Source organism: Natrix helvetica, assembly GCF_964273705.1.
Source record: "Natrix helvetica genome assembly, chromosome: 4".
Classification (NCBI taxonomy): domain Eukaryota; kingdom Metazoa; phylum Chordata; class Lepidosauria; order Squamata; family Natricidae; genus Natrix; species Natrix helvetica.
The window spans coordinates 552,770-693,271 of NC_138550.1; the positions used below are offsets into that span (position 1 = coordinate 552,770).

At 48.4% G+C, this 140,502-nt stretch overlaps 10 protein-coding genes and 1 pseudogene across 11 annotated transcripts in view; 8 read left to right on the forward strand and 3 right to left on the reverse strand.

The window, feature by feature from the left end:
- Window positions 1-643: 643 nt before the first annotated feature.
- Window positions 644-1,597, reverse strand: LOC309391690 (olfactory receptor 52B2-like; the record flags this gene model as incomplete). Its single annotated transcript, XM_081952355.1, has 1 exon — window positions 644-1,597. The coding sequence occupies one exon, from the start codon at window positions 1,595-1,597 to the stop codon at window positions 644-646; it is 954 nt and encodes a 317-aa protein (XP_081808481.1).
- Window positions 1,598-10,067: 8,470 nt separating this feature from the next.
- LOC309391691 (olfactory receptor 52P1-like) lies at window positions 10,068-11,030 on the forward strand (the record flags this gene model as incomplete). Its single annotated transcript, XM_081952356.1, has 1 exon — window positions 10,068-11,030. One exon carries the CDS (start codon window positions 10,068-10,070, stop codon window positions 11,028-11,030), a length of 963 nt encoding a protein of 320 aa, XP_081808482.1.
- Window positions 11,031-18,371: 7,341 nt separating this feature from the next.
- LOC309391692 (olfactory receptor 51V1-like) lies at window positions 18,372-19,322 on the forward strand (the record flags this gene model as incomplete). The annotated part of the gene is made up of 1 exon (XM_081952357.1): window positions 18,372-19,322. One exon carries the CDS (start codon window positions 18,372-18,374, stop codon window positions 19,320-19,322), a length of 951 nt encoding a protein of 316 aa, XP_081808483.1.
- Window positions 19,323-27,053: 7,731 nt separating this feature from the next.
- LOC309391693 (olfactory receptor 52P1-like) lies at window positions 27,054-28,013 on the forward strand (the record flags this gene model as incomplete). The annotated part of the gene is made up of 1 exon (XM_081952358.1): window positions 27,054-28,013. One exon carries the CDS (start codon window positions 27,054-27,056, stop codon window positions 28,011-28,013), a length of 960 nt encoding a protein of 319 aa, XP_081808484.1.
- A 2,398-nt stretch (window positions 28,014-30,411) lies between these two features.
- RPS11 (ribosomal protein S11) lies at window positions 30,412-33,313 on the reverse strand. The gene is made up of 5 exons (XM_081953163.1): window positions 33,213-33,313; window positions 32,965-33,096; window positions 32,348-32,423; window positions 31,388-31,517; window positions 30,412-30,585 (listed from the first exon to the last, which is right to left on the reverse strand). The coding sequence occupies exons 1-5, from the start codon at window positions 33,225-33,227 to the stop codon at window positions 30,462-30,464; spliced, it is 477 nt and encodes a 158-aa protein (XP_081809289.1). The 5' UTR covers window positions 33,228-33,313; the 3' UTR covers window positions 30,412-30,461.
- Window positions 33,314-39,045: 5,732 nt separating this feature from the next.
- LOC309391694 lies at window positions 39,046-59,531 on the forward strand (annotated as a pseudogene). The gene is made up of 3 exons: window positions 39,046-39,130; window positions 41,493-42,429; window positions 58,589-59,531. The product of its transcript is annotated as an uncharacterized misc_RNA (transcript).
- Window positions 59,532-61,068: 1,537 nt separating this feature from the next.
- On the forward strand, window positions 61,069-67,842 carry LOC309392153 (olfactory receptor 51H1-like). The gene is given in 5 exon segments (XM_081953158.1): window positions 61,069-61,088; window positions 66,411-67,010; window positions 67,013-67,195; window positions 67,198-67,517; window positions 67,520-67,842. Coding segments are annotated over 4 exon segments (939 nt in total). The 5' UTR covers window positions 61,069-61,088; window positions 66,411-66,826; the 3' UTR covers window positions 67,772-67,842.
- A 2,450-nt stretch (window positions 67,843-70,292) lies between these two features.
- Window positions 70,293-104,537, forward strand: LOC309391695 (uncharacterized protein; the record flags this gene model as incomplete). The annotated part of the gene is made up of 5 exons (XM_081952359.1): window positions 70,293-70,444; window positions 71,448-72,436; window positions 72,688-72,780; window positions 78,340-79,198; window positions 104,350-104,537. Exons 1-5 carry the CDS (start codon window positions 70,432-70,434, stop codon window positions 104,535-104,537), a joined length of 2,142 nt encoding a protein of 713 aa, XP_081808485.1. The 5' UTR covers window positions 70,293-70,431.
- A 5,598-nt stretch (window positions 104,538-110,135) lies between these two features.
- LOC309391696 (olfactory receptor 52K1-like) lies at window positions 110,136-111,140 on the forward strand (the record flags this gene model as incomplete). Its single annotated transcript, XM_081952360.1, has 1 exon — window positions 110,136-111,140. The coding sequence occupies exon 1, from the start codon at window positions 110,205-110,207 to the stop codon at window positions 111,138-111,140; it is 936 nt and encodes a 311-aa protein (XP_081808486.1). The 5' UTR covers window positions 110,136-110,204.
- Window positions 111,141-117,625: 6,485 nt separating this feature from the next.
- RRM1 (ribonucleotide reductase catalytic subunit M1) lies at window positions 117,626-132,263 on the reverse strand. The gene is made up of 19 exons (XM_081952681.1): window positions 132,096-132,263; window positions 131,062-131,150; window positions 130,289-130,466; window positions 129,595-129,695; window positions 128,673-128,732; window positions 127,651-127,690; window positions 126,390-126,552; window positions 125,324-125,465; window positions 125,095-125,178; window positions 124,197-124,358; window positions 123,894-123,973; window positions 123,114-123,315; window positions 122,363-122,512; window positions 121,349-121,570; window positions 120,817-120,893; window positions 120,534-120,669; window positions 119,827-119,922; window positions 118,860-119,048; window positions 117,626-118,466 (listed from the first exon to the last, which is right to left on the reverse strand). The coding sequence occupies exons 1-19, from the start codon at window positions 132,112-132,114 to the stop codon at window positions 118,284-118,286; spliced, it is 2,373 nt and encodes a 790-aa protein (XP_081808807.1). The 5' UTR covers window positions 132,115-132,263; the 3' UTR covers window positions 117,626-118,283.
- A 1,937-nt stretch (window positions 132,264-134,200) lies between these two features.
- The window catches only part of LOC309391329 (sodium-dependent proline transporter-like), a 14,665-nt gene continuing 8,363 nt past the window's right edge, over window positions 134,201-140,502 (forward strand). Inside the window, exons 1-5 of the mRNA XM_081951651.1 lie at window positions 134,201-134,258; window positions 137,519-137,753; window positions 139,575-139,706; window positions 140,039-140,193; window positions 140,363-140,415. Of these exons, the coding sequence (XP_081807777.1) occupies window positions 134,223-134,258; window positions 137,519-137,753; window positions 139,575-139,706; window positions 140,039-140,193; window positions 140,363-140,415 (611 nt within the window). The 5' untranslated portion in view covers window positions 134,201-134,222. The remainder of the gene's footprint in view (window positions 134,259-137,518; window positions 137,754-139,574; window positions 139,707-140,038; window positions 140,194-140,362; window positions 140,416-140,502) is intronic.

Sequence of the window (140,502 nt, forward strand, 5' to 3'; positions counted from 1 at the left end):
GGAGGGGATCCCCTCGGCTGTCCAGCAGCCCCTTGCCTCTTCATGCATGGCATTGCAAGGCAAAACCTCTGTTGGCAGGAACCCATATAGGGGAATTTAGGATGTGCGCAGCCCCCTCCCCAAATGCTTTCAAGAGATCCACAGAGAAAACCACCCAATGGGGGGGGAGGGGATGCCAAAAGGCCCCAGCCAATCCGAAGCCTTTCCGGGGACAACTTCAGGAGGAGAACAGGCAGGGGAGCCCCCTACCCTCACCCTCTGGCAGCCCAGGCCAGAAGAGCCCAGGAGTGAGCAGGGGCCCCCTTGTCCGGCCCTCTGGGTCTCTCTCAGGGAGGCCAGCCGGAGCGATCCAGAGAGCCCCCAAGCGGCACAAGGGAAGGCCGACTGACCACTCTGCTGCCCAGCCCAGCAGCTGCCCACCGTCCTCCTCCTGACTCCAGGCAAGAAGCAGGGCACAAGAGGGAAGGACAGGCAGGGAGGGGGCAGCTTCTTTAATAGACCAAGGAAGGAAGCGATTCCCCCGGGGGACAAGAGACCCCAAAATTCTTGCTTCCGGGAGTCCACCTCTTTCCCCTGAGAGGGGGGCGGCTCTCATCCTGTAGCAACCTCCAACCCAAGTCCTGCAATGGAGTTTCTTCGGGGCTTAGAGGCAGGTCCTTCCCACCTGTGAGAGAACATGGACGGCCCTCTCCCGGATTGGCTTCGTTCGGACTCCGTAGACAATGGGGTTGAGCATGGGTGGCACGATCACGTAGAGGTCGGCCAGCAAGATGTGGATCCAGCTGGGGATGTTGTGGCCAAAGCGATGGGTGAGGAAGGAGAAGAAGGCTGGCATGTAGAACATGAGGATGACCGAGATGTGGGAGCCGCAGGTGCGGAGAGCTTTGCGCCGGGCTTCCTTGCAGGACAGCTGGAAGACGGCCCGGAGGATCAAAGCGTAAGAGGCAGCGATCAGCACCACGTCAACGCCAGAGGACAGGAGGGTAGTTGTGAAGCCGTACCAGATGTTGACGGTGATGTCCCCACAAGCCAGGCGGGCGATGCCCATGTGCTCGCAGTAGGTGTGGGGCATTGTGCTGTGGCCACAGTAGGGCAGCCTCTTCAGGAGGAAGATGGGGGGGAACATGATTGCCAGCCCCCTGACGACGGCGGCAATGGCCACCTTCCCTATTGCGGAAGGCGTGAGAATGGACATGTAGCGCAACGGATCACAAACAGCGACATAACGGTCGAAGGCCATGGCCAGCAGGATGGTGGACTCCGCGATGAAGCTGAAGTGGGTGAAGAACATCTGGGCAATGCAGGCATCAAAGGAGATCTTCCTGGACCCGAACCAGAAGATGGCCAGCATCTCCGGCACTGTGGAGGTGGAGAGCATGAGGTCGGCTACGGCCAGCATGGCCAGGAAGAGGTGCATAGGCTGGTGAAGGCTGCGCTCTGTGGCGATGAGAAAGAGGAGAAAGGTGTTTCCCACCAGGGCCCCCACATACATCAGGCAGAAGGGGACGGAGATCCAGATGTGAGAGGCCTCCATGCCTGGGATTCCCGTCAGGACAAAGGTTATGGGGTCGAAGCTGCTGTCGTTAAGGGTGGCCATGGCAGGGAGGCAGCCGTTTCCAGTGGGATCCTGGGGAGACAAAGCAAGAATCCCAGCATCAGCCCTCCTGGCAAACCATCCCAAGAAGTGAGCTGGGGTTCCCTGTGCTTGCTGGGTTTTTTTGCAGGCGTTTCATGGCCCTAAGGACAGAAAGCAGCCCTCCTGACCAGCCCTGATGATGGGACCTAGTTAAGGTCAGAAAACAAGCAAGCTTAGACAGCACCGAGGAGCCCTCGTCTCAACCCTCAGCTACACCTATTCTCCTCTCTTGGCATCTGAAGAGGAGGAGCCCCAGTCAGCACTGGTGAGAGGAGGAGGAGGAGGGGGAGGGGGAGGAGGGGGAGGGGGAAGGGGGAGGGGGAGGGGGAGGGGGAGGGGGAGGAGGAGGAGGAGATGGATGGATGGATGACCTCCTCACATGGTCTGGAGCAGAAGTATCTCCAAGTTCTCCACCTCTTCAGTTTCAAGTTTTCCTCTGGGTTCTCCCTTCAGCTGCTTCTCTGATTCCCTCTCTCGGGGTTGTGGAACAGAGCTCTCCTTCCGGAAGGGCCCAATCCAGACCCTGTCCTGGACCTCCACTGCTGGGCGCAGCCACCTCCTTTGGCTCAGGCCCGCAGCTGAACCCTTAGAGGCGCAGTGGAATCGCCAAGGAGACGTCTGGCCCAGGACCTGGGCTGCACCCCCCCCCCTCTTTCCCTCCCTCCGTGCCCACCCAGCCTCAGTCCCCTGTTGCGCTGCTGTCTCCTACCTTTGCACAGCTCCTGCTTCCTGGCTGGCTCCCCTGCCTTCAGCGCACACTTGAGGACCACGCTTGCCAGCCTGGGTTCCCTCTGGGGCTGCTTGGGCTGCCTTTCCCAAGCGCCTGGCTGCCACCTTCCCTCTTTCCCCTTCAGGGCAGCCACTGGGCGTCCGGCCAGCCGGCTGAATTGCTCTGCTCTGGCTTCCTTGCACCCTGTGGTCAAAGGACATGGTAGAAAGGGCTGTTGCGGCTGTTGTTTCTCTAAAAATGTACAGCCTGACCCTCCCGCTCTCTGCACCTTGCAAAGGTGGCTAGGTCAGACCCCACCTCAACCTGTTAAGGAGCAGCTGGCATCGCCCACTGTGCCCAGTGAGGGAAGCCCAGCCTACCCCCTGGAAGGCAGGAAGGCTCGGCGGGTAGGAATTTTACTCGGCAGGATTCAGAAATGATTAACCGGGTCGTTAGGGGGTCGCCCCGGGCAGTTCAAGACCCATTCGGAAACGCGTCCAGGGGGACACACACACTCTTTCCCCCTCCCAGAATTAAGAGGCGCTGCCAAAGTAAACTCACTACGTCTCCCCACCCCCACCCCACCCAGCTTGACGAGGCGTCCTTGGCTTAGTTTAGCTGCCGATTGTGGGGACGCAGCCTTAGCGCCTTCCCTGACCCAGATAAGGGGGACCAAGAGGCCAAGGCTGCCCACCCACCGCCTGCAACGTCTCCCTGCTGCTGGAGACCCACTCGGGATGTCAGCCGACTCTGGATCCCCGCTGGAGGAACGAGGATCCTTCAACGGCAGCCCAAAGCCCCTCTCCAAGCCCCTTTCCCTCCCTCCAAGCCCCCCGCCCCCTCATTCTGGGCCAGGTTTCCGCCCGAGGCAGCGGACAAGCCGTCCATTGAGCGCGCAGCCGGCGCACATCTCTGCTCATCGAAAGGATCGCGCTGACCTCCTGGCCGCGCCTCCCCCAACCCTCCGGCCAGACTCCAGAGCCGAGTCCGGGGGTCATCCCGTCTGCGCCAAGCTCCGCCGCCCGGAGGTCTCTATGGGCCACCCGGGGGTCTCATCGGCTTCCAGAGGCGTTTCGGTCAGACTTAGAGGGCGCCGCTGGATGCTGCGGGGTTTCCACTCCCCCCGGGCAAAGGCAGCCCTCCCGGGCCCGCTCCAGGTCGAGGCACCGACGCCGGAGAGCCGCCGCCGCCCGGATGTTGCCGGGGCAGCTGTCTGCCCGAACTGGGACGCCCGGTCGGCGGACAGGTGAGGCGAGCGAGGTCCCCAGCAGTGTCGGCTCACCGGTGGCTTCGCGCGCCTCCGTGCCGCGTTGGCGCTCGGGCAGCTCCTCGGGAAGGCTCCGGCCACCTCGGGAGGGGAGCCGCTATTACTGCCCGCCGCCTCCCCGCCTGGGAAGACAGCCCGCGTCCGCCCAGAGCCCCCGGGGACCGTTAACCATTAACCGGGCTGCGCTGCTTCCCGGCTGGCTGACTAAGTTTGATTCTATGCTAAAATATTGGCTCCGCTTCATCTCTGCAGAGCAGGTAAGAAGAGGTTAAACAGGGAGAAGGAAAGGAAGCCCTGGAGGCCTTTTGGCAGAGAGCACGTCTGAAGATGCTCACCTGGACGGAGATCAGGAGAAGGGCTTCCAGGCCCTTCTGACAAAGAGCCACATAAGCAGTCAAAAAGAGGTCAAAAGCAGAGCCAAGGAAACACCCCACCCCATCACAAACCCTTCTGTTGAGTTTACTTGTGCTCCACCTGGAAAAAAGGAAGAACCTGGGCTCACAAAGCAGGCTAACATTACACAACTCAACGGTGTTGCTTGATGGTGGGATAGATAGCATATCAAAAAAGCAATCAATAAACTAACCTGCTGGCATGTTCCAACCAATAAACCATAAAACAGTGGGATCCTTGGTGCTCTATGAACTTCGTGGTTTTCCTGAAGACATTTCATTATACAAACTCTCATCCGCACTGATTATGTTCCCTAGTTGGGTCATGAAATGCCTGCAAGAAAACCACCCAGCTCAGAGCGCACCGAGGACCCCTCAGAGGGAGAGGGAAAAGGAGTGGGTGAGAGACAGACCCCTCAGTTCAACCCTGAGCTGCAGATATTCACATCTGTAAGGTGGAGGCTGCTGTCTGCACTGCTGGTTGGCAAAGATGGAGAAGCTGAGCCATCAAGCAGGAGGATGAGGAGGATGAATTTCATTTTCCACCCATCTCACATCTGACTCTGAGTGACCAATGAAGATAGAAGCCTCACAGATGCTCCATGTTTCAATCCAAGCGTCTTTAATGGGCCCTGTAAGACCATCTGGAGGAGTCATGTGTAACAGAGGACTTTCCGAACTCCAGAACTCAAGAGAGGCATGATCAAGGCTTCCAGATGTTGAGCATGATAACTTCATAAGCAACCCTGGGGACAGCCCTGTGGTCACGGATGGGAAGAAACAAGGTATGTCTAGCTTAAGAGAAAGAAGGACTAGGGGAGACATGATAGCAGTGTTCCCATATCTCAGGGGTTGCCACAAAGAAGAGGGAGTCAAGCTATTCTCCAAGGCACCTGTGGACAGAACAAGAAGCAATGGGTGGAAACTAATCAAGGAGAGAAGCAACTTAGAACTGAGGAGAAACTTCCTGACAGTTAGAACAATTAATCAGTGGAACAGCTTGCCTCCAGAAATTGTGAATGCCCCAACACTGGAAGTCTTTAAGAAGATGTTGGATAGCCATTTGTCTGAAACGGTATAGGGTTTCCTGCCTAGGCAGGGGGTTGGACTAGAAGACCTCCAAGGTCCCTTCCAACTCTGCTATTGTATTGTATTGTATTAAGGTCCCAGAAGGGCCCCCAGAGAAGGAGAGTAAAGGTGCCATTAGACATCCTGCCCTGAGGATTGCAATGGCTCCTTGCTTTGCTTTCCATGAAGGTTTCACGTGCAGCGACTGGAGGCCACAGCTGGGTCAGCTACGAAACCGAAACAGATGCTTTGGCCACTTGAAATAGATGGAAAACCAAAGCTTTGCATGGACAGCACTTGAAAAACATTGAAGGAAAATGTGGTGGCAACTTGACACGGACATGGCTTAAGATGGGAACTATCAAGAAAGAAACGGAAGGTTTAATACTGGCTGCTCAAGAACAAGCACTACAAACTAATGCCACAAAAGTGAAGAGAGAACAATCCATTGACAACCCAAACTGCTGACTTTGCAACACCAAAGTCAAAACTGTTTCACGTTTAATATGTGGAATGCAGCAGAATTACCCAAACTGATGACAAAGCTAGACAGGACCGAGTTGCTAAATTAATCCACTGGTCATTATGTAAAAAATATGATTTACCCGCATCCAGAAAGTCATGGGAACATAAAGTGGAAAAAGTTATCGAAAATGAGAAGGCGAAGATCTTGTGGGACTTTCGAATACAAACGGATTGTCATTTGGAGCTCAACACGCCAGAGATCACGGCTGTAGAAGGCAGAAGTCTACAGTTTTTTTTTTTAATTGAAAAAGTTTTATACAAACAAATTTTCCCCCTTTTAACCCCCCCACCATACAATGTAAATCACATACAGATACTATGCCCCCTCCCCTCCCCCCGTTTTAAAGTAGATTACTCATTCACATATTGTACCCCCTCACCTCCCAACAATCATAATGTAAATTTCTCTTAAAGTAACAATAGCCCATTAATCCCATCTTCTAAGTTAATTAAACATATATAAATCATAATATAAATTCCTCTTAAAATAACAATATTTCATTAATCCCATCTTCTAGTTTAATTATGCATATATATTACCCCACCCTCCATCCTAACCCACCCCCACCTCCCACTCAACCCCCCCCCCTGACTTCCGCTGTACACCACTCTGACAATTCCAAGCAGCCCATGTGTTATTTACTCGAATCATCTATCAGTCTAAACATTCTTACCTAAAGGCTACATAATACCTCCTAGTCTGGTATTTATTCTGTATGTAATCAATCCATTTTACCCATTCCTGTGTATAATTCTCCTGCTTCTGAGCTTTTAAGAAAGCTGAGATTTTTGCCATTTCGGCACAACTTGAAATAAAAATAAATTTTTTGGTAGTATATTCATTTTAATGATGGCAATTCTTCCCATTAAGGACACTTGTAGTTTCTTCCCATTTTCCAGATCTTTCTTAACTTTCTGAATCATTTTAACATAATTATCTTTTTTAATTGTTGAGCATTTCCCTGTCAGCCAAATTCCCAGGTACTTTACTTTTTCTGCTATTTGCATTCCCATGTTTTCCTCTAATTCTTGCTCTTGTTTTTTAGTAAAATTCTTCGTAGTGATCTTTGTTTTGTTCTTATTAATTTTAGGTCCCGCTACCTTACTGAATTCCTTGATTTTTTGGATTAATTTAATTCCTGATTTTAATGGATCCTCTAATATGAATACCATGTCGTCCGCAAATGCCTGTGTTTTATATTCCACTTTTTAAATTTTTAATCCCTTTATTTCTTTATTGTTTCTAATTTCTGTTAGTAGAACTTCCAGTGATAGTATAAAGGTGATAAAGGACAACCCTGTCTCACTCCTTTCTATATCTTAACTTCTTCTGTAGTGTCACTATTTATTATTACTTTTGATGTCTGGACCGAATAAATTGATTCTATCATTTTTATTATTTTTTTCTCCAAATCTCATCATTTTTAACTGTGTGAGTATGAAATGCCAATCCAAGTTATCTAAGGCCTTCTGGGCATCTAAGAAGACCAGTGCAACTTGTTTTCCCGGATTCTCTTCATAATATTCTAGTGTATTTATCATCATCCTCATATTGTTTTTTAATTGAGCTTTTGGTAAGAAGCCATTTTGACCTGTGTGGATAATTTCATTTAATATTTTTTTAAATTCGCTCTGCCATTATTGATGTAAAGATTTTGTAATCTGCATTTAGTAAAGAAATTGGTCTGTAACTTTTTATTCGTTGGTGGTCTGAATTGTCTTTGGGTATCAAGGTTATATATGCTTCCCTCCATGATTTTGGTAACTTTGCTTCTATAAGTGCTTCATTAAATAAGTCTAAAATCACTGTTTCTGTCTGCTCTTGCTCTTTTGGTTTAGCATTTCTCTTTTCTCTTCTTCAATTTCATGTAGATTCCTTGTATTTAAATATTGTTCGATACTGTCTTGTAATATATTTTCTTTGCTGTACAGATTCTCGAAAAAAATTCTGTACTATTTGTTATTCTATTCTATTCTCTGTTCTCTGCTCTATTTCTATTCTATTCCTGTTCCTGTTCTGTTCTCCTCTTCCCTTCCCTTCCATTCCTATTCCTATTCCTATTCCTATTCCTATTCTTTGTTCTATTCTTATTTCATATTCCATTCCATTCTCTTGGGCTTCCAAAGCCTGAGAAGGTAACCCAGAGGGGGATGTTTTCCTTCTCCTACCAAGATCATATTTTCTCTTCCGCTGTTCCCTTTCCTTTAAAATCCAGTGGAGCCAAAGGAAAACCAGTTTCCCCAGTGTTTTGCAATGACACGTCCAGGGACTAACAGACAAAGTCTGGGTCAACATGGCTTCCAGTCCACCCGTGTGCCCAACTGCTCCCTCCGTGCCAGTCTGCAGAGGCTTCTGCCCTCCCTGGGCCAACTTCAGGGCCGGCAATACTGCAGGGAGAGCTCTTCAATTCCTCCCAGAGGGGAAGACGTAAAAAAGCAACAAGGAACCAGAGAAGGGCAGAGCTTGAGTTCCAGGCAAGGGTTTTGCTTGGTCTGTTCAAGACAATAAATAATCATTTCTCATGGAAGACACAACACTTGTGCTACGCAAGTGGGGCCCCGGAGGATGCATGGCACCCCACTCTAAAGGACCCCACAAACCTGTCCCTGCCTGGTGAGTGTTCGAGCCCAAGAGATGCTGAAATCCAAGCATCCTCTTTGCTAGCATAGTTGGCTTCCTGGTTCAGTTCCTAAATTGGTAGCCCACATTTGTCTGCTCCTTCAAGGGACTGGAGGCTAACACAGAGAAGGGTTGAGAAGGGTTGCAGGAATTGGGCATGCCTGGTTTAATGAAAAGAAGGACTAGGGGAGATATGTTCCAATAGTTGAGGGGCTGCCACAAAGAAGAGGAAGGGCTCCACCTCTTCTCCAAAGCCCCTGAAGGCCGGACAAGAAGCAACGGGTGGAAACTAACCAAGGTGAGAAGAAACCTGGAATTGAGGAGAAACTTCCTGATAGTGAGGACAATGAGCCAGCTACAACATCTGAAGCTGTTCCATCACCGGAGGGTGATATTTAAGAAGATTTTGGACAACCATTTGTCTGGAATCGCATAGGGCTTCCTGCTTGAGCAGGGGTTGGACTAAGAGACCTCCAAGGTCCCTTCCATCTCCCTTATTCTATTTTTCACTTGTGAAGTTGCCCCTTTAATCCTCACCCCTCCCAAAGCACATGGCTGTCCCTGTGAGACCAGAGTTGCCCATTTCTTGAAGCTCTTCCGTGCTTCTGCTGGAGAGGATTTATCTACAGGACCAGTCCATAGTTCAGCCTAGAACAAGATTTGCATCGTATCTTAGGAGACTGAGAATGAGAAGGTCCTTGGTGCTCTCCGGGCTTAGTTGCTTTCTTGCAGATGTTTCATTATCAAACTAGGTAACATGATCCAGTGCTAGGAAGACGTGGGGTTTGCAGAGTGGTGGAGAAGGAGGAGGACAGTGAGGTCTATGGGCTTGGTTGTTTTCTTGAAGACGTTGGTTGTGTTCAGTGATAGATTACAACTGATGATGTGAGTCAGTGTGGGTCATGAAATGCATCAAGGACCTCACTATTCTCCTCCTTCTCCTTCTCCACCACTCTGCAAATCCCACGTCTTCCTAGCACTGGATAATGCTACCTAGTTTGATAATGAAACATTTGCAAGAAAACAACTAAGTTCAGAGAGCGCCCTCATTTCAGTCCTGAGCTACGAAGATTCTGGGTTTCCTGCAGCTCTGAGCTTCCTCACCCAACAGCTCACTTTCTCAACTGAAAGCCACACACAGCCAGGCACCCTGTAAATACTACCCATAGCTCAGTGCACACATCCTGGAGAGAGGGACCTTCCCCAGGGATGGGCTCCAGTGCAAGTCTGAACACCTGAAAGCTTGGAAGACTCAACATCTGGTCCCAATGACCAACTTCATCCTCTGCCTCTTCCTCTGTTGTCATTTTTTGTTTCTAGAAAAGTTTTTTATGTTTTGCTCTTTATAGACAATTATAGGTATGCATTCACGTAGTTATTCTTTTTTACACTCATCATTCTTATGCATTTGTTGTTCTATTGACAGGGTTACAATATACCGTTTGGATTGCTTTGTTTACCATCCCTTCTGCCTGTTGTAACACCACCTTCTTTTCCCTTTCTTTTCTCCCTCCCTCCCTTCTCTCCTTTCCCTTCCTTCTTCCCTTACCTCTCCCCTACTCCTCTCTTCCTCCTCCCCTTCCTACCTTCTCTCCTTCTCCCTTCCATCGTCCTCTCCTTACCTCTATCTTCCTTCCCTCCTCTTCCTCTCCTCTCCTCTCCTCCTGCTGTAGTTACATGTATCATTAAATAGGTATCTTCTTTCTTATATTTCTCTGGAAGGATACCCAATAAAAATGTCTCTGGTCTAGGCTCTATCATCTGTCTTCCTCTGTTGTAATTGATAGGTGCTGTGATCTTCAGTGAAGCTGGTGGTCAAAGGGATTGGTGCATCTCACATGATCTGAATGATGGGCAACCTGACATACTCCTGGTCCTTTACCTTTGTGTTGCAAGGCATCCCGGGGCTGGAGGCTTATCACCTGTGGTTCTCCCTGGCAGTTTGCACTGGCTATCTGATCATTATTGCTGGGAATTCTATCATTTTACTAGTCATAGTATCAGAAGCAGCCCTCCACAGGCCCGTGTACTACTTCCTCTGCATGCTGTCCACTATTGACTTAGCAGCCACGACCTCTACGTTGCCCAAGATGCTTTCCATCTTCTGGTTCCAGGCTGGGGAGATCCAGTTTAATACCTGTTTGACCCAGATGTTCTTCATCCATGCTTTGTGCATGATGGAGTCAGCGGTGCTGTTGGCCATGGCTGTGGATCGTTACGTGGCCATCTGCTTCCCTCCCAGGTACGATTCTTTCTTCACCGGCTCCCTGGCTGCCAAGATGGGGGTAGCAGCTGTTGTCAGGGCGACCCTGCTGATGTCTCCAGAACCTCTCCTGATCAAGAGGCTGGCCTTCTGCCGGACAAACGTTATCCACCACACCTACTGTGAGCACATGGCTGTGGTGAGGCTGGCCTGTGGAGACACCAGGATCAACAGTGTTTATGGGCTAAGTGTGGCCTTGATGGTCATTGGGGGGGACCTTCTAGGCATTGGCCTCTCCTACTTCTTCATTGTCCGTGCAGTGCTGCGCCTTTCCTCCCATGAGGCCAGGTTGAAAGCTTTCGGCACTTGTGGCTCCCACCTCTGTGTCATCACAATCTCATACAGCCCAGCACTCTTCTCCTTTCTTACTCACCGCTTTGGCCACAACGTGGCTCCCCATCTTCATATCCTGCTGGCCAACCTCTACCTTCTCGTTCCTCCCATGTTGAATCCCATTGTATACGGAGTGAGGACCAAGGAGATTCGTGAGCAGGTGATTCGAGTGCTCCTCCTCCCAAACAAGGTCATGCTCAAACCTAGAACTCTCTGAATCAGCTCCCCAAATCTCCTCCTCCTCCTCTTCTCATCTTAGCTGCTCAGTTGGGGATCCAGTGTTTGTAGACCACCTCAGCTACAAGGTGAACTAATGGCTCTTAACTAGAGGTTCACTAAAGCATGTAGGTAATAGTTAGCAAAACTGCTTTGGCTGCCAAGGCTGCCAAAATGTATAATCACCAGATTTAGAACTTAATTTTCTCCCTTCACCTTGATTGCTTATGCCAGAAATAAGATGCTGGGAGAAAGAGAGGAACAGAAGTTGCGGGAAGATGTAGGTGTGCAGAGTGGATACAGGCATTTGTGCTCAAGTCCTGCTTGTGCAGAGGTTGTGAGAGACTCTCTCAGAAGGAACTGGACAGATCCAAGACAGCAAAACCCAGGAGGCCTCTGGACCAGGTCTGGTCCTAACTCCCAAAGATCAGAATTGCCACAGAGAAGGTCATGGAGGAAACATCCGTCAAGATCAGACAAGAATCACCAAACAACAACCAGTGATAAGGAAGTTAACCCTTAACTGCCATTCAGTGAGTCACAATAGACCCAGCAATTCTCAGCTGAAAAGCTGACGTGAGAAGGAATATGTGCGGGATGTTTTGGGCAAAGGAGAAGAGGTCCAGCTGTTGAAGACCCCAATTCATGGGCATAACTGTCATCTACAGAAGATGCTCTTCTCTTCCCCAATTCTTGGACAATCCCTGGGCCTGCGTGTGGCAGGGCAAGTGAATAGGTCTCTGTATGCACATGTCCTCGTGTGATGCTGAAGAAATTGTGAATAATAAAGCTTGTGTAGGTTGACAGAGATTCTCTGTGTGCTTTGTGTTCCCTGGATGGTAATCACTGCTTACCATCCTAAATTCTTCTGTCTCCAATGAAAATGAATAACTCTAAAGGAAGGAACGATAGACTAAAAGAGGGCATGCAAATCTTTTTTGGGGGGTGGGTGTTCCCCCATTTTACTGAAACAGTTGACAATTTTAAGTTTGGTATCATCTACACCTTCTTGTTGGTATCTAATTGAAAACTGGGTGTTGTCCTGTTATTCTCCAGCCCAACTCTGGATTCATTTTACCCAGGGCAATTCGAACCAATATCTATTTATTTAGCATACGGCAATGATACATTAGTCAGGAGAGACTAATGTGTTAATAGAGAGCAGTTGTTTGGCTGCCTGGTAGTCCGTTCGGTTCCTGCTTCTGCTCTATCCACTGGGCACCACAGGGGATAAACTAGCATTCAGAACGGCTAAGGGCATTTGGCAGCCTCATCTGGGGGTTTTCCCTCCACCAACTTTGGGAAGGTTCAGCACTGGCTGGACCCACTGTACTGCATGAAGCACTATTATTTTCCCATCAAAGTGGTACTTATTTATCTATTTGCTGTAACATGCTTTCAAACTTCTAGGTTGGCTGAAGCTGAGGCAAGTACTGGGTGCTCATCCCATCCTGTGGTGCTGGGACTCGAACCCCCGGAGCACAGATCTCCTTTAGTATGTTCAAGCCACTACTCCACCACACCTCCTTTGAATCAATAATAAAATGTTTGGCTGTGGGTTTTTTTTGGGGGGGGGGGTTATGAAGTTTGCTGTTCCCCCCCCCCCCCACACACACACAGAAAAATCAGGCCCAACAATCAAAATGAAAAGAGTAAAGGAATTCGGAGACAGGAGCTGACGTCACAACGGTACGACGTGCGATCTCAGAGCTCCAAGATCACAGTCGATACCTTTGCCGCTGGACTGTCCTTTTGGACCTAAACCATCCTGAAGAGATGGTGACAGAGAAGAATACATCTTGCTGATCTCAGGGACATCACAAAGTCCCTGATTGATCCAAGAGAATCTCTTCTTGCCAGCGACAGAAGCGCAGCCAAAAGCTGCTGAAGTTCCACAATGGGAGGAAAGCAGAAAGAGAAAGTGTGTCCATCTGGTGAGGAAATTTTATTGTTATAAAAGAGACTGCCCCAAAAAAATCAGAGCTAAATTAAGCTATATTGGACAGTGTGCTATCCTTTTTTTTTATGGACAGTAGATTTGCAAGTATTCCCTACTTTTTAAAGTGAAAGTATTAGTTTTTCTTCTTCTATTTCTTTTTTTACCTATGGATTAAATCTTTTTCTTTATTTTTATAATATTGGTTTGGAGGGTTTTTTTCTCTTTTTTTGCTCCATTTAAGAATTTAGCTTCTTTTAAGCCTGGAATATAAAAAAGATATAAAAGGAATATAAAGAGGGTAGTAACATCAGAGGGAAAAGAAGTTACACTGCCACTTGGAGGTTGGAGGCTGAGTCCTGGGAATATTGCTCTCTCTTTTTTCTCTTTGATCATTTTGACTTTGCACTTCAAAGGCTTCAGCTCATTTACAGAAGAGATAAGGAGAAGAGCACAGGTTGTTTACGAAGGTGCTCTTTGGATGTTTCTTTGGCAGCTGGAGTGAAGTGAAAACAGAATCTTATTTTGAAACTAAAGTGGCAGTGTTTACTAGTTGGAAGTATGGCACAACAAAAAGAAACCATAACATTACAACAGATTATGTTTGAAATTCAGAATTATTAGAAACAACTTGAGAATTGAGAAGAGATTGGAAAATATAGATTGTAATGCAGTAAAATTTGATGGAAAAATTGAAGATATCCAGCAAATGGAAAAAGTGGATGTTAGAGTCCTAAAAGCCCAAGGGGAAAATGAACAAAGAGGCATGATAATTGTGGATACTGACCGTGAACTGAGTGTGGTTGGAGATGGAAAGAGTGGAACATGGAAAGGGAGGAGAGATGGAAAGGAGCTCTACCCCAGATTTCAAGGTTTAGAAGAAGAAAAAAGAGAAGAATTGATGGGTCCAAGGAGAGAAACTTTGACAAAAGCACTACTGATAACCAAAGATAAGCTGATTAAAGAAACGGACGAAGGGCCTCAAGATTTTATAAGCTATGCAAAAAGCAACAAGTTGTGAAGAGAAGTCCACACAAATTGGATTCAGAAAATAATCAGAAGACTAATTCCACAAATGGCAAAAGACATAAGACTGCACTATTACTGGAAAGACATAGGTTGAGATATGAAAACTAATAACAAAATATTAGTCAAAATTAGTCAAAATTAGAGCATTATGTTAAAAATGAAGTGATAATGGATATAGTTAGATAAACAATTGATAATGATAACAATGTACACATATGTATTGGTTTGATAAGAGGAAATTTGGTATAAATTCTAAATGGTGATGATGAAAGGAAGTTTAGAAACTCTGTTATGTAAAAAGCTTATAATATTTTTTTAAAAAGAGAAAGTCAAATTTAGTTAAACTAAGACCAACAAATAAAAAATAAAAATGAATTGATGACTGATGTTGTTAAATAAATGATTGATAATGGTAATAATGTAATATTTGTATTGACATGATAAAAGGGAAATTGGATATAAATTGTAAACAGTGATTAAGAAAGGAGGTCTAGAAACTTTGTTATTAAACATAATTAATTTTTATTTAGAAATGTCATAAAGATGTAATGTTGCTGGATGATATTGAGAATAGATAACGGAATGCCATCATGTGGTTTTGCTTTAAATTTTGGAATATTTTATATAAAGGGACATAAAAATAATCATAGTCATATGAAGATTGAGGTATGATGATAGTAATATATATATATATTTGTGTGTGTGTGTGTGTGTATTTGTGTTACAACCCCTGGTATGACTAAATATAGGAGGAAGGTCACTACTCCCTCTTTCTGTCCTTCGGCTTATCACAGAAGACCATGCAGGCAGAAAACCATATTTTTATTTTTAATAATAATAATAATAATAATAATAATAATAATAATAATAATAATAATAATAATAATAATATATTTATTTCTTAGCCGCACCCTCTCCCGAAGGACTCGGGGCGGCGTACAATGAAACATATGAAATAAATATGTGGACAAAACAAACATATAACAGAGACATATACTGAGACACACACAAGGAGGAGGTCGGCTGATAAATAAAAACAATTAAAATACAGTATTTAAAAACCCCTAGAAATTAAATATAATTAAAATACCCAATTAAAAACCCGTCAGGAGCGATATGGTTAGATCAAAGTTGAGCCAGGCCAGCTGCTTGGAATAGGTGGGTCTTAAGCTTAATACGAAAGGAGCGGAGGTCAGAGGTATTCCTAATATCCGGAGGGAGGTCATTCCACAGGGCTGGGCCCGCCACAGAGAAGGCTCTACTCCTAGGTGCCGCCCCTCGACACTGTCTGGTGGACGGCACCTGGAGGAGGCCCTCTCTGTGCGAGCGGATTGGTCGCAGGGATGTATGGGGCAGAATACGATCCCGCAAGTAACTAGGTCCTGAGCCATGGAGCGCTTTAAAGATTGTTATCAAAACCTTGAAACGCACCCGATAGACCACAGGAAGCCAGTGCAGCTCGCGCAGGAACGGTGTCACATGGGAGTACCTAGTACTCCCCATAATTACCCGCGCGGCTGCGTTCTGGACCAACTGTAGCCTCCGGGTGCATTTCAAGGGAAGCCCCATGTAGAGAGCGTTACAGTAGTCCAAGCGAGACGTCACCAGCGCATGAGTGACTGTGCGTAAGGCGTCCCGGTCCAGTAGGGGGCGCAATTGGCGCACCAGGTGAACCTGGTGGAACGCCCCCCTTGCCACGGCTGTCACATGGTCATCCATGGACAGCTGGGCATCCAGGAGGACGCCCAAATTGCGCGCCCGCTCCACGGGGGCAAGATGAATGCCCCCAATGGCCAATGATGGAATTAATTGGCTGAACCGGGGAGCTGGTACCCACAGCCACTCCGTCTTGGAGGGGTTGAGCTTGAGTCGGTTGTCATCCATCCAGATCCGTACGGCTTCCACACACCGGGACATCACTTCGATGGCCTCGTTGGGGTGGTTCGGGGTGGAAAAGTACAGCTGAGTATCATCAGCGTACAGATGGTATCCCACCCCGAAACCACGGATGATCTCACCCAGCGGCTTCATATATGTGTTGAACAGGAGTGGGGAGAGGACCGACCCCTGTGGCACCCCACAAGTAAGGGGGCGTAGGGTCGACCTCTCTTCTCCTGCCAACACACGCTGCGTCCGGTCAGAAAGGTAGGAGCCGAACCACCGCAAAACGGTGCCCCGGACCCCCAACCCCTCCAGCCGGCGCAGCAGGATACCATGGTCGATGGTATCAAAAGCCGCCGAGAGGTCTTTACTGTTGCCTTTTTATATTTGTGTTGTAATTGTACTGATAAATAAATAAAGGGAGACTAGGATAGATCTATTTCGAGCTAATTAGCTCTCATCAGCTAGCCATACCCTTACTGGGATTAGAACCCGGGCTGTATATATCTTAGGCAGGACCTTCCTCCCATATTTAGTCATACCAGGGGTTGTAACACAAATACATACCTATTTCCCTGGCTCAACTGATAAGGAAGAGAACCCGTGGCTTAGTGGTTAAGACTCCTGCCTAAGATATATACAGCCCGGGTTCTAATCCCAGTAAGGGTATGGCTAGCTGATGAGAGCTAATTAGCTCAAAATAGATCTATCCTAGTCTCCCTTTATTTATTTATCAGTACAATTACAACACACACACACACACACACACACACAAACATATATATATATATATGTTTGTGTTACAACCCCTGGTATGCCCAAATATGGGAGGGAGCTCACTCACTCCTCCCTCTTTCTGTCCTTCGGCTCATCACAGAAAACCATGCAGGCAGAAACCCATATTTTTATTTTTAATGTTGCCTTTTTTTATATATATATTTGTGTTGAGATCTATCCTAGTCTCCCTTTATTTATTTATCAGCACAAATACAACACACACACACACACACACACACACACACACACACACACACACACACATATATATATATATATATATATATATATATATATATATATATATATATATATATATATGATTTAAAACATATAACTTGATATGAATTGTAGGTGATGACTGTGGAAGGGATGCACGAAAGCTGTTTCTAACCAATTGACACGCTCTTCATAATTTGTAACGGAAGATATTTTTGTGGTGTTTGTTGTGTTTTGTCTGTTTGTGTTTATTCTAAAAAAATTTTTTTAAAAAGAGTAAAGGAATTCATCTTTCTGGACTCTAAAGTTGACCAAAGTGTTGACTGCATCCCTGAGATCAGAAGACGTAGAGCACATCGTAAATAATAGAGATGACCAGAAGGTCACCTCCGTGTCATCTTTCCCGCCCTCTCTCATGCACACACACACACATTAAAGCACAGGGACTCAGCCCCACCCCACCCTTCCTATGCCAAGGCAGGGAGAACAACTAAGTTCTCATGGTTAATGGACAGTCCGTGAGATGGGCACAGGGGGGTCCTCTGGGGGAAGGTCATCCCAAGGATAGGGCTGGGGCCACACAAGAAAATGGCAGGGCTTCTTCCATCTTTAAGGCCACTTCACAATTATTCATAGTTACAATTGACACCCCTTGGGTATATATGACCAAGGAAGGAGGGAGGGAGGGGCTCCAGTAACAGCTTAGTGGGGTCAGCAGTAGATTCGTCTGGCTGATACAGTGATCCATTGTACGCTCCCATGATGGGATTGTAGCGCTCTTTCCCGGCCCTTCCTTCTCCTGGGAGGCTGCAGGAGGCGCCTGAGCCGAGGTCCAGGGCTGGGAGGTGTTTGTGGTAACCCAGAGAGCCAAGGCCCAGCTCTCGGTCTCCATGGATTCCCCTCTACTCTTGGCTGAAGAATCCCAGATGCCTCCCTTTATAAGGATTTTCAGCAACGCAGGTTATTACAACCATCACTAGGAATAAATCTCATTCAAAGAAGAAGAATTCTCCCTTCCAGCCTCTCTTGCAGCGCCTCTTGGTTGCCTGGTTTGGAGAAGAAGACAGGGCTCTCCTGAAGAAGACTCGCCTTGATGCGCTTAAATAGACAACTCACACACACACACACACACACACACACACACCAGTTAGAAATCAGGGAGAGGTGCTGCTTCTGGGTCGATCTCCTGGCCCAAGGAGGAATCGGGGGATCTCCTGGCCCAAGGAGGAATCAGCATGGTACTCAGGAGCCGCAAAGCTCCCTCGGTTCCTCTGTGAAGGACCATCTCAAGAAGGTTGTGGGATCATCCCGCCTTTTGCAGAGCGGCTGCTTTCCTCCCACCCTGAAGGCTGAACACGGAGCATGCAAATGTGAGGCTGGAAGCTCTCAAGGACAGGTAGGTGAGGGAAGAAGGCAACGCTTGGGCCTCCTGGGGCACAGAGAAGGAAGGGCACTAGGAGTTCAGGGAAGGGCACCGGCAGGCCCCTGCTGTGACTCGCCATGGCATCAGCTACCCTCCCCAATGTCAGCATGGCAGTGTTTGCCCTGGGTGGCTTTCCTGGTCTGGAGACAGCTTACGGCTGGATTGGCATCACCATCTTCTGTGTCTACTTGGTTGCCGTGCTGGGCAACTGCTCCATTCTCTACGTCATCTGGGTAGAGCCAAGCTTGCACCGGCCCATGTATCAGTTGTTGGCCATGCTGGCTGCCACCGACCTGGGCCTCTGTGTCATCACCATACCCACCGTGCTGGGCGTCCTCTGGTTCCGCCTGAGGCAGATTGGCAGCCGGGCCTGCATTGCTCAAGCCTTCTTCCTCCACTCCTTTTCCCTCATGGAGTCAGCCGTGCTCTTTGCCATGGCGGTGGACCGCTTCGTGGCTATCAGGTACCCTCTGAGGTACTCCGAGCTGCTAACCACCCCCAGAGTCATGCAGATTGGACTTGCCCTCTTCCTGAGGAGCACCCTTACCTTACTGCCTGCCTTCTATTTCCTTGCAACGTTCCCCTACTGCCCAGATGCTACGTTGTCCCACTCCTACTGTCTGCACCAGGATCTGATTCGCTGGGCTTACAGTGACACCACTTTCAACAACTGGTATGTCCTGATCCTGATCTTCCTCAGCATGGGCTCAGACCTCCTCTTCATCCTCCTGTCCTACAGCCTGATCCTGAAGGCAGTCCTGGGCATGGTGTCCAGCGGCCGCAGCCCCCTCAAGGCCCTGAGCACCTGTGGCTCCCACCTCTGTGCTGTCCTGGTCTTCTGTGTTCCTGCACTTGGACTGTCCCTCATACACCGGTTTGGACAGCATGCGCCTCCCTTTGCCTATGTCCTCATGGGCAACGTCTACATCCTCTTTCCACCATTTATGAATCCCATAATTTATAGCATGAAGACCAAGGAGATCTCGGGACGGCTCCTCCAAATGCCCAGGAACCTCTGGAAGATATAGCCAAAGGGAAGACGGGGAGACTTCCTCTCTGCACAGAAGGATAATGTCACACTCGTTTTCTTTGTCTCCTGCAGGCCAATCCTTTCCTTGTTAGATGGCCAAGCAAGGAATAGAAGGACCCTGGCTCACTAACCTTCCAAGGGTTTTAGTGCCACCACTGTGACCTTCCTGATCTTGAATAGGTTTCGCACAAGGACAGTGAGATATTCTAGGAGCCCCATTTTTAAAGATATTCCCCAGCTTGAGACGATTGACAAATCGCCTTTTAACCCCCTCTTCTTTGTGGCAGCCCTTCAAATATTGGAATACTGCTGGGGGAGACATGATAGCAGCCTTCCAATATTTGAGGGGCTGCCGCAGAGAAGAGGGGGTCAATCTATTCTCCAGAGCACTTGAGGGCAGAAGAAGCAACGGATGGAAACTAAACAAGGAGAGAAGCAACTTAGAACTAAAGAGAAATTTCCTGGCAGTGAGAACAATTCACCAGGGGAACAGCCTCCCTATAGAAACTGTGGGTGCTCCATCACTGGAGGTCTTTTAGAAGAGACTAGACAGGCATTTGTCTGAAATGGGATAGGTTCTCCTGTTTCAGCAGTGGGGTGGACTAGAAGATCTCCAAGGTCCCTTCCAACTCTGTTATTCTGTTACTCTGAATGTAGAGTATTGATATCTTTTTGATAAGTTTTCCTTTCTCAGTTATCCTACCTTCCTCTGTTGTCATGTTTCATGCTCTTCAGCATTTTCATAAACCCTGTGGAACATCTGTTTTCTCGTGTCTGGCTCTAATCTGCATTGGATGACCCTAAGCATTATTTTGTTGGTGTGTGCAATCAACGATAGTGAACAATGAATGCAGACTCTATTAACTCTCCTCTTTTTGGTGTTGAAATGTAGATTGGCACCGTGTCAAGCACTGTCTCATTCTCCAGATGTGCTCCATGCTGTGGTTGGAACCTGCAGAGGTTATTCTTTTGTTGCTTCCATAAATGCCCCATCAATGCCCCTATTGGGGAGGACGTCAGTTTTGAACTGCAATGTAATAAAGTCGCAGTCAAATTCTCTGAACTGAATATCATCTTCTTCTAGACATTGAAGTCATAATCTTACATTATGATTATAAAGAGTGCCCTTTGCATGTGTATTTCAGGAAATAAAGCTTTGTTGTGGGGCATTCTGGCTGCTAAATGCAAAAAAAATGTATTTCTTCTTTGTTGAGCTTTGCAGCAAAAACTGGTATTTTACAGTGGAAAGAATTTAGCCTTCACATTAAGGAAAATCTAGACTGTCAGACTCTGATTTCTTGTTTTGTGAAGTTTGCTGCTCCCCTCCCCCAGAAAAATCAGGGCCAGTAATCAAATTTTCTCACCTGTCACTCGCTTGTGTCAGAAGGGCAAGGGCACATATGGCACAAATTTTCATGAGTGCAAAAGTGAAATAGCCACTAGGCAAAGTAACTCTCTACCACCACCCTGGTACACATTGGCACTACAGTACAAAAAAAACACCCTCGCTTCTCGTATTCACATATACCAGGGGTCACCAAACTTGGCTACTTTAAGACCATGCTGGCCTAGGAATTCTGGGAATTTAAGTCCATAAGACTTAAAGTTGCCAAGTTTGGAGATCCCTGACCTACACGTACACTTTGCAGGAAGCAAGTGGCATTCAATTGTGTGTTTCATGCAGACTGGCCCTTCAGCGTTGCTCTGGGATCACCTCCCAATTTGCTCAAAGCTTCCCATCCCTCTGTGATATCCCTCCGTCCTCCAGAAAAGGAATCCTTGGTTGAAGAGTAACAGTTAGGTAAACTTCATAATATGATGGAGGCAACGTCCCCTTTCTTACTTTCAAATTTCATTTGCAATTGTATTTACTTTTTATCATTGCTAAGCAGAACTCAATACAATTAGCAAGGTAAGAACAGCCCTCTTGATCCTGCACGCATTTCACCCAGACCCCGAGAGGACTGGCAAGCAAGAGGCAGAAGCATCTAATCCCCCGTCCATCACACCAAGCAACTTTTGACCAGCTTCCCACAACCAGTGGAAGGGAGGTTGTCTTCAGAAGTTGTGGGTGTTGTTCCGTCACAGGAGGCTTTTAAGAAGAGACTGGACAAGCCTTGGTCTGAAATGGCCGAGGGTCTCCTGCTTCAGCAGAGGGATGGATTAGAAGACCTCCAAGCTTTCAAAGGGTCACCACCTCCAATATACAGGGCATAAACTAAATAAATAAATAAATACAAAATTATGGCTATACGCACATATATGACCCAGAGAAACAACACAGTCTAGTTCGGCTGTATACAAGTGAGGGGCTTTATTGCAGCTCACCCAACATTTAGCAGTAACAGCTAAAAGCCCACTGCCCTTCAAGATCCAGTGCCCAGGCATTGGGGAAGAGGAGGGGGGCTGGTTTCCTGGAGAGAGAGAGAGAGAGAGAGAGAGAAAGAGAGGCTTTTCCCCAAGCCTTTCACCCTTCCTCCTCTGTCTAGCATCCCTCCCAGCACTCCCCCCTCCCAGTCATCCCATCACCCCCATCCCAAGATTTCTTCCAACTCCCGGTTAATTCCGGGCCTGCTCTGGATCTTCCCACCCCAAGGCATCCCATGCTTTATTTAATGACTGCATTGGGGAGAGAAGGCATGAGGCGATCATCACAACCTGCTACTGTAACGGCTGCTCATGGTCGTAGGACAAGGGCTACCTGTGATTTGATTCTCATCTCTGACCGGCTCTTCGTGGGCGACCCTTGTGGGCATGGGGAGCCCAGGGATATATGGCTCAGTCCATCCTCAGGAAGGCCAACCTCTTCTGCACGCAAGGAGAAGAGCTCACTGCTCCTTGGATGGCAGCAGGAGAGGGGGAGCCCTGGGAGCTTTCTTGGATGGATGTTTCCAGTTCTTTGAAGTAACGTTGCAAGTTCTCCCACAAGGAATGTAGAGTGTGATCAGAACTGCCAAGGCCAAAAATTCTCCTTTATCGCCCATGGAATTCAACTTTAGCAACTTCCAATTGTTTGTAACATAGCAACCGGAGCCTTGACTCACCTCCCAGCCTCTTCTGCCCTATTTATCATTTGGCCTGAATGTTATGAGGCTAAACTGACGGGGATCTTAGGTTTCCCTGAGAACAAAACACAAGAGAAGGTGACATCTTCTCTTCCGACATTTTCTTTACTTTTAACTTCAGTGCAGCCAAAGGAAGAGAAACAGTCTTTGCCAGGGTTTTTTTTTTACAGTAACATCTCCAGGACTGACACCAAATCAGAGCATTAACTAGGCTGGATTCCACTGTATTGTGCAATATTAATGCACTTTCAGGGGTTTTCCATTCAGTTGTGTAGAATTTGTTTTATTTTTTACAGTTTTCTTATATCTTTTTTTTAAAGATTTTTTTTATTTTTGGTTAAGCAAACACAACGCACACACAAAAATCATCTTTCATTACATATTGTAGAAGTGGGTCGATTGGTTACAAATAACTTTAGTGCATCTCTTCCACAGTCATTACTTATAGTTCATATCACATTGTATATTTTAAATAAAAAATCTTTATATATCTTGCTATCAACATCCCGCAATTCTCATTTGACTATAATTGTTTTAACGTCCTTTTGCATGAAATAATCCAAAATTGAAAACATATCCACATAATGACATTTCATTAATTATTTCTAATATCATCCAATAACATTACTGTCAGGCTCTGCTTCGCTATTTGCTTTCGGCTGCCGTTGAAACGGGGAGGGGGGCTTGGTATTTGGGAGGGGAAGATTAGGACAGGAGAGATTGTAAAAAGGGAGTTTTGTTCTCACTGTCTACTGCGCATGCTGGAGACTGGTGCTTGTTGTTGATCAAGGCCAACCGTCCTGCATACCAAACTGATGATGCTCCTTGAAGATGACCTCACATGACACCTGAGGGATTTGCAGATTGGACAGTGTGATGAGGGCTACTAGGGGGAGGGGGTTGAACACATATTGATATGTATGATTTCACACGCTTTTGCCTCAGATCTTGCTTTGCTTAGCTGCTATCTTTTCATAACCAGTAAAAGTACTCTTAATTCTGCAAAATGGAGTTAAGTGGTTTCTTTCTTGGTTGCTGAGGGAGGCCGGCTTGACAATTACACCTTTATAACATGTTCTAAATAAGAATTAATTATGATTGATAACAAAATTTCTAATCCTCTTTTCCAAGTCGCTGTTTACTATTTGTATCCCAATACCTTTTATTGAGCCAGTGCATGCATGCATATATATATATATTGTTAGGTATATCACTTATCATTTCATTGTTATTATAATTGTTATTTATTAATAGAAATTCATTCGCTAATTATATCAGGTTTCCTCTCTTCAAACCAACACATGTGTACCTTATCATTATCAATTATTTATTTAACATAGCACTCTAGAAATTACTAAATTACTATTCACTAATTACTAAAATTAACTAATTTTTTTATTATCAACTTTCATATATCAGCCTGTATCCTTCCAGTAATAATACAGTCTTATTTCTTTTGTCATTTATGGAATTGATCTATTTATTTCCTTAATAAAATTTTTGTGGACTTCTCTCTGCAGCTTGTTGCTTGTAGCATCACTTAAGTAATCTTGACACCCTCCATCTGCTATTTTAATCAGCTTATCTTTGGTTGTCAATCTTGCTTCTGAGAAGTTATCTCTCCTTAAATCCATCGTTTTTCCTCTTTTTTCTTCTTCCATGCCTCGAAATCCGGGGTATAGTTCCTGTCGATCTAATTCCCTTTTCCATACTCCCCTTTTCCCACTTTCAACCACATTCACTCCACTGGTAAAGTAATCAGTTGTCTTGTCTTTATAATCATTTTCCCCTTCAATTTTGAATTCCGGTCAAGATGTTTTGCAAAGTTATTGTTTCTTTTGAATATTGTGCCATTTTGGCAAGCTGGTAGATACTGCCACTCTGGCTTTCAAGGCTTCTTATATTAAATTAGCTTAAACACAAGTTTATCTATGATCTTCAAAAAAGAAGGTTCTGTTTCTTTTTCTCTCCCACCGCCAGTAAGACTCTCAAAGTGTACCTGTAAAAACAATTTGTGCCCTTGCTTCTTATCACTTTCTATAAACAAGTTGCCAAGCCTCGAGTTACAAGGTCAGTGAGATCAAAAGGAAAAGGGAAAGTGCATTGTTTCAAAAACTCAAGCCTCTAGCCTCCAAGTGGCAGTATTGCTTCCCACTCTCTAATGTTATTTCAAACTTAGAAGAAACAGAGTTCTTAAATAGAATTAATAGCAAGTAATAAAAGTCCTTGTTGAAATAAAGAAGACTTTAATCCATAGATTAAGAAATAAAAATTAAAAAATAGAAGAAGAAAAACTGATCCATTCTCTTTAAAAAAAAAAGTTGCAAGCACTTCAGTCCACAAAGTAAAATTACAAAGAAAAAGAAACACACTATCCAAAGCAATCCAATATAGGTTAATTTTGCCGCTTATTTTCTTCTGCTTTCAGATTTAATTTAACTTTTTTTTTTAAATGGGCAGTCTTTTCCAAAACAGTAAAGTTTCCTCACCAGATGGACACACTTTCTCTTTCTGCTTCCCTTCCGTTCCGGAACCATCCCAACTTCATCAGCTTGGGGCTGGACTTTTTGTCGCCAGCTTGAAGAACTTCTCTTGGGTCGATCAGGGACTTTGCGGTGTCCCTGAGATCAGCAAAACATATTCTTCCTGTTCACCATCTCTACAGGACAGTTTAGGTCCGATTGGACCACCCAGTAGCAAAAGTATCAGCAGCGGTCTCGGAGCATCGAGACCGCACGTCCGTATCGTTGTGACATTGGTGCCTCCTTCTCCAGTTTTCTTATATCTGATGTACACTGAAGATGGCATTTAATTTTGTTCAACGAGGTGCAATGACAATAAAGTAAACTTAAACTTAAGTGTTGGCTCAACCTGGTGCCTGAGGAGAGGATGCATCCACATGCCCATAACTTCTTCTTCCTGCCGATGGGCTTTGTAGGTCTGCAGAGGCTCCGTCGCTCACTTGATTGTCTTCAGGGCCAGCAGTACTGCAGGGCAAGATCTACACACACACACACACACACACACACACACACACACACACCCTCCCCTCTTGTCTCTGGTGATCTACTTAGATAGTCTGCTAAAGTCTATGGAGATTCTCCCTCATCCAGGTTGTCTCAAAGGTGCTTTTTCAAGAGGCAACTGGACTTTCTTTGTTTTTCCTTGAAGATGTTTCATTTCTCATCCAAGAAGCTTCTTCAGCTCGTGGTCTGCTCTGCCTTCTGGGAGGCCCCAAAGCAGCCTGGAGCTTCTCCAAGAGGGCCAGGCTTCAAAACCAGAGAACCAGAAGAGCAGAGAAGGACTGAGCTTAGATTCCAGGCAAGGATCTGGCTTGGGCTCGTCAAGTCTATAAAGACCCCATTCTCCTAGAAGGTGCTACACTTGTGCTACACAAAGGGTGCTCTGGAGGATGTAGGACACCCATAATTGACAAGGCTGTTTCTGCTTGGTGAGTTTTTCAAGCTCAATGGCCTTCAGATGCAACAATTCACACATCATGTTTACTAGGATGGCTGCTTGCTAGGTGGTTGGTTCAGTTCCAAAATCCATAGCCAACATTTTCAATCTCTGAGAAGTGCTTGGTGTTCTCTGAGCTTACTTGCAAATATTTCATTATCCATGTAGGTAACATCCACAGTGCTCATGAGGTTGGAGTTTGCTTCTTGTTTATATACAGTAGTTTGCTCTGCCAATGTTGCCGATAATTCACCCTTCCTAGTTCCTTGATTATTGTTTTCTGCTTGATTGTTTGTCTGGTGTTTATTTCTGCTTCTCTGAGTGTTGGCTACTAGAGAGAATTGTCTTTTGCTTAGTATTTTTATTATCTCTTTTGAATGCCGTGTAAATATGGTTTATCTGTATGTGTCCATTGATGACGGATTTGTCTGAATGCCAACCTTCAAGGAATTTCCTGGCGTTTCTCGATTTACCTTGGTCTAGCATGCTTACAGTTACTCAGTTGAAGCTGTGGTTGAGTTTCTACCTGTGTTGTGAGATTAAGGAATTTTTATTGTGTCTTCTGACTGTTATTTGGTATTCATGTTTGTGTTTTGCTAGTTTTTTGCCTGTCTGTTCTCCGTAGTGGCTGTTGCAGCCCTTAAACTGTAACTTGTAGACGACTTCTCTTTTTTCTTCATGGACTATTGGGTCTTTAATAAATATTGGTTTATTTAAAATATTTCAGTTGGTTTGTATGCTAGGGTGATGCCCTGAGCCTGTGCTTAGATATTTTGTACATATGGCAGTGTTATTCTCGTGCTGGCTGTGCTTAGTGGGTTGAGTGATTAGGCACTTTTTCAGGTCAAAAAAAACCAGCTCAGAGGGCATCAAGTACTCCACAGATCAATCCTGAGTTCCATAGGTCCTCTTCACTTTCAGTTGTTTTGTAAAATTGCACCTTGAATTCTCACACCCCATTCCAATCACTGCCAGACCAGAGCTGCCCACTTCTTTTCTGCTGGAGAGGGACTTGGTGGAGGAACGGCCCATAGATTAAATGCACAGAGTCAGACCAGTACAGTGTTGCAGGAGACTGAGAGAGAGGAATTTCCTGTAGCTCTGAGAACATTTCCATCTCTCTTTTTCTGCTTTGATTGACAGGTGCTAGATCTTCAGTGAAGCTGGTGGCCAAAGTAGTTGGTGCAACTCTAATTATCTGAATGATGGGCAATTTGACATACTTTTGGCCTTCTTTCTTTGTGTTGCAAGGCGTCCCGGGGCTGGAGGCTTACCACATGTGGTTCTCAGGACTAGTTTGCACCTGCTATGGGGTTATTATTGCTGGGAACGGTACCATTTTACTAGTCATAGTACTAAAACCAGCCCTCCACAAGCCCATGTACTACTTCCTCTGCATGCTATCTGTGACCGAATTAATAACATCCACTTCTACATTGCCCAAGATGCTTTCCATCTTCTGGTTCCAGGCTGGGGAGATTCAAGTTGACAGCTGCCTTGCCCAGATGTTCTTCATCCATGGTTCAAGCATGGTAGGGTCAGCGGTGCTGTTGGCCATGGCTGTGGATCGTTACGTGGCCATCTGCTTCCCTCTCAGGTACAATTATTTCTTCACCGGCTCCCTGGCTGCCAAGATGGGGGTAGCAGCTGTTGTCAGGGCGACCCTGCTGATGTCTCCAGAACCTCTCCTGATCAAGAGGCTGGCCTTCTGCCGGACAAACGTTATCCACCACACCTACTGTGAGCACATGGCTGTGGTGAGGCTGGCCTGTGGAGACACCAGGATCAACAGTGTTTATGGGCTAAGTGTGGCCTTGATGGTCATTGGGGGGGACCTTCTAGGCATTGGCCTCTCCTACTTCTTCATTGTCCGTGCAGTGCTGCGCCTTTCCTCCCATGAGGCCAGGTTAAAAGCTTTCGGCACTTGTGGCTCCCACCTCTGTGTCATCACAATCTCATACAGCCCAGCACTCTTCTCCTTTCTTACTCACCGCTTTGGCCACAACGTGGCTCCCCATCTTCATATCCTGCTGGCCAACCTCTACCTTCTCGTTCCTCCCATGTTGAATCCCATTGTATACGGAGTGAGGACCAAGGAGATTCGTGAGCAGGTGATTCGAGTGCTCCTCCCAAACAAGGTCATGCTCAAACCTAGAACTCTCTGAATCAGCTCCCCAAATCTCCTCCTCCTCCTCTTCTCATCTTAGCTGCTCAGTTGGGGATCCAGTGTTTGTAGGTCGCCATGGTGCTTTGCTAGAGCTCCACCAGGGTGCACAGATGGAGGAGCTGCTTTAGTTACCAGTAATGTAAAAATGTACAATCACCAGATTTAGAACTTAATTTTCTCCAGTCACCTAGCTTGCTTAGGCCAGAAATGATGGTGGGAGAAAAAGGTAGCTGGAATTGTGCAGAGCGGACAGATGGATTCGTTCTCAAATGCCGCTTCTGGTGAGCTGGTGAGAAGGAGCTAGACACACAACAGAGCAGGTCTGGGTCTCAGCTCCCAGAGCACACAATTGCCACAGAGATGGTTACCGAGAAAAAGACCATCAAGGTCAGAGAAGGACCAGGCCAGAGATACGAAGGTTAAGAGTTAACTGCCATACAGGAAGTCCCAACCGACCCAGCAACCAGACAGGTCAAAAGAGGGGAGAAGGGATCTATGATGGAAGGAACCCATACACGCATGCAACTGTCATTTACGGGCTCTTCTTCTCTCCCCCGATCCTTTCAGTCCCCTGGGGCTGAGTGTGGTAGGCCAAATGAACAGGTGCGATGGCTCCCTTGGATCTTGGCTCAGACAATAGAGAAGGCCTGCCTCCAGGGACACCTAAGAGGGATCTTCTGGAGCATCAGGGGACCCGGAAGGCTCCACAACAGGAGTGGGCGGGTCAAGGAGAGAACATCTGAGGGACCCATGAGCCTGGATGAACAGCCGGCTGCCCAGGCAGAAGGCCAGGTACAGCTGCAGCCAGCGTGGATGACCATCGGCTGCATGGGCCGGAGAAGAAATGCAGCTGCAGCTAGTCAGTGGCCAAGAGCAGGAGTGGCCTCCCTTGACGGGCAGAACAAAGCAGAGGGAATGGCAACAGTGGTTGAAGAGGCTTCTTGCAAGGAGGCAGCCTCACCCCTCCTAGTGAGAGGCATCAGTTGGCATCTATTTAACTCAACGCCTGAGACAACCGTTTGCAATTCATGCACATGCTCTAGATTTCCTTGAACCAAGTGAGTTCCTTGTGCCTTGGCTTCTTGGACCACCTGCTGACTTCTTCCTGCTTTTGACCCATGGACTGGTTATCAACCCCTGGGCCGTGTGGAGCTCCTCATGCTTTGGACCCATGGACTTCTATGGACTCCCTCACAGTGTCTCTAACTTCATGACTTTGGACCGTTACTGCGTTTGTTGGGAAGAGATCCCTGAAACTCTGCCCTTGCAGTCAGGATGTTGGGGGATGGGAAAAGGGGCTCAGCAGAGTGGAATAAACACATAAAACCCCACATGTGTATGCTTGTGGACTGGGACAGAAGTGTGTGTGTGTGTGTGTGTGTGTGTATGGACCTTTGCCCACATGGTGCTGAAGCAACTGTGAATAATAAAGCTTGCGTAGGTTTACAGAGACTGTGTGTGCTCCCTCATCACCACTTCAGATCCTGAACTCGCGAATCTCCATTGAAAGGGGTGAGGAATTCTAAATGGGGGGATTTGTAACCGGTTACCCGTTTTCTGAATGTCTTTAACAATGGCAGAACTTCTAATGTCTTTGCTGGAAAAGGCCTTACTAATTCAGGGAGTTATCCAGTCTGGTGTCTGGCCTTGAAAATGGCTCACATTGAACTCTATAGCAGTCCAACATCAGGAGTGGCGTACAAGAAATGTTTTATGGCGTTTTACATGACATGGTTTGCTAAATTTCAATTCCACACAACCTACAGATCGTGGAGAGTAACAACAGACTTCAAGCTGTTACCCATCAGCCCCCCCCCCCCCCCCCCCAGTATCAAGGGCGTTTGTACCTATAGAAAGACCTATAGAAGACAGCTTGGGTAGTCCCAGGCTTGTTCAACCCTCCCCAGAAAAGGTCTTGCCTCATTTAGGCCTCAGGACTCCCTCCCCAGAAAACTCTCCAGCTTCTCCCATTTCTTCTTTCTATGGCATCTGCTGGTGCTGCAAATCCTTTCCTTAATTACTTTCCAATGAGTGGAAACTAATCAAGGAGAGAACCAACCTGGACCTAAGGAGAAATTTCCTAACAGAAAACAAATAGGCTGGCCTCCAAAAGTTTAAGAGATTGCACAGCCTTTTGTCCAGAACGGTGCAGGGTCTCCTGCTTGTGCAGGGGGTTGGACTAGAAGCCCTCCAAGGTCCCTTCCAATTCCGTTGATGGCATTCTTAGCTCTTCCACTTCCTACTTCCCAAGACCCTCATCACTTCCCTTGCGCAGAAAGCAGAGGACGGGCACAAGACCCACTGCTGCTTTTCCCCCAAGAGGCCCTTTTGCACCCATTTCCCAGCTGTTCCCAATGTTGAGGAACATTGTGCCTGCCATTAACGAAAGGACAGCATTCAAATCACACCAGCTTCTTTATTGAAACAAAGAAAGTACAAATAGTCTTTAAAACTTCTGGAACTGTTTTTTGGTGCCAGCAGCCTTGGTCACTTTGAGGACGTTGAACCGGACGGTCTTGCTGAGGGGGCGACACTCCCCCACCGTGACAATATCCCCAATCTGCACATCCCTGGTAGGGGGAGCAGAAGAAGAAAGAGCTTTAGACTCGCCAACAAGATATGGACGTGTGTTTGTAAGCATCTCAAGCTGCCCAATCTGAAAGTAGTTGCCTGCAAGTCAAGTGCAGCTCATGGTGCTGAAGAGGCTGAGCTAGAAGGTGGGGTTAAAGGTGTCATCAGTTTAGACTCATTGCATTGTCACAAAAGAACTAAGTCCCACTCATCACCAACCCATGGTGGAGAGGCAAGGCCAATGCTAGGCTTCTCAAACTGCCAGACCTTTTGGGGCTGTGATAAGCCAAAGCAGAGCAAGCTCTTTGGTTCAGTGAGTGCCAGATTGGCGTTTTCAGCAATGCCCCGTTCACTCTAGGGCTCTGCAGACCATCGTGAGATTATACATCATCACCAAAGAGCTTGCTGTAGGCCAGAGGTGTCCACCCTGGGCAACTTTAAGACCTGTGAACTTCAACTCCCAGAATTCCCCACCAGCCGTAGCTGGCTAGGACATTCTGGGAGCAGAAGTCCAGAAGCCTTAAAGCTGCAAATGGGATGTCATAAAAATGCAGGCTGCCATTGCCAACTTCCATGGCAGGGGGCCAAGCTGCCTGGGTTCCAAATTTTGCAACGTATCTCAAAAGCAGAACAATTTCTGTCTTTCTGCATATGGGACCAAAGGGTGTGTGCTAATTATGCCACCCGACCTGGGAGAAGCTACTCTGGGCCCTTGGGCAATGCAAAGGCGTCTTTGCAAGGCGACCAGGTCACCAGCCCCCGTTGCAAGCCCCCTGGGAGCCTCTTCCGGCACTCCCTTACCTGAAGCAGGGAGACAGGTGCACCGACATGTTCTTGTGGCGCTTCTCAAAGCGGTTGTATTTGCGGATGTAGTGCAGGTAGTCCCTGCGGATGACGACTGTGCGCTGCATCTTCATCTTGGTCACCACCCCTGGGGGGGGAGAGGGGGGGGAGGAAAGAGGAAAGTCCAGTGAAGGCCACCAGAGGTCCATCCGGGGCTTCAGGGTGAGACAGGAAGGGCCCCCGAGGCTAGACAGGGCATCAGTTGTGCCCAAGGGCAGCATCGACAGCACCCACTCAGGGGCTCCGCAGACCATCGTGAGAAAAGCATCCCTTGCCACAGCTACCTCGGGGAGGGAGGGAGGGAGGGAGGGAGGGAGGGAGCCCAAGCAGAGTGTGGTAACCCTCCAGGGTGTCCCAAAGTGCTTTTCGCTTCTCATCCAAGAAGCTTCTTCAGTTCTGGCTGAATGGTGGGGAATGGAAGGCACTAACGGAATGGATAGTCGTTAACTGTGATAAATCGTTGAGGCTGCTTGGGGGTCAGAATCACTCTCTGATTCAGGGGACCCCGAGGACCCAGGTAAACTGGCACACAGTCCCAATGGTCACAGCCTCCCAGTCACATCATCACCTCTTGCGATCTTCACTGCCAGCTTCCCATATGTCAAATCAATGAGGAAACCAGCCACCCCTAGATGTTGTGCTTAATGATTCCTTAACAACCACAACCTGAAGATCGCATTTAATTTCGCAGTACAAGGTGCAATGATAACAAACTAAACTAAACTATAACTCCTTCCACTTTGGGGGGAGGGAGGGGAGGGGGGAAGCATTTTCGGGACAACCAGGACCTGGATGGTGAAGAGTCTCCACAAGGCCTCCAACCCTCCCAGGAGGAGGAGGAGGAAAGAGGGGGCAGAATATTGGGTGGGTGGGGGTATTCGCAGGGCCGCGTGTGGTGCCCCTCCCTCCCGTGCCTACCGGAGAGGATGCGGCCCCGGATGGAGACGTTGCCAGTGAAGGGGCACTTCTTGTCGATGTAGGAGCCCTCGATGGCCTGGAGGGAGAGAGTGAAGGAAATGATATTTGCTCTTTTATAAAATGTTAAAAGGCTACTTTTGTATTCTTTTGCAATCTTAAATGTGTGTCATTATATTCTTGCCTAAAATGTGCAATAAGTTACTGGGCTTTTGCTAACCACAAAATGTGTTCAGCAAACAGGACAAGGTAACCTTTGTCATTCCAAGCGCCTCCTTAGAAGTCGGATGGGGAGCCACCTGCTCAGACCAAAGGCACGGGGGGGGGGGGGGACACACCAAGCGAATGAGAGAAGAGGGGGGGTTCGATGAAGGAGCAGGAGGGGGGGGAGTTTCTCAGGGGTGCATAAAGTGCATTGTTTGGCTGCTACTCTTGGCTCTCCTTGGACTCCATATCCACTTGGGAGGAGACTTTGCAAACGCTGAAGATTATTTTTCTGCAAATGAATCCCTTCCAATTGTTGGAGGGTTTTGGTCTCAGGAGGGAGAGAGAGGAGGCGGCCGTCACCCATCCCGCCCCCCCTTCCCTTTCCCCCTTCCATCCCCCTCCCCGGCGGGCACCTCCTTGGGGGTCTTGAAGCCCAGGCCGATGTTCTTGTAGTAGCGGGGCAGCTTCTCCTTGCCGGCGTCGCCCAGCAGCACCCGCTTCTTGTTCTGGAAGATGGTGGGCTGCTTCTGGTAGGCCCGCTCCGTCTGCAGGGGAACCACAGCGCGCTTAGCCGGGAGCCGCCACCGCCCCGACGCCCAACATCCCCGGCCCTCGAAGACCAAATCCCCAGGCCGAAGCCCGGGCCGCGCGGGGGACCCACCTGCGTGTCCGCCATCTTGGCCGCGCGGAACGAAAAGAGAGCGCGCGCGCTGCACGCCGGGAGGTTTATCTTCGCTGGGGGGAAGTGACGCAAGCGGCCCTCCTCTTCCGCCGGCCGAAGGACATGTGGACTTCAACTCCCAGAATTCCTCTGCGGGGAGAGGGGGCCCAGAACGATCGTCCGGAATAGGGGTGGGGGGGGGGAGGAAGAACCCACTACACTTTTTCCCCCTGGTGCTTTTTTCCAAGAGGCAACTGGACTTTCTTGGGTTATTTTTCTTTGAAAAAGCTTCTTCGGTTCTGGTTCTAAGCCAAGCCTCTCTTGGATGAGAAGCAAAACGGTTTTTTAAACTTTTTTTTTTAAAACATAAAAGACAACATAAAAAATTCTCATCCATTACATACACCATGTCGTTTGGTTACAAGCTTTTGTGCATCCATATTTTCAATTACGTATACAATCACAAATTTTCCATCTAATATACAGTAACTAGGTACCTCACTTTCATTGTACATCATATATTCAATTACGGTTAATATTTCTTTCCTTTCAGCGAACCTAATTCCCTTGCATCCTTGATTGTCTATTTAATAACAATATACCTTTGTGTAATCACTTATCTCATTCTGATTATTTTAAGAGAGTGTAAAAGAATTTACCACTGTTTATGTTTATACATCACTACTTTCAATTATGCATAATCCCGCCAATCATCCATCAAGTATGCGTATGTTCATTGTTGTCCTTGTACATCATACATTCAAGCACAAATGTTATTCCTTCATTTTTAAACAAAGTATTCTAAATACTCACTTCATAAATATACCAATCTTTCATTACTTCCTTATTAAAGTATTTATCAACAAGATATCTTTATAATATACATCACTACTTAGTTATGCATAATATCAATCATCTATCAAATGTACATAGATTCATTATTATCCTTATCCTTCATTTTAAAACAAAATATTCTAAATTATTCAATTCATGTATATGTCAGTCTTTCATTGTATCGTTATTAATCTATTTAACAACATGATTGTATTATCACTTATCTCCTTCAATTAAAACATAAATAAAACATTTTTCATTTCCAGGTTTCTTTTGTTCAGCCACTGATAAAACAAATCCCATATCTTATAAAATTGCTCATCTTCTTGTTCCCTAATTTCAAATGTCAATTTACCCATTTCAGCACACTCCATTATCTTTCGAATAACTTCCTCCTGTTTTGGTATTGTTTCATTTTTCCAGTTTTTTGCAAATACGATTCTAGCTGCTGTTAAAACGTTTACAATTAGATATTTCAAGTCTTTATTGTAAATTTCTGATATGATTCCCAATAAAAAAAATATCTGGTTCAAGATCTATGTGTTTGTGTATCATTTTCTCCAACCACATGTGGATTTTAGTCCAGTATCTTTTGGCTTCAGTGCAAGTCCACCATATGTGGTAATATGAAGCAAAACATTTTCAAAGTAAAAAAAGCCTCTGTAACACCCAGTTGCCTTTTGAAGAAGAAGCACCTTTGGGACAAGCAGGACCTGGGTAGTTGAGAAGCTCCATAGACATCCAGCCACTGCACTGATTAACAGGAAATTTCTCCTTAATTTTAGGTCGGATCTCTCTTTAATAGATCTCCATCCATTGCTTCTTATCCAGCCTTCAGGGGCTTTGGAGAATAGGTGGCCCCCCTCCCTCTTCTCTGGGGCAGCCCCTCAAATACTGGAAGGCTGCTGTCCTGTCACCCCGATCCTTCGTTAGACTAGACATTCCCAATTCCTGAAGGCGTTCATCACACACTTTTGCCTCCAGTCCCCTAGTCATCATCGTTGCTCCTCTCTGCTGGTTATCCCTAAGGTTGGCCTTTGATGGCTTAATCTCCAAAGAGACGAATCCCTTTCAGGTGGACTTCACAGCAACCTCAGCCGGCCTTTTCGTGGATTATAATGCCTTCTAATGGGTGGGGGATATTTCCGTAAATTTTGTGACCCCCCCTGCCCCCCCTAAAAAAAGCCCCACAATCTAAAGAAGCTGCATCTTTGATTACAGAAGGAGAGGTTTCCCCCCCCTCCCCCAGGGCTTTAAATTCTTCTTCACCAGGTGGTCCCAAATGCTGGGGGTAGGGAGGGGGGGTGTGCTTTCAGGGTCTCAGAGTGGAAACACGATGTCAGCCTCTGCTTCGCTGCTTGCTTTCGGCTGCCATTGAAATGGGGAGGGGGGCAGATAATATGGTATTTGGGAGGGGAAGCTTAGGCACAGGAGTGAATGGGAGTGATTTTCTCACCATCTACTGCGCATGCTGCCAAGGCCAACCGTCCGGCATACCAACCTGATGATGGGTTTTGAAGATGCAGCCCACGTGACACCTGTGGGGTGTGCGGATTGGACTGGGTGATGGGGTTACTAGGGGGAGGGAGTTGGGTCACATATTGATATCTATGATTACGCGCGCTTTTGCCTGAGATCTTGCTTTGCCTGGCTGCTTTCTACTCATAACCAGTAAAAGTACTCTTGATTCTGAAATATGGAGTTGAGTGGTTTCTTTCTTGGTTACTGACGGAGGCTGCCCTGACACACACAACGCCTTGGGTTCTCCAGGCTCTGCACAAAGGGTTGTGGGGGGGGGGAGGTGTTAAGGCCCACTGGCAATATAGAGAAGCCCTATGCTCTGCCCCATGGCATGCATGGGCAACCTCTCCCGTATGCCCTGGCCAGCAGTAATATGGAAGCAGCAGCCGCAGTCTTTACACGCTCTTTAAACATAATTCTCGACTTACAACAGTCTGTTCAAAGTTATCACAGCACTGAAAAAAGTGACTTTTCACACAACTCTTGCAGCATCCCCCTGGTCACATGATCAAAATTCAGATGCTTGGTAATTGACTCGCATTTATGACGGTCCAGGGGTCACCTGGTCCTCTTTTGCGACCTTCCGACAAGCAAAGTCAACGTGGAAGCCAGATTCACAGTGTGACTACCGTTTGACTAACTTTACAACTGGAGTGATTTACTTAATAACTCTGAGGAGAAAGGTCGCAAAATTTTGGGCTCAGTTGTGGACATAAGCTGAGGACTACCCATACTTAACACCCATGAAATAGCCGCAGGGTAAAAAAATCGGAAGGGCAGTGAGCAATAGCTAACAGCTTTGTTTTCCTCCAAGGACTGACTACAGCTGTTTTAAAGCTTACAGCTTGAGGGCATTTAGAGGTGTCAGTTCAAGGGGGGAAAGGAAGTCTGGAAAACCAGCCTTGGAAGGGGGGGCTTCAGGGGGGGGAGGGCAACAGAGATTCACACCAGCTTCTCCGTTCCTTTGAACTAACCAGCCCCCCCTCCCCATTGAAGCCTGGCCAGTCTGTAGCTCTGCACCCAGCACTCTGGGACACGTAACTGGAAACCCCCCCATCCCACACACACACACACGGCCTCACTCACACCGCTTCCTGCCAGTCGTGGCAGCCAACTCTGCCCCAAGCAATGGGTGGAAGGATGAGCTGCTCCTCCAGGCTCCTCCAGCAGGGTCCATCCTCTGAAGGCTTGAGGGCCAGAAGCCGAGAAGGGAGGGAGGAGCATTTATTTATCTGTGTTGCCCCCATCGGAGACGCACCATGCTCGGAGAGCCCTCAGGATCCAGGCACCTCCTTGGAGGCTCCTCTCTGGATCGATCGCTGAGCCACCATTTTCTCTGCCCTTCCCTTGGGCACCAGATTGTCAGGGAGGAGGGATGGGCTCCTGTTCTCTCGGCTGCTGGGTGCCCCCTCCCTCCCTCCCTCCCTGGTCTGGGATGGGCCACCTGCAACCCAGGGTCTTTGGGAGGCTCGGGGCTCTGTGGGGTGGCTCTGGCACGGCCTCTGACCCACAGAGCAGAGCTTCTAAGAAGGAATGGGGAGATCCCACTGAAAGCAGAAGGAGCCAAAAGGTCTTCTAGTCCAACCCCCTGCTCAGGTAGGAAACCCTACACCATTCCAGTCAAATGCTAGTCCAGTTTCTTCTTGAAAACCTCCACCGATAGAGCACCTAAAACTTCTGGAGGGAGGCAATCCGTTCCACTGGTGAATTGCCCTCACTGTCAGAAAATTCCTCCTTAGTTCCAGGTTGCTTCTCCCCTTGATTAGCTTCCATCCATTGCTTCTTCTCCTGCCTTCAGGGGCTTTGGAAAATAGGTAGACCTTCCTCTCTTCTTTGGGGCAGCCCCTTAGATATTGGAACTGATCTGATTTAGGTTCGTCTGCATTCCTCTTGGACGCTCCCTGTGACTCTTTTTCCTTCTTTGGATCCTAAGCCTGTCCAAACAGATCTATTACTCCAGGTTGATTGAGGTCTTCGCCCTGACCCAGGGCTTCCCTCATTTCACTGCAAGCCTTGAACCTCTCACACCTCCCAACCAAAGCCGGAAATTGCAGGGTCTGCCAATCATTAACCCTTCCCCACCCCCAGCCCCCACCCTGATCTCAGCTCATTGCAAGGCCTTCCCCGTACCTAGGCTGACTTGCTTAAGACCGGGCCACGCATGTCATTCCTATTTTTAGTGTAATTTTTTAAGCATTACAATTAATACAAACAAACAAAAAGAATAAAAGCAAACAATAGAAAGTGCAGAAAAGAAATAAAAATATCAAAGAATAGCGTTTTTTTCTAAAAAAGAAAGTCTATAAATAAAGTAGAATAAAATATGGATTAAAATATAAGAATGAAGACGTGGCATAAAAGGAACAGTTAGAAGCTTGCTTAAAGGGACAGGGAAATGTCATCAGCCTTCAACCACAACATGTTCCAGCAAACGTCCCTACGTCAAAAGTCCAAAACCACAAGGTTCAATTAAAGTTCGTTAATGGCACGTAGTCCATACCTGTAACCAAAGGAGAAGTAAGACCCCCATCTCCTTATAAGGCTATTTCCTCAAGGTAACCAATAAGAAATGAGTTAAGTGTTTCCGTGTTACGCTGTCTTTGAGAATGTATAAGAATGCGTGCATCAATAATGAAGTTTGTTCAGAATTTGCAATGCTAGCCATGGGCTAACGTTTCTGAACCTGGCTGCCAAATAAACTTTTCCTGTATCCTGAGAAGTCTAAGCTTGTCATTTTCTGCAACATAAAGAAATGACTTCCTTCTTCATTGCAACTAATGTAAGCAGTTTTAGAAACCTATCACTTTGCCTTAAAATGCAACGAATGAATCTTCTTCCTATATCATGGGAACTTTGGAACCAGGTCATAAGTAACCCCAGGGAGGTCTGTCATAACTTTGAACCGGTTGTAAGTCGAGGACTACATGTATCTCTCTGAGCTTTGCTGATAGTATTTTTTTTCCTCCAATCAACTTAACCAATAAAATAACGTTGGTTCTTTTCTGTGTCTCACGAAGTGGGCTCTGAAGCTGCTCCTTTGGCAGCCCTTATGATCTGTCATGGCTTATCTCACCTTTCCGCTTGTGAAGGCACCAACATCTGGGTTTACAGCAATGCGTCACGTCTTTTGAAGGAGTCACCTCAAGTGATCTGGGAGAGATTGTTCTACCTACATTTTCTCATGGCCAATTTTTGGTGTTAATGGGGTCTACTTTCAGCTGAACCATCCATATCTAGTTTTTCTTCATCCATCAGCAGTTTTCAATCCTTCTGGATTGGCTACATGGCCTCTAATGTCTCCAGCCGAGAACACCGAGTGACTTAGAAAAGAGAATCTGTGTTTGAATGGAAGGGAACTTCCTTATGACTTGCCCAGCAAAACACTTTTCTGGTGTTCTGGAGATTGTGTTGAATAAACTATATCTTGAAGCTTCAGTCCTGGTATGTGGTGTCCATCTGAACCCACTGGCAGGAGAGCATGGACGGACGCAACAGTGTGCAAAGACTGAAGGAGACTAAAGGAAGACCGATGGATCATAAAACTACCAATACCCAGCCGAGACGTGAGCTCCCATGATCAAGAGCACTCACTGGTTTGGAAACAGCCTTCCATATTATGGCAGCCATCTTCTACCTTCAAGAGGAATGTAGACTGAAATGTAAATAAAACCTGCCTGTTAAAGTGTGTGTGTGTGTGTGTGTGCGTGTGCGTGCGCGCACGCACTCGCACATGCCTTTGCATCATTCTTGATTCCTGGTGACTACCTAAAGGAGTAACATTTTCAGAAGGTGTTGGCCGTTGCCTCCTTCCTGGGCTGGGAGGGAAGGGCCGGCCCACAGTCACTCATCCAGCTTCATGCCTGAGGAAGAACTAGAACTCTTGGTCTCCTGCTTTCTGTGCCAGCGTCTCTTAATAGATACTAAGAGAGAAGAAATGACGTCCAAGAAGTGGATGGGGTAGGGATAGATCCTAGAATTCAGGTGAGGTCCACCTAGCTCCACCACTCTATTTCCAGAAGCATCTTTTCCCATGTCAAAGGAGAAAGAGGCCAAGGAATGTAGCCTACTTGAAGGAGGCCATGCCAGCCTCTTCCCTTGAGGGCCACTCATCCTTTTCCAGAAGCTGGAAGCCACATCTCTCCAGGTGACCCAGCTCTTTACCATCCCTCTCATCCCAGCTGTCTTGCATTGGGAAGGCTGAGGCGCTTATAAAGAGAAGCTTTATAAGCTCAGGTCTGTGTGCCTGGGGAGCCCCTCCGGCAGGTCAGTCAAAGGGCCAAGCATGAATTAAATAACAGATATAAGTATAGACAAGATTATGAATACATTAAATGGATACAAATAAAAAGGAACATTAGGACAGGGAAAGTGGGCACACTGGGGTGCTTGTGCATGCCCCTTAAAGACGGTGAGAACAATAAACCGTCACTTCAGAAGTTGTGGGTGCCCCATCGCTGGAGGCCTTTACAAAGAGACTGGACAACCATTTCTCCCAAATGATCTAGGATGGGGGTGTCAAAGTTGATTTCATTGAGGGTCGCATCAGAGTTGTGTTTGCCTCGGGGGCAGCAAGGGGGGGCGCATGGCCAGCTCAACAACACTCGTGTCGGGGGTGCCTGTGGCGGCTCAAGCTCTCTGCCAGTGCAAACAAGCTCCCGAACTCCGTTTTTGGCTGCGACAGACTCCTGCAACCCTCTGCCACTGAAAACAAAGCTCGGGAGGGCCATACGCAACCTTCCCGAGCTCCATTTTCTGCTGGCAGAGGCACCGTGGGCCAGATCTCAGCATCCCATGGGCTGGATCCAACCCCCGGGCCTTGAGTTTGACACCCTGATCTAGGATCTCCTGCTTGAGTGGACCTTTGGACTAGAAGAACTTCAAGGTTCCTTCCGACTCTGCTATTCTGTTCCATCCTGTTCTTCTTGGAGAAAAAGCAAATAGATAAGAGTTCTAAAAGACGGGTGGAGAAAGTGCCCTTCTCTGCTTCCCCAGCAAGGCCTGTCCAGGGTTACCTGGGGAGAGTGACGAGGGAAATCCAACAGGCCATTTCATACCACCAAAGGTAGCTATGGCTGCCCCTGCTGTTGGTATTTTCTAGAACAACATGCTGGCTGGGGAGTTCTGGGAGCTGAGATCCTCACATCATAAAGCGTCATGGTTGAAAAACAGAGCTCTGGATGAATTCAGTCACGAAAATGTTACCAAGAGCTCATCTCTAATCCTAGACAGCGTGATTTACAAAATCTGTGCCAAAGGAAGGCGACGTCTTTGTAGTTTTGTCCTGTTCAGTTGCAGTGGGACCTGACTGCCGTGGGAAACGGACCTTTGATCTGACTCAAGACAGCTCTTCTATGGGTGCCTTACATTTCCAGCTCTCAGTGTCCCTAGGTAGTGTAATTACAGATTCTGTCTCTTGTGTGTAAACAAATAAAGAACTGAACTCTGGAGGAATTGTTCTTCGTTATTTAGCCTGGAAAGACCAGACAAGAAACATGACCATAAAGCTACATTAGCAGAAGTACAACCCAAGGAACTAAGCTGGGTTCAGTTGTCTCTTATCTAAGCATTTCCTAGGCAGCATCTCTCCACCCCATCTCCCAAGATCTTCCCCTCCTATCAATTGAGAACATAGATAGGGAAGCAGAAAGAGAAATTGGCTGGATGAAACCTTGGCACTCAAAAGGAATCTAGCTAACGCCTTCCATGGATGTGTGCCTCTATGTTCATATTGTTTCCAGGAATGCACCCCAACTAATATCTATCTTTCTGGTTCTTCTCAGGATCAAACTCCAGCAAGAAGGGAAAGGCAAAATGTCAGGAGGAGCCCCAAATGTTTCTCTGGGTCCTTCCGCATCTCAACTTTCCACCTTCAGAGTCAAAAAGGTGTCACTCATCATTTGAAGAAACATGGCAGGTTCTTCTGAGGCTGCCCTCGACCCCTTGGCACTCCTCAACTGTTCCAAATTGAATCCACGGTGGTCTGGCTGACTGGGATTCCTGGTATGGAACCCAGCCTTGTCTGGATCTCCATCCATTCTGCTCCCTATATCTCGCTTCTGTTTTGGGGAACTCCGTTATTCTTTTTGTGACCAAAACAGACCGAAACCTTCACAAGCCCATGTACATCTTCCTCTCCATGCTGGCTATCACAGATCTTGGCTTGTGCATTTCCACCAGGCCAACCGTATTAGGCGTCTTTTGGTTCAACACCAGAAGGATCAGTTTTATTGCTTCTTTCACCCAACTCTAGTTCATCCATTCGCTCTCATTGATGGAGTCCTCTGTGCTCTTGGCCATGGCCTTTGATCGCGTTCTGGCATCCGCAGCCCGCTCAGATATGCCTCCATCTTGACCATGCCAAGAATAAGGAAGATAGGCCTGGCATTGGTGGTCAGAGGGGTGGCCTTGATCTTCCCGTTGTCCTTTCTTCTCCGAAGACATCACTACTGTTGGATCAACCTCCTCTTCCACTCCTACTGTCTTCATCAGGAGGCGATGAAGCTGGCCTGCTCAGACCTCACAGCATTTACGGCATGTTTGTCATTTTCTGCACAGAGGGGCTGGACTCACTTCTCATCCTCTTCTCTTACATTGTGATCCTCAAGACTGTCTTGGGCATTGTGCCATGGAGAGACCGCCTCAAAGCCCTCAGCACTTGTGGCTCGCATAGCTCTGCAGTGTTGCTCTTATGCATACCAATGGTTGGCTTAACTGTGATACACAGGTTTGGGAAGGATTTCCCCCTCTTTGTCCGTATTTTTATGGGTTATGTGTTTCTTCTGGGGCCACCCCTCATGAACCCCATTGTGTACAGTGTAAAAACCAAGCAAATTCGAGACAAGATAATCCAAATTTTCTTCTAGTGGTACACAAAAACTAGAAGCTTCTATTCTTAATACTAAATACAATTGTCTAAATTCCTTCAGGGAAATATCTTGAGAGGCAGCTCAGGTCTTCCAAAAGGTTCAGAGAAGATTTCTCTGTGGATCAGGTCACATTCACATGTGTAGGGAACACAAGTTTCAGGATTGAACTGTGAGGCCTTCAGTGTTTGTTGTTTTCTTGCAGAAGTTTCATCTCCTGACTAGGTGACATCATCCGTATTAGGGACACTAACATCTAGCACAGATGATGTTACCTAATTTGGTAATGAAATGTCTACAAGAAAGCAACCAAACTCAGAGAGCACCAAGGGCCCCATAAAAGTTCATAGACTCAGAACGCCACGGAGTTGGAAAGGGCCATGAGAATCATCTACTCAAAACTTCGTTGTGTGCTGAAAAACCAATTTAACTTTCACAAGAGGTGCCTGTTTAACCTCTTCTTAAAAAGGTTCACAATGTGGCTATTGTCCGTCCGCTCACACAGAGAGGGACTACTCCGGGTGCCGTCCTCCAGAGAGTGCCAGAGGGCGACGCCCAGGAGTAGGGCCTTCTCTGTAGTGGGCCCCACCCTTTGGAATGACCTCCCCCCAGACATCAGGACAACAACCGACCTTCGCTCCTTCCGTATGAAGCTGAAAACCTACCTGTTTCGACTAGCTGACCTGGCATAATACTACAACCTCTCCAGCCCAGGGCATTTTTAATTGGTAATTTTGGTTTTTAAGGGTTAATTTCACTGGGGTTTTAACTTTTTTAGATATTGTAACTTATTTATTTATTCTTACCTCCTCTGTACGCTATATAATACTTTTGTACGTCGCCCCGAGTCCCTGTGGGGAGAGGGGGCGACTAATAAGTTCAAGTAATAAATAAATAAATATTGTGTCTGTGTGCAATCTTCTTTCCCTAAGACTCAGCATTGTGTGTTTCTTCTGGAAACTTGACACCCAGAACTACAGAGGGTGCTTCACTTGTAGTCTCTCTCTCTCTCTCTCCCATGTAAAGCAGTGGGGAAAGGGACTTTGAGTGTCTTTGATGGGATGCTTCTTTTGACACATCTCAGAACTGTAGCACCCATCTCACTCTCACACTCATTTCCTCCCCAAATTTAATACTTTATCTTCCTTGCTGTTGAAAGGCATCTGGTTCTTCTTGGCCAACCTCTGCAGGTTCAACTGTCGAGGTTAAATTCAGTCGTCCTCAATCTTTGTCCAAATATCACCAATTGATATGATCCACAAACCTGACAAGAAGCACCTCAAGTGCTTTCTCCAGGTCATTGATAAACGATATTAAATAATGCAGGTTCCAAGAGGCATCGCCATGGTATCCCATCGGTTACCTCCACCTGTCTCAATGTACTGTGTTAGGTTTAATCACCATTTCCACAAAAAGGTCAGAGGGGGGAGGAAGGCAGGTGGATCCCACCTAAGAGGTGGGTAGGGAATAAATGTCTCCCTCCTGACCTTAGTATAATCTGGGGCTCTTAAAGTTGTTCAAAACCTGTGATGGACCCAGAGGTAGTGTAGGCATCAACAGATCTCCAGATGCTGGCCCATGGCCCATCTATCCCCTGTTACTTGGGCTCTGCAGAAGACCGAGGCCTGGAGACTTTCTTACTTGGGCTTGTGGTTACCCTGATGGACTCCCACACCTCTCATTGTCCTCCTTCAAGGAGTCTCTGCTTTCTTCCCCCTGAAGCAGAACTTCTGAGGAGACCTCGCTCCTGGCCATTCCTTGTCCCTCCCTGGACTCTCCTCAGCCCCCCCCCCCCCCCGCACCTTCTCCTCCCCCACCATACTTTCTGTAGCACCTCATACTTTATTGATTCCAAATGGCAGGTGATTGTTCCTCTGGGGGGAGTGGTCAACGGAGCTCCTCTCTAACCTCTTGTGCTCTTCTCTTCTCTCCAATAAACATTCCTTGGGGAAAAAATGATTGTCTGAGTTTTCCTTTGGGTTATACTCAGAACTGTTGGTATTCTTACTTTAAATGATGAAATCTTGATCTTGCAAACATTGGAGTAATAAGACTTTGTAGATCAACCCCATTGTAAATAGTTTATTAGTTATTTAGTGTATGGTGGTGTTACATTAGCCAGGAGACTACAATGCTAATGCAGAGTAATAGTTTGACTGCCTGCTAGCCATTCAGTTCACACTCATGCATTTTCCAAGGTTCACCACAGGGGGGGCGTATTAGCTCCACTCCAGAAAAAAAGACTGCCATCTGGGGCCTTTGGGGAGAGGGGGCGGTATAAAAATCGAAATAAAAGGTAAAGGTAAAGGCCTTCTCCCTCCACTGAAATCACCTTGTAAATGGGCATTGCATCTGGGAAACACCCAGTGCTCGCAGGGTTCTGACCATCAGTATGAAACACTGGCTCGTCTTCCAGCTGGTGGTACCTATTTATCTACTCGCATATAACATGCTTTCAAACTGCTAGTTGGGCAGAAGCTGAGGCAAGTGACGGGAACTCATTCCATCATGTGATGCTGGACTCGCACTGCTGGAGCAAGGATCATCTCCAGCTCCATTAAGCCGCTGAGTGCCTTGCCTCTTATTGAGACGAGGGCCTGCATTTGACAGGCAACAGTTACCGACTCCTCTCCTAATAGCTTCTTTGTTTTTCTGCAATAAATGTACTTATCAGAAGCTGTTGAATTCTGTCTGCTGGTTTAAGTGTTTCCAGTCAACTGGTATCCAGATAACTAGTTGGGCTCTCCAGAATTCTCCAGAAGTTGTTAGCTATTTTGGGCCATGAAACATCTGTGAGAAAACATCCCAGCTCAGAGAACACCAAGGACTCCACAGCTCAACCCTGAGCTACAAACGTCCTCCACTCTTGGTCCCCAGAGTTCCTCAGAGACACCATGGACAACGAAGGCTGCCTTGACCAGCTCTCAGAGGAGTTTCCTCTGGTGGAAGCAGCCAGCGCCGTCCTAAGTCATATAAATCTCTTGTCTGGTGGAAATTGCAGGGTCTTTTCCATCCACCGTGGTGATGCGGAAAAGATAAAAGGGAGAAGGCACCTCAGAAGAGATAAAGGATCCTCTTGCTAGTTTTAGTGCCTTGAAGTCCCCGGGCCCTCCTTCCTGCAGAATATTGAAGAAATGGCTGGATAGATGTTGGGAACTTCTAAGAGCCTTGGAGCATTAAGGAGGTACTTTTCTTTTCTTCCGTTGAATTATGTCCAATCTTGACAGGTCCTTGAAGTTTTCTTGGGAGGGTCTTTCAGAAGGGATTCCCCATTGCCTTCTTCCTGGGGCTGAGAGAGGAGGACTGGCCCAAGGTCACCCAGCTGGACTCCCAGTACCCAGCCTGAGTCCTCAACCACAACATCAAACGGTCTCTCAGAACGAAGGCAAAGGGGCCAATTCTAACCTTCACACAATATTATCTTTTTTAAAAAAAAGGATTTTTATTTCTAAAACAAACTTACACAAACAACCCATAAGACATAAAAAAAATCTTCCAGTTACATCCAGCATGTCAGTTGGTTATAAAGCTTTTGCGCATCCTCTCCATAGTCCTCACTTACAATTTATATAGAATCTCATATTATCAATCTAATATATATGTATACATTATCATCATTGTTAATCGTTTATTTAACTATAACTAGTATTCCTTCATTTTATACAAGATATTCTAAATTTTGAATTAATTTATATTATGGCATTTCATTACATCATCCTAAATCCTTCCAATAATAGTACATCTTTATATTATATTCTGTGTCATTCCATTGTCCTTGTATTGTAAAATGTTGTGTTCCAACCGGCACGGCCAGCAGATGGCGCTGTCCGAAACGCCTCTGATTGGTCCATGCGCCTGCTGGCTGGCGGGACAAATGCATTTCTCTTATTGGTTCCCTGTCTGACAGCTACTCGTATAAATAGCTGTCAGACGGGGGTTTCTCTGTTCCGTTCTGTCAGAAGTTATTGCTGATAATAAACGTTCACTTGCACTGCCGCCTCCTCTATTATTGCCGCCTCAGAACTTAAAACTGGCGATGAGGACTGGCGAATCGGACTCCCACCAGGTTCTACCTATGGCTACCACTACTACAGTCTTCTCTCCTTTCCGCCCTGAGCCTGAATGATGGGACGCATTCCTTGAACGCTTCGAATGCTTTCTTTTAGCCCACGATCTCACCAGCCTCTCTCTTGACAGGAAACGGGGCATTTTTTAAGGCTACTGTGGCCCGGAGATGTTTGCTACTGCTAGGGCGCTATCTGCCCCTACGCCAGTCCACACTATGCCGTGGGACCTACTTCTGACTAAGCTCAAGACCAGCTATGAGCCCGCTCCTTCCCGGTTCGCGCAGCGCCAGTTCTTCCGCCGCTGTGTAGAAGCCGAGGGCCAATCTATCAGTCACTATGTGGCTGCGCTCAGGGCGGCTGCCTATTATTCCTTCATTTTATACAAGATATTCTAAATTTTGAATTAATTTCTATTATGGCATTTCATTACATCATCCTAAATCCATCCAATAATAGTACATCATCATTCCATTGTCCTTGTATTGTAAAATTCTCAATCATATTTCATTTCCATATTTTTTGTCTACCCATTGATAAAATAAATCTCATATCTTATAAAATTGTTTATCTTTTTGTTCTCTAATTTCAAATGTCAATTTGCTCATTTCAGCACATTCCATTATTTTATGAATAACTTCCTCCTGTGTTGGTATTTTCTCATTTTTCCAGTTTTTAGCAAATACAATTCTAGCCACTGTTAACACATTTACAATCAAATATTTCAATTCTCTAATGTATGTTTCCGGTAAAATCCCCAATAAAAATATCTCTAGTTTAAAATCAATATGTTTTTCTATCATTTTTTCCAACCATGTATGGATTTTAGTCCAGTATTTTTTAGCTTCTGCGCAAGTCCACCACATATGGGAATACAAACCTTGTGTCTGATGAAATTTCCAACAGTTTTCTGATTTGTCCTTGAACATTCTTGCTATTCTCGTCGGGGGTAGATGCCACTTGTAAAACATCTTATACAAATTTTCTTTATATGCTGTTGACATTGTCATTTTGTAATTTTGAGACCACAATTTTTGCCATTTCTCTAAATCAAGCCCATATCCAAAAAATTTCCCCCAAGCAATCATGGATTCTTTAACTTGTTCTTCTTCTAGTTTAACCTCTAATAAATATCCGTATAGTTTCTTAATCACCTTTTGATCAGTACCTGTCAGGATTTTATCTACATCAGTTAATTTGTCATAAAAGCCTTCTATGTTAAAATCTTTATCATATCTAAAATGTATTTGCACATATGAAAACCAATTCATCCTTATACCTTGTTCTTCCAGTTCTTGCACAGATTTAAGTTCACCCTTTGCATTTAATATTTCACCATATCTATTTGTTTATTCCCTTTTATATGTTATTGGATATGAAAATGCTTCAATAGATGATAACCATGCTGGAATTTTTAAATAATGATGTCTTTTAATCTTCTCCCAGTTTAATAACAAAGCCTCACGTAATATAATGTCTTCTGAAATACCCCTGTGTTTTAATTCCCTTGTACCATAAGAAAGTGTGCCATCCCAACAACAAATCATGTCCTTCTAATGTCAATAATCTAGAATTTCTTAGTGTTATCCATTCCTTAACCCACATCAAGCTTGTTGCCTGATAGTATAACTCCCAGTTAGGCAAACCAAATCCTCCTCTTGTTCCAGCATCTTGCAACATTTTTAATTTTATTCTTGCTTTCTTTCCCTGCCAAATATACCTCAACACTATTTTATTTAGATCTTCAAAATAATCTTTCCCTAATCTAATTGGAATTGTCTGGAACAAATATAAAATCCTAGGTAGTATATTCATCTCAATTGTTAGTTGTAAATTGTATCATTATCTTTGCTGTTTGTTTATGATATATAGCTTCTATGGCTTTAGTGAATTTCTTGCCAAAGCCCATCTGCTCCAACTGTAATAACATAAATCGCCAAGTTATGTTATCGAAGGCTTTCTGTGCATCTAAAAATATCAAGGCCATTTGTTTTTCAGGGTGTGCCTCCTAGTATCCCAAAGTATCCAGAATTATTCTCATGTTATCTTTAATTTGTCTCTTTGGCAGAAACCAATTTTGATCAGGATGAATACAATTATTTAAATATCTTTTAAGTCTTTCTGCCAATATTGAAGCGAAGATTTTATAGTCTGAATTTAGCAGGGAGATAGGTCTATAGTTCTCAATTTGTTGTGGGTCAGCATCCTCCTTTGGCACAAGTATAATATATGCTTCTGACCACGATTTGGGTATCCTCATCTTTAACATGACTTCATTCATAACTTCTAGCAGTGGAAGATTCAATTATTCCTGTAATGTCTTATAAAATTCTGCTGGCAGTCCATCCGGACCTGGAGCCTTTCCATTATTTTGTTTTTTAAGTGCTTCAGTTAACTCCATCATTGTTATATTCCCTTCTAGTATCATTTCAGTTTCTTTAAATATCTGGGGTAGATTCGCTTTCCGCAGGTATTGTTTAACTCTTCCCTCCTCTAAGTTCTCCTGTTCATACAATTTTCCATAGTAATCTTGTATATTTTTTTTCTTCTCTCTATTTCCATAGCAAATTTGCCCTTGATCGTCTATTAGTTGCATTATTTTTCTTGATTCGCTCTCTTTTTTCAGTTTATACGCTAACCTGATTTATTTGCATCTTCGAAGTAATTCTGTTTGGTGCTTCTAAGGTTTTTTTTATCCACATGTTTTTTTTTATTTTTAAACATAAAAGACAACATTAAAAAGTTTTCATCCATTACATACAGCATGTTGTTTGGTTACAAGTGCTTTTGCATCCGTATTTTCAATTACGTATACAATCCCAGTTTTTCCATCCATTATAGCCAAAAACCTCACTTTCATTGTCAGCATATGTTCAATTACGATTAATATTTCTTTCTTTTCAATAAGCTTAATTCTCTTACATTCTTGATTGTCTGCTTAACAACAACATACCTTTATACAATCATTGTCTCATTTTAAATATTTTTACAGTATAAAAGAATTTACCAAGTGTTTCTGTTTAGAACAATTAATCAGTGGAACAGCTTGCCTCCAGGAGTTGTGAATGCCCCAACACTGGAAGTCTTTAAGAAGATGTTGGATAGCTATTTGTCTGAAACGGTATAGGGTTTCCTGCCTAGGCAGGGGGTTGGACTAGAAGACCTCCAAGGTCCCTTCCAACTCTACTATTGTATTATTGTATTATTGTTTGTATATCTTTCACTGCTTTCAACAGGATATGTTTATGGTATGCACTTAGAGTTATATATTATATTACCAATCTTCTATCAAATGTACATTGCCAAATAAACTTCAAGGCTATTTTATTTAGGTCTTCAAAAAAGTTCTTGCCTAATCTAATTGGAATTGTCTGGAACAGATATAAAATTCTAGGTAAAAATGTTCATTTTAATTGTAGAGATTCTTCCTAACATTGATAGTTGCAGATTTTGCCATTTCATCAAATCAGTCGCAATTTGTTGTTTTAATCTAATATAATTATCCTCCTTAAGAGTGCTACATCTAGTTGATAGGTATATCCCCAAATATTTAACCTTACTCGTAATTTGAATCTGCAAAGCTTCTTCCAACTCTTTCTTTTGTCTTAATGATATGTTCTTTGTCAAACTCTTCGTTTTGTCTTTATTTATTTTCAAGCCTGCTACTTTTCCATACTCCTCTATTCTTTCCAACAGTTTGGGTGCTGTCTCAAATGGTTCTTCAAGAATAAATACCAAATCATCTGCAAATGCTTGCAGCTTGTATTCTTCTTTTTTAATTTTCATTCCTTTTATTTCTTCTTCTTCTCTAATCTTTCTATTTATGACTTCTAATGTTAAGACAAAAAGTAACGGTGATAATGGGCAACCTTGTCTCATACCTTTCTTTATTTCAATAGAATCTGTCAATTCTCCATTTACCCTTATATTTGCGGTTTGTTTGTGATATACCATTTGTATAGTTTGGATAAATTTCTTACCAAAATTCATCTGTTCCAATTTTCGGTTTCTTCCCTGCCCAAACAAATTTATTAATACCTTTCTGCCATTCTTCCAAGTTTGCATCTTTTTTAAGTATTGGTATCATTTGAAAAAGAAATAAAAACTTAGGCAAGACGTTCATTTAAACTGCTGCTATCCTTCCCAACCAGGACAGTTGTAATTTTTCCCACTTGTTCATTTCTATCTGTATTTTTTGCCATAATGGTTCATAATTACATTTATATAATTTCTCATTTGAAGTTGTAATATAAATTCCTAAATATTTGACCTTCTTTACTATCTCACATCCTGTTACTCTTTGTAGTTCTTCTTTTGATTTGTAGATATGTTTTTAACTATCATTTTTGTCTTTCCTAAATTTATTTTGAACCCAGATACTTGACCGTATTGATTAATTACATTCATTAAGCCTATAACAGACTCCCCCGGCTGAGTTAAAGTTACAACCAGGTCATCTGCAAATGCTCTTACTCTATATTCATACTGTCTGATCCTAATTCCTGGAAGCTCATCGGACCCATGTATTCTATTCAGTAACAACTCCAAGGTTAAGATAAATAATAATGGAGACAGGGGACATCCCTGTCTTGTTCCTTTCTCAATTTGGAAAGATTCTGTTAGACCTCCATTAACTATAATTTGAGCTGTCTGTTTCTGGTATATTGCTGTAATAGATTGTATAAAGTGCTCTCCAAACTGCATCTTTTGTAAAAATTTTATTAAAAATTGCCAATTGACTTGGTCGAATGCTTTCTCCGCGTCTAAAAATAAGAGCACTGCCTGGACTTCGTTGTTCTTTCCCAGATATTCCATTATATTAATGATTTGTCTTACATTATTTTTCATTTGTCTCCCCTGTACAAAACCAGACTGATCAGTCAATTTCTTGTACATTACAAATCAATTCTGTTGAGGCCCATATCATATCAATTCTGGAAAATGATGAATGTCTATTTGAATAAAAATTTATATTGTTCTTTTGTAGTATTTCTTTCTCTCCATATGTCTTTTAAGTTTATTTCATCTATCATCCTAAAGAAGGATTTCGGAAGCAGTTTTCTATTTATCTTTGTTGTTTTGTGTGTTTTATAGTCCATGTTCTGATTTACAATGCCATTAAAGTCTCCCATCATACAAATATCAACATAGTCCAAGTCCAAAAAAAATTTATGTAGTTTTTTATAAAATTCATCTTGCTTTTCATTAGGAGCATACATTCCAATTAAAAGTATTTTTTAGTATTATCCATAATTTCCACCATCAAAATTCTCCCCTCTTCATCTGCGTAGATTAATTTTGCTGGGATATTATCTTTAATATAGAAGATCACTCCTCTTTTCTTGCAGTTCGCCAGTGTAGTAAATGTTTTCCCAAGCTTGGGTTGTATTAGTAAATGTTCATGTCTCTTTTGAATATGCATTTCTTGTAGACAAATTAAATCAAATTTTAATTTTTCTAGTTTATGAAATATTTTCTTTTTTTTTAATTGTTGAGTTAAGTCCATTTAGATTAATTGTAATCATTTCCCCCTCATGTTTATACTTTATATACAGGATTTATAGCTCTAGTTGATCTGGGTTCTCATTGTTCTCTAAGGATTACACCACCCACCGTGCCTTCTTCCTTATCAATTCCACCTATGGCTCCTTCTACTTTTTCAGTCTCGATCATAGGTGTCTCCAGTAGTTGCACTAATAATTCTTCTTTTCCAGTTTTCTCAGCCATTTCTCTAAAATGTTCTGCATAGAAAGCTTCTGCCTTGTCAATTGTATCTATTCTATATCTTTGTCCTTGCCATGTAAATAATAAACCTTCCAGTATGAGTCATCTATAATTAACACCTTTTTTGATCAGGACCTTAGTCAACAATTGATATTCTCTTCTCTTCTCTCTCACTCTTCTCGGAATTTGTTTCAACACTACAACCTCTTTACCTTTGTATTCTAGTTTTCTATCTCTCATTTTTTGTAATATTTGTAGTTTGATTGCTTTCTTGTTAAATCTTACATGGACTTCCCTTGGAAGAGCATTTCTCATTGCATATCTTGTATATACTTGAAATGCTTCATCTACACCATCCATCATCTTCTCTTGGGATGTCTCTAAAACATTTGTCAATATCTCAGATATTATCTGTACTAAGTTCTCTCCTCTTTCTTCTTCTGTGTTTTGAAATCTTAAAAAAAATCGGACCTATCCACCTCCCATGCTAATATTCCACTGCTCTCCCTTTCCACATCGCTCACTCTGCTATCTAACTCCTCAACTTTCTTCTCTTCTTGTTGAACGTTTTCTTCAATTTTTTGAACTCTATTTTCATATTTCATCATCCAGTTTTGCATATCTTCCATTTTCCATCCATTTTAGCAACTTTTTGTTCTATTTTTTGAGTTTATAATACAATAATACAATACAATAGTAGAGTTGGAAGGGACCTTGGAGGTCTTCTAGTCCAACCCCCTGCCTAGGCAGGAAACCCTATACCGTTCCAGACAAATGGCTATCCAACATCTTCTTAAAGACTTCCAGTGTTGGGGCATTCACAACTTCTGGAGGCAAGCTGTTCCACTGATTGATTGTTCTAACTGTCAGGAAGTTTCTTCTCAGTTCTAAGTTGCTTCTCTCCTTGATTAGTTTCCACCCATTGCTTCTTTTTTCTGTCCTCAGGTGCCTTGGAGAATAGCTTGACTCCCTCTTCTTTGTGGCAACCCCTGAGATATTGAAACACTGCTATCATGTCTCACCTAGTCCTTCTTTCTCTTAAGCTAGACATGCCTAGTTCCTGCAACCGTTCTTCATATGTTTTAGTCTCCAGTCCCCTAATCATCTTTGTTGCTCTTCTCTGCACTCTTTCTAGAGTCTCCACATCTTTTTTACATCGTGGCGACCAGAACTGAATGCAGTATTCCAAGTGTGGCCTTACCAAGGCATTATAAAGTGGTATTAACACTTCACGTGATCTTGATTCTATCCCTCTGTTGATGCAGCCTAGAACTGTGTTGGCTTTTTTGGCAGCTGCTGCACACTGCTGGCTCATATTTAAATGGCTGTCCGCTAGAACTCCAAGATCCCTCTCACAGTTACTACTATTGAGCACGGTACCACCTATACTGTACCTGTGCATTCCGTTTTTGTTGCCTAAATGTAGAACCTTACTCTTTTCACCATTGAATTTCATTTTATTAGATAGTGCCCAATGTTCAAGTTTGTCAAGATCCTTCTGTATCTTAAGCCTATCTTCTGGAGTGTTGGCTATTCCTGCCAGCTTTGTGTCATCTGCAAATTTGATGAGTTCCCCATTTATTCCCTCATCCAAATCATTGATGAAGATGTTGAAGAGTACTGGGCCTAAAACAGAGCCTTGGGGTACTCCACTGCATACTTCCCTCCATGTAGATGCAGTTCCATTGAGGACTACCCGTTGAGTGCGGTTGGTCAGCCAGTTACGAGTTTGCTGCTCTATGTTCTCAGTCTTCTTTACAATGGTATCTAACTTTTCATCCTTACTATCAGCTCCTGCTTGTAATTTCTGTATTGCTTGCATAATTGAATCTAAAGTTATTCCCTTCTCCTTTTCTTGTTGGAGCCTCGACTGTATTGATCTTTGACCTCCTGCTGGTGAGGAGGCAGGGGTTGTTGTTGTTTTTTTTTTAATTGAAAAAGTTTTATTCAAACATATTTTCCCCCTTTAAGCCCCCCACCATACAGTGTAAATCCCATACAAATACTATACCCCCTCCCCTCCCCCCAGCCCCCCCTAAAAAAGGGAAATTCAAATATTATACCAATTATTTTACCCCCTCCCCTCCCCGTCTAAAAGTAGATTACTCATACACATATTGTACCCCCTCTCTTCCCAACAATCACAATATAAATTTCTCTTAGAATAATAATAGCCCATCAATCCCTTCTTCTAAACTAATTTAACATATATAAATCATAATATAAATTTCTCTTAAAATAATATTTCATTAATCCCATCTTCTAGTATATTTATACATATATATTACCCCACCCTCCACCCTAACCCACCCCCACCTCCCACTCAACCCCCCCCCCCGACTTCCACTATACACCACTCTAATGATTCCAAGCATCCCATGTATTATTTACTCTAATCAACTATCAGTCTAAACAATCTTAGCTAAAGGCTACATAATACCTCCTAGTCTGGTACTTATTCTGTATATAATCAATCCATTTTGCCCATTCCTGTGTATAATTCTCCTGCTTCTGATCTTTTAAAAAAGCTGAAATTTTTGCCATTTCGGCGAACCCCGCCACTTTCTGAGTCCATTGACCAATTGTCGGTAAAAAATCTTTCTTCCAATGTTGCGCAATCAGCAGCCTAGCTGCTGTGACCATATACAAAACCAATTTTGTTTCCCCTTTAGTAAGATCCTTAGCTATGCCCAGTAAAAACATTTGCGGAGTAAATTGTATTCTTTTTTTCAGTACATTTTGTATGACCCACCATATTTTTATCCAAAAAGCCTTAACCTTATTGCAGGTCCACCATACATGAAAAAAGGTAGCATCTAGGCACCCGCATCTCCAACATTTTGGTTGAATATTTGGGTACATGCATGATAATTTTTTAGGATCTAAATACCACCTGTAAAACATTTTATAAAAGTTCTCCCTTAAATTCTGTGACTGTGTAAATTTAACATTCTGAACCCATATTTTTTCCCACGTTTCCAACATAACAACTTCACCAAAATTCTGAGCCCATTTAATCATACAATCCTTAACCAATTCACTTTCTGAGTCTCTTTCTAACAGTACATTATATATTCTTTTAACTTGTTTTGGGCCAGTCTCTTTTATCTGCTTAATCAGATCCACTTCTTTATCCATAAAACCGACCCTGCGATCTTCTTCCCATCTCTTCTGTAGCTGTATGTAATGTAACCAATTTAAAACAATTCCTTCTTCCAACAGCTGTTCCAAAGTTTTCAACTTCCATTCATCCCCATCAGCGGCAGGGGTTGTTGTTGTGGAATCAACAGGTGTAGTTTTTCTGCTCATTTTCTAATTTTTTTTTCCTTCTACAATCTAGTCCAGTTAATATCACAGAGATTTAAAATTTAAAATTTATACATCAACTTATGGGGTTAAAAGTTTATAGGTAAAGTAGAGGGTGAGAAAAAAAAGAAAAAAGAAAAGGGGGGAGAAGAAAAATAAAGGTTTTTCACTTAGAAAGGAAAGTATGAGAGAGAGGGGGGGAAGAAAAGAGAGTAAAAAAGAGTAAAATAAAATAACAAAGTAAAAAAGAAGGTAGTAAAAAAAATCTTCAATCCAATTTACTCATATTTAAGGCAAACCATCCATTTATGTCTAATATCTTCAAAAAGTAAGCATAAAATAAAGAGAGCAACAAGGAAGAAAAAAAAATCAAAAATCAATACTTCAGAGAGCCCCCCCCCCCCCAAAATCACCATCTTCCCAGCAAAATAATATGAAAATAGTATGAGAACGGCCACCAAGCTAAGAAAGGATAGATTCAGTCTCTTTGTTCTTTTTTTTTAAGATAAGAGTCTTTCCAAGGTCACTCTGAGCTTTCCCTTACAGCTTCTGTTTAGAGGTTTCCAGATACTGAAAGATTCCACAGAAAACAGCTGTTCAAACAAATGTGTTTCTGCCTCTCACAGTTCTGAATTTTTGAGGGAAACGGCTCTGTCGAGTAGCAATGTTTCAAGTCCACTAGATGGCAGTGTTACTTGTATCGACTCTCAATGCTTGTTTGTTCCAAACCAAATAATGCCAATATAACAAGAGTAGCCAAATCAAAGAAAAGAAAAGAAAGAATCTTCAGGGCAATTAAGATTTAAGTATGTTCAAAGCCCCCCACAAGGTCCAAAATTAAAAGCCTCAAAAAGCGCAATGAGCCAATCCACAATGAATTACGATGAGAGTCCAGCCTGGCTTCCGAGAGTAAAAAGGGGGAAAAAAGGAGCTTTAATTGGTAAACTAATATCCGCCACTTTTCTCTCTAGTCAGCCTTATTTTAAGCTACGTTTCCAAATTCAGGGTGTTCTCTTTCCCATTAAAAAAAGGGGCTTAAAAACTCTCACCAACACGACATGCTTCTCTCCTGCGCTTACGTGTAGGGGCTGTCAGCAGCTTCAGCAGCCTGGTGGCTGATTCGCGATCGCTGGCAAAGGGGGCTTTTTCCGGATCACCAGAGACTTTGCTAATGTCTCTGGGACCACTGGATCTCCCCCTACCTTTCACCGTCTCTTCGGGACAGCTTAGACTCAGATCGAGTCGTCCAGATGATCCGAATTTAGACGGCTATTCCAGAGAAATTGGAACAGACATCTTCTCGCTGCGACATCAGCCCCGCCCTCCAGGCGCCTCTTAAGATTTGTGCTAGTTCCTCCTTTTCCATTAGCCCCATTTTATGTTTAATTGTGTCCATTTTTATTTTAATGTCCTTTTTTTGTGGAAGTTTCTGTAGCTCTTTTTCAAGTCTCTTGTAATCATCCTCTAATGTTTTAAAAGCTTGTCTTTTCTTATTATTTATTTTCCTTGTATAATCTATTATCAAGCTTCTAGCATAAGCACAATATTATCTTTTGATGTTAAGATGCAATTAACAAAAGTCATTTATTTTCTATTTATTATGAAAAGCTCAAGGAACTTTTTAATTGTCCTTTTGCATTTTAAGTTGCTGTTGCATAGTTGGGATGGGTAATACACGCATTGATAAGATATTTGAGAGGTTTGAGAAAATGAGTTTTGGGCTTAGCTCTCCATGCTTTAGAAATCTCTCAGAGTCATTGGGGGATACATCAATGTATAAATCAGTTGATTTTGTAATATCATGGTGTTATCCAAATATTACTGACCTCCATGGATTGATAGAGTATGATCACTATGTATCATAGATCAGTGATGGCGAACCTATGGCAGGCATGTGCGTGCTGGCTAGCTGAGTTCACCATTTTTAAAAGCCATTTTTGCCCTCCCCAGGCTCCAGAGGCTTTATAGGAGCCTGGGGAGGGTGAAAAGAGCCTCCCCTGCCCCCCCCCCCGGAGGCCCTCCGGAAGCTTCCCCGAAGCCTTCGGAACGCTTAAAACGACCCTCCGAGCAAACCGGAAGTCACTTCCGGTTTGCTTGGAGGGTCGTTTTGAGCGCTCCGAAGGCTTCAGGGACCGTCCGGAGGCTTCCCTGATGCCTTAAAAGTCACTTCCGGTTTGCTTGTAGGGTCGTTTTGAGCGCTCCGAAGGCTTCAGGGACCGTCCGGAGGCTTCCCTGATGCCTTAAAAGTCACTTCCGGTTTGCTTGGAGGGTCGTTTTGAGCGCTCCGAAGGCTTCAGGGACCGTCCGGAGGCTTCCCTGATGCCTTAAAAGTCACTTCCGGTTTGCTTGGAGGGTCGTTTTGAGCGCTCCGAAGGCTTCAGGGACCGTCCGGAGGCTTCCCTGATGCCTTAAAAGTCACTTCCGGTTTGCTCGGAGGGTGGTTTTAAGCATTCTGAAGGCTTCAGGGAAGCCTCCGGACGGTCCCTGAAGCCTCCGGAGGGCCTCCGGGGGGGCAGGGGAGGCTCTTTTCACCCTCCCCAGGCTCCTATAAAACCTCTGGAGCCTGGGGAGGGCGAAAAAAGCATGTAAAAATGGGGGGAAGCACCTGTTGTGCGTGCATGCGCACTGGGGGTCACGCATTGCATTATGGGTGCAGCACGCCCACACACGACCCCCCTGCGCTCCCCCCACTTGTGGCACGCAAGCCAAAAAAGGTTCGCCATCGCTGTCATAGATCATCCTCTTTTAACAACCCCATAATAATCCCTTGCGTAGGGGTGGAGTCTGGGGGCAACTGAATGGAGCTGAGTGTTTACTGGCCGGATGCCCTTCCTGTCGCCAATGCGGAGTTTTATTCAGCAGATACATTCTCATTGTGCCCAGAGAGAGAAATATCTGCCTCTACCTAGGATTAAACTCACAGCCTCCTGATTGTAAGGCGAGAGCTCCACATCTAGGCCACCACCCCATCCCCTATCTATCATAGATAAGCTTTACCTTTTATTTTATTTTATTTTTCCCTTGACAGTGAGATCAAAGACTACAGGTGAGACGTCTTGGACAGCATTATGACGTCTTCTAACAGGACTCCCAGCCTCCCAGTTTTCCTCCTGACAGGCTTTCCTGGCCTGGAAAAACACCATTCCTGGATTTCCCTCCCCATCTGCTGCATGTACTTCGTGGGCATCACAGGGAACTGCGTCATCCTCTTCGTCATCAGGACGGACCAAACTCTCCACTCCCCCATGTACTATTTCCTTTCCATGCTGGCCCTCTCGGACCTGGGTTTGTCCTTTGCCACTTTGCCCACCATGCTCAGCGTCCTGTGGTTCAACCACCGTGAGATCCACTTTGAGGCCTGCTTGGCCCAGATGTTCTTCATCCACACTTTCTCCATTGTGGAGTCTGGCATTCTCTTGGCCATGGCCTTCGACCGCTTGGTGGCCATCTGGAACCCTCTGAAATACACCAGTGTTTTGACCAATGAGACGGTCCTCAAAATAGGGGTGGGGGTAGCCCTTCGAGCCGCCTTCCTTGTCTTCCCAGCCCCCTTCCTCCTGAAGCGCCTGGAGTACGGGAGGATGAGCGTCCTCTCCTATTCCTTCTGTCTGCACCAGGACCTTCTGAAGGTGGTGCTCTCAAACAGGAGAATCAGCAGCATCTACGGCTTGATGGTGGTTGTGTCTTCTATGGTTGTGGACTCTGTGTTGCTTGTATTGTCATACATTATGATCCTCAAGACCGTGTTGAGCATAGCCTCTAAGGCAGAACGTCTCCGGGCCTTGAATACCTGCATCTCCCATATCTGTGCTGTCCTGACCTTCTACACGCCAATGATTGGGCTCTCCATGATCCATCGCTATGGGAAAAGTGCTCCTCCAGTGGTTCACATCCTCATGGCCAACATCTACCTTTTAGTGCCACCCCTTATGAACCCCGTTGTGTACAGTATAAAGACCAAACAGATTCGGATGAAGATCTTGAAGGTTCTCCTGAGAAGGAAATAATCTGTTAGGGACACTTAGAATTAGCTCTGAGGACACAGCAAGGCATCTTCAAGAGGAGCGTTGCCCCATGAGCAAACTGACTGAGCTACCATCCTGGTTAGGATAGGGTTAGGGTTAGGGCCACCTGGGTCATAGCCTGCCCGTCCTTTTGACCTCAAGGACATCTTGCCTGAAGTGGCCCCACGGTCAGAAATCCCCAGGCCAAAAGGTTCAAGGCCTTTGAGGGGTCGGGGAACGTCAAGGGAGAAGTGCATCTTTTGGTTCGTCTCATTAAAACACCCGGGTCCACAGAGCTTTCAGGTGTCTGGCCGATGTCAGCCTCTGCTTTGCTGCTTGCTTTTGGCTGCCCTTGAAACGGGGAGGGGGGAGATAACATGGTGTTTGGGAGGGGAAGCTTCAGCACAGGAGTGAATTAAGAAGGGAGTGGTTTTCTCACCATCTACTGCGCATGCTGCAGATAGTGGAATTGCCGCCAAGGCCAACCGTCCGGCATACCAACCTGATGATGGGTTTTGAAGCTGCAACCGACATGACACCTGTGGGATGAGCGGATTGGACTGGGGATTGGGGTTACTAGGGGGAGGGAGTTGGGTCACATATTGATATCTATGATTACGCGCGCTTTTGCCTGAGATCTTGCTTTGCTTAGCTGCTTTCTACTCATAACCAGTAAAAGTACTCTTGATTCTGAAATATGGAGTTGAGTGGTTTCTTTCTTGGTTACTGACGGAGGCTGCCCTGACAGAGCCAGCTTCTCAGAGTCCCGTCTGGATGGAAACTGAATTCATTGCCCCTGAGGTCCACTTGTTGGATGCCCATGAAATGAACCAAAAAGAGGCCAGAGCGAAGGGTAGAGAAAAGAGCAGAAGAAAGAAGGCAGTAGCCACCATCTCCAGGCCAAGAAACAGAAGAAATATCAAGAGATCAGCCTGTCATGACTGTGTGCCCAGCACTAAGAGACAAGGACTCTCTCACTCCTTTATTCCTTCTTCTCCTTCCCATCTCCATTTCTTTTGTTCTTTTCTTTTCTGCTTTCTACTTCCTTCCTTCCTTCTTCCTTCCTTCTCTCTCTTTCTCCTTCCTTCACTCCTCCCTAGTATATCATGCACAGAATATGTTCTAATAAAGTTGTTAAAACTGTTTCTTGCCAAAAACCTGTTTCTCCATTTCTTATCCACAGAAATATAATATTCTACCTTCTTAATATTTCCCAGGATATTTTTCTAGCAGTGCGGGGGGGGGTGTTAACTTGCTACACGCTGACATGCAAATAGCCTTATGATGGCGGCCTTGGCTGCTCCCTCCTGGCTCAGAGTTTCATGGGATGGGCCAACCAACCTGGAATTGCTTCCTCTCAGTCCCCTGAAGGCCCCTGTTAGGGATGTAACCCTAGGCTTGGCTTGACAATGTATATAAGCTATGATTATTTTACTGTTATTTTAAATGTTAGAGAGATGTAATTGGCTTGTTACCTCAAGCAGCTATAAGAGGAAGCCAGAATGGTTGTTAGCTCTCTGTTTTGTTAGATGCTGATCGTGGATACTGTTGATACTGCTCGTGAGTTACTGAGTCTTGCTACTGTTAGCTATGCTTTTGTGTGTTAAACTGAAGATAGCAGAGTTTCAAAGATGCAATGAACGAGCATTGTGTATAATTGGTCTAACGTTGACTGACCAACAGTTAGTTCATATTTGTGGGGAGAATTCTGCAGCAAGATGTTGGGAGAATTTGAAGAAGATATATGTACGTGACACTGTAGGTGCACATATACATCTTACCCACAAACTGTTTAGGGCACGTCTTCTGAAGGGTGGAGATATGTTAGCTCATTTAAACTTTGTGAATGGAGTTTTCCAAGAGCTACATGAAAAGGAACTTATTTTCTCAGAGTTACATCAAATTTACATCATTCTGTCATCACTGGATGAGAGTTATGATGATTTTGTATCGTCCCTCGAGGTCCTAACCCGAAATGAACTAACATTGACTGACATAACTGCATGGAAGAGTCCAGAAGAAGGTTGGAAAGAGAACAACTGAGAGAGAAACCACCACAACATGAAGAGTTACCTTCAACTGCCTATACTGTTAGAAAATGTTTTTCTTGTGGGGCAAAGGGGCATATAGCAAGATTCTGTAAATATGCAAAACACCAGAATACTAGAAAGGCTAAGAAAAATGCTAATGGCTATTTAGGTATGTCTTCTTTGACTGTTTCTAGAAATGCATCAATAAGCCATGATTAATGGGTTGTTGATAGTGGAGCATCACAGTGCATTACTAGAAATAAGAATTGTTTTATAAAAATGTCTGCCAGTAAGCAACGTATCTTTGGCAAATGGATGGAGGGTGAAAGCATCTGGTGAAGGTATGGCAAGGTGTTCATTTGTAAATGAGCATTTATCCATGTTATACATACCTAAACAGAAATTTAATTTGTTATCAGTAAGAACTCTAGTTAAGATTGGCTATGTAGTAACCTTTAGGGAGATAAATGTCTCATAGAGAAAGCAGATAGAATGGTTACTGCCAATATAAAGAATGGTTTGTATGTAATATCTGATGAAAGTGTAGTTAATTCTGTGTGTACAAATGCTAAACAGCATGATGAATGCATACATTTGTTACACAGGGGCCTGGGGCATATTAACTTTAAAATATTACAACAAACGACTAAAATACTAAGTATTTGAACTGTAATGTTTGCAGTAAGAAAAAGAGTAAGGCTAATCCTGCAAACAGGCTAGACAGCTTTAAGACTGAGAAACCCCTAGAAGTAGTATTTGCAGATTTGATTGGACCTATAAAACCCAGTTTGGGAGGTGCCTGTTATGTGTTGAGTATTGTGGACCACTATTCCAGGTATGGTTTCTGCTACTTAATGAAAGACAAGACAAAAACATTTCAACAATTTTTTAATTGGCTGAGATTTGCAGAAAGAAAGATAAAAGCCAAAGTTATTACTGTAGTTACTGATAATGGGACGGAGTTTACAAATTATAAGTTCCAAACTATGTTAAAAACAGCTGGTATTGAGCATAAATGTTCTGCTCTTTATAGACCTCAGCATAATTCGTTTGCAGAACGAAGGGGGCAAACGTTACAAGCTATGACTAGAACCATGTTATCCGATTCAGGATTGCCTGAAACATTATGGGGTGAAGCCATGATGTGTGCTAATCTTTTACTGAACAACGTTGTAAATGCTTCTACTGGAGAGGTAACTCGTTGGCATGGTAGGAAAACTGATTTGAGCTACTTGCACACGTTTGGAGTTCCTGCATGGCTGCATATTCCAGCACAGATTAGGTTAAAGGGACAAACTCATGCAAGGCAGTTAATATTTGTAGGTTATGACTCAAACCATAAATCTTAGAGGTTCTGGGAACGTGGGACAATTAAGATCTATCACAGTGCAAATGCGAAGTTTTTAGAGCATGTTGGTTGGGATAAACTGGAAATAAACAACGATGAGGTAGTAATTGAAAACCGAGTAGATCAAAAGAACGTATCAGGAATCCCAGAAACGTGTGATGAAGGGAAGGAGCCTACTCAGGAGGAGGAAGTGAATCACCTGCTCTCCTGGTCTCTTGAGGCCCCGTTTCCAGCCCCCACCCCTTGGGTAGGTCTTGCTCTGCTTTGGGGCCAAAGGGAGGAGGTGGGCCAAGGAGAAGAGGCTCTGATGGCCAGTCTGGAGGCCTCATCCCTCCAAAAATACCCCTCCTCTTCATCTTTGTTCCCAGGGAGGTCTAGGGTGCCTCCCCTCCTCGTGGGAGAAGCCCTTCTTGAGGGCCAGTCCCTTCTGTTGCCAGCAGGGGGCGCCGGAGGCCCTCCAGTGGTGGCTGCTGCTGCTTTCCTGCCCAAATGGTCAGGGAGGGGGGGGTCAGCAAACATTGTGCAGCTCCAGTGCTGAGCAATTCCCCCCCGCCAGAGTCCCAGGCGACCTTCAACCCTTTCAGCATCCTCTGCGACCTTTCAGCCGGTCCAGGGGACTTGCATGGTGAGGTGGCCCTCCGTATGCTACCTCCCGAGGTATATGCAGGGAGTCCTTGATGTACGGCAGTTTGTTTAGTGACATGCAAAATTACCACATCACTGAAAAGGATGACTTATGAGGTGTGTTTTTCACACTTACGACCGCTGTGGAATCTCCATGGTCATGGGGATCAAAATTCAGGTGCTTGGCCACTGACTCATATTTATGACAGTTGCAGTGTCTTGGGTTCATGTGATCATCTCTTGTAAACTTCTGACAAGCAAAGCCAATGGGGAAGCCAGATTCACTTAACAACTGCCCTGTTAACAAATGGGGCAAGGGAAGCTGTAAAACAGGACAAAACTCTCTTAACAACCGTCTCGCTTAGCAACAGAAATTTTGGACTCAATTCCGGTCATAGGTCGAGGTATTGGAAATTCCCAGGAGTCCTGTTGAGCCGGGGAGTTCAGGGACGGTTCAGGTAGAGAAGTAAATGAGCAATAAATTTCTTTGAGAGACCAGCCGAATCCTCGCTGGGCCGTGCCCCATTTAGGCAGGAAAGGAAAGGAGTCCACAGGACTTTTGTCAGGGGAGGGAGAGGAGTTCGGGGCTGAGAGGCTCAGGGAGACTTTCCTTCAAAGGAGGAACCGGTTTGTAAGCCTGCTGGCCAGCAGACCTCCGTCCGTCTCCTGGCCCTTTCGGAGTGGAGGGAGCTGGGAGAGTCTCGCCCCTTCGGCAAAGGTCACGCCAACTCACTTTCAGCGGCTGTGAGTTTATTTATTTGCTTGTTGTTTGTTCATTTTGCTTGCCGCCTGTCTCATCCTGGGGCCATTCGAGGCAGCTTATAGTAATAAGGAAGAAAAGGGAAAGGAGGGTAAACAGAGCGGAAGTAAAATAATGGAACAATCAAATAAACCACCAGAAAGGAACTCAATGAGAACATCCCTCAGTTCTCTCAGGCCCTGCTTGGCTAGCATAGGGCATCTTTTTCTACTGAGCCTACGGGGTGCAAAGTGCTAGAGAGGGGCCCCTGATCACTCTGCATCCAGTTTGAGGGTTAAGTTTTAGAAGTTTTTTTAAGGTTTTAATTTCAGGTTTTCCCCCAGCAGCCGGAGTTATTGGCACGTAGGATCTCACGTCAAGTGGACTGAGGCTGCATTACATGCAGCCAACAAACAAATAGAAATTTGCAGATGACCCAGAATTCAGAAAGGTCTCTAAACATTAGAGGAGGGGAAAACCGAAAATGTCTGGACCAGCTAAGGCTGTGGGCTGAAACGTATAAGATTGAAATTAACAGAGGGAATGCTGTTCATTTATGATGGATGGATGGATGGATGGATGGATGGATGGATGGACAGATAGATAGATATAGATAGATATAGATAGATAGATATGAGAGAGAGAGAAAGAGAGAGGGAGGGAGGGAGAGAGAGAAAGAGAGGGAGGGAGGGAGGGAGAGAGAGGGAGGGAGGGAGAGGGAGGGAGAGAGAGAGAGAGAGAGGGAGGGAGGGAGGGAGAGAGAGGGAGGGAGGGAGAGGGAGGGAGACAGAGAGAGAGTCTGCCCATCATAATGTAATTCTGGATGGCAACCAACAAAACACAATAGAACCAATTCTCAAAACTTTATCAAGGCCCCTGAGGCATTTCTTTAGCAAAATAAAGCCAGCGCTCTGATTCTGGATCCACTTAGATCCCAGCCCAACACCTGGGCGGGGGCCATGAGACCTTCAAGGCAGCCTGGGAGGCCCAAAGGGTCTGGACTCTCTGGAGTTCAGAGGAGATCTTGCTCCATCAGGCAGGTGCCGCAACGGAGAAGAGCCACTTCCTGGGTCCTGCTAGATGCTTTGGCTTCACTGAAGGAACCCGGGGCATGCCCCCCCACACACAGATCTGGCCGTGTGGGCAGAAACCCCTTGCCTTGTGGGGCTTTAAAAGGGGCAGCCTGAATGGCCTCCAGAAGCTCCCCGGCAGCCAGTGCAGCTCACAGGACAGTGGTTTAACGTAGGGATCCCATATAAATCCAATAAAACAAATAAACAAGGATGCCTAAACTGTACACAGGATTCCATTGTGGACCAGATGAAGCTTCTAAACGTCTATGGAAATTCTCCATCATCCAGGTCATAGTTGTCCCAAAAGTGTTTTTTCCAAGTGGCAACTGGACTTTCTTTGTTTTGTTTTGAAGACATTTCCCTTCTCATCTAAGAAGCTTCTTCAGTCCTGATTGCATGGTGGGGAATGCAACATGTTCCATTCCTCACCATTCAGTCAGAACTGAAGAAGCTTCCTGGATGAGAAGGGAAACGTCTTCAAGGTAAAACCCAAAGAAAGCCCCACTCCTGGGACTTCCAAATGCTCTTCATGGGCAGCCTTGTGTAGCGCCTGGAGCTTTGCATTTGGATAGGAAAAATGGAAGGGCAATCTAGGATGGGGGAAGGTCCCAGTCTGGGCACTGGTCCATAGGGAAGGGATCTCGTTGCTTAGCCAAAGTTAAACGTAACCCAACAGAATGACGTTGCTACTGAAAAGTCTGATGCTGCCTTTGGGTACATCAGCAGGACAGAAAGTTCAGACGGTAGGAAGCAACTGTCGCTCTCTACCCGGATGGGCCAGTCCCCTTTCACGGCCCTTTTTGAACGGTGGTGAGTCCAGGACAGTGACAGGTCAAGTTTAGAGCCAGGCCAGCAAGCCAGAAGAGGAGAATTCCCTGCGGAACCTGTGGGTGTGCCATCACTGGAGGCTTTCAAGAAGAGACTGGGCAACTGATGGAGTCTCCTGCTCGGCAGGGGGTTGGACTAGAAGACCTCCAAGATCCCTCCCCACCTTGTCGTTCTATGTTCTGATCTGGAAACCAAGTCCTACAAGGAGCAACTAATGGGTCTGGTATGTTTTGCCTACAGAGCAGAGCTGATGGCAGACCCAGGTGCCTGACTGATTCCTAGCTACAAGAGGAAGCCTTTAAACCCAGAGTCCAAACTCAAAGCCACCAGGAGTCCTGAAACATTGATGTCTGGAGGTGGCTCAGGATGCCAAGAACTGAGGAAAGGAACAGGACTACGTTTTAGAATGAGAAGAGGACACCAATTGCCAGGGAGGGTGGAAGCTAAAGAGAGGACCAGGCTGAGCTCCATTCTTTACATTAGGTTGCAAGCGCTCATAATCTGGCCTGCCCGCCTCAACTGGAACTTTCACCTGCTTCAAATGACTGTGGATATTTTCCAAAGAAAACAAGCACAAGGATTTCTTCCCCTCTCCCACCCACCCCCACCCCCCATGGCTTCCCAGCACAGCTGCATCCGTTGTTCCTGCAGGAAGCATGTCAGAGGCCACAATGTCCAATAACAGCACCCTCAACCTGCCCACCTTTCTCCTGACCGGCCTTCCTGGTATGGTGGAGAGGAACGTTTGGATGGCCTTCTTCCTGTTTCTGCTCTGTGCCTCCACGCTTCTTGGAAACAGCTTCCTCCTCTTCGTCATCAAGACAGACCGGAGCCTCCATGAGGCATGTACATCTTCCTTTCCATCCTGGCCTGCTCAGATCTGGGACTCTCCGTCTCCACCTTCCCAACTATGCTGAGTGTTTACTGGTTTAACACTAAGGACATCCGAGTGAATGCTTGCGTCACCCAAAAGTTCTTCGTCCATGCCTTCCAAGTGTTGGAGTCTGGCATTCTGGTGTCCATGGCTTGGACCGCCTGGTGGCCGTCCTTCAGCCACTGAGGTACCGAACGCTCTTCCCAAACACCGCCATGGCAAGAATAGGAGCGGCCGCTGCAGTGAGGTGTATCTCGGTCTGCTTCCGGGTCCCCTTTCTGATGAAGCGCCTGCCCTTCTGCAGGTCCAGGAGACTTTCTCACCCCTACTGTCTCCATCCTGACGTCATGAGGCTGGCCTGTGCAGACATCAAGGTCAACATCCTGTACAGTTTGATTCTTCTGATTCTGACGTTGGGGTTTGATGTGGCCATCCTCCTCCCCTCCTACGTGGTGATTTTGAAGACGGCCAAGGACGCCTCAAGGCCCTCAACACTTGTGTCTCGCACGTTTGTGCCATCCTCAATTTTTACATCCCCATGATCGGTGTCAGTCTGCTCCACCGGTATGGGAAGCACTTCTCCCCCCTGGTCCACAGGCTGATGGCCAACGTCTACACTGCAGTCCCTCCGCTCCTGAACCCCCTCCTGTACAGCATGAAGACCCAGCAGATTCGGCAGAGAATGTACGACGTTTTTCCAAAGAAGCAACACAGGATTTTATGGTAGGAAATTCTGAGAGTGAGAAAAAAGGACCTGGACTGCGCTGAAGCTAAAAGGTTAAAGAAGAACAGAATGCCAAATAAAGCGTTTCTGGAGAAGGCTTCGAAAACTCACCTGTCGTGACCAACGTTTCTTTCCTACACGAGAGTCTGATGGAGAAGCTACCCAGACGCTGGGGAAGAAGCCTTGAATCTATTCCCCTGATTTGCTGTGGGGTTTGATTTGGTCTGGCAGCCCATTTGAGGTTGACTTAATGTAGATGCAGAGAGGAGCAAGAAAGAAGGTTTGGGGACTGGAGGCTAAAACACGTGAAGAACGGTTGCAGGAACTGGGTAGGTTTACAGTCTGACAAAGAGAAGGACCAGGGGAGACAGGACAGCTGCCTTCCAGCATTTGAGGGGCTGTCCCAGAGAAGAGGGGAGCCGGGTCAACCTATTCTCCAAAGCACTGGAAGTCAGGACACGGAGCAATGGATAGAAACTAATCAAGGAGACATCCCACGTAGAAGTAGAAAGAAGCTTCCTGACAGAACCATTAACCAGTGGAACAGCTGGCCTCCTGAAGTCATGGAGGATTTCAAAAAGAAATTGGACCACCATTTGGGTTTCCTGCCTGAGCAGCGGTTGGACTAAAGTCCCTTCCAACGCTCTTCTTCTGTTCCTTATAAGGGGGTGGAAAACAGCTGGACTTCCTTAGCTGCAGAGGTGGTGAGCCCTGGGCACGGAAGGGGCTCCGTAGGGCAGCCATGGAGCCCGATCCCTGCTGGGAGGAGGGTGCAAATTAAAGCCTCCAGGCAGGGGAGCCCCCACCTGGGAGTGGAGGAGGTCTTACATGCCATCCCCCCAGAGAGCTGCTGCCCCTCTTAAGTGGGGCCACCAGGGTTCTCCCTGCCGCCTCTGCCTCTTCTCTGCCCCTCTTTTCTCCAAGACTGCCCTTCACCCACCCACCCCTGCCTCTTTCCCTGAGCCTGCCTTCCAGTTCCCCAGGAAGCCCCAAGTGGAGCCCAGCCGCCCTTCCTGTTCACATTATCTTCCTTTATTTATAGGGGGGGAAAGCCCTGCTCTTCCTTTCTCCCTTACATGGACCTCAGTCCATCCACCTTGGGCTTTAGAAATAGCAGCAGCAGCAGCACATCAGCCCCTGCTGACTGCAGGACAAGCTCTCCCGGGAGCTGCCCAGGGCCCGTCCAGGGGCAGGGAGGGAGGGAGGGAAGGGGCCACGCAGGACGGCCTCCAAACCTGGGCATTAGCAGCATGCCTCATGGAGGGCCAAGGGCAGTTGGCGGGGGGGGGGGGGGGTGAGGCGGAAAGACTGGGGTGAAAGAGTCAAGATAGCAGCCAAAAACGCCCCCCCTCCACAGTCACCTGGCAGGGACGGTGGGCAGGGAAGGACAGTCCAATGAGGGGGGGGTCTGTCTGGAGCCCCCCTGCTTTGGCTGGAAATGCCGAGTTCTGCCCCCACCGGCAGGGCTGAGAGATCAAAGGAGACTCCCCTCCCTCCTCTCTCCCTCCCCCTTATTTCCAGGGATTTCTGTGTCACCAACAAAATTCCTCCGTGGTGAGTTTCCCCTGGGAACGTCCCTCCTTCTTCTCAGCCACTCTGGCCTCCATCCAAGGGACGGGAGCCGAGCCAACCGACTGCCTTGGCCGGGGGGAGAGCTGGGACAGGGGAGTCTCCAAAGGGAGAAGGAGCGCGAGGGAGGTTTGCACCTTCTACAGTGCTGATGAGATCGGGCTTTGGGCATCCTCGGGGCAACTGCACCACACACACACACACACACACACACACACACACACACACACAGAGTTGTTTTTCCTCACACCAGGCTTCCATGCCCGTCCTCATTGTCTCCGGGTGCCTGGTGGGAGATGCCGCCGCAGCCTTCCTCCTTGGTGCCCCAAAGCTGCCTTTCAAAAGGCAATTGGACTTTCTTGGGGTTTTTTTTCTCACCCAAGGAGCTTCCTCGGTTCTGACTGCATGGAAGTCCAGTTGCCTTTGGGGACAACCCTGACCTGGACGGCTGGGAACCTCAAGGTTGGGGGGTTGGGTTTCTACCTGAAACTAAGGAGAAGTTTCCGCATAGAACAATTAACCAGTGGGGGGGGGGGGGCTTCCCTCCAGAAGCCGTGGGGAGCTTCATCCCTGGAGGCTTTGAAGAAGAAAAGTCCCAGGGAAATCCCCTTCCTGGGCTTGGGAGTTGTGTCCTCTTGAGGCAGACTGAGCATCCCCCGATCCGATCCCTAGAGTAGCTCTGGGCGTGCTTCTCCTTCCCTGGGCCCCGCCCTTCTGGGGTGGAGCCTTCCCAGCAGGGACAATTGGTCCCCAGGGGGGGCTGAGCCTGAGAAGGCTCCGTCCAGGCATCCTTGCCTGGTTCCCAGCTGGCAGAAAGACCCCTCGGCTCCTCCAGAGACACAACCTGCCTCCTGTGGGGGAGCTGGGAAGGGTCTTCCACAGGAGAAGAGCTGGGTGGGGCCAGGGTCTTCCCAGGGGAGCCGGGGGGGGGGGGGGCTTGGAGGCTCAGGGGGCCTTCATGGAGGATGTGTGTTGAACGCCAGAGAAGGAAGGAAGGAAGGAAGGAAGGAAGGAAGGAAGGAAGGAAGGAAGGAAGGAAGGAAGGACTCACTGAGTGACTTCATTCACCAAACCTGCACCAGGAGAGACGGGAAATGATCTCGCAAGGTAAGCTGCACATATTTAACAAAAGATTCAGTTCTGCAAGGTTGCGGGGGGGGGGGGGAGGGTATTTGTGTGTGTGTGTGTGTGTGTGTGTGTGTGTGTGTGTGTGTGTGAGAGAGAGAGAGAGAGAGAGAGAGAGAGAGAGAGAGAGAGAGAGAGAGAGAGAGGAAAGATTGATCTTACAGAATAACAGAGCTGGAAGGGACCTTGGTGGTCTCCTAATCCAACCCCCTACTCAGGTAGGAGATCCTAGACTATTCCAGACAACCGGCTGTTGAGTCTCTTCTTGGAAGCCTTTGGTGGTGGAGCATTGACAACTTCTGGAGGCAACTTCTGTTGCATGAGTGAATCAGGAAGTTTCTCCTTAATTCCAGGTTGCTTCTCTCCTGGATTAGTTTCCCCCCATTGCTTCTTCTCCGGCCTTCGGGGGCTTTGGAGAACAGGTGGACCCCCGTCTTTTGGGGGCTCAGCCCCTCAGACATTGGAAGGCTGCCGTCATTCTGCAGCTGCATTTCCTCTTGCTGCATGTTTGCACTCGTGGGTGCCTGCTTGCAGTTGCTGATGGGCAACGGGAAGGAAAGGGAGGCTGGGGCTGCACAACGCTCGGTGCTGGTGGGGGAGGGGCTGATGTGGCCCCGGGGGGGGGCTTAGGGTGGCTCTTCCCACGCCCGCCTCCTGGGCACACTGAGAGTCCAAGGTGGGAATGCCTAAACCTCCCCCCCCACCGTCCCTCAGAGAGTCCCCGTTCTTCCTTCCCCCCTTCTTCCCTTCTACAACAACCCTGCGGGGTGGGCTGCGAGAGGGTGAACCAGAGAGTTTCCATGGCTGAGGAAGAACCGAACGGGGGTCTCTTTAATCCCCCAGCCAGCCCCTCCACCACCACAACTACCTGTAGGATACAAGCAGTCCTCGACTTACAACAGTTCATTTAATGACTTTGGGGGGGGGAGCAAGGAGCCCCCTGTCTCACCCAGGTTACCAACTCTGCCTTCTTTCCTTTCCGCAGAGCTGAGCACGGAGGCCCCCCAGGCAATGACCTTCACCAACGAGAGCCTGGGCGGCCCCTCCTCCCCCTTCATCTTGAGTGGCTTGCCCGGCCTGGAAGCTGCCCACTTCTGGCTGGCCTTCCCCCTGTGCGCCATGTACGTGGTGGCCCTGGTGGGCAATTCCATCGTGGTGCTGGTGATTAAAGCCGAGCCGACCCTCCACACGCCCATGTACGTCTTCCTGGGGATGCTGGCAGGGGTGGACCTGGCCCTGGCCTCCTGCACGATACCCAGGGTCCTTTCCCTCTTTTGGCTGGACGCCAAGGAGATCGCCTACAGGACCTGCCTCCTCCAGATGTTCTTCATCCACTCCCTCTCAGGCATGGAGTCCACCATCCTCTTGGCCATGGCCGTGGACCGCTACGTGGCCATCTGCTTCCCTCTCCAGTACTCCACCATCCTCACCAACTCTGTGACGATCAAAGTGGGCGTGGTGGCCTTGGTGAGGGGGCTGGTCTTCTTCCTTCCTCTGCCCTTGCTCCTCAACCGCCTGTCCTTCTGCCCCTCCAGGCCCCTCCGCCATTCCTACTGCCTCCACCAAGACGTGATGAATCTGGCGTGCGACAAGCACAAGCTGAACCTGAACATGGTCTACGGTCTGATCGCCATCAGCCTGGTGATGGGCCTGGACTTCCTGCTCATCCTCGTCTCCTACCTGTTGATCCTGAGGGCGGTCCTGGGGCTGAGCTCCTGGGAGCAGCGCCTCCGGGCCTCTGGCACCTGCCTGGCCCACCTGTGCATGGTCCTGGCCTTCTACGTGCCCCTGATCAGCCTCTCCGTCACCCACCGGTACAGGCCAGATGTGTCTCCTCTGCTCCAGGCCATCACCAGCAACATCTACCTCCTGGTTCCCCCCGTGCTCAACCCCATTGTCTACGGGGCCAGGACCAGAGACATCCGGAAGTGGGCCTTGAAGTACATGAGGCTGAGCAGGAACAGGGAGCTTCCCTGAAGCCGGCTGGGTGTAGAAAACCAAGCCGGAAACTGCTTTCTTCATCCCAGGAGGAGGCCGAGGGAGTCGGGACGCCTCTGAAGTCCACTGCCATCTTCAACGGGTCCTTGCTGCCTTCCTGTTGCCATGGCCAACATCCTAACTTCTGACCTGCCTGCGGAGGCTGAAACTCCCCTGACCTCAGGATGGACATTACAAACCCTTCTTCTGCGCCTTTGCTGACCCATGGATTCCACACGTCCTTCTAGGATGCCTGTATGTCCCTGTTCCTCATTATCAGAGGAGGCCTCATCACCCGAGAAGAATCTCTCCAAGGGATCATTCGCCAACCTCTCTATAAAGTGAGCTTCTCCTGGATGATGGAGATGGAGATGATGAAGGAGAAGGAGAAGGGCTTCAGAACTTCTGAAACCTGAGAGGTCCACTTCCCTCTACTCAGCCTTCTGTCTCTTGCGTGAGGTCCATGCATCATGAAGGACTGAGATATGCTGCTCAAGGAAAGGGGTTGGCCAGAAGGGGACTTCCGTGAGGGGCCGGCAGGGAGCAGCTGGAAGGGTGACCCTCCCCCGAGACAGTTTTCTCCTAGACCACATAACGCCTTGAAGGCTGCAGGAATTCCAGAACTAAATTCCAGAACTTCCTAAACTGAGGCTCTCCTTAATAAAGTGAGGGCCACACAGAAACGTTTTATGTTCACCTGTGAATAAACTTGCTCCTTGCAATTGGCCTCTGTTCGGCTCTGCCTTCCTTCAGTTGAGCCCCACTCCCATCGTTAGAAGAAGGGTCTCTCCCTTGTCTAGCATGGTTGAGGAGGACTGAGAGACCTCACACTGCCAGGAAGAACGCACAGTGGGTGGGTGGGTGGGTGGGTGGGTGGGTGGGTGTGAGATTAGAACGATTAACTAGTGAGACACCTTGCCTCCAGAAGTGGTGGGTGCTCCATCACTGGAGGTTCTGAGAAGAGATTGGGCAATCGTTTATCTGAAATAGTATCGGGTTCCCTGCCTAAGCAGAGGGCTGGACTAGAAGACCTCCAAGGTCCCCTCCAACTCTGGTGCTCTGTCCCAATCCACCCTTCAAGCCTTCCAGAGTGGGGGTCCCAGGGGTGGTGCCATCATCTCACCTGGCCTCCATATGTTCCAATTCCTCAAACAAGGGTTGCTTGTCTGCTTTCCAATTCCCATTTCTGAATATTTGGAAGTAAACCATATAAAGAGGCTTGTGACCCACCCACCCATCCCTCCGCCTGTCCATTAGGAGAGCCTGAGCAAAACAGGACCCATTTGTATGGCAGGAAAAGCTGGATAAAGAAAGAACTGGGCTTTAGCTGGTTGGGGGCCACCAAGGTAAAGAATCCCCCCCCCCAGGCATTGATCGGGCACAGTGGGGGGCAATTGGGCAGCAGCTCCGTTGTCTGGAGCTCCACCCTCCCCATCCATGCAATGCTGCTTGGGGCAGAGGCAACCCACAGAGACCCATAAGCAGACGGAGGAAAGGGCCGAGGAGGCCTCCAGGGGGAATGGTCTCCGTGTGTTCCCCTACAGACCCTGCTTCCTTGTCTGCCTGCCTGCCAGTCTTCCTGCGTAGAGCAGGGGCCTCCAAACTTGGTCAACTTTAAGACTTGTGGCCTTAAAGGGGATCTAGTTGGCTGGGGAATTCTGGAAGTTGAAGTCCACAAGGCTTAAGAGTTGCCCAGTTTGGAGACCTCTGGTTTATAGCAATGGTATAGCTGCCCATCCTAAAGCCAACACTGGGTGGCTTCCATCCAATAAAGCGTAGAACATAGACTAATAGAGCTGGAAGGGACCTTGGAGGTCTTCTAGTCCAACCCTCCAAGGCCTCTGGTGGGCAGTCATTATTTAGAGGTGGCCCTGCTCCACAGGCCCCCCAGGGGAGAGCTGACAGGGGGGGTCACTCCACCACCTGATGGTGCACTTCGCCACTTCTATGAGGGAGAAGTAGGAAGGATTCCATGGATGGAAATCCTGAAGGGAAAAGCAAGACAATAACAGAACAACAGAGCTGGGAGTAACTCTGGCAGTCTTCTAGTCCAACCTCCTGTCCAAGCAGGAGGCCCCGAACTCTTCCAGAAAATAAAAGCCTCTCCAGTCTCTTCTTAAAAGCCTCCAGTATTGGAGCCCCCACAACTTCTGGAGGGAAGCCATTCCACTGGTTAATTGTCCTCACCCGTCAGGAAATTCCTCCTTCGTTCCAGTTGCTTCTCTCCTGGATTAGTTTCCATCTGTTGCTTCTTCACAATATACCAGCTGTGTGCATTATGCACTTAATATGGGGCAAAATCACACTGTTAAGGGGTGCTATAAGTTGGACTCCATCAGTAGAGAAAGGAAGTGGACACCCACTGCTGGGGGGGGGGGGAGAAGGCAGCACTCCTCAATTCCTATTGACTCTGGGCCTCTCCCCAAGTGGAACCCAGGCTCAGAAGATCTGAGACAACCATGGTCTCAAGGGGGGAAAGAGAAGGGGAAGAGCACCTGACTCCCATGGAGAAGCTCAAGGCCACTTGCATCGCCCACCACACCAGCTGCTCTTGGGAGGACCAGCCTTCATCTCATCCCAGGCTGTTGCTGAAGGCAGCTCAGCTGTTGCTGGGGGGGGGGGGAGAGTTAACCTACAGATCCATCTACTCCAGGAGGAAAGGCTCTGCGGCAACTCACTGCAGGACAAGAGATGTGCGAATACTGAAGCAATGGTGGAATGGAGCCATTAAAGAAAGAAAGGATGCCAAAGGAGGGACAAAATGAAATGTCAATGATAAAAATGACAGATTTGAACATTGGTATAGGACAGGTGGTACTTTCCTCAATAGTAGTAACTGTGGGAGGGATCTTGGAGTCCTAGTGGACAACCATTTAAATAGGAGCCAGCCGTGGGCAGCAGCTGCCAAAAAAGCCAACCCAGTTCTAGGCTGCATCAACAGAGGGAGAGAATCAAGATCACGTGAAGTGTTAATACCACTTTATAAGGCCTTGGTGAGGCCACACTTGGAATACGGCATTCAGTTCTGGTCTCCACGATGTAGAAAAGATGTGGAGACTCTAGAAAGAGTGCAGAGAAGAGCAAGAAAGAGGATTTTTAGGGAGCTGGAGACTAAAACATATAAAGAACGGTTGCAGGAACTGGGTATGTCTAGCTTAAGAGAAAGAAGGACCAGGGGAGACATGATAGCAGTCTTCCAATATCTCAGGGGTTGCCACAAAGAAGAGGGAGTCAAACTATTCTCCAAGGCACCTGAAGGCCAGATCTTGTGACCGAGGGGATGCTGCAATGGTCATAAGTGTGAAAACTGGTAATAAGTCACATTTTTCAGTGCCAATTGAACAGTCATTAAATGAACTGTTGTAACTCGAGGATTACCTGTATCCTAAGTGCTGTAGTGGTAGAGGGGCTGGATGGTGGATTCGGTTCCTCCCTCAGCCATGGAAACTCTCTGGGTCACCCTCTCACAGTCCAACCTTCCCTGCAGGGTTGTCATAGAAGGGAAAAGTGGGGGGGGGGAGGTGGAAGAACTGTGCCCCCTGCCTGGGACTCTCTGAGGGAGGGAGGGAGGGAGGGTGGGGGGGATTGGCACAAAACCTCATAACATAAATACAAGGCTATAAAAATATCAAGCTAGCTAAATTGATGGGGAGGGAGGGAGGGAGGGAGGAGTATGGTGAGAGTGGGGGAGTGGGGGGTATGTTCTTAATCTATCAGCCACCCCCAACGTGAAAGCCCTCCATTTGGGCCTCAAGGTCTTCTGGCTCTGGCAGAAGGGAGGGGAGGGGGGGGCAAGGGGTTCCAGAGGGTGGGGGACTCCAGGGGAGATGTTGTGCCCCTGGGCATTATGTGCAGCCAGAGCTCCCCAGAGAGGCCTTGCCTGTCCAGCATCTCCATTCGGTCCCTTTGCTCCCTGGCAACACCTGAGCTATATATCCCAGCAGATTCTGCGCCAGGTGCTGTGCTTCTTTGGAGGTTGTTGAGAGGCCCATTGCTGATCCGGTCACCCAGACCTTAGCCATCTGGCAGGTGTGTCCGTGTTGTGGTTCGGAATGGTTGAGTGGTGTGTGTGTGTGTGTGTGTGTGTTTGTGTGTGAAGTCTCAATTAAGCAGGGCAAAATATGTGGATGAAGATAGTTTATTTATTTTTAAATTTTGAATGCTGCCCAGCTCTCCACTAAGTGTCTCTGGCTGCCTTGCAATGCCATAAACAGCAGAATAAAACAATGGCAGGATTAGAACATTAGAGCATCCAACATTAAAAATTAAGACATGAAATCAATATTAAAATAGATAAAAGGAACCAATGCATTCACCGGGTGGAGGTAAGTCGCTTTTAAGGTTGAGGCTCTTGTTTGCACCTGATTATAAGCCTGCTTAAGGAAGGGGTACAGAGCACCACCTTAAAATACACCCTGTGTAGCTCTTTAGCAAAGGATGCCAGATGAATCTGATGGGTGCACATCTGAATGGGAAACCATAGTTAACCATAGTTAGACTAGCATTGGTGGTGATGATATACCTAGTTTGGGTGATGAGGCATCTGCCTGAAAGCTACCAAACTCAGAAATCACCAAGGACCCGTCATAGTTAATCTAGTTAACCATAGTTAACCAGGACAGTGAGAACAATCAACCAAAGGAACCGAAGTTGCCTTCAGAAGTTGTGGGAGCTTTATCAGTGGAAACTTTCAAGAAGAGACTGGACTTCTATCTGTCAGAAATGGTGTGGGGTCTCCTGTTTGGGGTGGTGGTGGTGTTGGACTAGATTACCTACAAGGTCCCTTCCAACTCTGTTAGTCTTCTATTCTATTCTTAATTCTAGTCTAGTCTAGTCTATTCCTTGAAGTAACTCAATAATGTGCAGACTTCTGATCTTGGGAAGTCAGCATAACAAAAAGGGATGGAATGAGAGGAGAGAGCTAATGTGGAACCTAGAATAATAGGATTGGAAGGGACCTTGGAGGTCTTCTAGTCTGCCTGTGACAGGAGACCCTCTGTCATTTCAGACTTTCATTGGGCTTGATGGGATGGACAGACATGATCGCAGAAAGAATAACAGAATAACAAAACAGAAGGATGGAGTTGGAAGTTCCTGAGTCCAACCTCCCACCCAAGAAGGAGACCCTATACCATTTCAGCAAACGGCTATCGAATCTCCTCTTAACCCCCTTTTAAAAATATGGAAGGCTCTGGAATAGGAGTTGTGGATTGGCTGACTGAAACCTCAAAGAGGAGCATCCCATGGGACGAGGGGTGGTGGGACAGAGCTCGTGACACTTCACTCCGCCTATGGCAGCTGAGCTCTGCTCCGTCCCTGTTTCCTTTTCTTTGCGGTTCTTCTCTTGCACCCTGAGAAGGCAGCATGGCCAGGACGACTCTTTCCTCCTCCTGAATTCTCCCTTTTGAGAAAGGAAGAGCAAGGCCTGGGAGGGGAGGGAAACCCATGTTCTACAACTGGAGCCTCGGCTGGGTGCAGCAAGGAAATCCCCTCATTGTTCCTAAGGAGGAACTGAGGGATGGAAAGTATGCTGGGGGCTATTCTTAGGTCCTGCCCCACAAAGCACCGGGTGGGATCACTCACGTTCTTCGTTTCTCTGAGAGAACACCCAGTTCATCATCATTCTCCAGAGGCAGGAAACTGACTCACTAACCAGCAGAAGCACAGAAGGCCCCATGACTCAGGAGAAGACATTAGCCAAAGAAACTGTGGGTCAATTGATGGGGTGGGAACTAAGGCAACTTTTAGATTCAGCCGATTGTATCGAAACATTCAAGGAGACCCAGGCTGCCTGGAGCGACAGGCATCTGCTTCATTGGACAAGATCTGCTATGGCAGGAGCTGCCAACTTCAGTCTCTATGCCCCTTCCACCTCCTTCCTCCTCCTGGGTTTCCTACAGCTGGAGAACGTCCAGACCTGGATCTCCCTTCCCTTCTGCTTCGTCTACGCCCTGGCTGTCTTGGGCAATGCCACCCTACTCTGGGTCATCTGGACAGAATCCAGCCTGCACCAGCCCATGTGCCTCTTCCTCTCCATCCTGGCACTCACTGGCATGGCCACGCCCACCTGTATCCTGCCCAAGATGCTGGGCATCTTCTGGGCCAATGCCCGAGAGGTCACCTTCACTGCCTGCCTGGTGCAGATGTTTATGGTGCATGCCGTATCTGCTGTGGAGTCTGGGACGCTCACCGCCATGGCCTATGACCGATACGTGGCCATCTGCGACCCACTTGGCTACGCAACCCTGCTGACCCCAAAGACGGTGGTCAAATTCGGAGCAGCCATAGTTATCCGGGCCTTTGTCATCGTCTTACCCATCCCTTTACTTTTGCTGCGGCTGAGATTTTGTCACTCCCGAAATATCTCTCATACTTATTGTGAGCACATGGCTCTAGTAAAACTAGCGTGTGGGAACAGCACTCCCAACAACCTCTACGGGCTGATTGTGTCCCTCCTCGTTACCGGTGGAGACCTGACCTTCATCTTCATCTCCTATGGGCTGATCCTACAGACCGTCTTCCACCTGCCTTCCTTGGAGGCTCGGCACAAAGCCCTGGGCACTTGTGGGGCCCACGTGGGAGTCATCTTCATTTTGTACACCCCTGGACTCTTCTCCTTCCTTTCTCACCGCTTTGGGCATAACATCCCCCACAGTGTCCACATCTTCCTGGCCAACTTCTACTTGCTGGTCCCCTCCATGCTCAACCCCATGGTTTATGGTGCTGATGGCTATGGGCCTGCAAAGCAGGACATTTTAGGTCTGAGGCAGAGTCCAAGCCAACTCATAATAGTGCTGTGTGAAATTAACAATCTTTGTGTCTTTCGATCTCTCTGTTCAAGGTGGATGCAAATACATTCATTTCTCCTAAAACCTTTTGAAGAGATAGCTGTGGGTAGAATGGCTGTTCTATATTCACTTAGTAGGTAGTGGTTTAATTAGGCCATTGTGGGAGATGACCAGGTTGAACCTGAAGGAAGGAAGGGTCAAGAGTGTCATACGTTTGGAGTCCTTTCGTGCCCACAAGAGATCCAGCCCACCTAGAATTCCTTTGACTCACATCTACCGCCTATTGGCTTCAACTGTTAGTAGTTCAGATTCTTGTAGAAAGTGCTACCATGCATTAAACACGTATTCATTTCTTCTTATAAAGAAAGGTTATATAAAATGTTTTATAGATAGCATTTACCACCTGCTAGGTTAGCTAAAATGTTTAAAAATATGTCTAGCAAAGGTTGGAAATGTAATCAAAAGACGGGCACATTTTATCATATGTGGTGGACTTGGGCTAAAACAAAAAAAAATGGGCAAAAATACATAGATGGCTAGAAAAGATAATAGGGAAACATGTAGATTTTAAACCTGGACTGTTTTTATTAGGGATGATATCAGAAAAATGTGATAAGAAAAGGATGTATTTAGTATTACATGTTTTAACAGCAGCGAAGAGATAATTAAGAAGATATTAGACTGGAACTTCCGGTGGCGCCGCTGGCCTTGGAGGACACTCCCTCGCGAACGCCAGCCCCGTGTTTGAGTAACAAGCTGCTAGGATAGCATAAATCAGCTGTCCAGTGGTTTGAAACCCCCCCCTCAGGTAAAGAGGGGGAGGTGAGCTGTCTGGCATAGGGTAGAGGTCCCCATCGGCCCCAGAAGTAATTCTGGGGCGTGAAGTGTGTGAACTCCCCAGGAAGCCTGACAATCTCCTCATCTCAGGACACTTCTGCCTTTGCAGAAACGAAAGGCAGCGACCACTCCTGCTGTTCCAACGTTTATTCTACATCTGAACAAGACGCAGGCAGAGCAAATCAGGAGGTCAACATAATGCAAGTACAAGCCTTAACTCCGTAGATTACATCTCCTTCTGTAAACTTAAAGGGAACTTTTTAAAAAATGGCGCCGGAACAATGAAGGGTGTGGTGAAAATGAAAGTGAAGCGGAAAGCAGAATAGCACTTGTTAAGTGCTTGTTAGTGTTGTTGGAAGATGTGAGAGAATAGGTGGATTTTCAAATTACAAATGACGTTTTTTCCAGGATGAAGAAGACTAAGATATGCCCGAGAACTTTAACAAATCACAACCTGGTTTGGAGGGAATTTGAATATGGAGACAGACCTAGGAGGTCTTGGAGATTAAATGAAAATCTATTTAGATATGAGAAAAATGTTACGGAATGTAAAAAACTATTGAAAGAATATTTTGCTTTTAATATGCATGGGGATATCTATGGAAATGGTTTGGGACGCAAGTAAAGCATACATGAGAGGTGTCCTAATAAATCTGAACAATGTTTATAGGCGCAGACAAAGGGAGAAACAAAGGGAATTAGAGGAAGAGATTAAAAAAAAGAGCAGGAGTTAATGTCTAAACCAGATGATAAGAAGACAAAAGAGGTAATTACTTTATTGGGAGGGCAGTTTAATATGTTAATGTCGGACCAGATAGCCACTTATCTTCTATATGCTAAACATAACACTTTTTGCAATGCCAATAAACCAGGTAGATGGTTAGCATATATGTTAAGGAAAAAACAAAGATCCCGTAATATAGAGAAAGTAGAATTCAAAGGGAAAGAAGTTTTTCAACAGGATATGATTAAAAAGATTTTTTTAGAATTTTACACCAGATTGTATGCTGGTGACAAAATACAAGGGTCACACATAGACAGATATTTGGAGAAAGAGAAAATTCCTATACTTACAGATGAGCAAAGGGGAAGATTGAATCAACTTGTAACTACAGAGGAAATCTTCCTGGCAATTAAGCAGTTAAAAATTGGCAAAGCGCCTGTCACAGATGGCTTGACAGCAGTTTATTATAAAAAGTTACAAGTAGAAATGATGGAACATCTTAGGGAACTATTTAATAAATTCCAAATTGAAGGCAGGGTTCCACCATCGTGGAAAACAGCCTTTATTCCCTTGATTCCAAAAGAAGATCAGGATCCTACCCAGCCAAAAAACTACAGGCCTATTTCATTACTTAATACAGATTATATTTTTTTTGCTAAAATATTGGTAAACAGCTTAATGCCAATTGCGCAACAAACGATTCACAATGATCAGTCTGGTTTTATACAGGGGAGACAAATCAAAAGTAATGTAAGACAAATCACCAATATAATGGAATATTTGGGAAAGTATAACCAAGTCCCGGCAGTGCTTTTATTCTTAGATGCGGAGAAAGCATTCGATCAAGTCAATTGGCAATTTTTAATAAAAATATTACAAAAGATGCAGTTCGGAGAGCATTTCATGCAATCTATCAAAGCAATATACCAGAAACAGACAGCACAAATTATAGTTAATGGAGGCTTAACAGAATCTTTTAAAATTGAAAAAGGAACAAGACAGGGGTGTCCCTTGTCTCCATTATTGTTTATCTTAACCCTGGAATTGCTATTGAACAGAATACATGGGTCTGACGAATTACAAGGAATTAAGATTAGGCACTACAAATACAGAGTAAGAGCATTTGTGGATGACTTGGTTGCAACTTTAACCCAGCCAGGGGAATCAGTTATAGGTCTAATGAATATAATTAATCAATATGGTCAAGTATCTGGGTTCAAAGTAAATCTAGGGAAGACAAAGATGATAGCTAAAAATATGACTACGAACCAAAAAAAAAAAGAATTAGAAAGAGTAACAGGATGTGAGATAGTAAAAAAGGTTAAATATTTAGGAATTTATATTACAACTTCAAATGGGAAATTATATAAGTACAATTATGAACCATTATGGCATAAAATACAGATAGAAATGAATAAATGGTAAAAACTTCAGTTGTCTTTGTTGGGAAGGATAGCAGCAGTTAAAATGAATGTTTTGTCTAAGTTTCTATTCTTCTTTCAAATGATACCAATACTTAAAAAAGACGCAAATTTGGAAGAATGGCAGAAAGGTATTAACAACTTTGTTTGGGAAGGGAAAAAACCGAGAATAGAACTTTAAAAAATGCAAGATATAGGCAAAAGAGGAGGCTTAAAAATGCCCAACTTAAAATTACACTATGAAGCAGTAGTCTTAACAACAATTAGCGATTGGATTAACCTAACAGAGGATAGAATATTGAATATTGAAGGTTATGATCTGGTATATGGTTGGCATGCTTATCTAATATTTAACAAGAAGGTGGATAAGATTTTTAAAAGTCATATTTTAAGGAATGCTTTATTGCGTGTCTGGAAAAAATATCAATATAGGTTAAATGATAAGATACCTATGTGGGGGGTGCCCAGACACGCTATAGAGAACATAAGTATAGAACAAAAACAAGATGTAATTACATATGCAGAACTTCTTAGTATGGATAGAAGTGTACCACAGTTAAAATCTTTGAATGTACTAAGAGGAAAGGATAACTCAAACCTGGTTTCAGTACGGACAGTTACAGACTAGATGGAAAAAAGACCAGAAAACTGGTATCATCCAAAATGAGGATAATTTGATAAAACAAATGTATGTATCCGAATCTACAATCTAAATGTTGGAGATATGACTGTGTTAGTGCCACGTATTACCATATTTGATGGACTTGTAAAAAAGTTAAAGCATTTTGGATAAAAATATGGTGGGTTATTCAAAATATTTTGAAAAAGAGGATAAAGTTTACACCCCAGTTGTTTTTGTTAGTTATAGTTTCAGATTGTACTGTTATAGAGACTAATTTGATTTTGAACCTAACGACGGCAGCAAGATTGTTGGTGGCGCAGTATTGGAAGAAGGAAGAGTTGCCTACTATCCAAGAATGGACGTTAAATGTAGTAAACTTAGCAGAGATGGCCAAAATTTCAGCGTATCTGAAGGACCACTCAGATGAGAAGTACAAGCTGGACTGGAGAAGATGGATTGACTATATTCAAAACAAATACCGGACTAAAAAATTTCAGTTAGCGTATGAATGAAGGCATAAGGAATGCTACAACTTATTCAAAGCTAGTTTAATAAAGGGGGAGTTAAAGCACAAGAATAGTAACATGTTAAAATTAGCTAGCTTATGTTAGCGTACGGTTGTTAAATGTTTATACCCTGTATTTTGCTCTGGGAGGTCAGGGGGAGGTCGGGTGGGAAGAGGGGTAGGGATGGGGGAAGAGGGAGGGAAAGTGGGGTAATAATTGTAAAACTTATTTAAAAATTTTAATAAAAATAAAAAAAGAAGATATTAGACTGCAGAAATGGACAGACTGACATTGAAAATCAAACAGAAAGAAGACAGAATATTATCAAACTTGCAACTTATTTTACCAGTGGTTGGAAAAAAGGGGTGAAGAGTAAGAAGGAAATTTGTATTGTTAAGCAAATTAAAGATCCAGACAACACGATGTTTATTAAGCACTAAGGAATGTAATTAATAGAAAATTAATAAAATTTATTTATTTTAAAAAACTTGTATTCATTTGAACTGCCTGGTCTCCTGGTTTCTTGCCCTTGACATTCACGGACTCATCCCTGGAGCCTCTGGTCCTCATACAAACACTTTACCAGATAGCAAAATAGCTAATTCACTTCCTGTTCTGTCAGCAGCACCTCTTGGGGTCCAGAAATTGCTTTGAAGGTTCAGCAGATCAGCTTCACCATATTAACCATTTCCATGTGAAACCAACTGTTGTGATTCACAGCCTGCTTAGATGTTCTCCTTGACTTCCCTCAAGAGGCCTCCTTGCTGACAGATGCCCTCTGAAGCCCCTTGCCTGGCAGCCGAATCAGAAAACAAGGCATTGCCATTTCTCCTCTAGGCTGGGAAGACCCTCCCTCTGGTTTTCCCCAATCTCCCCTCTTGGGACCTGGCCTCCATCCCCTCTCATGCTGACCCAACTCAGCCTGTCCTGCCACTCTGAAGCAGAAGGGGGCTGGGCTGCCCCTTCCCATTTTATGTATTGACTACATGGTCTCTCCCATGCTCAACCTCATGCTCTATGGGCCAAGGCCCAGGAGAGACACTTGCGGATGGTGTGGGTGGGCTTGAGAAACAACGAATTGTAGGCCAAGGCAGAGTTGACAGGGTAGGACAATTAAGTAGTGGAAGAGGTTGCCTACAGAAGTTGTGGGTGCTCCATCTCTGGAGGGTTTGAAGAAGAGACTGGACAACTCATCCCAGATCACATGACCAGCAGTGGTGGGATTCAAAAAGTTTCTATTACCAGTTCTGTGGGTGTGACTTGGTGGGTGTGGATTGGTGGGCAGGGGCAGGGGAAGGATACCTCAAAATCCCCATATCCTCCAGATCAGCTGGGAATCGGGAGGCAGAGAATAGATGAGGGCAGGGCCAGACAGAGGTGGTATTTGCCAGTTCTCCCAACTACTCAAAGTTTCCGCTGCTGGTTCTCCAGAACTGGACAGAACCTGCTGAATCCCACCTCTGATGACCAGACTGTACATCCAAGAACCTTGGCCTGCTCTGTTGTATCAGAGTCCGAGATAAAGTAGATGTTAGATCTGGGCAACGAGAGACAGACTGCGGACACGTAGTGACTTAACAGCTCTTTATTAGTAGTAGTAATGATCCAGCTTCCTCTGTGGTCGGAGGTTTCCCCTTTTATAGGGATCGGGTACGCCCCTCGACCAATCAGAACGATACCTGTTTCCCGCTGTAGCAGCGGACCAGAGGGGAGACTTACTACGATATATGCTAATATCTAACACCCCTCCCCTCCTAGATGGAACGTTGCGGTAGGTAACATAGTCTTTTAGGTATGTGGGTGTTTGTCTTGCTCGGGAGGAGCGTCGTAGTTCGGGTTTGTTAGAAGTGGTTGCAGGATCGGGTGTCTTTCCTGTTTCACGTCCGGTGGTTTTTGTGCCTTCGTTGCTAGGGCGTTCTGGAGTCTGCTTGGTTGCGTTGTCTGGGGTTTGCTCTGCTTCGTGCGTGTTTTCTTGTTCCAAGCTTGGTTTGCAGGTGTCGTGGTTTCCTATGAGGGGGCTCTCGCGTGGTTGACTTTCTGTAGGCAGGGAACTCTCGTCTTCGTTTCGCAGGTCTGAGCGTGCTAGGCGACCCCGAAGTTGATCGATGTGCCTTTTCCAGTTCCGCCCATCTTCTAGTTCTAGCAAATACGATCGTGGACCCGTGATGCCAATGACCTTTGCCGGCATCCACAATGTTCCCCCTGCATAGTTGTGGGCGTATACTGAATCCCCTACGCTGAAAGACCGAATTTTACTTGTGGAGTCTGGGGGAGCTGTGGCAGAGTAATTTGGGTGAAGACGGTCCAGGTGAGACCGTAGACGGCGGCCCATGAGTAGTTCAGCAGGACTCCTACCCGTCGTTGCGCTTGGGGTAATATGCTGAATTAGGAGGTAATGGTCAATGCGTGTTTGCCAATCACCTGGACCCATCCTAGCGAGGGCCTCTTTTGCGAATCGCACCATTCTCTCCGCCTGTCCGTTTGATGCCGGATGGAATGGCGCGACGAGGGCATGCCGAATTCCCTGACCTGCTAAAAACGTTTCGAACTGCATGGCTGTGAATTGGGGCCCGTTATCGGAGACTAGGAGGTCGGGCAGGCCATGAGTGGCGAAAAGTCGTCGTAGAACCTTAATGACTGCCTCTGCCGTGGTTGAAGTCATTAGGACTACATCTAGCCATTTTGAGTATGCATCCACAACTATAAGGAAAGTCTGACCCTGGAATGGCCCTGCGAAATCGATGTGTATTCGCGACCAGGGTGCTTTAGGTTTCTCCCATTCTGTGGCGGGCGCTTCCGGGGGTGCTGGTCTCGATTCCTGGCATGGGTCGCAAATGGCCACCCATTCCTCTATTTCTTTGTCCATGTTTGGCCACCAAACGTAACTTCTTGCTAACGCCTTCATTCTAACAATTCCCGGATGACCCATATGTAAAGCCTCTAATACATTCCTACGTAAAACATACGGAATAACAACTCGATCCCCCCACAATAAACAACCTTGTAACACTGAGAGTTCGTCCCGTTTTGCCCAAAACATTTTGAATTCCGGGCCCACGTTCCCCTTCGGCCACCCCCTCCAAACCCAAGTTTGAACCTGCTTTATTACATTGTCTTTAGAGGAGAACCTTGCAACGTCGTATGAAGAAACCGGTCCAGAGTCCAAACAGTCAATGAGCAATACCGGTACTTCTGGAGTGGGGTCTGGCAGAATGTCAGGTAATGGGCAACGGCTGAGTGCATCTGCGTGTCCGAGAGTGGAGCCCGGTCGATGAATCAATTTGTATGAATACGCAGCCAGGAAAACAGTCCACCTGGTCATGCGTGGAGAAAGGGATACCGGGGTGGGGCGGTTTCCCGCCAAAAGTCCCAACAACGGTTTGTGATCTGTAATTAGTTCAAAATCGCGGCCGTAGAGGTATTCATGGAAACGCTTTACTCCAGCTACAGCAGCCAGCGCTTCCCTGTCCATTTGGCTGTAATTCCTTTCGGCCGATGAAAGAGTTCTGGAGTAGAAAGCGATGGGTGCTTCTTTTCCGTCGGGCATCCTGTGGCTGAGGACTGCTCCAACTCCGAAGGGTGATGCGTCGCAGGTCAATACCAGCGGTAGGGTCTGGCTGTATTGGACAAGCAGTGAGTCAGTGGTGAGCAGGCGCTTTACCCCGGCGAAAGCTGCAGCTTCGGATCGTCCCCATTTCCATGGTGCATTCCTCTGGAGTAGACGGTGTAGTGGCTCAGCAACGGTCGCCTTCTGCCTCAGAAAAACGCTGTAGAAGTTAAGTAATCCGAGGAAAGCCTGCAACTCGGTCTGGTTTCGTGGTGTGGGGGCGTCCTGGATCGCCTTAATTTTCTTTGAAGTGGGGTGTATTCCCTGACCATCGATTCTATAACCCAGGAATTCTACACTAGGCACGTTGATTTGGCATTTTTCCTTTTTGAGGCGGAGACCCTTTTCTCTGATTCTGGCCAAAACAGTTCTGACTCTTTTATTTAATTGCTCCTCGTTTGCAGCGGACACCAAGATGTCGTCAAAATAGGGGACGACTCCCGGTATCCCTTGCAAAAGTCGTTCCATGACGCTCTGGAACAATCCTGGGGCAATACTCACACCGAATTGTAGCCGGTTGCATTTGAATGCTCCTCTATGCGTCACTATAGTCTGGGCCTCCGCTGTGGCGCTATCAACTGGCAGTTGCTGGTAAGCTTGTGCCATGTCTAACTTAGCAAATACCTTTCCTGGTCCCAACGAGTGCAATAAGTGCTGTACTACAGGCACAGGATATGCGCTCTGTTGTAGCGCGACATTAATTGTGCATTTATAGTCCGCGCAGATGCGGACTGATCCGTCTGGCTTGACTGGGGTCAAGATGGGTGTTTCCCAGCGCGCGTGATCTACCGGCTCAAGGATTCCTTGCTCCACTAACTTATCTATTTCCTTATCTATTTTTGGGCGGAGTGCAAAGGGCACTCGTCTCGGCTTAAGTCGGATTGGCGCCACCTTGGGGTCTAAATTGAATGATATTGGTTTACCCACATACTTACCCAGACCGGGGCTGAACACATCCTTGAACTCCTTAAAAATCTGTTCAGCGCTGCTGTTTCTCACGGCGTTGATTCCGGTGACTTCTAACCCCAGGGCTTCAAACCAATCGAGCCCCAGAAGGTTCTGCAATGGCGCGCTGGCGATGGTCACGGGCAGCTGGGCTTCGATGTCCTTGAATCGGATTTGGAATGTGCCTTGGCCCACGATGGGGACTTGGTTCCCCTGGTAGTCTCGTAGCAGGACGTCTGGAGCGCGTAGTTGGCTCTTTCTGAGGCTAGGGATAGCCTGTTTCATGGATGCCCATGAAATAATCGTCAGAGTTGATCCAGTGTCAACTTCTAGCTCGCAGGGTGAGCCCTCCAAGAGGACTGTGACTCTCAGCCTTTTTGGTCGCTTAGGGCGGACCTGATGTATTGTGGTGAGATACGTTCGCAACTCCTCTCTCTGGGTCAACTCTATCTCATCGTCTACATCCTGAAAATACTCTCGTTGAGCGTCTTGATAGAACGCTCTTTCAGCTCTTTGTGTGTATTCTCTCTGGGGATACGCTCGCTCAGCTCCTTGTGAGTAATCTCTCTGGGGATACGCTCGCTCAGCTCTTTGGGAATTTTCTCTCTGGGTATACACTTGTGGATTTCTCTCTGGGCGCCCTTTCTGATTTCGCCAAGCCCCTGGGTTGGGCTTCTGTTGGCGGTACATAGGCGGCTGCCATGGGGCAGGGACTCCGCTCCGGCACACTCGTGCGATGTGCCCAAGTTTGTTGCAGTGCGAACAAACAACGTTCCTGAACCTACAAGTAGACCTGGGGTGATTCCCACCGCAACTTGCGCAGGGCGGCAAGCGGGATCCGGGTCTCCCCCCAGGCCTCATGTGACTGCTCCGCATCATGTGACTGTCCTCGAACTCGGAATTCTCGTAGTCGGGGCTTGTGTCCTCGTAGTATACTCTGGTTTGCCTCGGTGCTGGCTGGTTTACGTTGGCCCCTCGTTGTATGGTCACCGATGAGTTCTCTGCTGACTCTGACGCTCTTGCTTCGTTCAGCGCTATCTGTAGGGTTAAATTCGGGTTTGCCAACAGCTTCTTTTGTAGAGAAATGTCTCTTAACCCACAGATGAGCTGCGCTAAAATGTGCTCGTCCAGATCCCTGTACTCGCAGTGAGTTGCTGCCTTTCGTAGGGCTGCAACGTATTGATTGATGGATTCTCCCGCCTTCTGGTTCCTCATGTTGAATTCCTTGCGGCAGACATGGCGGGAAGGTTTTGGCGCGTAATGAGTTTGCAGGGCCTGTTGCAACGCCGTCCACGATACTGCCTGTATTGGAGTAGGCGCGGTGAGGTCTCTGGCCGTATTGAAGACTTCCTTTCCACAGTAGCCGAGGAAGATGTTTTTCTTACTTGCGTCGGTGATCCCCGTGTATTCGTTCGCTTCGAGGAAACACTCGAAGCGAATCATGAAGGCTTCCCATTCGTCGTTTGCTGGGTCGAAAGGAGCGGGGGGAGCATGCATCGCCATTTTCTCTGTTTGAATTTGCCGCGCTGCGGTGATCTGAGATGGCTGCCGGAATTTCTGCCGAATTCCTGGGCTGGATCAAATCCGGAGATTCTGGAGGTAGCGTTCTTCGTCCTCTCTGCCTCTCGATCCCATCCTCGTCGCCAATGTTAGATCTGGGCAACGAGAGACAGACTGCGGACACGTAGTGACTTAACAGCTCTTTATTAGTAGTAGTAATGATCCAGCTTCCTCTGTGGTCGGAGGTTTCCCCTTTTATAGGGATCGGGTACGCCCCTCGACCAATCAGAACGATACCTGTTTCCCGCTGTAGCAGCGGACCAGAGGGGAGACTTACTACGATATATGCTAATATCTAACAGTAGACCAATACCCCAACAGATATTCCGGGAGACCTTCCTACTCAATAAGGGACAGGTCACCCTAAACAGGGCAAACGGGCAGCTGATGTCAGAAAACTGCCAGCTAGTTTGGGAGGAGGGGGTCAAGTGAGGAAGGAAGGAAGGAAGGAAGGAAGGAAGGAAGGAAGGAAAGAAAGAAAGAAAGAGAAAAAGAAAAAGAAAAAGAAAGGGGAAGGGAAGAAGGAAGTAAGGAAATAAGAGAATAAGAGACAATGAGAGAGAAAGGGTGAGGAAAAGAGAGAAGGGGAAGGGAGGGAGGGGTTCACAGTAGCCACAAAATATTCTCTCTCTCTCTCTCTCTCTCTCTCTCTCTCTCTCAGTGTGTCTGGTAGGTTGGAAGTTTATAGCCTCAGACTGGCAAGATTCTGTCTACTGATAATGGTGGTGGGGGCACAGTGGTTAGAGTTCATTCTTGCAGGCTAATTCTGCTGACTGCCAGCAGTTCAGCACTTCGAATCTCACCAGGCTCCAGGTTGACTCAGCCTTCCATCCTTCCAAGGTTGGTCAAATGAGGACCGGGATGGTTGGGGGCAAGAGGCTGGCTCTGTAAGTCGCTTAGAGAGGGCTGGAAAGTATTGGGAAGCGGTATGGAAGTGCTCTTGCGACCCATTCAGCTGAGTCCAACTGTTGATGATTCTCTCAGCAGGTCTCTCCACACCTTCCAGTCTTGTTCCATGTTGTGGCTGGTGGCAGCTTTCATGGGCTGCAGGCACTGTGTTCCTTTTACCACTCCCTCTTCCAAATGCAATTAATTTTCCCGGCGATCTGCCTACTAGGCCTAAGCAAATAAAGGATGGGACTTGATTGGGAGTTCCCTGCATTGCCTCTGGGCTTCACCATTTGGCTGAACTCATCAACACCAGGCCCTCCACCAACTCAAAACATCTGGAAACCAAGTAGAGCCACCTCCGGGGTAGCCAAGGCCCTGGTGGCTGAAGCCATTCTGGTCCTCCTTCCCTCTGGCCACTCTGCCCTCATCTTCAAGACAGTCTCTTCTCCCCTTTGGCTCATGACTGGTTTCCTCCAGCATAACAAGAACAAATTGAACCAGTCTGGCTCCATGGTGAAGGTAGGAGACCGGGGTTTGTTCTCCCTCCCTCCCTCCCCAGTAATGGGAGTTTCCTGGATGATGTGGGGCCAGTCCCTGCCTCCCACCCGACCTCCTTCACAGGGTGGCTGCTGTGGGGGAAGCTAGGAGGGAAAGCTGCCTGAAGCTTCATCTGGAAGACGGACTATAAAGTGAATCATAAACATTTAAAAATGCCCTTTTACTGTGCCAAAAGAGAGGGGGGGAAACCATACCCTCCCCGTGAGGCATGAAATATATCTATAGGTGGCATCCCCACCCAGATCAGGTACCTGCGGACAATGCTCGACTGCTCTCTTGAAGGAAACCTGGAGGGGAGCATCGGTCGCAGCCCCCGTGCGAAGGCAGAAGAGGGCTTGGTCATCAGGAGGCCACCACTGAACCGAAGAAGCCTCTTCAGATAAAAGCTTCTCCCCCCTCCCTCTGCCAGAACTCACCCAGGCTCCCGCAGAGGCTGGGGGCCCCACCTCCTGCCACAGGGGAACTTCCTCTGCCCCCAGCAGATCTCCCTGGGGTCTCCTGCCCCGTGCGCTGCCCATCCCTTGGCTTCTCCATAGGAAACACCACCTACCCAGCGGGAAGCATGCAAGGCTGATCAGGAGATGCTGCCCATGTCTGAGAGACGGATAATATTCCCAGACCTGAAAAAAGTTTTTGTCCTGGCCATGGAGGGACTTCGTAGTAGCATCAAGGTTCAGGATCTCCAGGCTGCAAAGATAGGAAATTTACAGGGGTTTTTGAAACGTTTAAGGGTAAAGAGAATTATGAACGTTTTACGCCAGTTCCTTGCTTCCGTTTTTGGAAAACATACTTCCCACCTTGCTTATTTTCCATAATTGGACGATTGTCATGTATCAATAGAAGAGAATCTTTGTAGCTCAGGATTGAATTGTAGGGTCTTTGGTGTTCCCTGAGCTGGGTGGGCTTCTTGCAGATCTTCCGTCATTCACCTAGTTCGGTAATGAAACATCTGCAAGAAAACCACCAAGCTCAGAAACCATCAAGGACCCCAAAGTTTTCCTCCTCCTCTTTATCTTCTTCCTCCTCCTCCTCCTTCTCCTCCTCCTTCTCGTCTTCCTCCTCCTCCTCCTTCTCCTCCTCCTCCTCTTCTTCCTCCTCCTCCTTCTCTTCTTCTTCCTCCTCTTCTAATCATCCTCCTCCTTATCTTCTTCCTTCTCCTCTTCTTCCTCCTCCTTCTCCTCCTCCTCTTCTTCCTCCTCCTCTTTCTCCTCTTCTTCCTCCTTCTCTTCTTCCTCCTCCTCCTCCTCCTCCTCTTCCTCCTTCTCCTTCTCTTCCTCCTCCTCCTCCTAATCCTTTTCTTCTTTCTCCTCCTCCTCCTCCTTCTCTTCTTCTTCCTCCTCCTTCTAATCCTCCTCCTCCTTGAGAAAGAGTCTTCTCATGCTAAAACATGGACTTTCTGGAGGGAAAGTTGGATAAGAAATTCAGATGCATCCATACTAAAAAAATGGAGATCCTTGCTTTTCAAATCATCCATTCATAACCCACAACAGAAGCCCCCGTGAATGAGGCCTTGGTACAATTCCCTGTGTTTAACATCTGGAGGAGCCCCTGCCTGGAGAACATCCAGCAATGTCCTCCTCAGTGCACCGAACTCTAAGAGTCCAGAGCAGCTTCCTCTGAGACAGCCAGACTTCGGTGGGTTCCCTGACCACCTCCTCTGCTTGAGACCCGGCCCTCTGGCCACTTGTCCTCCCCAACAGCCCAAAACCATCGGCTTCGGAGCCAGGAACCCAGAGCAGGGCACAAGGCGGTCAACCTGGGCAGCAAGAATCAGCTGGACACCCCCCCCCCTTCAAAGGTTACCCCAGAAGGTCTCCCCAGGGTATTTCTGAAAACAGGAAAACCTGGAATCAGCCCTCAAAATTGAACACAGAAAGAAAGAGAGAGAGAGACAGAAAAAAGAAAGACAGAAAGAGACCCATGCACACGTTTTAATTATTTAAGAACAAGGTATTCATAGTGAAACTATACATTATTTTTAAATGACTCCCCAGTTACATATTTATTATTTTGCTTGTGGGTGTCTCATAGATTACACATAAAAAGCCACCCATAAAAAAGTGGGGGGAGGGAATCTGAAATTCTGTAAGGCCTTCTAAGCCCTTCCTTGTTTAGTTTATACCTAAGTCCAGCCTTGTTTTATGACAATGGAGTTCATACATTGGGATGTTACAGAGGTCGGGCCTGCAGCCATATTCCTCCTGGGTCTTTAGCCTGCCACACTTTCTATTATTCTGCTATGCATTTTCTATGGTGGGAAAATGGGAGGGGGGAATTGTACTGTTAGATACTTGCTCTAACTACAGTGGTTTCCACCAAGGTCCTCTGTTCCGGCGGGAACAGAGATTTAATCCTATTGGTTGAAGGGTCTGACAGCTCCCTATAAAAGGGCTGCTGTCAGACTTAACCTTCGCTGGATTGTTCTCACTTGTTGCATTGAATAAAGAGCTGTACCCAGACCAAAACGGATTTTTACCCAACAGACACATAAAAACAATATACGAACAATAATGGACATATCAGAATACTACGAAATACATCCAGGAAAACAAGCAGCATTGATATTTATTGACGCACAAAAAGCATTCGATAATCTGAATTGGGATTTTCTTATAAATCAATTAGCAGTAATGAACTTCGGAGATAAATTCATCGGGATGATCAGAGCAATATATTCGAGTTAGAGGGCAAAAATAATACTAAACGGGGAAGCAACAGAAGACTTCAGCATATCCAAAGGGGTAAGACAGGGATGCCCGCTATCCCCTTTGTTATTTATCCTCTCACTAGAGACATTGATATCACAAATCAGGCAAAATAAGGACATAAAGGGACTGAAAATTAGAACACAGGAATATAAAGTGCAGGCCTTTGCAAACGATCTTGCATTTAACATAGAGGAACCCCTAGAAACTGGACTAAAACTATTACAGGATATAAACCAATTCGGTAAAGTAGCAGGGCTTAAAATAAATAAAGAAAAAACTAAAATATTAACTAAGAATTTAACCAAAAGACAAAATGAAGAACTGGAGGAGAAACTGGGAATTTCGAGGGCCAAGAAAATTAAATATTTGGGAATATGGCTATCGGCAAAATGCATTACAATAAAAGAAGATAACTACAACAAATTGCTACGACAGATACAAAAAGATTTGGACAATTGGACTAAACTACAGATATCACTAATTGGCAGAATCTCAACAATCAAAATGAATATACTACCCAAATTACTCTATCTTTTTCAAACAATGCCGATTAAATTAGAGAAATTTTTTTTCGAACAACTAAATAAAATGGTATCCAAATTTATTTGGTCAGGGAAAAAACCACGTATCAAATACAAACTTCTACAAAATAGTAGAAACAGAGGGGGTTTTGGACTCCCAGATTGGGAGCTATATTACCAGGCGGCAGCCCTAACATAGTTAAAAGACTGGATCCAATTAAAAAATAAAAGAATCCTTATGCTAGAAGGACACAATCTCCAACTAGGCTGACACGGCTTCCTCTGGGAGGGAAAGACTAAATCCCACTCCTACTTTCAGAGACATATACAATAATAATACAATACAATACAATATAATAAGGGATGCTTTGTTTAGGGTCTAGGAAAAAATAAAAAAAACCCACTACCTGGGTTATCAACCATGGAGGCAATGACATATCCATTTATTATAGACCGTAGTAAACTGGTAAGATAAGGTTTGGTTTGGTTTGGTTTGGTTTGGTTTATTTGGATTTATATGCCGCCCTTCTCCAAAAGGACTCAGGGCAGCGTACAACATTAAAAAACACACATCCTGGGGGTCACCAGCCGACACTGCCTGGCCGACGGCACCCTGAGGAGGCCAACTCTGTGGGATCGTACTGGACGGTGGGAGGCTACTGGTGGCAGTAGGTGGTCTCGCAGGTACCCTGGGCCTAAGCCATGGAGTGCTTTAAAGGTCATAATTAATACCTTGAATCGCACCCGGAAAACAACCGGCAACCAGTGCAGGCCGCCTAAAAGGGGTGTAACATGGGAGCACCTAGGTACCCCCATGACAACCCGTGCAGCCACATTCTGGACCAGCTGAAGCCTCCGGGTGCTCTTCAAGGGCAGCCCCATGTAGAGAGCATTGCAGTAGTCCAGGCAAGAAAGGACGAGGGCATGAGTGACTGTGCACAGAGCATCCCGATCCAGGAAGGGGCGCAACTGACATACCAGGCGCACCTGGTAAAAGGCCCCCCTGGTCACGGCTGTCAGGTATTCTTCTAAACTAAGCTGCGTATCCAGGAGGACTCCCAGATTGCGAGCCTTCTCTGAGGGGGCTAAAATTTCTCCCCCTATCGTCAAAGATGGGACAAGATGTACAAATCGGGATGACGGAAACCACAGCCACTCAGTCTTGGAGGGATTGAGCTTGAGTCTGTTCCTCCCCATCCAGATCCGCACAGCCTCCAGGCATCGGGACATCACGTTGAGGGCATCGTTTGGGTGGTTTGGGGTAGAGATGAAAAGTTAGGTATCATCAGCATATTGATGATACCGTACCCCAAAACCAGGGATGATCTCGCCCAGCGGTTTCATATATATGTTGAACAGGAGGGGTGAGAGAACCGACCCCTGGGGCACCCCACAAGTGACGCGCCTGGGGGTCGATCTCTGCTCTCCAGTCAAGACAAACTGCGACCGATCCGACAGGTAGGAGGAGAACCACCGTAAAACGGTGCCCCCCACTCCCAACCCCCCGAGTCGTCGCAGTAGAATACCATGGTCGATGGTATCGAAAGCCGCCGAGAGGTCTAATAGGACCAGGACAAAGGAACAGCCCCTGTCCCGGGCCCACCAGAGATCATCGACCAACGCGACCAATGCCGTCTCCGTGCTGTACCCGGGCCTGAAACCTGACTGAAACGGATCCAGGTAGACAGCTTAATCCAGGTACTGGGGAAGCTGACGTGCTACCACACTCTCGACAACCTTTGCTACAAAGCGAAGGTTGGAGACCGGATGATAGTTGGTAAAGGAGGTAAAGGAGACAATGATTACCTGGGGAAGAAATTTTGGCCACAATATAGAGTTAGAAAAATGGGATAAACTGTGGGAAAGAAATTATAAATTTATGAAGGCAGCAGCTTACAAAGAAAATCTCTATAAAATGTTTTATAGATGGCATTTGCCTCCAGGGAGATTGGCCAAAATGTACCCAAATTTATCCCCTAATTGTTGGAGATGCAATCACAAGCCTGGAACATTTTATCACATGTGGTGGACGTGCACCATCCCAAGGAAGTACTGGTGCAAAATTCGAAAGTGGTTAGAAGAAATTACTGAGTGAAAAATAGAACTCAAACCAGAAGCATTCTTATTAGGGCTACTGGATCAAAAAATGGACAAACAATCTCAATACATAATCATACATATACTCACTGCAGCCAGGATTGCCTTTGCACAAAACTGGAAAAAAATTAATACACCCTCAGATGAAACTACAATCAGGAAAATACTCGAGTGTGCAGAAATGGATAAAATGACAATAGAACTCAAAGAAAGAGAAGAATCGGACTTCTATAAAGTATGGAATAAAATGTACAAGTGGCTAGAAATCAGAAGCCAAAACAGGAAATAGAGAATACAAATAGATGGAGGTACAAATAATGAATATTACTATAAGTGTTAATATTATGCTTGTTACATCATAAGACAAGGTTATAGTAATAGGAAGGCAATGCAGAAGGGAGAATTATATAAGCTAGGCAGGAAAGCCGATATTGAAAGCTGTAAAATTACTCTATATTGTTATGTATGTTCCGTGTTTTGTTTAGTTTTATTGTGTTTTTTTTCCTTGTTGTGTCTTCTTTACTGTTTTTAAAGATTAAAACATTCAATAAAAATTAGTTTTTAAAAAAATAAGGAGCTGTTGCTACCGTTAAGCCTGTGTGTGCCTATCCATTACCCAATCTAACATGTACGGAGTTAGGTGATATGTAGCCATAACAAAAAATTTTCTAGAAAGCCAAAGTCATCCTTTGTCTCTGCACCTGACCGAAACTGTGGAAGCTGCCAGCGTGGCAGTGGGAGATTGGACCAAGGGATGGGACTTCTGGGTGGGGTGTGGGCAAGGTCTTGAACTTTCAACTGGGTGGGCAAACTGGGAAGCTTTCATATTCGGGTTTCCCCAGATGTGCCAACATGGCTCTCTTCATAAATGGGAACTTTGAGGAATCCTTTGCCTTTTGGACTCTGATTTACTTTTGGCTGCTATTTGAAACCCTGACATTAACCCAAATCCGGCAACAGAAACAGTATCGATTGATTCTTTCATTTATATAAATTTGATTGACTTGTGAGCAATTTGTGACATATTTTCCATTTTTCTGCTTTTTTGTTTTATTTCTTGTTAGCATGCATAACTGTATATCTTTTGTGATTTTTGACATATTTCTTTGGGGGGGGGGGTTATTGTGTTTATTGTTGTTTGTGTTGTTTAAATAAATCACAGCTGTCTGTTCTTTAACTTGTGTTAAAAACCTCTTTCACAGTGAGGTTTTTTTCCTGGGATGTGGTCATGCAATGGCATCTTCTATGTGCTGATCCAAGCAATATTGGAGTTGACGGATGGAAATTTTGTTGATTTTCTAAGTGCCACCCAAGTGTTTTTGGTGTGGCACCCTGTGTGCTGATGACCACCAAGAGGGAGGAAGGAGATGGAGAGGGGGGGAGATGGATGCATAGATATAATAGGGTGTGGAGAGGTATACAAATGTTCTACATTGCTCACAAAGCCACACACACACACACACACACACACACACAGAGCTATCTGAATGGTTCCTATTCCCTTACTCTGCTGACGTAAATCTGAACCATGATCTGTTGCTGTGTCTTTCTACATTCTCCCTTGACTGACAGCTCTGGAGAGGTGGAGGAGGCTCCGATATGACAATCGGGGGGGGGGGGAGGGGGGAGGGGAGCTTTGCAAAATCCTTGCTTTCAGCCTGGTGGCAACAAAAAGGGAAACTGAGCCAGCTTCGTTCGTGGAAACGGCTCCCTCGAGCATTTCCCAGCTGGCCATTGCCCAGGAGAGCTGCCGTCCTCTTGGGAGGGGCTGGGAGGGCAGCCGTGGCTGGAGAGCCTGTCCAGAGCCTTCAAGGGGCTCTGCAGAAAACAAGGCCACTTCCAACGTTCTCCTTCTGGTCTCCTGGATGGACACCTCCTTCAGGGAGCATCTCGGCGGCAGAGCGACCCCTTCGAGGCCAGCAGGTTCTTCTCCTGCCCCCCCCCCCGAAGTGCGACCCCCAGGGGAGGCTGTGCGGTAGTTGGGCTCCTGCAACAGTTAATGGCTTGTCCCTCCTGAGCGCCTGCTGGACCGAGGGGGCCACCGCCAGAGAGTCTTGCAAGATAGCCCAGTAATTAAAGCCCTGGACATTTCCTCCCATTCGGCATCCAAGAAACTTTAGACACTTTTAATGGGTCTCCTGGGCTCCCCGTGCGAAAACGGCCGTTGTGGCTCAGTCGGCTGGTGCAAGAAGAGCTCCAAGTCCAAAGGAGGCAGCAGTAATTGGCTCCCAAAGTGGACAATCCCTCCCCCCCTCCTCCTCCTGCCAAGTTGGAAGGAGGGGGGGGCACACAGAGGCAACCGCGAAGGCCGACACCTCCCCTGGACTTTGCGGCTGTGGCTGCTTCCTCCAAACGGAGGCTCCACCTGGGCCTGACTTAGCCAGGCTCCATCCAAAGACACGAAGCTGGATTTGTGGATGAATAAGTTTTCCTGGAAGGAGGAACCAGTCTCCTTACCAGTTTGCTTCTATAAGAGCCATGGGGCTGGACCAGGCCCTCCGCCCAACCCCTGGCTCAGCCTTACGGCTCCCCCAGCTCCACTGGATCCATGTGCCGGGTCTGCCCTCCTCGGCTTGGCGTCTTGCTGGCACCCTGCCATGGAAGGCTAGGAGGGGGGAGGGGCCCCAGAGTGGGGAGGAAGGAATAAATGGGCAATAAACATGCATGTGATGGGAAATGGGGAGGATGGGGAAAGACAACTTGAAGAGTTGTTGGAACCGGTTCCTGCCAGCAGCACCCAAGGCCACAGAGCCTGAGAAAGAATGTGCGTTGCCCCAAACATCTCGGCCTTCTCAAAACACCCAGGCAGACCCTCATTGGCTGAAGACAGACTGGCCATGGGGGGAGGGAGGGCTGGGATGTGGGGAGACCTTTTGTATCTTCTGAGCGTGGGAAATTCAGTTCTAGCCTGACTTTCCTGCAACCAGCACATCTTCTGCTAAAAGAACCTCCCACTTCGACTGACCCCTGGAGTTGAGGTCTTTCTCTCCTCAGAGATCGGACTGGGGCAGGTCTGACAGAATGTGGGGAGCCCCAATCCCCCCCCTCTTTCCAGCAACTGCTATAGGGAGTTGCAGCTGGAAAAAAGCCTGAGTATAGCACCCACCACCCACTCTCCCCTCCCCCCCTTTCACCACCCACCCCCAATTGGCTGCCATTGCCACAGCTGCTGATCATCGATTCCACCCCTGAGCTCTCCAGGCCACGTCTACTCAGGAATACCGAAAAGCATTTTTTTTCAAACTGAAGAGAGGCTGGCATCACTGCTGCCTTGATAGGAAATTGCATTTTGTGTGTTTTTTAAATATTTCAATGGAAAGGAAATTGCTGGAAATAGCTGAAAGATTACCTTATTGAGCCACATTGTGGCCTCTCGGGCTTGAGCATAGTGTGTTGTGTGCATTCTACCGTTGTGGCTTGTTCAATGAGTGATAACTAAACTGATAATGGTTTAGCAGATAACAGAACATAGAATAGCACTAGTGCTTAGACTTATATACCACTTCACAGTGCAATTTATGCAGTCAGCATTTTGCCCCCAACATCCTGGGTCTTCCTTTTACCAGCCTCAGAAGGAAGGAAAGCTGAGTCAATCTTGAGCCAGTGAGAATCAAACTGCTGGCTGTGGGCAGAATTAGCCTGCAATACTGCATTCTAACCACTGTGCCAGCAGGGCTTAGAATACAGAATATCAGAGTTAGAAGGGACCTTGGAGGTCTTCTAGTCCAACCTCCTGCTCAAGCAGGATGTATGAACTCAGTCAAGTAATAATGCAAGCATTGCCCCTCTGGCTTGTATTGTCCCAGAGCTGCATCTGCAAGGCCCCAAAAAGAGGCAGGAGAAGAAGCAACAGATGGAAACCAACCAAGGGGAGAAGCAACTTGGAATTACGGAGAAACTTCTTAACAGTGAGGTCAATTAACTAGTGGAACAGCTTGCCCCAAGAAGTTGTGGGTGCGCCAACACGGGACATTTTAAAGAAAAGATTGGACAGAGACTCGTCTGAAATGGGGTCTCCTGTTCCTGTTAGTTGAAAGGGGTTGGACTAGAATACCTCCAAGGCCCCTTCCAACGAGCATCCCAGCTATACCTCCACCCCCAGGGCTGTCCAGCTTCAGCCTAGGGGCAACTCCAAGTCTGTGACTCCCTTAGCAGTCTGCCAGAAAGGCATCAATCATGCGCCAGACCCAGCTGGCATCGTTCTTCTTGACTGGGTGATGCCACAAGAGGAGGAAGAGGAGGCAGGAAGTCAGGAGAGGGCGGAGGTGCAGCCAAGAGATTGGGCCGTTGCCTCAGGGAAGGAGCACCCCACATCCTCCGACAGCCCCCTCCTTCAGTTCTGGGACACCTGTCACACAGGTCTTGTGGGAAAGGTCAAGCATTTGTATTGTGGAAAAGCCAGAGAAAAGTATTCTAACAATAATAATAATAATAATAATAATAATAATAATAATAATAATAATAATAATAATAATAATAATAATAATAATAATAATAATAATAATAATAATCCTATCCGCCTTTGAGTGATTTCCTACCCATCTTTATTTCCAGAAAGAGAGACCTTTATTTAACTCCTGGCTTGACCAAGATTGTCATAAATTCAGTCACGCAGCAGGGGTGGGAGGGAATACGAAGGCAAGGATAATAATCAGAACTTTTTCAGATTTACTTGGTAAGAAACTAGTCAATGAAGGTATTAGCCCCAAGGTTTATTATGAAGACTTGCAAGCCTGAATAAAAGAAAACCGTGGGAGAGAGCAAATAGCTGATGGGAAACGGAGGCATTGAAGCCATGAAATTTAAACGCCACCTCCAATTCTTTTAAATCCCAGAAAAAAACTTCCCACATTTTACTCTGGAACCTCAGTAAATCAAGCCACACTGCCATCTCGTGGGCTTTGTTGGAATCGTTTCTTAAGCACGGATAAAATCCTGCCAGGTGAGATTTTTCATCTGGTAAAGTCGTTTTTTATACCTGTGTGATTTAGCTGCATGTACAGCTAAAGTCCTCGACTTGCAACTGATCACTTAGTGACTCTTTGAATTACATCACTGAAAAAACGTGATTCATGACCATTTTTTCACACTTACGACCGTCGCAACAGCCCCCTGGTCCCCTCATTTACATTCAGATGCTTGACAACTGACTCACAGAGTCCCAGGGTGACTCCCTTTTGTGACCTCCTGACAAGCAACAGGGAAGCCAAATTCACTTAACGACTGTATTACTAATTTAAAAACTGCAGTGATTCAGTTAGCAAGTCTAGCAGGAAAGGTCATAAAACGAGGCAGGACCCACTTAACAAATGTCTCACTTAGCAACATAAATTTTGGGCTCAATTGTAGTTGTAAGTTGAGGACTACCTGTAGAATATTTATACCTGAGCATTTTCAAACAGGTATCTCGGCTGTGTTCCTAAAATATACATACACCCTATGTTAGAAGAGTAATAGAACAGAAGAGAAGAGGCCTGAAAGGGACCTTGGAGGTCTTCTAGTCCAGCCCCTGCTCAAGCAGGAGACCCGATACCATTTCAGATAAGTGGCCATCTTAAAAGTCTCCAGTGACGGAGTGCCCACGATTTCTGAAAGCAACGTCTGCTCCACTTGTTAATTGTCCTCACTGTTAGGAAGTTTTTCCTTAAACTTGTCTTACCTAAGTTAATTTTATGTGGAATGACAGTCCAGAAAATGAATGAGTAACAGGATTAAGGAGACCACATCAGGGTTTTTTTTAGCAAACAGGATCCTATGACCATGAGTGAGCCCAGAATTACAGCTGGAAGTCATTGTGGTCATTAAGTAGCCCCCCCCCAGGTGACCAGGCCTGACCTTACAACATTTTTGCTGCAGTTGTTAACCTCCTGCTATGGAAGCCCCCACAACATCTGGAGGCAACTTCCATTCCACTGATGAATTCCTACTGCCAAGAAATTTCTTCTTAATTCTAGGTTTGTGTTTGCTTTTATGTTGGTTTTTTAAGGGTCTGCCCCAAAGAAGAGGAGGTCAACTTAGTGTCCAAAGCACCAGAGGGCAGGAGCAATGGATGGAAACTAAGCAAGGAGAGAGCCAATTTAAAATCCAGGAGAAATTTCCTGACAGTGAGAACAATTAACCAGTGGAAGGGCTTCTCTCCAGAAGTTGTGACTGCACCATCACTGGAGGCTTTTAAGAAGAGATTGGGCAGCTATTTGCCTGAAATGGTATAAGGACTCCTGCTTGAGCAGGGGGTCAGACTAGAAGACCTCCAAGGTCCCTTCCAGCTCTGTTATTCTGCTTTCCACACATGCCCATAACAGACCTTGAATTTCCTCCCAGAAAAGATGGGCCGCCCTGCTTTCTGCGAAGGTCCCACCTCGGGAGCCCTAATTAGCACAGGTTCTGAGCAAAAGCCAGAAAGGGGGGGCGGGGGGGAGGACCGGCCATCTGGGAGGCAGACAGCGAGGAAGGCACCAGGGAGACAGCAAAGTTGTCTGAAAAACACCCAGAAAAGTTTTCTCCAACAAACGAGGGCCCAAAGGAGAGGCTGGGCCTCTCGGCCTCAGAGGTGGCAATTGTTGCGCCAGCCCTGGTGCCAGCCAGTCCTTGGGGGGCTCTGCGGGACCCTCCGGCTCATTACAGCTAATTGGCCTCTGAGCTCAGTGTGGCTCTCAGGAGGGGAGAAGGCTGTTGGCTCCGTCCAGTGATCAGAGTTTAAACCAGGGAAGCCTCAGGGGAAAGAAAGTTTGTGGCCTTTGCAGAAACTTTGCCTGCAGGAGGGAGGGAGGTCAGTTGAAGGCAGCCCCTCCCCCCCACTCCAGGCAGGGAGAGCATCCCCTGACCTGTAAGGAAACTAGATCCAGGTAGTCCTCAATTTATGACTGCAACTGAGGCCAAAAGCTCCATTGCTAAGCTGAGGTTTGCTTCAATATATGACCTTTCCAGCCACAGTTGCTAAGTGAATCACTGCAGTTCTTAAGCTAATGACATGGTTGTTAAGGGAATCTGGCTTCCTCGTTGATTTTGCTTGTCAGGCAGTCGTAAAAAGGGATCACTTGACCCTGGGACACTCCAACCGTCACAGATATGAGCCAGTTGCCAAGCCTCTGGACTTTGATCACATGACCACGGGGATCCTTCAATGGTGGTTGAGTGTCACGAGTCACTTTTTAAAAGTGCCGTTGTAAATTTGAACTGTCACTAAATGAATGGTTGTAAGTTGAGGACTACCTGTGTACCAAAGTTACTCTACTGAGCAAGGAAACTTTATCCACAGCCAGAAAATTGCCCCCATTGCCCCCATTCCTTTCAGTGACCCTGCAGGCCATTCGTCTTTCAAGGAGGCAGAGCCAGCTCCAAGGGAAGGCCTCTCAGGAGACCCCCTCCCCATGGCCCTCCTGGGGAAAGGGACTCCAAAACCCGGGGGCTACTGCAGGAGTGAGACCCAGCAGGTTCTGAGCAGTTCTGGAGAACCGGTAGCAGAAATTGTGAGTGGCTTGGAGAACCGGCAAATACCACGTCTGGCTGGCCCATCTATTCTCTGCCTCCCGAGTCCCAGCTGATCGGGAAGGAATGGGGATTTTGAGGAACCTTCCTCTGCCACGCCCACCAAGCCACGCCCACAGAACCGGTAGTTTTAAAAAATTGCATTTCACCGCTGGGCTACTGCCAAGAAAACCTGCCTCCCTCCCTCCCTCCTCCTGCCCACCCCATGCCCAGGGGCTCCTCAGAAGGTCTCCCTCCATGCTCAGACTGCAGAGGCCCTCCTGCTTGGCAAGGGAGCTCCTGCTCCAAGTGGGCAGCCTGGAAGCCTACCAGGAATCCCTGGGCATGGCGCCCTACTGTGTGGGATTGCCCCGCTAGAGAACCAATTGCCAAACACCGGTCATGTGACCAGGGGGAGGAGGGGGCAGCGCAGTGTTTTACGACGGCCAGAAGTGCTTTACCATCCGTAAAGCATCTTTGGGGAGGTGGCAGTAATTCCAAGGGTCCTTAAGCAACTGGTTGTAAGTCAAGGACTGCCTGTGAGGCCTTTGAACATTCCTCAATCCAGCCACATTTTCTCTGAAATAATATTAATTAATAAAACATGCTGTGACTGGCCTTCTGGGATCTCTCATGCCCTCGCTTGCTTACAAAAAAGGGGATGCGTTGGAAGTTCTTGCTTCTGAGGCTTTGGAAACATTGGGCAGATCATTGCTGGAGACGGAGGTTTGTGTGGAGTTACAGAGTCATAGGATCCTCCACCTGAAAGGGATCTTGGAGGCCTCCTGGGATCTAGACCAAGCCCTGCTCAAGGAAGGAGTCCTCAAGCAACTCAGTCTCTTCTAGGAAACTTCCAGGGATGGCAGCTTCTGGAGGCAAGCTATTCCCTCTCTCTCACACACACTCTCTCATTCTAGTCTATCTAAAAATGTCTGTCTGTCTGTCTGTCTATCTCTACTAATCCCTCCATCTATATCTATCTATATCTATTTATCTATCTATCGTCTATATCCCTCTATCTCTATCGTTCATATCTATCTATCTACCTACCTATCTATCTATCTAATTTCTATATCTTTCTATCTTATCTGCTATCAATTCTCTCTCTCTCTCTCCTATCTATCATCTATATCATTTGTCTGTCTATATCATCTGCCTTATATCTTCTATCTCTCTGTGTCATCTGTATCTTATCTCTCTATTTCATCAAGTTGTAGAGCTGGAAGGGACTTTGGAGGTCTCCTGGTCCCACCCCCTCCTCGAGGCAGGAGTCTTTATACAACCCCCGCCAGGGGGATGCCCAGCCCATGTTTGAAAGGCTCCGGGAACCTTTCAGCCTAACCCTGACCCACAACCTCAGCAAGGGGGCTGCCCCATTGCTTGATGCTTCACACCACCAGGAAATTCCTCCTCGGGACAGGAACCTGGGCTAGGAGCCACAGGTGGGCTGGAGGGGGGGGCTCCCCAGGCCCAGCATCCCACAGGGCTGCTTGCTGAGCCTCGTTTGCCACCTGGGGCCACCCTGGCTTCTCTCCTCTGCTGGAGGAAGACTCCCTCCCCCCAGGGGGGCTGCCTTGGTGTGGGTGGGGGGGGGAGGAGTCTGACCTGCAACCCGGGGAGGAATCCTTTGGGCTGATCCTCCCAAAGGATCCCTTGGAGAAGATTTCAGGCACTGGGGCTCCGGCAGAAGGTGGGCACTTGGCTCGGCCTTCCTCGGACCTTGGTGAGTAGATGCTAACTGTTTGCTGGGAGGTTTCAGGACTTGAATGGGGGAAACTGGCGGAGAGGGGAGGCTGATGGCCGAGAGCCCTCCTTGTAGGCATGATCTGGTCCTCTTCTCTGAGGGGCATCTCGGCTCAATCTAGCTGGCTTCCCTGGGCCCATGTCTTGAACCAGCCCTGCCCCCGAGTTCCCTCAGCAAATGCTGAAGACTGCCATTGCAGGGGGCCAAAAGGAACCCTTCCCCACCCAGGCCAAGCCTTTTGTTTTTAAGAAACTGGGAGGTAATGACTAGAGAGAAAACGGAAGGGGCCTTGGAGGATAGGTTGGGCCCTTCCTCTTCTCTGTGACAGACCATCAAGTATTAGAAGATTGCTATCAGTTCCCACCGTGTCCTTTCCTTCATTGGAAAAGACCTTCCCAGTTTCCTCCATTGTTTCCCACACGATTTGGCCTCCAGGTCCCTGATGGTCTTTGTGGCTCATCTCTGCACTCTCTGTGGGGTCTCCTTTTCTCTTTCTTCTATCTGAAGAGTCCTGACCTAGTTTCCATCATGCATTAAGGATTCATCTCTTCTTCTGCTTTCATTTCCCTTATACTTTACAATACAATACAATAGTAGAGTTGGAAGGGACCTTGGAGGTCTTCTAGTCCAACCCCCTGCCTAGGCAGGAAACCCTATACCGTTTCAGACAAATGGCTATCCAGCATCTTCTTAAAGACTTCCAGTGTTGGGGCATTCACAACTTCTGGAGGCAACTTCTATTCCACCGATTAATTGTTCTTACTGCCAGGAAATTTCTCCTCAGTTCTAGGTGGCTTCTCTCCTTGATTAGTTTCCACCCATTGCTTCTTGTTCTACCCTCAGGTGCCTTGGAGGATAGTTTGACTCCCTCTTCTTTGTGGCAACCCCTGAGATATTGGAATAATGCTATCATGTCTCCCCTAGTCCTTCTTTCTCTTAAGCTAAACATACCCAGTTCCTGCAACCGTTCTTCATATGTTTTAGTCTCCAGTCCCCTAATCATCTTTGTTGCTCTTCTCTGCACTCTTTCTAGAGTCTCCACATCTTTTTTACATCGTGGCGACCAGAACTGAATGCAGTATTCCAAGTGTGGCCTTACCAAGGCCTTATAAAGTGGTATTAACACTTCACATGATCTTGATTCTATCCCTCTGTTGATGCAGCCTAGAACTGTGTTGGCTTTTTTGGCAGCTGCTGCACACTGCTGGCTCATATTTAAATGGTTGTCCACTAGGACTCCAAGATCCCTTTCACAGTTACTACTACTGAGTAAGGTATCACCTATACTGTACCTGTGCATTCCGTTTTTGTTGCCTAAATGTAGAACCTTACTCTTTTCACCATTGAATTTCATTTTATTAGATAGTGCCCAATGTTCAAGTTTGTCAAGATCCTTCTGTATCTTAAGCCTATCTTCTGGAGTGTTGGCTATTCCTGCCAGCTTGGTATCATCTGCAAATTTGATGAGTTCCCCATTTATTCCCTCATCCAAATCATTGATGAAGATGTTGAAGAGTACTGGGCCTAAAACAGAGCCTTGGGGTACTCCACTGCATACCTCCCTCCATGTAGATGCAGTTCCATTGAGGACTACACGTTGAGTGCGGTTGGTCAGCCAGTTATGAATCCATCTGGTGGTGATGCTGTCTAACCCACATTCTTCTACTTTATCTAGTAGTAGGTTATGGTGTACCTTATCAAAAGCCTTACTGAAGTCCAAGTAAACTATATCAACGGCATTCCTCTGGTCCACTAATTTTGTCACATTATCAAAGAATGCAATAAGATTAGTCTGGCATGATCTGTTTTTGACAAATCCATGTTGGCTTTTGGCTATTACTTTGTTTGCTTCTAGGTGTTCGCAAATTCGTTGCTTGATTATTTTTTCCAGAATCTTTCCTGGTATTGAGGTTAGGCTGATAGGTCTGTAGTTCCCTGGATCTAATTTTTCCCTTTTTTGAAGATGGGAACCACATCAGCTCTTTTCCAGTCCTCTGGTAGTTCCCCGGTGTTCCAGGATCTCTGAAAGATATAATTCAGTGGTTCTGAGATCTCGTCTGCTAGTTCCTTCAGAACTCTGGGGTGTAATCCATCCGGTCCTGGTGATTTGAACTCGTCTAGGGTAGACAGGTGCTCACTTACCATTTTCTTCCCTATTTCAATTTGTGTTCCTAATTTTGTGGTGCTGCTTTTGATAGGTTGGACTGTTTTATCCCTTTGTGTAAAGACAGATGCAAAACATGAGTTAAATAGTTCTGCTTTCTCCCTGTTGCTTGTCACCTTCTTGCCACTTTCTCCTAGCAATGGACCAATTGTTTCCTTAACTTTTTTCTTGTTTTAACATGTTGGAACAAGCTTTTTTTTGTTAATTTTTACTTTTGTGGCAAGCCTTTCTTCATTGTGAGCCTTAGCTTTCCTCACTTCATCTTTACAGGCTCGGGCTATTTGCTGATATTCTGCCTTAGTTATGTCCCCCTCCTTCCACTTTTTATACTTACTTTTTTTGTCTTTCAGTTTGTCAGATAGTTGTTTATGCAGCCATGCTGGTTTCTTTTGGGAGCTGTTGTTTTTCTTCTTCATTGGTATTGTGTTAGACTGGGCTTTTGTAATCTCATTTTTCAAAATTTCCCAAGATTCTTGAGTTGTTTTCCCCTCGAGGATTCTCATCCATGGAATTTTTCCCAAGCTCTCTCTAAGTTTATTGAAATTAGCTTTCTTAAAGTCCAAGACTCTATTTTGACTTTGTTCTACTACTTGTGTTTGGATAATGTTGAATTCCAATATTGCATGGTCACTTGCCCCCAGGGTTCCTGTGGCTTCAACACCTTCTATCATTTCCTCTCTGTTAGTGAGAATTAAGTCCAGTATGGCTGATCCCCTTGTTTCCTTCTCTACTTTTTGGAAAACAAAGTTGTCTGCTAGGTTTGTTAGGAACCTGTTGGATCTTCCACTTGGTGCAGAGTTTGTTTCCCAGTTGATGTCAGGGTAGTTAAAATCTCCCATTACTATTGTGGTGTGCTTCCTACATACCTTAGTTAGCTGACTAGCAAAAAGTTCATCTTCTTCCTCTGCTTGGTTGGGTGGCCTGTAGTATAGACCTATGGCAATGTCATTTCCCCCACAACCTTTAATATTGACCCAAATGCATTCAAGATAGTTCTCATTATTGTTGTGCTCTATTTCTGTAGAGACGTAGTTATTTCTCATATATAGTGCAACTCCACCTCCTCTTTTATTTGGTCTATTTCTTTTAAATAATTTAAATCCTTCTAGCTGTATGTTCCATTTGTCAGTTTCATCCCACCAAGTTTCTGTAATGGCAATAATATCGTATCTGCCCTCTTTTACTTGAATTTCTAATTCTCCCTGTTTATTCCTCATACTCTGTGCATTGGTATATAGACATTTGAGTCCATTTTGATTGACCTTGTGTTTACTGTCTACATAACCTGTGTTATGCCTGACTGCCCCTATTTTCTTGCCACTTGTGTGATTCATGCACATGGTATGACAATCACTATTACATGCTTGGTTTTGCTTGACAGCAGGAGTGATAATCTTACCCACACACACATCTATGTTACATGCATTTATAACCCTATGAATTTTAGTTTGCTGGGGACAGAGATGTTCTGTATCTATTAATTCTCTGTCTCCGCTCTTCAGCTTAAATGTTTATCAAGAAAATCTGTGAATTTAATGCCAAGTAACTCAGTTCCTTTCTTGGATGGGTGCAACCCATCTCTTTTGTACAGTTTTTCATTGGACCAGCTACAGGCTTCATGACTAATAAAACCAAAGCCTTCCCTTTTACACCACTCCTTTAGCCAAACATTAAACTCTGCTACACGCTGGCCCTTCCCTTTTTGTTCCTTATTTACAGGTAAAACCTCTGAAAAGATAAGCCTACAACCTATACTATTAAGTTCATACCCCAAGTTCTGGAAATCATTCTGCACAGAAAGTACATCTTTCTGGGATAGATCATTAGTGCCAAGATGTATAATAGCATCAACGTCACAGTCCTTACTTGCATTCTTGACTATCTTAAGAATACGCCTCTTGTCTCTGCTGGCAGTAGCACCTGGCAGACACCTGACCTCTTTTAAAACCTCCGTATCCTCTCCTAAATTAACATCTCTTACGATTGAATCACCAACCAGAAGGTGACTTCTCTTTTTGCTTACCTTGCTCTTCTTCTGTGACTGATGTGTGATACCTGGTTCCCCATTTCGCATTTCCGAAGAAGGTTCTTCGTTTTGGACCACGATCCCCTGCTTATTTGAGTCATCATTATCACAACTGCCTTGACCTATCTCTTTCTCGGCTATCCCTTGTTTTCTTCGCAGGCTTCCTCACTTCATAATCCAGATATTGAACAGTTTGATGAGGTCATTCAGGCCACATTTCTGCTCAGAGTAGGAGTCCATAGAGCAGCATTTAGGAAAAATTGCAATCAGCCCTCACAGTCAAAGATATGTTTTCCAATAAATAACCAATCTTGGAATGCTAATCAAATCCTTATTAGAGTCCTTGGTGCTCACCGAGCTCGATGGTTTTCTTGCAGATATTTCATGATCCATTTGGTGGATCAGTGCTAGAAGGGAATTGGGTTTGTGCAGAGCAGGAGGAGGAGGACCGTGAGATCATCTCAGCTTCTTCTTCTGCAAGGCTTCACCTAACTTGGGGCTGACCAAGAGGCATCGGTTCTTCTCAGAATCAAGAAGTGCCAGACACCTGAGCTCCGTCCACCTGCCAGCTGAGCAGAGATGCAGAAGAGCACAGCCAATGTGTCCTATGTGGAATTCACCCTCGTCCCATTCCCAGGTCTCCAGGAGTGGAGGCCCTTCCTCGCCCTTCCTTTCTTCTGCCTCTTTCTCCTCATTGTGACCACCAACTCCATCGTGATCTACACGGTGAAGACGGAGGAGAGCCTCCACTCCCCCATGTGCCTGCTCATCGCCTTGCTCTTGACGGTCAACCTCTTTGGGACTTTTGCCATCCTCCCCAGGATGCTCTTAAGCCTGGTGCTCCCCGCCAGCCACATCTCCCTGACCGAATGCCTGGTCCAGATGTTCTTCCTTTACTTCGCGATCCTCCTGGAGTGCAACGTTCTTCTGATGATGGCTCTGGACCGGTTCCTGGCCATCTGCCACCCGCTGCGCTACGCAGAACTCATGACCACCAAACGCCTGGGCCTCCTGAGCCTCCTGTGCTTGCTGAGAAGTCTTTGCGTGGTTGCGCCAGTGGTGGCCTTGGCCTCCCAGGTGCGATTCTGCCGTTCAAACGTCATCAGCCATTTTGCCTGTGAACACATGGCCGTCATGAGGTTGTCTTGCAGTGACATCTCCGTGAACAAGAGGTTGGGCATAGCCTTAAGGTCCTTTGAATTCATCCTTGACCTCAGTCTCCTCCTGGCCTCCTACGGCCGGATTGTCCACACGGCTCTGAAGATCAGCTCTGGCAACGTCCGTCACAAAGTCTTACACACGTGTGGCACCCACTGGATCGTGATCGCCATCGGCTACTCCTCTCGCCTCTCCTCATCCGTCGTCTTCCGACTGGCCAAATCGGCCTCGCAGGACGTCCATAACCTCATCAGTGCAACCTACCTGCTCTTCCCCTGGACGGCCCACCCTCTGATCTACGGCGTGAGAACCAAAGAGATCAGAGCCAGCCTCCTGAAGCTCTTTCCCAAAAAATAGACTCTCTGGTCTTTCTGCTCCTCCTCCTTCATCTAGAAGCCACTTTCTTGGCTTTGTCTTTGGCCAAAAATAAGTCATGATTGGTCCATGTTTCTGGTAGTAGCCGAGATGACAGCTGATGGGCCAAGCTCTGCATTTCTCCATATTCCCACAGCTTGTTGTTATCCACCAGCAGCCTCCACTTGTGCATACTGGTCTTACTTGTACTCCAACTTTCAACCTGTTCAGGTCCTGCAAGTTGTATAAGGGAGGTCAGATCCTTCAGCCAGATCCTCCTGCTCGATGGTCTCCTTCCTCCATCTTTTAATTCTTGTGCCCCCTGAAGAATGTCGGTTCTTGCCATAAAGCTCTTTCGAGATGTGACTCAGCATCCTTGGGGCAAATGTCCATTGCGAGAGAGGATGTCAAGGATCTTTCTCTGGCTTAATTCTCTCAGCTGCTGCTGCTCCTCTCCTGATCTTAGGTGGGGCAATGGCAGCGAGAGGTTTTCTATTTTCCCCTGAGCTTCCCAAAACTTTGTTGAGTGACCCAAAATTGGGTAAAACGGTTTTTTTCTTTGGGGCTCCTCCCCAAGATGGCTGCTGAATGGTATGGGGTTTGTTTTTTCCTCTCTCTCTTGCCTAGGACCTGCCGCTTTTGCTGCCCAAGTTCTCTCTCTGGCAGTTGCTGCTCCTGGATTTCAATGGGAGCACTTAGGAATGAGCCAAGGACTTTCGGAAGGCCCTGGACCCATCTGGGAAGGGCGGCCTCGAAGATTCCAAGTCCCTGGGAGAGTCACAGGTCATCCGTCTTTCTGAAGCATGCCTGGGATTTAACTCCACTTTTTGAATCTTTTGTTTTACTCAGCTTTTTTATTTTTAAAAGTTGACCTGTAGGTTGAAGGTTGATTTATTTTAACTCCCTGCTGGACTTTAGCTGGACTTTTTTCTTGTGATTTGTGTTGTTGTTTTGAATACCTTTCGCCTTTCTATAAGGAAAGAGTGTGTTTTTGGATGGTGAAAGTGTTTTCATTTTATTAATATTGGACTTAATCACAGGGCTTTAGCAGTGTATTAATTTACAAAATATTTGGAGCGTATTTTTTAATTTTTCTGTTTATCTTGGATCAAAATATTCAGAAAATATCTTCACTTATTTATTTCTTCATTTTGCCTCAGTATTCTTTATTTCCTGGTTAAGTTACGCAGAGCTATAATGTATCAGATTACAGACAAGGAAGAGTGGCTGATATCTGGAAAGAGTTTGGTAACGTGCATTTTTTTTGTTGAAACTTTGTTTTTAAGTTTGATGAAATGATAACGGCTGCAGAAAATATTCATATGCATGTAGCTCTCGATAAATTAGATTCACAAAAGGACTGTGATACGAAGGTTGCAAACCCCTTGGAAATGCCTACGGATTATACAGACTTAGAACTGAGTTGATTGCATTCAGCTCTGAAGTTCCAGCCTGCATTCTTTTACAATACCAGAAGCCTGACTGAATGGAGGATTTCTCTAGGACTGAAGGAGATTGGGCAGTGGATTTATCACACCTACTTAGAAAGTCATCTGGACTTTGGAAGAGAGACCAGTTGTGGAGATTGAATTGACAATTGACAAGAGATGGTATTAAGAAACAAATACGGAATTATTCTTCACTCTTATTTGGGATAGATAAGATGCCACAGCAAATTTTCTACCGGTATGTTGATTACAGTCATGGTTGTGAACAGAGGGTTTTGATATTGTTCTTCTGTTAATCGTTTTTTCATTAATATAGTACATAGATGACAGTCAATAATTTGCAAATAGATTTAATAGTTTTAAAAATTTGGGGGCCTGTTACGCAAGGGGAGGGAAACTAATGTTGTAGTAATATATGAATCAGTATTCAATTAGGTGGGATAACATGAATATATGTGTTGGTATTTTTAATGCACTTTTTTCAATGTCTTCTTTTATTTTATTTATTTATTTTTATTTATTTATTTATTCTTTGCTTTGTAATTTTTCTTTGCCTTTTTTAAAAATTTGGAGTTTTGTATTTTAACTTTTTTTTTGAATAAAATAAAAATAGATTTTAAAAAATTATTTGGGTAATGACAGAAAAACCCATGACCCATTACAAGGACAATGGCCTTTACGATTGATGAATAAATGAATAAAATATATCCAAAAATCCCCCAAAGTACTTCTATGAAGATGAAATGCACTAGTTGCCAATGGTAATTGGCTGAAATGACATAAAGTGTCAAGTCTGCAGCCATCTTTTCCTCTGGATCTTTGGCCTGCCACACGTTCTATTCTTCTGCTATGCATTTTCTATTGTGGGAAAATAGGAGGGGAGATTGTAAGGAGTTAGATGATAGGTAGCCATAACAACATTCTTTCTAGAAAGCCAAGGTCATCCTTTGTCTTTGCACCTCTGCACCTGACCGGAACTGGGTGGGTGGAAGCTGCCAGCGTGGCAGTGGGAGATGGGACCATGGGATGGGACTTGTGGGTGGGGGAGGAAAGATCTTGAACTTTCAACTGGGTGGGGGAAACCGAGAAACTTCCAGATTCAGGTTTCCCCAGATGTGCCAACGTGGCTCTCTTCATCAATTGGAACTTTTGAGGAATCCTTTGTCTCAGACTCTGATTTACTTTTGGATGCTGTTTGGAACCCTGACATAAAGATCATCCACCCATCCATCTATATCTATCCATCTCTGTCTGTCTACTATATCTATATTATCCATCGATCCATCGATCCATCCCTCTATCTATCCACCAATCCTGTCTTTATCTATCATGTGTATCTTACCTATCTACCTCATAGAATCATAGGGATGCAACCCTCTGCCAAGGCAGGAGACCTTCTGCCGTCCCAGTCAAACGGGATGCTTGTCACTGTCAGCAAATCCCTCCGTAGTTCCAGGTTGGAGCTCCCTCTGGCCAGCTTCCGCCCTCGGCTCCTGGCCCTGCCCTGCTCTCCCCCCCCCCCCTCGGGAGAAGAGCCTTGGGGGGTTTTGGGGCTCTTTACAGGTCACGAAGAGGCCAGCGGTGGAACAATGCAAAATTTCACAGGAAGCACAGCAAGAAAAACATATTTTCCTGCACAGTGGAACCCATAAGGGCAGCCTTCCAGTCCCCACCCAAGCTGTGGGTGGGACTCCATCGCCGGAAGCTTTCAAGAGGTTGGAGAACCATTTGTCCAGAATGAAATAGGATCTCCTGCTTGAGCAGAGGGTTGGACTAGATGACCTCCAATGTCCTTTCCAACCCTATTATTGCATGTGGTGTTCTTTCTGCCCAACTTGTGGGCTTCCCAGGAACATCTAATGGCCACACGGGGAAGTGCATAGCTGGGCCAGGGGGAGAACCTGGGCTAGGAGCAACGGGTCAGCTGGTGGTGCCCCTCCACTCCTCCCCTGGTCCAGCACCCCACAGGACCAGGGGGCAGCTCCCAGCTGGCGTGCTGAGCCAGTTCTGCCACCTGGGTGCCTCTTGGCCCCCCCCTATGGGCCTCCCCCTGGGGCGCTGCCTTGATAAGAAAGGGGGGGGGATGAACTGCAGCCCAGGGAGACTCTTGGCCTGACCCTTCCAAAGGATTCCCCCAGAGCAGAGTTCGAGCGTAATGCCAGCAGTTGGCGTGGCTCATCCTTCCTCGGACCTTGGTGAGTAGATACTAGGTGGAAGCTGGCAGGGAGGGAGGCTGGCTTTCCACTCTTCCTGGCAGGCTTGGCTGGCTTCCCATCTGCCACTGGCACTGCCACAGAACCCCCTGAGCAGATACTGCAGTTCTGGGAGACCAAAAGGAACTTTTCCCCAAACAAACCAAGCCTCTTATTTAAAAAAAAAAAACTGGGATGCAGTAACTAACAGATGAATAATATCTCCATGCCTTCCTTGGTCCAGAAGGGTCAGACCAGGTCCCCGAGTAGCTCAGATGAGGGGTCCCCAACTCCAGAATTGGCCTTTGCTGCAGGCCTCAGCTCTGCTTCTTGGAACATAGAGTAAAAGAGTTGGAAGGGACCTTGGAGGTCTTCTAGTCCAACCTCCTGCTCAGGCAGGAAACCCTACGCCACTTCAGGCAGGTGGCTGTCTAGTCTCTTCTTAAAAACCTCCAGTGTTGGAGCCTCCAGACGTTCTGGAGAGAGGCTCTTTCCCCTGGCTAACTGTCCTCAGTGACAGGAAATGCCTCCTTCGTTCTCTTTGACACGCTACCATCCATCGCTTCTTCTCCTGCCTTGGCCTCCTTTGGAGAATAGGGGGGGGGGCTTTTCTCTGTGACAGACAAACCACCAAGCTTGTCTGTCACCACCAAGGAGCCCCCAGTTCCACCCTGCTGTGCAAATATTCTCTTCTTTCAAAACCTTTGTTAGGAGCTTCTTCCAAGCAGTCCAGGGGAACCTCTTCTCCGGCAAGTTAACGGCATGGTTCCACTTGGGAACGAAGGGAACAGGGCTCCCCCTCCTCCTTACTCTCATTGAAGAACATCTTCCTAGTCCTCTTGAGGCTCCTCAAGGCCTCTCCAGTTCCTCCAAGCAGTCCATTTCCAATCCTTGGCTCTCCTCACTGCCTGCCTCCCAACAGACCCTGGCCTCTCTCTGTCCTTGAAGAAGGGGGCCCGGTCCCCGGAACTGGACAGAGTGGTCCAGTTTCTGGGGTCCGGTCCATGCAGAATAGCGAGGGCTGCCTGATTCCTGACACCTGGAAATTGTACTCAGGTTGTGGAAGCCTAAAGCTGGTTCTCTCTCCTGGGTCACCTCAGCTTCTTCTTCTGCAAGGCTTCACCCAACTTGGGGCTGACCAAGAGGCATCGGTTCTTCTCAGAATCAGGAAGTGTCAGACACCTGAGTTCCGTCCACCTGCCAGCTGAGCAGAGATGCAGAAGAGCACAGCCAATGTGTCCTATGTGGAATTCACCCTCGTCCCATTCCCAGGTCTCCAGGAGTGGAGGCCCTTCCTCGCCCTTCCTTTCTTCTGCCTCTTTCTCCTCATTGTGACCACCAACTCCATCGTGATCTACACGGTGAAGACGGAGGAGAGCCTCCACTCCCCCATGTGCCTGCTCATCGCCCTGCTCTTGACGGTCAACCTCTTTGGGACTTTTGCCATCCTCCCCAGGATGCTCTTAAGCCTGGTGCTCCCCGCCAGCCACATCTCCCTGACCGAATGCCTGGTCCAGATGTTCTTCCTTTACTGGATTCCCACTGGATCGTGATCGCCATCGGCTACTCGCCTCTCCTCATCCGTCGTCTTCCTACCTGCTCTTCCCCTGGACGGCCCACCCTCTGATCTACGGCGTGAGAACCAAAGAGATCAGAGCCAGCCTCCTGAAGCTCTTCCAGAGAAACAAACTCTCTGGGCTTCCCACGTCTGGGCGAGTTACCCACAATTCCGCCAATGTGGTTTTTCTTTGGCGTGCAGAGAAGCAACCCATAACCCTCCCCCCCAACAGGGACAGCCGACTTTGACCCGTTTCTAAAATATCTCCACAAATTTCTATTAAGATGAAAATCCATAAAGTCAGCAATGGTATTTTGCTGAAATGAGATTAAATAGGTTTGCTGCCCCTCTCACTTCCAACGGCGCCTGAGCCCCCCGCAGAATGGTGAAGTCCATTCAATGCCCAGTGCTAGAAGGGGGAGGGGGCCCCTTGGTGCTCTCTGAGCTCGGCTGTTTTCTTGCAGGCGTTTCATTACCAAACTAGGTAACATCATCAATGCACTGTTGATGTTACCTAGCTGGGTGAACCAATTGCCCTCTTCTCTTTAATTTGGGGTGCTTTTTGTTTTCTCTGCCCTCCCGCCCACGAATATCCTTTCAGGTCTGACAAATCAGGATTTAGGGGTGTGTGAGATGGCAGGGCTGACCGGTCCAGGGACGGCCTGTTCTTTGCTTCCGGTCTGTGGCTACTGACCATCTGGCCCTAAAACCTTCTCATACGAACCATTTGAACCCCTCGGCTCCTCAACAGAGTCGAAAGAAAACTCAAGATTGGGCTCTTTAAGCTCCACTGTATCCAGCGCACCAGTTACAGAACTGGAAGGGGCCTTGGAGGTCTTCTAGTCCAACCCCCCGCCCAAGTTAGAGACCCTACACCAAGGGTGTTCAACCTTGGGAACTTTCAAGATTTGTGGACTTCAACTCCCAGAACTTCTCATCCAGCCTGGCTGGTTGGGGGATTCTGGAGGCCGAAGTGGGCAAGTCTTAAAACGGCCACAGCTGGACTGTCCCATATCCCAGGCAAATGGCCTGTCCAGCCTCTCTTTCAAAGCCAAAGCCAGTGATGGAGCCCCCAGGACCCCCCTCGATTGTCCTCCCTGTCAGGAAATTTCTCCTTGGCTCTTCGTTGTTTCTGTCCTTGGTAGGCTTCCATCCTTTGCCTCTTGTCCTGCCTGCTTTAAGTAGGTTCACACACAGACACACACACACACACACACACCCTCAAACATTGGGAGGCAGCCAGTTCATCTAGGACTTCCCCCCAAAGTGAACTCAAAGTGACCGACCAGGTCTGAAAGGACGGCCCTTATCCTCCCACCGGAGCCTTTATTGGTGCATTTGAGGAGCTGAAGGATTCCGGTCTACATGCAGAGGAGCCGAATACAATAAATAGTCAAACGGAAGGCACAGATTGGGTGAGGAAACAAGCCAATGAAGCCAAGGGGAATCCTCTGGTCCAGCAGCCCAGCCTGGCCACCGAGTACGGTCGGGATGGTTTCCAAGGATTTGTGACGAGGGGGAAATTGTCCCAGGAACCGACTCCTTCCCCAAAGAGGGAGACAGCGAGACAGGGCGGGCTAGAAGGGGCAGCAGGCCCTTAGGTGGGGGGTCCCAGAAAGGAGGTCAGGCACAAGGAGGCATCGTCAAAGCAGCTGAACCTGGCTCCCGGGGGGGGGGGGGGGCGAATGAGGAGCGGCCCCTGAAGGGCACTTACAGATTCTGGCTGCAGCCATTGGACCCCCACTTCTTCCCTTCCCCCTTGACCTCATCCCCCAACCCCGCCTTGGCCATTTCCAAGGGAAGGCAAGTGCAGGATGGCTACCCAGTTTCCTGCAGACAGAGCGCCACGGCCTGGCTGCCCTGCGGGGTGACCTAGAACTTCCTAACCTAGCTGGGGGCTGGGGGGCTGGGGGAAGGCGGAAGGAGGCCGAGGGGGCCCAGAGGCTCCTTAAGACCCGCACATCAGGCACTCCTCCCGGTTCTCCAGGGAGCAGACCATGGCCGCCGTGTTCCTCTCCTTCTCCTCCTCTTCCTTGGAGCTCTTCTCCTTCAGCTTCTCCTTGTTGAGGGTGAACTGGATGGGGTTGGCCGCCGGCTTCGTCCGCAGGTAGTACATCCCCGTCTTCAGGCCCTGCGGGAGGCAAGTGCAACCGGCTCAAGGACCCAAGGCCTCGGCCTCAGCGGTGGAGGCATCCAGGCCAGAAAGCAGCAGGCCACGAATTCCAGTCCCACCTTAGGCACGAAAGCTGGTTGGGTGACTGGGCCAATCACTAGGAAACCAGTTCTAGTCACTCCTGAGGCATGAATGCCGAGAAGGTGACTTTGGGCCAATCCCCAGGAGACGGTGCTCTCTGGGCCGAGTTGCTCTCTTTCAGACATCTCATGACCCAACTAGGGAACACCATCAACGCTGTTATGCAGTTGGTGGAGATGCCTGTTCAGAGGTGGGTGGGGGGGGCTTAGCTTCATGGGCCTCCCCAGCCCGCTGCAGGAGGTGGTGGCTTCCTCTGCCCTCCCCGCTCACCTGCTTCCAGCCGTAGAAGTGCATACTGGTCAGCTTGCCGTAGTTGGGCTCCGCAATGTGGATGTTGAGAGACTGGCTCTGGTCGATGAAGGCCCCCCGGTCAGCTGCCATCTTCAGGATGGTCTTCTGCGAGATCTCCCACACCGTCTTGTAGAGCTGCTTCAAGTCCTCGGGAATCTCCGGGATATTCTGGAAGGGAGAAGAGCAGCAGGATGGGTCTCTCTCTCTCTCCCTCCCTCTCTCTCCCTGGGCAGTTGGGAGCTGGGGGAAAGAGGGGGGGAGGGAGGGAGGGAGGGAGGGAGAGGTCCCAGCAACCTCTCTGCAGGCAGCCTCTTCAGCCTGGGCAACCAAGGAGGAGTGTCTTCTTGGTAAAAATCTTGTTTATTGCTTAAATCTCTGCACTGCTTATCTCGACTAAAGGATTCTGGGCGGCTTACACCGCCTCACTGCAACCAGCCTGGAGATGATCTGTTTCAGCTTCTCCCCTCTGGCCCCCGCTATAGGGCATTGCACGCCAAAACAACTAGACACAAGGGACGGTTTCTGCCCCCGTGCCATCCCTCTGCCAAAGCCCTCATTTCCACAGCCCTCTCCTATGCCCAAAGATATCTATCCATGTTGTGGGGCTGTCTTGTTCTTATCCTTCCGATCTGTTCTTTAAAGCTGGTCTTTAGCACGTCTACACCAGGCTTCACGCGGCTGCTTGGGAAACGCACAGGCCCCGATCGGAGCAACCCCGGCCGAGCGGCAGCCTGCATTTTTGTCTCCTGCGCAAGAGCCCCGGATGAGGGAAAGGCAATTCCACGGGAAGCCACTGCTGTGCTGGGCGAGGTGCCAGGCGCCAGGGACCGTCTCCATGACGCAACCGGAGGGGAGCTCAGCTGGGCCCCCCCACACGTAGTAGAGCAGAAAAACGGGCGGGGCCCCTGACCAGCACAGGGGGCCCAGGACCCTCGGCCGGACGTACCTGGATGGAGCCGCTGAAGGCGATGATCTGGTTCTTCATCTCCTCGCTCCACAGGCCCCTCTCGGTCAGGTCCTTCAGCAAGTGGGGATTCACAATCTGCAACCCCCAAACCCCGGCAGTCACCTTAGGCAAGTCACCCGCCTTTGCCCCCCCCCCCACGGCCCACGTCCGCTTCCCTCCCCAGGTGGCCACGCGGGCCCTTCTCTGAGGGAGGCAGTCCTCGACCTACAACCATTCTTTTAGTGACCACTGGAAGTTCCAACAGCATTGAAAAAAAGGGACTGTCAACCAGACACAGGATCAAAGTTTGGGAGCCTGGCGACCCCCAAGCGCTTTGCAGCTCCTCTCCGGGGGGCTCAGGGCTCAGGCCTTCTGCCTCCTTCCCACAAAAGGAGGGTCAATTGGGGGGAAGCTGGATTGGCTTAACGACGCCAGTCACTGAACAACTGCAATGATTCGCTTAACAACCATGTCAAAAAAGGTCAGAAAACCAGGTGGGGTCCACCTTACAACAACACCCCCCCCCCTGCTTAGCAATTCTTAGAACTTCTGGCCCAGTTGTGGTCGTAATTCCGAGGACCAGCTGCATTCTGCACTCCAGCCCCCATCACTCTTGGCTCCTCTTGGCAGTCCCGGGACACCCCCCCCCCACAGCCCTGGGCCTGGTCCCCCCCCTCCCTCCAAGGCTTACCTGGGACAGCCCTTACCTGGAACTCCCCTGAGAGGACTCGGCGGGTGTAGATATTGCTGGTGTAAGGCTCCACGGACTCATTGTTCCCCAGAATCTGAGCCGTGGAAGCTGTGGGCATCGGGGCCACCAGGAGGCTGTTCCTGACCCCGTACCTGGGAGAGAGAGAGAGAGACGGGCAGGAGAAACGGGGGGCTGGCAGGGGCCCAGCAGGCCCCAGGGAAGAGGGAGGGGCATGGCCCCCCTTGCCCTGGGCACCCGCGCTCTGCAGCCGGGCGTGGGGAGGGGGCTCTCGTACTCACTGTGCGATTTTTGCCTTCAGAGCGCTCCAGTCCCAAAGGCCCGTGGGGGTCACGTCCCACATGTCGTACTGAAGGATCTGCAAGGGGGTCGGAGGGAAGGCAGCCCCCTTTATTCCACACGCCCCACAGGGAAGCCCACCGCCCCCACAGAGCAGGGCCTGCAGCCCAAACGTTCTTCCCAAGGGGAGCTAAGAGGGGAGAGGTCTGCCTGTCCAATGGGACACTGTGGAGATTCTCTGGGTTTGAAAAGAAAGATAAAGCCGCTCTCTGAGCTCGGCTGTTTTCTTGCAGACATTTCATGACCCAACTAGGCAATGTCATCAGTGCTGCTGCTGCTGCTGCTGCTAGCACTGATAACATTCCCTAGTAGTCGGGTCACGAAACGTCTGCAAGAAGACAGCCGAGCTGAGGGAGCACCAAGGAAGCCCACTGAATGGAGCCTCTTCAGGGATCTGAATCCCACACCCACAGGGGAGCAAATGCCTCTTTTCAGGGGGACCCAGGCCCACGCCCAGCCCCCCCTCCCACTTACTCCTCTGCTGACGGGGCTGCCCTGGTAGGTCTCGTAGGGCCCGTCCTCCCGGGCGAGCTGGCAGCTGGCCTCCAGGGCCCAGTAGTAGATGGTCTCGAAGATCTGCTGGTTGAGCAGCTGGGCCTCGGGGCTCTCGAAGGGGAACCTCATGAGGATGAAGGCGTCGGCCAGGCCCTGCACCCCAATGCCGATGGGGCGGTGGCGCTTGTTGGAGGTCTCGGCCTGGAGAGGTTTGGAGGGGGGCAAGGAAGGGCTCAGCCCACCTGGTCTCAGCTTGTGCGGATCTCCAGTCCACCTCCACCCCCCCAACCCCTTCCCCTAAATGCTGCCCCCCCCCGAGGGGAGCTAGGAAGCCGGTCTCCTCCGTGGGAACCCCCGCCCCACAGCCCACTCTGCCCCCCTTGGACCTTCCGTGAGGCCTCAGGGGTTGGTCCTTCCCCCAAGCGCTGGGGAGGGGGGGGAGGGTTAAGGGGTGGTAGGTTGCCCTGGATGCCTATGGAGATTGCTCTCCGTCCTCCAGGCCACAGTTGCCCCCCAGGGGCTTTTTTCTCCAAGAGGCAACCGGGCCTTCTGGGTTTTTCTTTGAAGGCCTTTCCCTTCTCATCCAGGAAGCCTCTTCCGCTCCGCAAGGAGCACCGATCCCTCCCTTCCCCACCCTCCGGTCAGAGCTGAAGAAGCTTCTGGGAGGAGAAGCGAAACGCCTTCAAAGGAAAACCAGGAAGTCCAGTGGCCTCTGGGGAAAAGGCGGCTTTGGGTCCGCCTGGATTGTTACCGTTTCATTGGGTTGACTTTTAAAATAATCCGATGTTGTTTTTTACATTTCTGATTAGGAGCCGCCCAGGGTCGGCTGGAGGATGGGCCGCTCTAGAGGGGCCTCGGAGGAAGGAATCTGCTGGGGATTTCCCTGCCTGAGAGCCGACCGGCGCCTGGGTTCCCTGTGCCCAGGTGGTGGGCGCTTAACGACCGTCACGACGTGGGACGCAGCCCGGGTGCCCCCTCCCGGCCCCCACGCACCTCCGGCACCGGGTAGTGGTTGATGTCGATGATCTTGTTCAGGTTGCGGACGATGACCGTGGTGACCTCGGCCAGCCTCTGGAAGTCGTAGCTGTGCTCCGGCGTCACATACATGTTGAGTGCTATGGAGGCCAGGTTGCAGACGGCCACCTGGAGGGTGAAAGCAAAAGAGAGGCTCTCACGGAGGGAAGGCCCCCCCACAGGCCTCCCCCGGAGACCCCCCACCCCAACGGGAGCCCAGCCCTTGGACACCCTCAGCTTTGGCCCACCGTTGATTTCCCTCCGTGGGGCTCCACCGTGCTTAAACTCCTGGTCAATGGCCGGCCCCCTCGGGGCCCTCAAAGGACTGTGGGAAGAGGAGCCTCTCAGCCTGGACTCCCTGCCTGGCTGCCCCCTTTCTCACAGCTGCTGCCGGCCCCACACGGAGGTCCTTCACCCGGGAACCAATTAGGGAGGAGGTTTGTGATAAGAGCCCTTTCTGGGCGCCTGGGAGCCCTTCTGGGCTCGGCTGAAAGGGGGAGGGGAGGGGAGGGGAGGGAGGGGGGGAAAGGGCAGGGAGTGGAAAGCAAGGGAGGGAGGGGGGAGGGGAGGGGAGGGGAGGGGAGGGGAGGGAGGGGGGGAAAGGGCAGGGAGTGGAAAGCAAGGGAGGGAGGGGGGAGGGGAGGGGAGGGGAGGGGAGGGGAGGGAGGGGGGGAAAGGGCAGGCAGTGGAAAGCAAGGGAGGGAGGGGGGAGGGGAGGGGGGAGGCCCACCTCCTCCTTGCTGGTGTACTCCACAATCTCGGTGCAGAGGTTGCTGCACTTGATGGTGCCCAGGTTCTGCTGGTTGCTCTTCCGGTTGCAGGAGTCCTTGTAGAGCATGTAGGGGGTCCCTGTCTCCGTCTGGGACTCGATGATGGCGTACCACAGCTGCTGGGCCTTCAGCACTCTGCGCACCCGGCCTTGCTTCTCGTAGCTGGAGGGACAGGCGCAGGGTTTCCAGCACCTCCCCGGCCTCAGCCCAAACGCCCAGGCGCCTCCGCCAGTCCGAAGGGCCCCCGCTCCCAACACAAAGCCCCCACCTTCCGCCCAAGGCGGCCGATCCGGCCCCTCGGTCACCTCCGGCATGGGGATAACCAGCGACCCCACCCACCTCCACGAAACGCAAGCCCTCAGCCCCCCAAGAGCTTCCTCCCTGGTGGCCCTGCTGCCCTGCTGGATGGAGCCCCTGGGAGTCCCCCAAGGAGAGGGGAGGAAGCTTTGGGGAAGGCCTCCAACCCCAGCGCCTCTTCTCCCGCCCAGAATCCTTTCTATGCTGGGTCACGTACCCTTTGGCATTTTATTGCCGCATTTCTTGAACTCCCTCTGGGGGCCTTCTCAGCACAGAGGGCTTTACGAGTATTGTTCCATTGGGTTCCATCCAACCCCCCCCCCTCGTGGCTCCCTGGGGAAATCCCTGGGACCGAGGGTGGTGGAGGCCCATGCATCTCAAAACGGCCTGCAGAAGCTCCGGGCTTCCGTGTTGCCCCTCCCAGCCCAGCCGTTCCTGCCTACCTTTCGTAGAGCCGCTCAAACTCTTCTCCCCAGACCTCATCCAGACCGGGACACTCACTGGGACACATCAGGGACCAGTCCTGTTGGAGGAGGGGGGAAAGCTCAACTCCCACCCACTACCTACGCCCTCTCCTTCTGCAGAAGAGCCTCCGTGCGTTAATAGCCACCTTAAAAGAGGTCCATGAAAGGCAAAGCATTGGATGCCATTCAAGAATAAGCCCCCCCCCCCTTCTAGGCCACAAAGATCAGGGCTCAGTTTCGGGGTCCCCTCGCCCAGCTGATCCTGCCAAGAGTCCCTTTTACCTGGTTGGTCTCCACCCGTTTCATGAAGAGGTCCGGGATCCAGAGCGCATAGAAAAGGTCCCGGGCTCTCTGCTCCTCCTTCCCCGTGTTCTTCTTCAGGTCCAGGAACTCAAAGATGTCGAAGTGCCAGGGCTCCAGGTAGATGGCGAAGGCCCCGGGTCTCTGGGAGAGGGGGGGGGGGAGACCAGGCAAGAGCCCCTTCAGCCCATCTTGGCCCTGGGTGCGTTTCTGGGGCCTCTTTCAAACCCTCGGGCCCCCCCAGCCTTGGAGGTCTTCTAGTCCAGCCCTCCAAGCAGGAGACAAAAGCCTGCCCAGTCTCTTCTTAAAAGCCTCCACCCACAACCTCTGGAGGCAAATCAATCCACTGGTTTCTCCTCTGTTCCAGGCTGCTTCTCTCCTTGATTAGTTTCCATCCGTTGCTTCTTCTCCTGCCTTCTGGGCTTTGGAGAATAATATGACCCCCCCCCTCCTCTTCTTCTTTGGGGTATCATGCCCCTTCTAGTCCTTCTCTTCACTAGATTGGACGTACCCCAAATTCCTGCAACCGGTTCTTCGTCTGTTTTAGCCCCCTAATCCTCTTGGCTGCTCTTCTCTCCACTTTGCTGAGACACCTTCACCCCTCGCCAGAAACAAGCCCCCACTTTAAAGCGGGGGTCTCCAACACTGCCAACTTTTAAGACCTGTGGACTTCAAGTCCCAGAATTCCTCAGCCAGCTGTAGCCGAGGAATTCTGGGAGTTGAACTCCCCACATCTTAAAAGTTGCCAAGGTTGGAGACCCCCCCCCACTTTAAACTATGCTTGAGAAGACAGCCCTGGGACAATCACACACACACCCCCGCTGTGCGTGTCCCTGGCCACACACGTCTCCACCAGCCCCCTTGGGAGAAGACCACCCACCTTATTTCCCCCTTGGTCCACGTAGCGAGCCGTGTTGTTGTAGACCCTCAACATGGGGACCAGCCCGTTGGAGTTGCCGTTGGTCTGGGAAATGAAAGAGAGTGGGGAGAGTGAGCTGCTCCTTAGCCAGGGAGAAAAGGCTCCCTTGGAGGCAGCCCCAGTTGCCCCCCCCCCGAGCACCCCTTGGGGGCCCCCAGGAATCCACCCGGGCTGCCCACGGCAGACGCACCCCAGCAATGTAGCTGCCGGTGGCCCGGATGCAGCTCACGGCCACCCCGATGCCCCCCGCGGACTTGGAGATGAGCGCGCAGTGCTTCAGCGTGTCGTAGATGCCCTCGATGCTGTCGTCCTTCATGCACAGCAGGAAGCAGCTGGAGGGGGAGAAAAGACAGATGTGCAGGTAGAGCAAGGTCCCCTCCCAGCCCCGAGCCCAGCAAGACGGCTGCCTTCCACCCCCAACTCCCACTGCTCAGGCAACCTTGGTTTGTACGCCCAGACCAGGGAGAGGGGCAGGGTCTTCCCTCGTGCCGTCACTCTGCTGAGCCCCCAACTCTCACAGCAGATCAAACCCACAGGGCCTGGCTGCAGGATTTTTATCCCTTTCATGATCAATTGTTGCTTCCACCTTTTATTGGCTGTTTGCTTTATTATTATCATTACATTCTGTTGTTTTCATGCACACCGAAAGCTTCTGTACCGGAGACAAATGCCTTATATATATATATATCTAACCACACTTGGCCAAATAAATTATTATGTCTTTATTTTTTTCAATTAAGGCCTTTCCTAATCCCACCAACTTTGATAAATCTCCCAAGGCCACAATTACATCTTGACCTTTGCAAGTGATTGCAGATTACAAGAGCCCCGGGTGGCCCAGTGGTTGGAGTGCAGGGTGGAAGGCTGACTCTGCCCACTGCCACCAGTTCGATCCTGACTGGTCGACTCAGCTTTCCATCCTTCTGAGGCCAGTAAAAGGGGGACCCAGATTGTTGCGGGCAGCAAGCTGTAAAACCTTGAGGGGGCTATAAAGCACCATGAAGCGGTATATACGTCTCAGCGCTGGTGCTCTTGCAACAGGACCCAAGGCAATCCCCGAAAAAAGCCCTTCAATCTTTCTTCGCTGCTGCCCCAAGATGCTGGAATCGGACAACGATCCCCAAATCTGCCTGTGGCCACGTGAGCTGCAGAAGGAAGGGAGCGACTGCCCCACACACCATCTAAGCAGGAAGCAGCCCCCGTTTCTTCGCCCTTCCAAGCCGCTGGGCTTCAGCGGTTCCTCCCCCAACCCTTACCTGGAGAGCTGAGGGCGGTTGGTGCCGGCGTTGAAGAGGGTGGGGGAAGCGTGGGTGAACCACTTCTCGGACAGGAGGTTGTAGGTCTCAATGGCCGCCTCGATGTCGTTCTTGTGGATGCCCACCGAGACCCTCATCAGCATGTGCTGCGGACGCTCGGCCACTGCAGGCAGGGGGGCAGAGAAGGGAGACGTTGCGACGGTTACGCATTTGGCTGGGTGGGAGAGACCTGTCCCCACACTTACGGGTAGTCCTTGGTTTACAACTGCTTGTTTAGTGACTGTCCAAAGTTACAATGGAGCCCAGAAGGTACTTATGATCCAGTTCCAAAGTTCCAAGGACAGACAGACAGACACACAGAGAGCAGCCACATTTCAACCCTGCTATTCTGTTAAATGAATCTAAAACCTGGTCTCACCAAGACTTGCAGCCCTTCATTTACCACAATTTGTTCAGACTATTCAAAGTTACAACAGCACTGAAAAAAGTGACTTACAACTGGTCCTCAGCCTTATGACCGTTGTAGCACCCCCATAAGTTGTGTGCTTGAAATTCGGGAGCTGCCCCCCTCTCCCCCGCATATATTTAACATGGCTGGAGGGCCCTGGGGGTCAGGCGGTCACCATGAGTGACCTTCCCAGACAGCCTCTGACAGGCAAAGCCAGATTCGCTTAACAATCACGTGCCTCGCTTAACAACTGCAGCGATTCCAATGGCTATAGCCAAAAAAGGTAGTGAAATCGAGTGTGACTCACTTAACAATCCCTTCCTTAGCAACAGATATTCTGGCCCCAATTGTGGCCATAAGTCAAGGACCACCTTTACGAGGGATGCATCCACCCAGTTGGGAGGAGAGCTGGGCCAGCCCCTTCCAGAGAATTTCAGCAGAACCTTTTTCAGATGTTATGAAAAGGCGGAAAGGCTCGTGAACTGCACTTCAGCAGATGCGTCAAATGGGCAACCCGTGCAGGATTTAAACTGGGCAGAGTCAGCGGGGGGGAGGCAGCTGGCTAGGAGGGTCCCATGGGAGAGAGCCCACCGCTACCTAATCAACTAGGCAGGCAGGTCCAATGGGTGTTTCTTGAGACCTTCTGAAAAGGCCAGAAACCTTTTGAGGAATCTGAGTGGGACCCTTTCTCGCTTGGAGGTTTGCTGGAAGAGTCCCTCTGATGCCTGGCAGTTCCAAAATGGGCTTTGGCTTTATCAGACGTTCAGAAAAGTTAAGAACCCTCGTACAAAGAATTGAGCCCGTTGTACAAACCTTTAGAATTGATTTTCAGAAGATAGGAGCGCTCCAGGGTCTGAAAGGTTTTTAAAAAAAAATCAGGGTCAGCAAGGGACAATTAAATAATACAACCATTTATCACCATCATGCTTTAAGTCTACTGCCAGGCCCCAAATGTGCCCGCAATAACTGCCCCACATCCTCCGCCCCACCCCCCCCACCCCCGTGGTCTGGATCCAGCAGAACCAAAAGGAGGCGGCTTCAAACTCTGCTCTTCCTCGGCCTAGAAAAGCCCCGTCCAGATGCATTTCCTCAACTGTCCCACCCCCGCCACAAACAAACCCACCCCGGAAGTAAAACTGGTCTTATAAACCCTTGTTTTCTAGCAAGGATGGGCAGCTGCATCCGTGGTTACATAAACAGCGCTGTTAGCTGGTACACCAACAATGGTGACCAGTAAATAACTGGGACCATCAACCTTGATCCTACTGTACGTATCCTGTTTAGCATGATCTGCCCCCTGGCTGTGGAAAAAAGGTAAAAGAAAGGAAAATGGAAGAAAGGAGGGGGAAAAAGGAAGGAGGGAGGGAGAGAGGAAGGTAGGAATCCTTTAAACGTAAGGAAAGGTTTCTGATGGTAAAATAGGGGAGAAAAGAAGGGTCTCCCTAGAGAGCTTGCGAGTTCTCCACCTTTGGAGGTTTTGAAGAAGAGGATAGTTAATTACTGGCTACGGAGGATTTAAATAGTTTTCCTGCATGTTACATAGAGTTGGACTAGATGATCTTCAGGTTCTCCTCTACAACTCCCATGATTCTTCCAGCTATCCTCTCTCTAGGCTAGAAAGCAGGAGGCCATGACCTCAAGGCCCACCTGAAAGCCAGCTGGGTGAATTTAGGCCAGTCCCTCCCTCTCAGCCCAACCCACCTCACGGAGTTGTTGTTTTGGGGGTGAAACGTGGAGAAGGAAGGAGTATTGTGTATTTTCACTCCCTTGAGTTATTTGTAAACAGAACAGAAGACCGGATACAAGTAAATAAATAGATAAAACTTCCACCTTACCTTAAAGCCAAAGTAATTGTAGGAGAAATCCCGATCATAGATTATTGCAGAATTCAGTCGCTGTGGAAAAAACAATAACAGGATATCAGATTCAACATTGAGACCGTGTGGCCCTCAGCCCGCCTGAGCTCAAAATATGCAGCAATCTTGTTCATACATACGCTAAAATTCAGAGGGTCATGGGGGGGCGGGGAGGGGGGATCTAATCTGACTTGTGAGTGGCAAAGATGCTCCTGGCTTCCAGGCTCTGCTCTTCAAGCGCCTAGGCAAGGTCTATGGAAGCAAATGAAGACCCCAGAGCCTATCCAGGGCCAGGACCGGACACAAGGCCTTGCCAGAAGAGCAACAGGCTGTGCTCATCACAGAGGAAATGTCGGGATCTCAAAAAAGAGGCACCAAAGACCCTGGCAAGATTCAGTCGGTCCCACCTCAAGGCTAGAATCCCCCAGCACTAGAACCTGTTTCCCTAGCAGAAGCAAATCTCTGTAGCTCAAGGTTGAACTGGGGGGACCTTGGTCCTCTCTCAGCTGGGCTCCTTTCCTGCAGACCCAACTAGGGAGCATCATCAGTGCCGGAAGGGAGTGGGGCTTGGGGGGAGAGTTGTGGGGACCTTGGTGCTCTCTGAGCTGGGCTGTTTTCTTGCAGATGTTTTCATGACCCAACTAGGGAGCATCATCAGTGCTGGAAGGGAGGGGAGATTGCTCTCTCAACAGCCTAAGCAGGGGACCACAAAGAACACTCCCACCAACACTGACAGAGGATGCCCATTTAACTAAACACAGAGCAACCCCCCCCCCTCACTGATGATGTTCCCTAGTTAGGTCATGAAACATCTGCAAGAAAGCCACCCAGCTCGGAGAGCCCCAGGGACCCCACCTTTGTCTCCACCTGCTCCACAGAACTTCATTCAATCAGCACCTACATCCTTGTTGGCTTGTACGATGTCCAGGGTTTGTTTGGAGATCATGGGAGAATGCTTGCTGTTGTGTGGGTTCACGTAGTTGTAGAGGTCTTCCATCACATCTGGAAAGCAAGAAAGGCACAACGGATCACAGCACGGCCATATTAACCGTGGCAGGAGGAAGGCACACCTACAGTATATGGCGGTCCAGTTGCAGAGGATCAGTTTTCTACTTATCCATCTTTCTGTTCAGATCCAGTCAGCATTAATTCACTTCCTGAATACAGGTAGTTCTCAGTTGCGACTGGTTGCTTAGCAAACTTTCAAAATAACAGCAAGGAGCTGGAACAATTTCCCACAAAATAGCCTTCTCAGTGATGGCTGTGATGGTCAGGCTAGGAAAGCCCAGCTGGTCCCTTGTTTTGGCAGGCGGGCAGAGGCTGCTTCATGACAGCAGGCCTCTGGGTGTCTCTTAAGAACATCTTAAAGGACCTATTTGCATCAATTATTATTTGATATACTTTTAGCTTCTTATAGTACAGGTTTTCCTTGACTTACCATAGTTCACTTAATGACCGTTCAAAGTTACATCAGCAGTGAAAAAAGTGACATGACCGTTTGTTCACACTTAAAATTGTTGCAGCATCCCCAGGGCCACCTGATCGAAATTAAACCACAGTAATAACATAGCGTCCCCGTTTCTGCAAACACTCACCACTAAAGACTTTCTTCGTTTCTTTGTGCAGGTTGGAGACCGCGATGCGTGCGGCCAGGATGGCGTAGTCAGGGTACTTGGTTGTGAGAGTTGCTGCCGTCTCAGCCGCCAGCGTGTCCAGTTCGACCGTGGTCACCCCACTGTACAGACCCTGGATCACCTTCATGGTGATTTGAGCCTGGCCAAAACAAGAGAACTCTTATTCATGGGAAACGGATTTCCACAACTATTCAGTTAGTGACCGTTCCAAGTTATAAGGGCACTAAAAAAAAAAAAGTTTTGACTAGCCCTCAAACTTACCACCATTGCCGCATCCCCACAGTCACATGATCCAATTTCATCTACCGACCTATTTCTCCACCTATCATCCGTTTCAGTATCTCTCTCTCTATCATCTATTTTTCTATTTCTCTGCCCATCTATTTCCATTCCTGCATTTGCCTGCCTGCCTGCCTACCTATCCAATTATGGTTTTGAATGTCAGACTCACCTCTGTCTGAGTTGGGCAGCCGTATACATTTGTCAAATAAATAAAAGGCTGAGTAGCGATTAAGGCCATGAGTTGAGGAGGGACCCTGAGTGAAGGGGGTGGTGCCACACCTATAAAAGTATCCTTCCTCCCCTCCTCCCCCCCCCCCCCCAGCTGATCCAAGCCACACCAGAGAGAAGATGTCCATCGAAATAAGAAGTAGACTCTGGTGGCAAACTAATCCCCTTTCCTCAGCATTATGAATACCAGGGTTTTTATCTGGGGAAGCCAAAAGGAAACTCACGGGATCCACAAAATCCAAATTGAGGCCATAGCAGAGCTTCTGGATCCGGGAGGTGATCTTATCAAACATCACCCGCTCGTGGCGGCCATCTGCCCAGGAGGAAAGCGACAGGCATGAAATCTTGAGTCCAAAGGAGGCAGTTGGGGCAGAACAGCAGCAGCAGCCCTGGGGGGGGCAGGGGGACCCAGTCTGTGCCCCATTCCCTTGTTCATAATGGATCTGGGGGGGGCTGAACAGGAGGGGGCCACACTCCTGCCACTCTTTGGGGACAGGCTGCCGCCCCCCACTTTTTCAGGAGTTACAGGAACTCTTCAGACCAGAAGGCTCAATCCCTCCCCCCTCCTCCCCCCAAGCACCTGGGCCCTGCCGGACAGGCCGAAGTCCCTCTGGTCAAGCCTTCTCCTCTTCCAGGAGTTTCGGGAGGGGGACTCACTCCTCCTCCCTCCATTGGCCTTTGGGAGCAGGCACCCCCCCTCCCCACTCAGGAGACCCCGTGATGCCCCCCCCATCTGGAGGACCTTGGCCCACCTACTCGGGCCTCGTCCCTTCCCTTGGGGGGGTCTGCAGGAGGGAGATGCAGCCTCCATTCAGGGGGGGGACTGGGGGGGCTGCCTCTGGGGGCTCCGGGGGTCTCGAGGCAGGGGGGGAGGGGCCCCTTCCTTGCACTTGGGGAACAGGCTGCCCAACAGACCCCTGGGACGCCCCCTTTCCCTCTTCCAGGGGCTTCGGGGGGGGTCGCCAGGGGGGCTGTGGGGGAGGAAGGGGGGAGAGAGACCCCCCATATCTTGCCAGGCACGAGGGGGATCCTCGAAGCCCCTTGGGGGGGCATCCCTCCCCGCAGGGCCGGGGAGCCCCCTCCGCCTTAAGAGTCCCAATGGGGAGGGGAGGGGGGGTCGCTACCCCCCGAAGTCTGGGGTGGGGAGGGCTGGGCTCCCAGCCTAAGGGACCCGCTGGGGGACTACAAAACCCATCGCCCTCCAGCCAGCGAGTGCCCGGGACCGTCGGATGAGGGGCGGGGGGACCGGGCTGCCCACCTCGCTTGACGACGTGCATGGTGCCGGGCCGGACGAGGAGCTCCGCCGCCTCAGCCGATCGCCCGCCAGACGCTTTCCCGCCACCGCCGCGGCCCCGCCCCGCCAGACACCGGCGCCACCATCTTGGACGCGGGCCCCGCCGCCCCTAACAGCCGAGTTTGCCCCGCACAAAGATGGCGGGTGACGGGGAAACCGGCCTCCGGACTCGCGCGTGCGCAGCGCCGGGATGGAAGGCGGGAAAGAGACGCCCGCCCTGTTGCTTCTCCAAGACTGTGGCGCAGTCAGTCCGCCATAGCGCCACCTGCAGGGCACCTCCGGCAGTGCCCCGACCTCCTTTTCGCTGGATCGCTTTCTCTCGCCGCTGCCCGGAGAGAGCCCCCCCAAACGCAGCCAGGACCCCGCGGTGGGGGGCGGGGGGCGCTGCACCCCAATTGCGTTTGAGCAGCCCTGAAAGCGGCTCCCCACCTTCAGGATGCGAAGGGCAGCTGGCAGAGCCCCTTTTCACTCCCTCCGGCCGCCCTGCCCACAACTGCCCTCCTAACTCACTCGGTGGCAGGCAGGGGCTCCAGACCAGGTCAAACAGGGGGACCCGCATAACACCCAGCAACGCGGAAACAGAAGAAGCCCACCCGAGGACCATGAACCAGGGCACCGACACAGAGCAGACAGTGGGAGGGGGCTGTAGTCGGATGGGGGGGGATCCCTCCAGTGGAAGGGGTCCAGTATCAATCAGCACAGGGCTGGAAGGGACTCTGGAGGTCTTCTAGTCCACCCCTGCTCAAGCAAGAGACCCCACAGGAGTCCCCACGGAAAGGCGGGTCCTGAGCCCCCCAGGTGAGCAGACTCTGGGGAAGGAGTCTGGGAAGGCCCTTCTGGGGGGAGCTTGTGGGGCCGCCAGTCGTCCTTGGAAGAACTGGCCCCTCCAGGAACCCCGATCTGGGCCACTCAGGGCTTGAAAGGAGCAGCAGCATCTTCAATCACTCCTGGCGCCTCTTGGGAGCCAAGGCCGAGCAGTGGGTGATGTTGGCACAAGGAGCCAGGCCATCCCTGCCCTGATGGCTGCATTTCTGGGTGGCTTTTTGCCCCACAGGCAAGGCAGGGCAGCGGAGCCCTTGAAAGTCAGAGTCCCACCAGACCAGAAATGGGGGCATTGACATGTGGGTCCCTGAGGCTCTCTGAGCTTGGCTGTTTCCCTGGATTCTCAGTGCTAGAAGGGATTGGCAGGGGGGAGGAGGGGGAGGAGAACGACAGAGGGGTCCTTGGGGCACTTGGATGTTTCCTTGCAGACGTTTCATGACCCAACTAGGTAATAGCATCAGCGCTAGAAAGGATGGGGGTTCAAGTACAAGTGACTTGCCCAATCATGTTTCTCCTTGGTGGCTCCCGGATGAGATTCCGGGCGGGCTTTGGACTTAAGTAATTAATGTCTGAAGCTTCTTTTCCGCCTTGGGCACGTCCTCCCCTCCCCAACTCCACGCCCGGGCTTTGCGTCCCCCTCGCAGCCTCCGCCGGGGCCCCCTCCCTCGTCTGCAAAAGCCCCTTCCAGGCCAGCAAAGATCCCATCCAGACCAGGCGGCGCTGGGACACCCTGCGCCCTCCGGGCCCCCGCGGCGGCTCTCTTGCTCTGAGCTGCGCTTTGGAGCGGACAGCGATTCTTCGAAAGCCCCCAGCTGGTCCTCTCCCTCGCCCGGATTCAGAGCGGCGCTCCCCGCCCGGGCTTTGTCCCTGCTGGCCCCGGGGAAGCCGCTCCTCCAGCCCCAAAGTGAACCGGAGAGAGCTGGAAGGGACCTTGGAGGTCTTCTAGTCCAGCCCCTGCTCAAGCAGGAGAACCTCAACTATTCCGGATCAGGGGCTGTCTCGTTTCTTCTTAAAAGCCTCCGGTGATGAAGCCCCAGTCCGTCCACGCACCTCGGGAACCGGCGCGGAAGATCCCGCGCGCTTCTGGCAACCTCCCCGCGGGAGAGGCGCGGGGCGCGGGGGGGCTTTGGGGGCGCTTCCCGCGGGGCGAACCCGGCTGGAGCGCGGCGGGCGGGGCGGGCCAGGTGCGTTGCCGGCCGGCCTACCTGGCCCCGCCTCGCCCGTCTGGCTGGCTGAACTGCCGGAACTGGAGAGAGTCGACGGTGCCTGATGGAGCCTCCCGTAGCTCCTGCCGCTACCAACCCGGTGAGTCCCGGGGGACGGGGGGGGGGATTGCTCCGGCTCAGCCCGCCCTGAGCCTACCCAGCAGGGCGGTTGTGGGGGCAGCCAGGCGGCTCAGCCATTCCTCCTGCAATGTTGGTTGCTGGGGGCCCCGGATCCCTTCCCTCTCCCCGGGGATCGGCATCCTTTGGCCCAGCCGCGGAGGGGCAGCGCAGCCCCCTGCCTGCCTGGAGGTGGGACGGGCTCCCAATCGGGCGCTTGGCAGAGAAGAGCCGGGCTGGGCCCGACGCTGCTGGGAGGGGAGTCTCCCGATGGGGTTGTGGTTAGGAGGAGCCGGTGGGCAGGTGGATCCCGGGACTCCAAGGGGAGCCAGGCAGTTGTGGGAATGCAAACGCGGCTGAGCAGGTTGCTCCGAGGGCCCCGCTGAGAAAAGGGAGAAGAGGAAAGCGATCCCCTCCCCCTCCCCAACCTGGATTGGCCCCCAAATTCAAACTGGGTGTCCAACTGCAGGAATCGCTCCCTGCACTGCCCAGCTCCTTTCTTAAGCAGGGGGTTGGACTAGAGGATCTCCAAGGTCCCTTCTGACTCTTATTCTGTCATTCTGGAGCTTTTAAAAAAGAGCAGAAAGGGCTGTCTTTCAGTCAGGTATCCAGAACAGGGTCTCCGGCTTGGGAGGGCTCTGGCCAATGACCTTCCCGAGGTCATCAGGCAGGCGTGTCCCACCCGGGGCCAGTGCGCTGCCTGCAGCCCTGGACGGCTACCTAATGCGGCCTAGAAGTTTGCAAACATCTAACATTATTATGTGATTTATATACATTTACTATGTTATCTCTTTTATATGTGTGGCCCAAGCCAATTCCTCTTCACTCAAGGCAGCCCAGGGGAGCCCAAAGTTTGGACACCCCTGTTACAATCCCTGCATCTCCCTTCGGTGGTTCATTTTGGGCTTTGCTTTTTTCCTGTTAAGAAAATGGAGGTCCAAAGCTCTTCGCCAGAGAAAGACCCTTTTTCTCCTGCCCCAAAGCAGAACTGGGAGCCACAGCCAAGGAACGGGGTCCCTGGGGGTGGCGGGGGTGGGGTGGGGCCAATGGGTTCCGCAGGAGCAAGGGGGGAGGGGGGGGCATTGGGGCTGAGAGCTGCTTTATCCCGGCCTCAGCTGCAGTTGCAAGAGCTGCATTCAGAACCATCCCGGTGAAAATCCTTTCAGGAGGCTTGAGGCCTTTAGGAGGATCTTCTAGCTTTTAAAAGACGTCCTCAACTTATGACCACAATTGAGCCAAAAATGGCTAAGCAAGAAAGTTGTTGAGTGAGTTTTGCCCCTTGTACAACCTTTCTCGCCACAGTTGCTAAGTGAATCATTGCATTTGCTAAATTAGTAACCCGGTTGTTAAGTGAACCAGTGTCTGCCCCACTGACTTTGCTTGTCAGAAGGTCACAAAAAGGGATCACGTGACCCCAGGACGCTGAAACCGTCATAAATGTGAGTCCATTGAAAACATGCTCCATCCCAATACCTTCCCCCCAAACCCCATTCTGAGGTGGCTCTGATGGGCAGCCCCTGAGGGGGGTCCCGTCCTGTGGGGCTGGGAGAGGCTCAGGAGGGGAGCCCCAAAGAAAGGAGAGCCAGAGTTTTTGGAGTTCTCCGGACAGGTAGTCCTCGACTTACAACATTCATTTAGTGACCGTTCAAGATACAAAGTGACTTACAACTAGTCCTCACACTTATGACCATCGCAGCATCCCCAACAAGCAAAGCCAATGGGGGGGGGAACCGGATTCATTTAACAACTGTGGCGATTCGCTTAACAACCGTGTCAAAAAAGTGTCATAAAATAAGGCACATCTCCCTTAACAACGGGCTCGTTTGCCAATGGAAATGCTGTTCCCAACTCTGGCCATAAGTCGAGGACTGCTGGAATTTACCCCACCTGCTGTTTTTGTCCGTGTTTGGCCTTGGGTGCCGCCCTGGAAGCAGCCGCGAAAGCCAGGAGGAGGAGAAGGACAGGGTGGAAGGCGACTCCTGCCTTGGGCAGCGGGTGGGACTACAGGACCTCCGGGGGCCCCCTTGCAGCCCTCGGAGCTTAGGTGTGTGAAGGGGCGTCTGGGGCGCTTCTCTTTATGGCCACAAGAGGTCGTGCTCCCAATTCACACACCTACAAGTAGTCCTCGGCTTACAACCATTCATTTAGTGACCACTTAAAGTTACAGCAGCACTGAAAAAAGTGACTTGTGGCCGTTTCTCACCCTTACGACCAGTGCAGCATCTCCAGGGTCACATGATCAAAATGGAGACACTTGGCAACTGACTCACTTTTATGACGGTCGCTGTACTCCCGGGTCACATGGTTCTGCAAGGAAAGTCAATGGAGGAAGCCAGTTACTAACTTAATAACTGCAGTGATTCACTTAACAACTTTGGCAAGGAAGGTCGTAAAATGGGACAAAACTGACTTTTAACAACCGTCTCCCTCCCTCCAAACCTGCCTTCCGTCGCTCAAAACTTCAGCAACAGGAACGCTGGGCTCCACTGCGGCCAGAAGTCGAGGACTAGCTGTGCAGGAATGTCAGGAGGCTCCCCTGGGGCCTTTCTCTCTCCTGCTGGTCAGGCAGGCCCAGCAGGTCAGGCAGGGAGGAGGCAGGGCAGGGAAGCTCCGAAGGAAGCCTGGCCTTCAGGGCCTCCAGAGTTGGCGGGTGGCTGACCGGCTCCTTCCGCTTTGGGAGACACCAAGCCCTCAGCCAGATTGGTGCCGTGGGGAAGGCACCAGCACCAGCACCAGCACCAGCACCAGCACCAGCAGTGGCCGTTAGGCTTCTATGCCGCTTCCCATGCCTCTCTCGGCCTCGACAATCTGGCTCCTCACTTGACCCACCTTGGAAGGAGGGAAGGCTGAGTCAACCTGGAGCCTGGTGGGATTCGATCTGCCAAATTGCAGGCAGCCGGCAGGCAGCAGGAGGAGCCTGCAATACTGCGCACTAACCACTGGGCCCCCGCTGCTCAGAACCTCTCTAGCCTGGTTGTAGGTCCTCCTTAGCTCCAGCCGGGTGACCTTGGGCCGGTCCCTCCCTCTCAGCCCAAAGAAGGCAGCAAGGGTCAGCCCCTCCTGAACGCCCAGCGCAAGAGATCCCCAGGGGTCGCACCAACTCATCTCCCCCTCCCCTAAAGCAGGCTTTCTCCACTGCAACCCCTTGAAGATGTCTGGATTTTAACTCCCAGAATTCCCCAGCCAGCCCATGGCCCTTGTGCGCCTGACAGCCGCTGCCCTCTCTCTCTCCTTCAGTCGCAGGGCAGGGTCGCCCAGCTGAATGGGGCTGGCCTGGAGGGGCTCTGCCTGCCGGCCACCGTCCTGCCCCGGACGCAGCCCTCTTTCCTGGTGGTGGATGCCACACCGGCCCCCGAGCCCACCCAGCCGCGGGAGACGTGGGGAGGGAAGTACGAGTTCCTGCTCTCCTGCCTGGGATACTGCGTGGGGCTGGGGAACGTCTGGCGCTTCCCGTATCTCTGCTATCGCAACGGAGGCGGTGAGTGGACATCCCTCCTGGCTGCTGCCCTCCTTCCGTGGTGGTCTTAGCAGGGGCCCAAGTGGCCACCCCCACCCCCCTCTTCCGTCTCATTTTGCATTAAAGTTCTCCTCCTCCTCCTCCTCCTCCTCCATGCAGGTTGTCCTGGTTGTCCCAGAGGGGCTTTTTCAAGAGGCAACTGGACTTTCTGGTTTTTCTTTGAAGCTCTGAGCTGAAGAAGCTTCTGGGATGAGAAGCGAAACGTCTTCAAAGAAAAGCCAGAAAATCCAGTTGCCTCTTGGGGAAAAAAAAAAAGCACCTTTGGGGAAACTCTCCCACTTTTTCATTTCTTTGCCAGCTGCTCTGAATTTGCCAAGCAAGCAGGCTGGCGTTATCTTTTTCCTCTGAGTGAACGTGGATGTTCGGGGCTCCCTGTCCCTTTTGGTGGCCCTGCAGAGCTTCTGGCCTCCCTTCCTTTCCCTCCAGAGAGGCCGGCTGCATCTCCAATTAGCGGCATTTTGCCTGGAGCTTTGACGGTGGTGCTCCTGCCTCTCTTAGCGTCACTGCAGGCCCCGAGGAGGTCTGGGAGCCCCCAACATCCTCGTCTCGTTCCTTCTCAACAGCCAAACTCTTTTCTTAAGAGAGCCAACAAGGGAGAATATTGGCAAATCAGGGTTGAGCTTTGCGGGCCCTTGATGCTCTCCGAGCTGGGTGGTTTTCTTGCAGACGTTTCATGACCCAACTAGGGAATGTCATCACTTCTAGGACTAGTGCTGGTGATGCCACCTGGCAATGAAATGCCTTCAAGGAAACCACCGGGCGCAGAGAGCAACAAGGACCCTCATGAAGGGAGATTTCTGGTTCTTCAGAACGGTTGGGTGGTGGTTGGACACCTTTCTCCTTAAGGCAGGGGTGTCCAAACTTGGGAACTTTAATGGACTTCAACTCCCAGAATTCCCCACCCAGCTAGGAATCCTGGGAGTTGAAGTCCACAAGCCATCCAAGTTGCCAAGTTTGGAGGTCCCTGTTTTAAACCATCCGGACCAGAGGTGGGATCCAGCAGGTTCTGACCAGTTCTGGAGAACCTGCAAATGCCACCTCTGCCTGGCCCTAGAGGGGGGAGGGAAGGGGGATGTTGCAGTATCCTCCCCCTGCCACGCCCACCAAGCCAAGCCACACCCACAGAACCAGTAGTAAAAGAAATGGAATCTCACCTCTGCTCCAGCCGAAGTCTTTCAAAAGTCTTTTGCTCCCAACTTCCTATTTTGGATCTGGGCTCTTGCAACAAGTTGTGTTGTGGGATGGCACAAACTTTGTACTCGGAAATGTGGCTTCATTTCACACCTTTATATCTGTACCATTATTCTCCCCCCCCCCCCACAAGTCCTGCTAGAGGGCCTCTTCAGCCAAATCGTGGGGACCCCCCCTGTCCTCCCCCGTGAAACGATGGGAAACCAGGGAAGGGATTCCATCCTCCTTGCTGAGCCAAGAGAGTCACGGTCCTGATGGGTTGGCAGGTCCTCCCTCTGTGGCCCTGGGTTCCATCCGGGGCCCCTGCTGCTTTCCTCAAGCCCTCATGGCCACCAGCACCAAAAGGGCCACTTCTGCCCCCAGGAAGCTCCTGAAGGGAGTGGGAGTCCATTCTCCAGGTCAGAGAGAGCAGGGCTCTCTAGGGGGGAGGAGGGGGGGCTGTGGGGGTCCTTGGTGCTCCCTGAGCGAGATTGTTGCGGACGTTTCATGACCCAGGCAGGTAACATCATCAGTGCTAGAAGCGGGAGGGGGAAAGCAGGATTGCTGGTGTTGCCTATTCAGGGCCACCCCTGGGCTGCGCTCTCTTCCTAGGGGTCTTCCTGATTCCCTACACCCTCATGCTGGTCTCCACGGGGCTGCCCCTCTTCCTGATGGAGCTCAGCCTTGGCCAATATGGGGCCACCGGACCCATCAGTGTCTGGAGGTGCTGCCCCCTCTTGAAAGGTAAGCAGGGCCAGGAGCCCCCCCCCCAGTCCACCTGGGGCATCCTGTGAGTGGGGGGGGGCAGATGGAGGCTGGAGAGGAAAGGGCTCCAAGGGGTCCCTTTAGGGCCCCTTCTCCTTCTGCCCTGTGGAGGAGCCCCTCTTGCTGAGGAGTGCTGGGACCCCCCCCCAAAAGCTCTGCTTCTCTTTCCTGCCTGTGGTGGAGCTCAGGGGCCCTTGGGCTGCTTCTGGGGGGGCCTGGGGGGGGGCCCTGCCCACCAGCAACTAGGCCCTTCTGCTGGGGCTTGACAGAAGTGGAAGGCAGCTGGTTGACGCCCTCCCCTTCCTGCGCAGGGATCGGGGTGGGGATGCTGGTGGTCTCCTCGCTGGTCTCCCTCTACTACAACGTCATCATCGCCTGGACCTTCTACTACTTGAGCATGTCCTTCCAGAGCCCCCTGCCCTGGTCCTGCCACGCCCCATACAACCGGCCCCTCTGCCAGGCCCAGGTACCGGCTGGGAGGGAGGGCAGGTGGGGGGGAGGGGGCAGGGCGGCCTCTCTGGCCGAAGGGAGCGGAGTAGCCGGCCGGACAGACGGCCTCAGAGGACTCAGGGGGGGAGGGGGGGCTGGGCATGCGTTTCCCCCCACACACACGAGGGTCTCTTCTTGCCTTTCAGAACGGGACTTTGGGCAGCAGTCACCCAGTCAGTGCCAGCGAGGTCTTCTGGAAGTGAGTCTGGTTGGTGGGGAGGGAGTCACACCTGGGGCAGGTAGGCTCCCTCTCTTGGGGGGCTCAGCCTGGGGAAGCAGGCAATGG

Coding starts and splice junctions, on each gene's coding strand:
- RPS11 (XM_081953163.1), bottom strand. Junction 32,424..32,964: donor GCTTCAAGACCCCCAAGGAG/GTGCCCGCCGGG, acceptor CTCTCCCTCCAG/GCCATCGAGGGCTCCTACAT. Junction 30,586..31,387: donor CACCTGTCTCCCTGCTTCAG/GTAAGGGAGTGC, acceptor TCCCCCTACCAG/GGATGTGCAGATTGGGGATA.
- RRM1 (XM_081952681.1), bottom strand. Junction 123,316..123,893: donor TTTGAGCGGCTCTACGAAAG/GTAGGCAGGAAC, acceptor CTGTCCCTCCAG/CTACGAGAAGCAAGGCCGGG. Junction 121,571..122,362: donor ACCACTACCCGGTGCCGGAG/GTGCGTGGGGGC, acceptor AAACCTCTCCAG/GCCGAGACCTCCAACAAGCG.